Here is a 105,081-nt window from a genome sequence, read left to right on the forward strand (position 1 = left end):
ATGTAGAAGAAAACTTCGGCGAACGAACGAACGAGAATCCCTGTTAGTCATCCTTCAGTGGAAATCAAAAGGAAGAGTGTAATAAAAGTTGGGGAAAAAAATAAAAAAACATGATTGGAAAACATGTTTTAAAATTAATAAATATTGAACAAGTGGGACTGGGCAGGGTAGCTGGTGATGATTTAGATAAAGGAGATTATACTGTATTTCTCCTTAGAAAAATCTTTAATGGATTGTTTATAAAGCTGGCTTCTTATTCTCCTCCCCCCTCTTTATGATCACAAGTTATGGCCAATTATATACATACTGAATCGGAGAAAGTGTGAGTTGGGAAGAGACCTCAAAGTGACCTAGGTCAGGGGTAGGCAACCTTGCCTCTTTTATGACTCATGGACTTCAACTCCCAGAATTCCTGAGCCAGCATAGGAATGCTGGGAGTTGAAGTCCATGAGTCATAAAAGAGCCAAGGTTGCCTACCCCTGACCTAGTCTAACTGTCCAGTGGCTGCAAAAGTTTACTAAACTTATCTTTGCTACATTCAGACCAAGTTGAACAATTTCCAAAAACAGAAGTTTACCATTGTTCTGCACAGACCTTTCCACTATTTAATAGCATCAGGAAATTCCTCCCAATATTCAAAATGAAGCTCCTTACTTTTAATATCAGTCTACTGCTTTTATCCTGTCCTCAGTTTTAATAAGAGCAAGTCCACTCCTTTTGTGCACCAGAGCTTTATATACTATGTATCTCATTAGGCTTCTGTTTTGCAAGTAAATTTCTCTAGTTGTGCCTTATGGTTTCTACGGTAGCATCCTTGTCACTACTGTAGCCGAACCAAATTTAGTTTTTCCATGTATGTTTTAATCAACAGAGTAAGAAATTTAATCAGTACAGATAGAAGGATCACCTATTATGATATTGATGCAGTAATGCAGCCAAGATCTCATTAACTTTTTTAGTTGCTACATAATACTGCATGTTCATGGCTAGCTAATTCTTCTAGTACAGTACTGCATTGTTGACAAGCCAGGAATCTCTAGTTCTCAACCTGTACATTTGATGTTACCATTTAGAACCTAGACTGTACGCATATCATAGTTAAACATCAATGCTCAAGTTTGTAAGGATCAGTTTGAATTGTCTTTTTGTTCTTCGAACTGTTAGAACATAAAACAGAGTGGGAAGGGACCTTGGAGGTCTTCTAGTCCAACCCCCTGCTCAAGCAGGAGACCCTATACCATTTCAGACAAATGGCTGTCCAGTTTCTTCTTAAAAGAGCACCCACAAGTTCTGAAGGCAAGCTGTCCCATTGGTTGATTGTTCTCACTGTCAGGAAATTTCTCCTTAATTCTAGGTTGCTTCTCTCCTTGGTTAGTTTCCATACTTGTTTCTTGTTTTGCCTTCTGGTGCTTTGGGAAAAAGGTTGGCCCCCTTTTCTTTGTGAGACTTGCTAGCCAATCTCTCTAGCATGGTGTCATCAGCAAATTTGATAGGCGTCAAGTTAGAAACCAGGAGACAGTGAGTTTTAGTTCCACCTTGGGAATGAAAGTCAGCTGGTGACTTTGGGCCAATCACTCTCTCTCAGCCCATGACAACAGGCTCAGGTGACAAGCTGGTCAGTCAATTCCTGTCACAACCAATGAATTAATATTGGCTGATATGAATAAAAGTGGGCCCTGCACTTGCAGAAAAAATGCTAGAAGAAGAAAAACATGAGGATGGAAAGAGTAGGACAATTCCAACAAAACAAACTTAACATTCTATAATTTTCAGAGTATCACCATCCATAGAGAGTTTTCCACAGTAGAGTTCCTAAGATTGTTTTGTTATGTCTCATTCAAATCACAGTATAAGAATTGAAAAATACTTAAGACACTCATGTCTGTGAGGAGTACTGAACTTTTATTTTGTAGGTCTATAGTTTATTGGAATTGTTAAATAAATAAAACCTTTCCACATTTTCCTTCTTAATAATGGATTAATTAATTGCTATATGAGGACCATTGTAATGTAAGTAAAATTAGAAACATTAGCTACCTGAAAATATGAAACAATAGATAATCTGTATCTCAGTGGAGACAAGACTTAATCAACATTGATTAATCTGAAAAAGCTAAATATGGTTGGACCTACTTCGTTCTAGAAGGGGAAATGCAATAGAATACACTAAGAAGTAAATGACCAAAGAGGGGTAGGGAAAGACAGGCAATTTCCATCTGGATGTAACCAGTGCTTTTTTTGTAAAAGAAAAAGGTGCCGGAACTCACACATGTCATACAACCTGCCTTGCCTAGCCTACAAGGTTCCATCCAAAAAAGGTGCCGGAACTCCATTCTGAGCGTTCTATGACAAAAAAAGCCCTGGATGTAACCACCTGAATGTGTCCATAAAGACATTAGGACTCATGCTCAATTAGAAGGAGACTTAATATTCTCTAAGCTCTTTTAGTCTGTTATCGTTTAAGATAGAAAGCACTTTCAAACCTGGCCCTGCAATATGGGCCAAGTCTGATTGTAATTTGAATTTAGTTCTCTATCTCCTATGTAGCTGAGTAGGAAAATTAAGAATTGTCTTACTAATCCCAACTCTAAGAAATTACACCTTCAGTGAACATGTTAAGAAAAAAATGGACATACCAACATTATCTCTAGCTAATCAACATAATTTCTAGGATTGCCCAGGTACGCAGCAGTTCACCTAGAACATGGAACACAGTGCAAACTGTCGTAATTTGGATTTCTCTGTGATGTGAAGGTACTTTAATGTTTTTCTATTTCTGTGAGCAGAGCACCAAGTATCTCTTCACAACTGTATGTCCATTACAATGATAGACATTTTCTGGGATGACCTATGTAATGCAATCCCCTTCTGATAAGAACACTGCAAGAGACAGTTGCTGGTTGAAATAATCTTTCCCTCTTATCAATGATGCTGTTACTTGTTTCCTATTCACAATGCTGTTCCGTGATGAAGATCAGTTTTCCTCCACTTTGGTAAATAATTCATGTATTATTTTGGTGTTCTGCATTGTTGTTAAATGTTCACTAGAATTAGTAATCCATTAAGTTCATTTTACTAAGCAGGGGGATCTTCAGAAAGTCATATCCGTCTTGAATCTTTTTCTTATAAAAATGGGGCTGGGCAGGGAAAAACAATTTAATGGCTCAGTAAGCACAGCAGGAGCGTCAGATCATTTCTTATACATAAGTTAACTGGATGAAGAGGTAATTTCTCTGCAGAAAATGTTCTTTCCCACACACAAGCAATGCAGTTATTACTGGAATACAGCAAGGAAATACATCATCTTGCAATATACATCATTTTACAGAAAATGTACTTTCTGGTAAGAACATGCTTATAGTCCTCTATTCCTTGAGGAACGTGAAGCTTTTAAAAGAACTATGAACACAGCAGCTCTCTTCTGAGGAAATGGAAGTTGCTTGTAATTTGTAAGCCTCTAAGGATGATGCATGTCCTCTCCCTGCTTCAGTTACTGTATATGGCATTGAAGTAGTTTGTTCAATCTGAAGATCAATTAAACCACCCCCTCCCTCAAGGCACAAGGATTTATTTCCATTTTTTTTGAAAAGTGTAATTACTTGAACATAGAAAAAGAGATGTAGAAAGTATCTGGTTTTAAAGTTTATTTTGTTCATAAGCCACCATGGAAGTATCTGAGGTGATCAAGTAGGTTTTCAGAGCAGACCCAGATAAGAATGGCCATGACTTCCTCTAAAGAGTGACAAGTCAGTTCTATATTCATTGCCTGCTGCTCAGAGGACAGTGATTTGCCCTCATTTGTTGAAGGGGGCAGAATCTGAGTGTAAAGTCGCGTGCTTCACATAGAGACGGACACAGAGCTGGGGTAAAGATGAGTTTATTCTGAACAGAACGAACTGGGGAAACAGGGAAGCCTGGCGTCTATTTGTACCTGCCCAGGTGGATGGCATCCAATCAGTTCAAACCTGGGCTTCCTGCCAGTGCAGGTGACAATGGGTGTAGATCCTGGCTTCCCACCAGGCTGACCATGCCTGGGGCTGTCAACAGCTTAACTCATTAGGCTTATCCTGAGTGAGCAGTTATCGCCCGGAGCTGTCCAGCCCCTCTGCTGATCTGCACCATCAGCCTCCTGCTGTGCTGTCCTTTGTGTATGCTGGGAGGCATACACTGCACCCCTTCCCCCATAGTGAGGATGATCCTCTGTCGTTCCTTCTTAACTATATACAGCTTATTTACAATTTTTACATTTAACCCTCCAGATTCCTCCTCCCCCCAGGCTTAAGAGCGAACATAATCACTGAGGTAGCTGGGGGCTCTGTGTGTCCTGTTTGATCTTCTCAGGCTTGGCTCTGTAGTGGTTTCGGTTCTGCGTCCTGTTCCTTGGTCTGGTTGTGTTGGTCTGATTTGTGTGTGTGCATGTGTTTCTGTGTTGGCTCTTTGTGACCTGCTGCCCTCAGGCTCTTGCCTACTTTCCTTGTCAGCTCCCTGCCAGGCAGATGGATGCCCCCAAACCCTTCCTGCTGTTCTTCTGGGTGACTGTGACTGTGGCTGTGTGTGTGTTTGTGTTTGCTCTGCCTCCTCCCTTGCTGTTTCCATTGATTCTCCACCCGTCCTCTCAGGGGTTCTCTTCCTTAGTTGATCTAAGTGTCTCCTCCACAGGAGTCCCCCCTCCACCCTTACTCTGTAGGAGAGGGGGCCTGTCCGTTCCACCACTTCACCTGGCACCCATGGATGGCCTGTGCTGTAATTTCTGGCCCAGATCTGCTCCCCTATGTTGAAATTGGTTTTGAGGGTTGGGGGTTCTGTGTCTGCTGATACCCTGTCTGGGTGGAGTCTGTCTAACGTAGTTATGAGGCGTCTGCCCCACCTGAGCTCCGCTGGGCTCTTTCCTGTGGCTGTGCAGGGTGTTGCGTGTTGATGGAGGAGGAATGTGGCCAGTCTCTGTTTCCAGTCCCCTTGTACTATTCGTTTGAGTGCATCCTTGGTAGTCCGCATGAACCTCTCTGCCAACCCGTTACTGGCAGGGTGAAAGGGCGCTGAAGTGGCATGCCTAATTCCCAAGGTCCTCAGGAACACTTGGAAATCCGAGGAGGTAAATTGTGCTCTGTTATCATATACTGCTACATCTGGTAGCCCATGTGTGGCAAACACTCTCCTTAGTGCCTGTATTGTGCCCGCTGATGTCATGTTGGACACAGGTACCACCTCTAACCACTTGGAGTGACTATCCACGATGACTAAGAAGGTGTGTCCCTGAAATGGCCCTGCATAATCTATATGGACCCTGGACCAGGGGGTGTGAGTTTGTTCCCACTTGTGGACTGGAGCGTGTGCCTGCTCTGGGCGAGACCTTTGGCATGTGTAACATCCTGCTACCAACCCCTCTATCTCTTTATCCAACCCAGGCTGAATCATATCGGGAAACCAGGAGTTTCCAAGCCGCAAAGAAAAAGCCGGCCCGGCCGACATTTGACAGTTAACAGCTGTCAAATGGCCGCCCGAAGCAACGGCGCACGCGCACCGCCCAGCCGGCCGCCATTCCCGTTGACAGCTGTCAAAGGGGCTGCCGGAGGCCAACGCGCACGCGCCAGATTTGACAGTTCCCGGAACTGTCAAATCCGCAGTCTTCAACCCGGTCCTCCGAACTGAGCTAAGCGCTCAGCTGAGAGGAATTCCCCGACAGCCGCCGAGCTGTCGAAGTACTGTTTGTTGATTGGCCGTCCTCCGAACGGCGGGGAAATACCGCTACCTGATTGGCTGTTTGTTTTGACAGTTCGCTATATAAGCCCGGATTGTTTTGACAGTCAGCTGCCGGGAGCTGAACCGAATAAACCTTTCGAATCTTGCCTATGGTCTCGCGTCTGTCTTTTTAAAGACAATTCACCTGGCGACGAGGATGGGATTCCGGTACTATAGAGCTGCCAACTGAGCCGAGTCACACCGCAAAGGAGTTCCGATCCCTCCCGCTGACGAGTCACTGCTGAAGCCACTTGGAGGGCAAAGGAACCCTTTTCAGCAGCTTGGACAGTACTGTGGACCCAGGCCATGGCAAACTTAGGTCACGTCAGAGAATTCGACGTCCGCCATCCTGAAGGATGGGAGTCGCACTGGGGACAAATTGAAGGCTACCTCGTTGTCAATAAGATAACAGAGGACCGCCACAAAGCTGCCGCCCTCCTCTGTCTCAGCGGGCCCGCCGTCTATGACATCGCCGTAGGGCTTTGCAGCCCTGACCCCATTGCGACCGTCCCGTACGCCGTGCTGACTGACCGCCTCAGCAAGCATTTCATGCCCCGTCGGTCCGAGCTATTCTGGTGCCTCCATTTCGCCCGCCGCCACCAGCAACCGGGCAAAACTACCACAGCTTTCATCGCGGCGGTACGTCACGCTGCCCGCAGGTGCCAATTTCCCGACCTGGAAGACCGTATCAGAGACCAGGTTATCGCCGGCCTCTCTAACGAGCGGCTCCAGCGGAAGCTGGTAGCCAGGCCCACGATGGACCTCGCTCAACTCACGTTAGAGATCATGGCCTACGAAGATAGCCACCGTGAGGTCTCTCCGGTGTACAGAGGCAGCCCGGCCGGTTCAGTCCACCACGCCAGGGAGGCGGACGACGAGCAACCAGAGACCTACACCGGCGTCGACGACATCATGACCCGTTTCAGCAAGATGAGCGCCGACCACGGAAAGAACCGCAGACCGTCCAGACCAGCCGGTCCGGGTTCAAGGCCCACCGCCACAGGGCTAAAACCAAAGTGTGCCAGCTGCGGCGGGGCTCACGCCAGAGCCACATGCCGCTTCAGAAACGCCAAATGCCACGGATGCGGGAAGACCGGGCACATTCGCTCAGCATGCCGCAGTTTGAACCGGGAAACCCTCCACGAGCTTGAGGAAATTCCGGCAGGTAGGACCCAGGTCCCTTCCCCAGCCAAAGGAATTCCCCGGCCCTCAGTCTTGTCCATACGAGCCAAAGCAAAAAGGTCGCCCATCCATCAGTTACAACCCAAAATTAAAATTTGGGTTAAAATTCAAGGGGTGCCCTGCGAAATGGAGGTCGACTCCGGCTCCTCAGTTTCAATAATGTCTTGGGACACTCTCAGAAAAATTGGGTTAAAAAATAGACGCCGTATTCCCCTGCAGCCCTCCAAAATACTCCTCGCAGATTTCCAGGGAGCTGCTATTCAATTAAAGGGACAGGCACGAGTAAAAGTAGAATATAAAAAGTTCCTGGGACATTTAACGATCCAGATCACTGAGGCACCCAGGTCCACCCTCCTTGGGTTAGACTGGTTTGAGGCTCTGGGCATCCACCTAGAGGGCACCAACCGTATACAATCCCAAACATTAGAACAGGTTTGCCAGGCGTTCGCAGACGTTTTCGACGGAACGCTTGGCAAATACACAGGCACCCCTATAGACCTCAAATTAAAACCTGAGGTAGGTCCCATCCGCATCAAGGCAAGAAGGGTCCCCTTTGCGCTGAAACAAAAAATCGAGGCAGAATTAGACCGTTTAGTCAGCCTTGGGGTCCTGGAACCAACAGACGGGGGAACCTGGGAAACTCCCATAGTCACACCAGTCAAACCAAATGGTGACGTCAGAATATGCGCAGACTATAAGGCGACTCTAAACCGCGCCTTAAATCCCCATGCATACCCAGTGCCAGCTGTCAGGGACGTGCTGTCAGAAATCGGGTCCGGCTCAATATTCGCCAAACTCGACCTAGCGCATGACTTCCTCCAACTACCTGTCACCCGAGAGACAGCTGAGGCACAAACCATTGTCACACACCGAGGCGCTTTCAGGGTGAACCGCCTCCAATTCGGCATCTCAGTGGCTCCTGGCATCTTCCAGGAAGTCATGGAGAAAACATTAAAAGGAATCCCAGGTGTATGCCCCTATTTCGATGACATACTCATCGCAGGGGAATCAGAAAACAACTTAGCGGACAGGCTACAAGAAGTATTATTAAGATTTAGGGAAGCGGGGCTAAAACTTAAACGGGAAAAATGTTCTATAGGCGTCCCATCTGCAGATTTCTTAGGCTACAAAATTGACTCGCAGGGAATTCACCCCACGAACTCAAAAGTCCTTGCTATCAAAGCTGCCCCTACCCCAAAGAATAAAACCGAGCTCCAAGCTTTCCTTGGACTTTTAAATTTTTACCATGCTTTCCTGCCAGGGAAAGCAACAATCGCAGAACCCCTCCACAGGCTGCTTGACAAAGGGGCAGCCTGGCAGTGGACAACAGCCCACGAAAACAGTTTTAGAACACTCAAACAAATGCTTTCCAGCAACGCCACTATCTCCCACTACAAAGAAGACAAACCCCTCTGCCTAGCCTGCGATGCATCCCCATACGGGATTGGAGCAGTTTTAAGCCATTTAGACAGCAACGGCACCCAAGCCCCGGTGGCATATTATTCAAGAACTCTTTCCAAAACGGAAAGAAATTATGCCCAGATTGATAAAGAAGCCCTGGCAATCGTAGCAGGAATAAAAAAATTTCACGATTACCTTTACGGCCGCCCCTTTGTGATTTACACAGATCACAAACCACTGCTAGGACTATTCACTTGGGACCATCAGACACCCCAAATCTTATCTCCCAGGATGTTGCGCTGGACAACATTCCTCACAGCATATTCCTACCAATTAATATACAAGCCTGGACACCAAATGTGTCACGCTGACGGCCTCAGCAGATTGCCCCTACCCCACACAGAACCAGACCCAGCCCCAGCGGGCAACATCTTAGCTATTCAAGAGCTCCCAGAATGCCCACTGACAGCAAAAGATATCGCTACCGCAACTTCATCAGACAAAACACTTAGCAGAGTGTTAGCATGGGTACACACAGGCTGGCAAACCTCTTGCCCAGGCACAGAGTTTCAGCCATATTTCTCCAGGCAAACCGAACTAACGTCACACTTAGGATGTTTACTCTGGGGGTGCAGGGTAATCGTGCCTTCCAAACACAGACCAAAAGTACTAGACACATTACATGAAGGCCACCCTGGCATCGTAAAAACAAAAGCACTGGCCCGCAGCTACGTCTGGTGGCCAGGAATAGACCAAGACATAGAAAAGTACATTGCTGGCTGCTACCTATGCCAAGAATCCCGCCCACTCCAGCCCAGAGCTCCAATTCACAAATGGGAACTCACAAAAAACCCCTGGTCCCGCATCCACATTGATTATGCCGGGCCCTTCCAGGGACAGGTCTTCCTCATAGTTGTAGATAGTTATTCCAAATGGCTGGAGGTTCTCCCGGTTCACAGCACAACGTCTGCCGCAACCATTCAAGCCCTCAGGGGAATCTTCGCAACACACGGTCTCCCCGACGTTATTATTTCAGACAATGGCCCTCAATTTACTTCTCATGACTTTCAGATCTTCACGAGGAGAAATTGTATTAGGCATTCAACATCGGCTCCCTTCCACCCATCGTCCAACGGCCTTGCGGAGGTTATGGTGAGGACCACCAAAAACGCCCTTAAAAGAATCATCACAGGAAACTGGCACCGTCGTTTGTCACAATTTCTCTTAGCCCACCATTCTACGCCCTGCACATCCACCGGCAAAAGCCCAGCCGAACTACGATGGGGCCGCCGCCTGATGACACGACTCGACAGACTCCACCCCGACAGACTGGCGGCCGAATTAACACCCAACACCCAGCCAAAAACATTCTCCAAAGGACAGAATGTTTGGTCCCGAGATTATGGGGGAAGGGATAAGTGGGTTCAGGGGGTTATCCTGGACCAAACAGGACCATTATCATACACAGTGGACACTGGGACTGGACTCATACAACGCAGACACTCGGACCAGCTCCGACCCAGGTCACTGCCCAACCCCCCTCTGCAACCGACTCCGGGCGAGCCTACACCAGCCGACACCCCCGGACCTGACGAACTCCTTCCCCAGGACCCACAACCACCTGCTGAGCCCCACCAAGAAACAACTCCTCCAGCCACGCAACCCGAAGGGAGCAACCCCTGCCCCCGACGGTCCAGCCGAGCCAGAAGACCCCCCGCATACCTCGCGGACTTTGAATGGAAGGGAAACCCGCCATCTGTTAAAGAACCTGTTAACCATACTGTTTTAAAATGTTCAACTGTTGTTATGCATAACATACCTTTTCAGGGGGGGGGAAAGGGGGTGAATCATATCGGGAAACCAGGAGTTTCCAAGCCGCAAAGAAAAAGCCGGCCCGGCCGACATTTGACAGTTGACAGCTGTCAAATGGCCGCCCGAAGCAACGGCGCACGCGCACCGCCCAGCCGGCCGCCATTCCCGTTGACAGCTGTCAAAGGGGCTGCCGGAGGCCAACGCGCACGCGCCAGATTTGACAGTTCCCGGAACTGTCAAATCCGCAGTCTTCAACCCGGTCCTCCGAACTGAGCTAAGCGCTCAGCTGAGAGGAATTCCCCGACAGCCGCCGAGCTGTCGAAGTACTGTTTGTTGATTGGCCGTCCTCCGAACGGCGGGGAAATACCGCTACCTGATTGGCTGTTTGTTTTGACAGTTCGCTATATAAGCCCGGATTGTTTTGACAGTCAGCTGCCGGGAGCTGAACCGAATAAACCTTTCGAATCTTGCCTATGGTCTCGCGTCTGTCTTTTTAAAGACAATTCACAGGCCACCACAGGTAACTCTGGGCCAGAGCCTTCATCCTTACCACTCCTGGGTGACCCTCGTGAAGGGACTGAAGGACTTTCTCCCTAAGTTTTGTGGGGATGATGACCCTGCTCCCCCACAACAGGCAGCCTTTATGGGTTGAGAGCTCGTGCCGCCGCGTAAAAAATGCTGTGAACTCAGGTCCCGGTGACTGCACTGAGTGTGGGAGCCAATTTGGTGTAGTGGTTAAGGAGCTGGCCTAGAAATCAGCAGCCTGTGAGTTCTAGTCCTGCTTAAGGCATGACAGCTGGCTGGGTGACTTTGGGCCAGTCACTCTCTCAGCCCAACTCACCTCACAGGATTGTTGTGGGGGAAATAGGAGGACAAAACAGTTGCATATATGTTCGCTACCTTGAGTTACTTACAAAGTAATAAAGGTAGGCTAATAAATAATTAAGCAAATAAATCTAAGAAGTCATTTAAGGCATAAAGCCAAATCAGAACAAACCACATTATGGCTTAATGCAACATGAACCTAATTTATATCTCCTGTAGAAGCCTGAAACTGGGAAATTAGCCTGAGGAAACCCAAAACTGGGAAATCAGATGAGAGGTAGCCACTGTAGATGATTAATAGCTCCTGCAGAGATGATGGCTACCAAATAATTCAGTTGAATACTAAGACATATTCCTATTCTCTGGAGGAAAAGAACTTCAGCTAGTAAAACTCACTTGATATTAATAACATATTAACAACATATGGTATTTAATCTCTCAGGTGAATTTTTATTAGCCTTTCTACTCTGGAGTTTTCTGACTAGAAATATTAAACAATCATTCTGTACAATTTATGTGCCTAGCATTTACAATGCCACAATGTCCATGGAGATTCTCAGTCATCCGGATCCTGGTTGTCTCAAAGGTGCTTTTTCAAAAGGGTGCGGATCTTTCTTGGAACTGCTGAAAGGATTGTGTTGCAATTTTCAGCAGTTCCAAGAAGAACCCATTTGCATTATTCAGGTGACCCTGAAGGCATAGATAAACCTCCTATTGGCCTCAGTGATTCTCAGAGAGAATGCTAACAACCAAGGAATATAAATCCTTCCATTCTCCACCTGTCATGCCTCTGTTGGAGCCTGAATCTGCGGAGGAAAATGAGCTGGAACAGGACCCTATGGAGGTTGAGGGAGAGGTGTCTGCGGCTTCAGAGGAATGTGGGGAAGAGCAGGCTGAGGCAGGACAGGGCCTTTCAGGATTGGGATAGGATGAACAGGAGAGACAGAGCTCAGGCGATGAGCAAGGGCCACCCACTCCTGATCCTAGAGCACGGAGAGTGGAGAGAAGGAGGGAACAACGAAGGCAGGCTCAACTACTCGGGAGGAGAGCGGCCTGCCCCTCTCCACAAGGCACACCTGGAGACTGAGACTTAAGGAGATGCTGTGGGGAGAGGCATTTGTCGGGAACAAATGCTGATTCCTTGGAGTTTTGTGTGTTGTTGCTGATCTCTTGTTCTGTGACTTCTGCTTGGAAACCCGAAAACTCTGATCATTGGACTGACTGACAACATTGCTTGGATGTTCAAAGACCTTGGACTGTATTTTGGCTTCTCTTCTGAAACTGCTCAGGCAAGCTTGTATTCACACAGACTTGTTAGGTTTATGATGTATGTGTCATTCCTTGTTATCTCCATGGCCTTGAGTAAATTCCTCTTCTAATCAGACTGTATGTGAAACTACTTGCAGCCAGATGTCGCTGAAGGTGTGTGTGTCTTTCTTTGTTTGGAAGCTTGCCAGAAACATGGGAGCATTTGGGGAAAATTTGGAGCAATTAAAGGGCAGCTTGAATTGCCAGCTGACTGCATTGCCTCTGTGTTGTGCCCTGGGTCATTACACCACCATTCAGTCAGAACTGAAGAAGCTTCTTAGATAAGAAGTGAAATGTCTTCAAGAAAAACCCAAGAAAGTCCAGTTACCTTTTGAAAAACACCTTTGGGACACATTGCCACAAGTTTTTGCTTTTGTCTTTATTGTCTTGTTCAATTGTTTAAACTTTACAGAAATATTTAAGGGAGTGAGTATATGACTCTATGTGATGCCTGTGAGTGCTGCATTTCCACGGACAACTGCTTTGTTCAGGTTTCTTAGTTTACCTGATCTTTACTTATAAAATTACTCTACCACCACCATCTTGATTTGCAAGAATGCTGATGAGTCCCAGAATTACGTCTGAAAATTTGCTCACCTGTTCAGAAACAAGGACAGAAGGAAGCAAGAGAATTTCTTGCCCAAAGTAGCATCTAAGGAAGTGGCTTTCTACAAAACAATTATATTGTGATTTGTTTATTTCCCCAAAAGTCATTTGCTGAATGAGCAATTACTCAGGCAGCCATTTTGCATGAAAATTTAAAGGTCCAGCATATCCGCCTTAGCATTTATCAACAATGTTTTGCAGCTAAGTTTTATCTACGAAGTTCTTAGCCACTGAAATGGCTTGATAATTATTTAGTAACTTAAGAAAATAAACTAACAGTAGTTACTTAAACTTGTTATTGGGTACGTTTGACTAATGTAAAACATAATAATCTAACATCTGTTGTTAATGTAAAGATGACAGGCTTTAATGCTGTGCAGAGAGAGTGCTTCTGATAATTATTTATTGACATAGTCATTTAGCTTACTGTTTAAATAGATTATTTCACCTGACATTTATTGAAAATGAAGAGAAGATTGCATATATGATGAAGTTTTCCATCATGTTTGATTCAAATAACTGCAAATGCGATGGCAAACAGAATTCTGAGAATTTTAGTGAAAAAATATCAAAAACTGAGGCAAATTCCAAGGAAGAATTTTTCAGATTAAGTTGAAATGGTTTGAACCGTTTCTATTCAGCAATGCAGTTTTGCGGTTGTGAAAACCATTTCCTATAACAGTGAAAAAGCACTTCCTGTGCCATTCAGTTGGTCACTCAAAACTGCTTCTAATTCCTCAGAATAATGTGTAAGAGCAGGTTTTAAGATTGACAAACAGAAAAGTGAAAACAGAAGAACAAACAGAATTAGTAAATTGAAACTGAATTTAAGACTGAAATGAAAGTAAAATATCTGGATATCACTATGACAAATATGAACTATATGTCACTTCAAATTAACTATGTTAAGATATGGAATGAAATTTTTAAAAGATAGGGTAAGATGGGAAAAACTACAATTGTTGGGAAGAATTTCTGTGATAAAAATGAATGATGCATTTGTAACAAACAATATCTTCTTTTAGCAACTGATGCACTATTTAAACAGTGGCAAAAGAATATATCCAAATTTGTGTGGCAGGAGAAAAAAGTCAGTTAAATATAATTTGTTACAGGGTGCAAATGAAAAAGGAGGATTAGATTTACCTGATTTGAAATTGTATTTTGCAGCTTGCTATTTGGTTTGGATGAAAGAGTGGGTGGTGCTGAGAAACAGAAGGCTTTTACAGCCAGAAGTACATAAACAAACATTTGTGTGGCATGGATATTTGCGGTATGAGAAAGTCAAGGTTAATATGGGTTTTAAAAATAATTATGTTATAGCATATTGAGAATATGGAATAGATATAAATCCAGGTTATAGACAAAAACACTTTTGTAGCTCTCAGTACAAGAAGTATTTTGTAGAGGAGAATTAATAGGCAAACACAAAGATATTATCATCATAAATACTAGAATTTTCTTGAGGGGAATATAAAATAATAAATATAAAATAAAATCAAGAGAAGAACTGGCAGAGGGACATAGTGCCAATGGCTTTCTTATTCACAATTATTAGAAAGATTTAAAGTAGACAAAATAGTATGTGATTCTGAACAAAGTCGAAGTTTGCAGTAGAATTATGTACAAATGATGGACATGTAATTGCTAAAATGTATAAACTTTTAATAAAAGTTGAAAGAGAAAAACAAGTGAAACTATGACAAAGTGGACTAAAATTTTGGTTATAACATTCAGATGGTTCAATGGAAAAATATGTGGTTAAAAGGACTGAAATTTACATTATGTCATAACTTTAAAGAGAAGTTTTATAAAACAATATATCATTGTTCTATGTCACCAGATAAATTTTCTAGAATGTATAAAGGCGCTTCAAGTTCATGTTAGAAATGTGAACTACAAGAAGGGACATTATGCTTGGATGGATATATAAAAAAGCTAGAAAATGGGATGGACATATAAAAAAAATCTAGCAAATTTTTAGATTCAAATAGATACAGTGGTCAGAGATTCTTACAGATTAATTAGATAACCTTTGACCCATTGGATCATTGTTTCATTTATGTCACCATTTCAGAGACATTAGTCATCTAATCAGATCAACTAAAAGATCAGGAGTGGGCAAAAAAGCAGCGGAGACAGAAGCAACCTCTGACTTCCTGATGGCTTTCCCATTGACTTTGCTTGTGGGGAGCTTGCAGAGAGAGAGAAACTCAATGGAAAATCCAGCAAAGAAGTCGCTTGTGTAAATCTCTGTAAGCCATGCATCGTCACCTATTCCCTGTGCTTGCATTGCATTGGCCCATTTGCACCCCCCCCAGACTCGTGAAACACCTACAGACACACCTCCCCAGCTCATGCTGTAACCTTCCCCGAGCCTACACCCTCACACTCACTGTTCAGACAGTACAATCTGGACTGCACTGTCCTGCAACCTCCCTGACCCCACCCCCCATTGAACCTCTCAGGCACCTCCTCATACCCTCCCTGACCCTCACCAGACCTGATGTCATGTACTCCTGCTCCCCTCCCCCATCTGCAGCAGCCATTACTTGCCAGCTCTCCTTATACTTGCAATTTCTTGCTTGCTTCCCCAAAGACTTTGCTTGTGAGAAGCTGGCAGGCAATGTTGATGATCACGATCAAGTTTAGATTTCCTGCTAGCTTCCTCATTGACTTGGAGGAAGCTGTCAGGGAGTGTTGGAAATGACAACCATATGACTGCAGTGGTGCAGCAGCCAGCCAGAGCTAAAGCAGCCATAATTTTACCAAATTTCAAACCCGCAGGAGTATTGGATCCCAGATTTTGTATGTATTCTGTAAGTTAGCCCATTGGAAGTAGCTTGGTTCAAAAACTGTTGCCATTGTTTCACCCAATTGAAGGTTACAAACAGACAAACATGAGAATTGTAGCAGCATACAGATATACTTGAGACCAGAGCCTTTTCTTTTAGGACTGATGGGCAAAACGGTGGTGGTGGTGATGGTGGGGGAAAGTCATGGAATTTTGTTTTAGCATGTGATAACTGCAGTGAGATTATTGCTATGTAGAAAGATGAAAAGACTTGACAATACCAGCAATGGAGGAATGGTTAGTAAACATAATGTAATTCATTGATTTTGCCAAATTGACTTCTTTGACTAGAGAAAAGTAAATATCTAAGTAAATATTGCTGACTGGAAATCCCTTAATGACCTTGCAGAAAATGAAAAAAAAAACGAAGTTACAATTTATGGTTTTGATGACTAGATAGGATAGATTATAGAAAGAAGACAGATATGTTGTAACTTTAGAAAAAGATATAAATTTATAATTGTAATTGCATTTCTTACTGCTGTAAGGAAGATTGGAAGCCACTTTGTATCTCTTTCTTTTTCAATTTTCCTTTTTTTTAAACCTTAGCTTTCTCTTTTTTCTTTACTTTACTTTAGTTTCTATTTCTTTTTAATCTTCCTTTTAAAAACTTTTAATAAAATTATTTCAAAAAGTGAAAAAAGAGAAACCTACGAAATGTAAAATGCAGTCTGTGGTGGACACTGACTTTTTGTGCTTAAATGAAATCTAAATGGAACTGGCTGTTGTGTAAATGTTTATGTCACTCTATTTCCTCTGTCCATTTTGAATTTTTTAACATATCCCTCATACATACAGACTCAGTTAAAAGTAGCCAATAAGGAAAATGACCCCCCTGGGGGAAAAACAATTAAAACTCAGCAAGTTTTACTTCCCCCATCTAGATGTGCTTGAAGTAAGAGGCACTATAACTGGCAGGCTCTTTCATTATAATATGTCTTAATGCAAAGAGATTATGAGCACAGGGATGTAATCTGAATATAATACATAGTGTAAGGTCACGTGCTTCACATAGAGACGGACACAGAGCTGGGGTAAAGATGAGTTTATTCTGAACAGAACGAACTGGGGAAACAGGGAAGCCTGGCGTCTATTTGTACCTGCCCAGGTGGATGGCATCCAATCAGTTCAAACCTGGGCTTCCTGCCAGTGCAGGTGACAATGGGTGTAGATCCTGGCTTCCCACCAGGCTTCCCATGCCTGGGGCTGTCAACAGCTTAAGTCGTTAGGCTTATCCTGAGTGAGCAGTTATCGCCCGGAGCTGTCCAGCCCCTCTGCTGATCTGCACCATCAGCCTCCTGCTGTGCTGTCCCTTTGTGTATGCTGGGAGGCATACACTGCACATAGCACATAGTAACTAGGATCTCCTTCAGAAATGTCTCTTTTTGCCTTTTTTCTAGACCAGACTAGGAATCCAATGTCATATAGGTTGACTGCTTTCATGGTAAAGCTATAGGAACAAAGTCTTGCTGATTGAATTGTGTCTCCCCACCCCCCTACCCATACTTAATCTTCATGAAAACCACAGATAGTCTTGTCTAAGATGTTTACTCAGGTTACATTTCTGCCACATAATCAGTCCACTTTTATCTGACCATTGTTTTGGTAGTTGCTTTTCCTTCTATCCCTCAAAGCCATTCTTTCTTCCCTCCATACATTCCTTCTAAGAAGATAAAAAATATTGAGTTAAAAAAAATCCAGTGGGATAATCAGATCTCGATTTCTAGTCTCTCTCTCTCCAACACAAGAAGATTTATCTGCTCCTGTATTTTTCAGTTGAGCTGCAAAATAAATAAAAAAATAAAATAGCATGGTTATCAACAAAATGGTTTGCAGATTAAGCCCATATGAAGAGACATAGAAGTGACTGGCCAAACAAAAATTATCAGATTGCAGTAAATAGAAGAAAATATGTAATATTATTTATTCACGTATCACAGAAATAAATGCACTTTATTTCTGTGATATGTGCTTTTTACTTATTTTTGTATATTTATGATAAGTAGGATCAAAAACTACAAAGGTGCATAGTGAATAAATTTGGTGTAGGCTACATTTACAAGACCCAGTTTGTTATAATGGTTAAAGTATTGGGCTAGAATCCAGGAGACTGTGAATTCTAGCCCCAGATTAGGCACAAAGCCAGCTGGATGATTTTGGGCTGGTCATTTCTCTCAGGCCTAGGAAAGAGGCAATGGCAACCACTTCTGAAAAACCTTGCCAAGAAAATTGTAAGGATTTGTCCGGGCAGCCTCTGAGAATCTGACACGAATGAACAGAAGGGGGAAAAGAAAACCACACTGAGCTATGTTTACTTCTTCTGTTTTTGGTTGCATCCCAATTTCAGTTTTGTTGGTTTGAAATTTTATGCTTCTTTTTGGAATTTTATATAGCAGTGACGGCGAATCTTTTAGAGATCAGGTGCCCAAAAACTGCCCCCATCCCCACCCTTCCCCACCTGCCCACAGGGCCACCCACCACCTCCATGGCCCACTGCAGCAGATCACCCAGGTGGCCCAGCAGCACCATGGTGGCCACGTCCTCCGTCCACACCCCGCAGCATCATCTGCACATGACAGGGCACGAGGGAAGAGTCTTGTTAAAATCTGCCCGGCTGTAAAGTCCTTGGCTGTGCTGCTCCGTGCAGACTCTCCTCCAGGGGGCTGCTGGTGAGGAGGGGGCTGTGGGCTGAGGCGGGGCTGGGCTGGGCCAATGGTGCACGTGCTCACAGAGAGGGTTCTGAGTGCTGCCTCTGGCACGTGTGCCATAGGTTCGCCACCACTCTTATATAGCATAATATGTATATATGTATTCTTTAAAGGGAAGGGACGCGGTGGCTCAGTGGGTTAGGACGCTGAGCTTGTTGATCAGATGGTCGGCAGTTTGGCGGGTCGAATCCTGAGTGCCACGTAACAGAGTGAGCGCCTATTACTTGTCCCAGCTTCTGCCAACCTAGCAGTTCGAAAGCACGTAAAAATGCAAGTAGAAAAATAGGGACCACTACGGTGGGAAGGTAACAGCGTTCCGTGCGCCTTTGGCGTCTAGTCATGCTGGCCACATGACCATGGAGACATCCTCGGACAAGCGCTGGCTCTTCGGCTTTGAAACAGAGATGAGCACCGGCCGCTAGAGTCAGAAACGACTAGCACGCATGTGCGGGGGAACCTTTACCTTTTATTCTTTAAAGGCATGAAGTAACAAATGGGAAAAAATAAGCAAATATTTTCTGTGATCACTCAGAGGGTTCAACCTGGAAAAAATATTTATGCAATACATTAACATTGCAGATGTCTTCCATGCATATAGAAGTCACAGACAATTTTCCAACTGCTTTCTAGGGCCCTTTCTAATCCACAATACCAGAGGTCCCCAACCTTTTGCACACCAGGGACCAGTTCCGTGGAGAGGCGGACTGGAGAGGGTGTGGTTTTGTGTGCTGCCTGCATCCCATGGATGGTGCTTTGCTTGTTTGTACAGACCAGTTGCTGGCATGCCGCAGCCCGGTACTGGTACACGGCCCTTGTAGAACGCCTACAAGGCATTCAAAACATAAAAAGCAGAATAGCATGGATTTAGCCAAAAGCTGAATAAAAGTATCTTCAGGTGACATTAAATGCAAATAAATGCATTTTCATGTGGCATTGAAAACTGGAAAAAGGAGTCAGAACTAATTATATATACAGCAGGAGTTTCATCAATGATTCACCAGTCTCTATGTCTTTAGAGTCATATTACAAAGGCCACAGCCAAGCTAAATTTAAAGCAGAGTTTGACTTACCCTGGCAAGTATGCATTTAAATATATCAACCTAGTCTACAGAATATATACTAAAATGAACAGCCGAGTTGAACCAGTAGCCATTCTGTGCTTTTAGAAATAGTGCTAAATAATTCCAGTTCTGGATTAACAATTAAACAAATTAAAAATGTCTTTGGGACACCATGGGAGTGAGGAACCAGAGTGTTTTCCCCATAGTGATCCTTCCTTAATTTTTTTACTACCAGTAGTAACTCAACCTTAGTTTTTTATTGAGACTTAATGTCTAGTCAGCTAAGCAATGGCCAGGGTTTAGGAGTACCCTGTGTTTAGGGCATCAGTTGGCCTTAATCCAGCCTTGGGTAATCCTATTTTCATACAGGTAGTCCTCAATTTACAACAGTGACCATTCAAAGTTACAACAGCACTTAAAATGACTTATGACTTATTTTCCATCCTTACAACTATTACAGCATCCCCATGTTCATGTGATCAAAATTCAGACCCTTGGCAACTGACTCACTTTTGTTACAGTCACAGTGCCCCAGGGTCATGTGACCACCTTTTGTGACCTTCTGACAAACATAGTTAAAGGGGAAGCCAGATTCATTTAACCACAGTGTTACTAATTTCACAAGTGCAGCGATTCACTTAACAACTGTGGCAAGAAAGGTTGCAAAATGGGGGAAAATTCGCATAACAACTGTCCCACTTAGGAAAAAGAAATCTTGGGCTCAATTGCCGTCATAAGGCAAGGGCTACCGGTACTTCAGGCATTCTGCACTCAAGCTATGGATATACATGCAGAATGCTTTGGAATAACAGAGTTGTGAGATTATTGAGGCATGGTTTATCAAAACTACCAAGAGTAAGTCATAGCTGGCGTCACCACATTTCACCACTCAAATCACTTCAACATATGATGACAGTTTCACTTTCCCCATGCCCCTCAGAGGAGTATTTCTGTTGCTAAACAGGCTGTTTCTCTAGTCCCTGAAAGCCACTAACCTACAGCTCCTCCATTTCATCAGGATTCATATTTAGTTTATTAGCCTTTTTGTAGCTTAGCACTGTCCATTTCTGGCTTCCAGTAGCGATAATCATATTTTCACGGCTTATAGTTTTAAAATGTTTTCGCCGTAGGCTTATAAGCGACTATAAAGGAAAAGGATTCCAGCTGTTTTCAACTCTGAGGCACGGTGTTTTTCTAGCAAAAAAAAAAGGGGGGGGAGATTTCATGATACTAGTTTTAATTTAGTATGGAAACAAATTTACTCTTATCATGTTATTTGTATTAAAGGAAGCGAGGCAGGAAGGAAGTGCTTCATTGCAAAAAGGAAACACGAGGCAGTGGTGTCTCAGTAAAGTTGCACAAGACGTAGTAAATTTCGCCCCCCCCAAGTGGCATTATTACAAAGTCAGCTTAATTGCCCCCAACAATCTGGGTCCTCATTTTACCTACCTCGGAAGGATGGAAGGCTGAGTCAACCTTGAGCCTGGTGGGATGCGAACCTGCACTAATTGCAGGCAGCTGGTGTTACTTAAGGAGGCACTAGCCCACTGCTCCACCAAGGCTCTTGTTTTTATTTTCTTTTAATTGCAAATAGAAACTCTGTTTATAAAAATCATTTGACTAAGTCAGTCATATTTATGACTGAGTTAGTAAAATAAACACAGACATGAAAAACTAGTTCTGAATTTTGGTTTACTTTTTTTTTAAAGTGAATTGTTACTTTACCTATTGCAATATAACAGAAAGACAATCTTGAAAAAAAATCTTGGAAAAAACCTAAAATAGCTACCCAATGGTTTTGTTTTTTGTTTTTACAAAAAATGTATTGATTTTCTGTTATTACATTTGATTAGTGCTTAATAAACATCCGGGTTAATTTGTTTGCTTAATAATACAAGTTACATTCTTAGTCTCTACCCCTTTTTTTCCAACCACTGATAAAACAAATTCCATGTTTGAGAATATTCTGTATCTTCTTTCTCTTTGATCCTCAATGTAAGTCTGTCCATTTCAGCACAGTCCAATATCTTCTTGATTATGTCTTCATCTAGTGGTATTTCTTCATTCTTCCAATCCTGAGCAAATACAATCCTCGCTGCTGTTAATACACGCAACGGTAAATATACACTTTGCTTACCAATTTTTTCCTGATATCATACCCAATAAAAAGAATTCAGGTTTAAAATCTACATGTTTTTCTAACAACTTTTCTAACCAAGTGTGTATTTTCGCCCCATTTTTTTTTGCTTTAACACAAGTCCATCAGATATGGTAATATGTGCCAGCTGCACAATGTTGTGGTATGGCATGCCAATACTTTAGGGGTCAGCATTTAAGGTTTTTGGTGGAGCTTTTAAGGCTTGAGGTCAACCCGGAAGCGAAGAAAAAGGTCCAAAACTGAGCGAGTGGCTGCTGTTAAAAGCAGAGACCTAATTTCAATGCGAAAGGACAAAAAGCAGCTGTTTAAAATGTGCATATGTTGCGGCTGTACAAAAATCTTACTTGAGATTAAAAAGAGCAGATAAGAAATAAAAGCAACCATTGGACGGAGGGTGTAAAAAAAGTGATGTGGACCAGGTGTGGGTACTATTGCTACAAGCGTCTATGCTTCCTTGAAGTGACACCTGAAGGCTTCTGTAATGGTTGTGTGGACACAGGATTCTTCACATTTGAGTTAAGGAGGGCCCTGCAGCAAGATAATTTCAAACAGTACCCTTGTTTTCCTGCAAGTGTTTGGTTCCCATGTGAGCCCACCCCAAAAGACAAGGGCTCCTTTGAAGAGGCACTAAGAGATCCTGCCAAATATTGTATATTTAGTGGTATTTTTTCCACTTGAGATCCCTTCCTGAGAAGTTAGGTTTACAGCTTTCTTGAGGAATCAGGAAGTACTTCTGGTAAAGATACTAAAAGATTTCAGAGGCAGATGAACTACAGTCTAGTGTGGCAGCACGTAGCTGATTGTGACTGAACTCACTAACCTAAACATAATTAGTCTTGATTATTTCATAGACAACAATACACTGAGTAATCCCAGGGCTGTAAAAATTCCAGAGAAGTTAGTTTATAGAAAAAAATAAAAATACGGACACACATACACACCCCTATAGCAAAGGTTTGAAAGAGGTGTTGTAGGACAAGAGATAGGTAAATGTTTCTCCAGTCTTTGCCAAAAACAAAGACCTGGGAAAACTCAAGTACATCAATCCATTCAATGTAGATGTAGAACGTTATACAACAATTTATAAAGTATCCCCTTGTCCACATCTTAGCAGGAAAACATTTGTGTGCCTTCTTTCAATTGGAATGCTAGCTTAGTGGTTTATGGCAATGCTGTCTGCGTAGATTGCATTTAGTTTCATCAAAGCAACTGACCAAATTCACTGCCTTTAGTTAATAGACTAACTATATATAGAATGAATAACAATACATGCAGGTAGGTAGAAAACTAAATAATGAAACAGCGCTCCTTCTGAAATTGGTGCTGGTGCTGGTAGGGGGTTACAGTAGTGTTTTGGCCAGAGCGCACAAGCATCCTTGAGGTCAGGTAGTCAAAGTCACCCTGTCTTCATTTTTTTTTCTTCCCAGTTTCTGTTTGGAATTCTTGTACCCCGCAAATTATGAATAATGCACCTATAATTTTCAGCATGCATCTTGCCACCCCCTTTTTTTAAAAGCTGAACTTCAAGAATGCCTTTTAAGCTCCACAAAGCATTTCTTTTTATGTTTATACCCCTTTATAAAATGATAAATTAAACAAAAATGTTATGTCTGTTTTGAATTTTCATTTGTGCCTGGAATGTGCTGGTGGCCCCTCTGAAACGACCAAGCATTCTTCAGATTCTTCCCAGGAAATGTAAATTTGTCAAACTGTAATACACAAATGCTCTGACCCCCTCTTGTGGTCTGTTTTGAACACTGCAGGTTTGGATGGCCAAAAAAAAAAAGTTTTTCTGGACTTCTATCAACATGACTTATTTTAGAAAGTTCATATATAGGAACTTGATAAGAGTTTTGGACTCCCCAAAAAAAGTCCTAAACAGGGAATCTGATCGAAAAGTGCCTTCTCTTTTCATGTTTCTTCTGAAATACTCAAAAGGGCGCTCTAGCAGGCAGGATAAATACAGTGGGGCAAAAAAGTATTTAGTCAGCCACCAATTGTGCAAGTTCTCCCACTTAAAAAGATGAGAGAGGCCTGTAATTTTCATCATAGGTATACCTCAACTATGAGAGACAAAATGGGGGGAAAGAATCCATGAAATCACATTGTAGGATTTCTAATGAATTAATTCGTACATTCCTCGGTAAAATAAGTATTTGGTCACCTACAAACAAGCAAGATTTCTGGCTCTCACAGACCTGTAACTTCTTCGTTAAGAGGCTCCTCTGTCCTCCACTCGTTACCTGTATGAATGGCACCTGGTTGAACTTGTTATCAGTATAAAAGACACCAGTCCACAACCTCAAACAGTCACACTCCAAACTCCACTATGGCCAAGATCAAAGAGCTGTCGAGGGACACCAGAAACAAAATTGTAGACCTGTACCATGCTGGGAAGACTGAATTTGCAATAGGCAAGCAGCTTGGTGTGAAGAAATCAACTGTGGGAGCAATTATTAGAAAATGGAAGACATACAAGACCACTGATAATCTCCCTCGTTCTGGGGCTCCACGCAAGATCTCACCCCGTGGGGTCAAAATGATCACAAGAAGGGTGAGCAAAAATCCCAGAACTACACGGGGTTGAATGACCTGCAGAGAGTGAATGACCTGCAGAGAGCTGGGACCAAAGTAACAAAGGCTACCATCAGTCACACACTATGCCGCCAGGGACTCAAATCCTGCAGTGCCAGATGTGTCCCCCTGCTTAAGCCAGTACATGTACGGGCCCATCTGAAGTTTGCTAGAGAGCATTTGGATGATCCAGAACAGGATTGGGAGAATGTCATATGGTCAGATGAAACCAAAGTAGAACTTTCTGGTAAAAACCCAACTCGTCATGTTTGGAGGAGAAAGAATGCTGAGTTGCATCCAAAGAACACCATACCTACTGTGAAGCATGGGGGTGGAAACATCATGCTTTGGGGCTGTTTTTCTGCAAAGGGACCAGGACGACTGATCCATGTAAAGGAAAGAATGAATGGGGCCATGTAACGTGAGATTTTGAGTGAAAACCTCCTTCCATCAGCAAGGGCATTGAAGATGAAACGTGGCTGGGTCTTTCAGCATGACAATGATCCCAAACACACCGCCCGGGCACTAAAGGAGTGGCTTCGTAAGAAGCATTTCAAGGTCCTGGAGTGGCCTAGCCAGTCTCCAGATCTCAACCCCATAGAAAACCTTTGGAGGGAGTTGAAAGTCCATGTTGCCCAGCGACAGCCCCAAAACATCACTGCTCTAGAGGAGATCTGCATGGAGGAATGGGCCAAAATACCAGCAACAGTGTGTGCAAACCTTGTGAAGACTTACAGAAAACGTTTGACCTCTGTCATTGCCAACAAAGGGTATATAACAAAGTATTGAGATGAACTTTTGTTATTGACCAAATATTATTTTCCACCATAATTTGCAAATAAATTTGTTAGAAATCCTACAATGTGATTTCCTGGATTCTTTCCCCCCATTTTGTCTCTCATAGTTGAGGTATACTGTACCTATGATGAAAATTACAGGCCTCTCTCATCTTTTTAAGTGGGAGAACTTGCACAATTGGTGGCTGACTAAATACTTTTTTGCCCCACTGTACATGTTGGATTTTTCTTGTTGCCCTTTTGGTACATTCTCTCTAGATTTAAAGAGTCTTAACGGTGGTTAAGATAAACCGATTCACGCTTAATTTAGGATCTGGGGCTAGTTATTAATTCAGAAATGGTTTCAGATTTGGTACCAAGCCTAACCTAAAATAGTCCTCCTAAGTACAATTCACGGTGTTGCCAATTGCAGCTCCAGATATCTTTGGCGGAGAATATACTATAAACCATCCATAATTCGAGTCAGGATTAAATTTGTACCAAACCTAGGAAATATCTGCAGGAAGCACACTGCTTTGTTTAATTTCATAACTGTTTTAGAAAAATATGCATATATGTTAAAAGATTACATTTAAAATATGTAAGAAGAGCGGGTTAGAATGAGGATCTAGAAGGCATTTTCCTCACTGACTTTATGCAATCCCAAATCATGTTTTTAAAAAGGAACTGAACATTTCAGCCCCTTAACTCTGAAAGGCTCGGGTGCCTAAAAATGGGGTTCTTTAGAACTGTTAAGGACCCCTTTTAGAGTTTATTTTGACTACAGCAAAGAGAGACCCTCATTCTTTGGGGTGACTGATTCAGTTTATCAACATTAACAGTGACAGCACACATAATAACTTTTTGCAGAATCCTCCAAATATAATAAAGCAAAGTGCACCTTAAACCTTCCCTTTTCAATTATTATGGTAATGATGAACGTCTGATGACCTTCTTTTACTGGTCTACTATAGAAAGCGTCCTCTCACACTGTATTGTGGTGTGGTATGCTGGCTTGACAATCCTGGATAGGAAGTTACTACAGAGGGTGGGTGAGCACAGCAAAAAACATCGTGGGCTGTCCCCTGATACCACTAGATGACATCGCTAGGGGCCACTGCCTTAGAAGAGTGAGGAAAATCCTCAGGGACGACTCACAACCTGGTCAGTGCTTCTTCACTCTCCTACCATCGGGTAGGAGATATAGAAGCATAGCCAGCTGCACCAAGATAAAGCTGGCTGAAGAACAGTTTCTATCCATGGGCTGTCAGAATCCTGAATGTATGACAGACTTGCGGGGCCGGAGCGTTGTGCAATAAGTTTACATGGTGTAACAAGATGGTGGGTTTGTTGTCACTGTGAGTTGTTGTGGTGGTGGTGGTGGGTGCACGAAGGGAGGCTCAGCTGATCTCATTGTACACATGTGACAATAAAGTTGAAATTGAAATTAAGAAACAAAATGGTTAGCCATAAAACTGTAGATGTGTTCTCTTTAATTTTCATCTGTAAAGTATCACAAGCTTTATAAAATCAAGTGATTTCTTTGATCTCCATATGCTGAATTCCTCTGAAGCTAAGATGGCTACCATCCTTCAGTTATCACAGTACTGTACCTTTAGTATAGACAGCATCAGCACAGTGATAACTGAGCCAGGGCAGCCTGTCAATCATTGCCTCTCCTTGGAATAACTGACTTCATGTAGAACCATCAGATAACCCCAAGTTGCAAGTTCCGTCAGTTGATACACAGCTGTGGGTTCAAAAAAAGGAGACCACAATGAACTCCAAAGTTCCTGAAAGCTTTATCTTGCTTGTCTCAGACATACCTGATGTGCATATAATTAAGTACATATAAGCAGAAGCCTCGCCTGAATAGTATATCCATTTGTTCAGAGTGCTTAAGGTTCTCTAGTTAATTAAGCATTAGATAACTTGAAAATTATTAAATGAAATACTGTTAGTGTATTTATTGATGAAATGGCAACTGAACCATCCAGATTAGTGCTACCAACGTGGATTTCCGATGAGAGAAAATGAAAATGCCACTGGAACTTAGGTTTTGCTGCAACACATATCGACAACATGGGTTCTAGATATTTTGTTCACAACTTTGCTGAAATTAATGCCACTTAAGGATGCACTAACTACTCTGCTGTTTGTCTAAGCCAGACATGTGTTTACAAAACAGGTGTATAGGGTTTCCCATAAAAGAAATCCCCGAGGCACACTACAAATAAAAATACAGTTTAGTGCTAAACTTGGGGCTCCTATAATTTTTAGTTCAGAAGCCCACCAAAAGCTAAAACATGTTCACTTAGTTGGGAAAAAAGACACTTCATCTGACAAATGTTTCCCCTACACCTGACACAGCCCACTTACTTATATTAGTATGCACTCTATTGGGGTCCTTTTTGTATCTTAATGTTTTTAAGTGCAGTTCCACACAGCAAAAGACTGTATTCACCTGCTTTTATTATCCATAGGTAAAGGTAAAGGTTCCCCCGCACATGCGTGCTAGTCGTTTCCAACTCTAGGGGCCGGTGCTCATCTCCGTTTCAAAGCCGAAGAGCCAGCGCTTGTCCGAGGACGTCTCCGTGGTCATGTGGCCGGCATGACTAGACGCCAAAGGCGCACGGAACGCTGTTACCTTCCCACCGTAGTGGTCCCTATTTTTCTACTTGCATTTTTTACGTGCTTTCGAACTGCTAGGTTGGCAGAAGCTGGGACGAGTAACAGGCGCTCACTCTGTTACGCGGCACTCAGGATTCAACCTGCCAAACTGCGGACCTTCTGATCGACAAGCTCAGCATCCTAACCCACTGAGCCACCTTATTATCCATAAGGTATTCCTAATTATCTGCTATAAACTTAATAATTTTTGTGGCCAAAATAATTTTTGTTTATGCTACAACTGGACTTTTATGTTACGTTAGGATTGGACTTTTTGGACAAAGTCCAGGGAACAGAAGTGGAAGAAACTTACCTCTCCTCTCCTGTTCTGACTGAAAGATGTCATGTGATGCACACCTGAAAAGAAACATTTTTTAGAAAACCACAAGAGGGCACTAATGAGATGAAAACATATCTGAAAAATGCAAAACGCTTTTAAAAAAAAGTTAAGACAAAAGACAACCCACTGAAACTGATTAATTAGCACCTGGCAGAATTTAACTACAAGTTGTTCTTGCTTAACAACCATTCATTCAGTGACCATTCAAAACTATATGTTTACACAGCATGGGACATTTACAGCATGCCCCCAGAAATGAGAGAGGGTCCTATGGGACCATATCTATGAGCATTATCATGGTTGTCCGAAAAATACTTTTTTCAAAATGCAACTGGATTTTGTTTTCTTTTCTTTAAAAATGTTTCGCTGTTCATCTAAGACAGGCATGTCAAACTTGTGACGTCGCGCGACATATCAGGACTTTTTCCCCATTGCCATGAATGGGGTGGGTGCGATTTCAGTGTCACACATCCAGCCCGTGGGCCGGCAGTTTGACATGCCTGATCTAAGAGCTTCTTCAGTTCACTGAAAAATTGAACTGAAGAAGCTTCTTGGATGAGAAGAGAAACATTTTCGAAGGAAAAAAAACTCCAAGAAGTCCAGTTACCTTTTGGAAAAAGCACTTTTAAGAGACCATGGGACAGTCTGAGGCAACAGTCTGTCTATTGCTCATAAAAGACTGCTTCTACTTATTCAGTCATTTTAGTCAAAAATCTCCCTGACATTTAGATGTACTCTCTGGGGACATTTATGGCAGTGTAGGACAAGGCTGCATGTTAGCTCCACTAGATTTTAATCTATATTTAAATTCAATGATCCAAGCGCTTTAGCCCCTCATCTACCTATTTTAGATGATTGATTCCAGCTAAATTAATTCCTACTGTATGCCAATAATGTAGTTATTACATTTACTTTACTGATGGGGATGAGAAAAGCTCTTAGGGCACTAGCTTTATTCTGTACAGAACCAAAGTTACCCATAAACTATCAGAAAACCAATGTTTTTGTGTTTGCCAGACATAATAAAATTCACAAATGGCAAACAATTCAAATTGAACAGGTGTGTACCTATATAAATCGTCTCTGTCTTGGAATGCTCTTTTTTTATTTGTCAAGTATCGCACAGCGTATCTCTATAAAATTTACCCCTGAAAACAAGTTCATCGTATCCCTTCAGCTTGCAAGGTTTCCAGACTAAGATAGTCCCTCAGCTTCTTGATAGCTTCCAAATGTGGTCTTGCAAAATTTAACATTCTGGATGCCGCTCAAAACAAGTTTATTCAAGACATACTAATGCTTCCAAAAAGTATTTCAAAATGCCACTTTATGTGTAGAGACAATAGACACTAGAGCATGGCTTTGTCTTGTTACTTTTTGGCTAAAGTTAACTCTGTACCCTATAGGTTTGGCCCCATTACTACATAAGATCATTTTAAATCATTGTGGTTTAAAAAAAAACCCTAAATAAAATTCATTTATTTTTCCATGGAAAGTTTGTGCCGTTAGGTTTTGATAATGATAGAATTGACCCTAGGGGGCAAGATGGCTCAGCAGTTTAAAGACTCTGAGGTTGGCACCTGGAAAGTGATTTTGAAACCCCAGTGCTCTGTGACGGGCTGAGCTCCTATTACTTGCCCCAACTCCTGCCCCTCTAGCAGCGTGAAAGCATGCAAATGCGAGCACATAAATAGGTACCACTTTGGTGGGACGGTAACAATGTTCTGTGCACCTTGGTGTATAGTCCTGACCACATGACCATAGAAATGTCTTTGGACACCACTAGCTCCCTTGCTTAAGAAATAGAGATGAGCACCATCCCCTACATATGGATATGAATAGACAGGGGAAACCTTTATCTTTAGAATTGACCTCAAACAACAAATTGGAGTATAATCTCCAAACAAATTTAAGCAAGGTGCCCCCACTCCCAATATTTTTCATATTCTTCCAAAAGGGTTTGCTCCAGCCTAATTATCATTATGATTTTGAAATTTTGTAAGGCTTTACTTCACTTTAGCCAGACTAGATGCACTGCCCTCAGCAATATTGTATCTTTGGTTATGTCCATGTGGTGAGGGCTCAGTAGAAACTCTATGCTACTCAACAGAAATACTATGCTACTATGCTACTTCCAGTAAAAAGGACTGCAGAAAGACCTTCATTCATCTGATCTTGAAGAAATTTCTGGATAGGGAATGTGATTTCTACTTACATATTCTGTTACATATTTCAGATCCAGACTAAAAAAATATCCTCCAACGTTTTGTGCTACCATCTGTACAATTCACTTAAGTTTGCAACTTATGCTATTTTTATTCTGTTTTATATCTTATTATATTCTAGACTCTAGCTCTTATATTTGTTTTCTTTTTACATGTATAGTATATAACAGTGCTACTATTAGATATTTTATTATAGCATGTCTTACAGTTCTAATAAACTAATTGATTAACTGATAATGATTAATTCATAACAGCTCACACATTGAAAGGACTGGAGGACAGATGCTATCAGGCCTTCTTGGTCCTTCTGTTATTGTTAGAATAACTTGGCTCAACATATATTTATTATTTATTTATTTATTAATTTAATTTATATACCGCCCTTCTCCCAGGGGACTCAGGGCGGTGAACAGGGCAATACATAAAAACTAGATACAAAAATTAAAATGGTTAAAACATGATTAAACAATGCCCATAAAATTAATACCAATTTAAAATTAAAATCGTTTATAAAAATCCCACCCCGTCCCATCAGGCCAGGCCAGCTTGTTTAAAGAGATGGGTTTTAAGATCGCGCCGGAAGGAGCGGAGATCGGGCGCCATCCGGAGCTCAACCGGAAGATGGTTCCATAAATCCGGTGCACCCACAGAGAACGCTCTCCCCCTGGGGGCCACCAGTCGGCATTCTTTGACCGGTGGCACCCTGAGGAGGCCCTCTCTGTGGGAGCGTACTGGGCAGAGGGAAGTTGACGCCGGCTGCAGGTGCTCCCCAAGGTATTCTGGACCCATGCCATGAAGGGCTTTGTAGGTCATTACCAACACCTTGAACCTCACCCGGAAGACAACTGGTAACCAATGCAGCTTGCGGAGCAAAGGTGTGACATGGGAGTATCGGGAAACTCCCAGTACAACTCTCGCGGCTGCATTCTGTACCAGTTGGAGCCTCCGAGTGGTCTTCAAGGGTAGCCCCATGTAGAGAGCGTTGCAGTAATCAAGACGAGAGGTCACGAGCGCATGAGTGACCGTACGTAAGGCATCCCGGTCTAGATAGGGCCGCAACTGGCACACCAGGCGAACCTGGGCGAAAGCCCCCCTAGTCACAGCTACAATATGGTCTTCTAAGGAGAGTTGTGAATCTAGGAGGACTCCCAAGTTGCGAGCCCTATCTACAGGAGGTAATGACTCACCCCCCATAATGAGGGGTGGGATATCCTGAATATCCCGAGATGCCGGTACGCACAGTCACTCAGTCTTGTCAGGGTTGAGTCGAAGCCTGTTCCTCCCCATCCAGACCCGGACCGCCTCCAGGCACCGGGACATCACGTCGAGGGCATCACTAGGGTGGTTTGGGGTCGAAATGAAAAGTTGGGTATCATCAGCATACTGATGATACCCAACTCCAAAACCACGAATGATCTCACCCAGCGGTTTCATGTAGATGTTGAACAGGAGAGGCGAGAGGACCGACCCCTGAGAAACTCCACAAGCGAGAGGCCTCGCGGTCGACCTCTGCCCCCCTGCCAACACCGACTGCGAGCGTCCCAGGAGATAGGAGAACCACTGAAGAACCGTGCCTCCCACTCCCAATCACCTGAGACGCCGCAGCAGGATACCATGGTCGATGGTATCGAAAGCCGCTGAGAGGTCTAATAGGACTAGAACAGAGGAATATCCCCTGTCCCGAGCCCTCCAGAGATCATTCACCAGCGCGACCAATGCCGTCTCCGTGCTGTACCCGGGCCTGAAGCCCGATTGGTACGGGTCTAGATAATCCGCTTCATCCAGGACCAGAGGGAGCTGATGCGCCACCACACTCTCAACAACCTTCGCAAGAAAGCGAAGGTTGGAGACCGGACAAAAGTTATTCAAAACAGCCAGGTCCAAGGCAGGCTTCTTGAGGAGAGGTCTTACCACCGCCTCTTTCAAGGCGGCGGGAAAACTACCCTCACTCAGAGAGGCAGATATAACCGCCTGGAACCAGCCTCGTGTCCCCTCCCGGGCTGCATAAACCAGCCAGGAAGGGCACGGGTCCAATAAACATGTGGTGGAGCTCAGCCTCCCCATGATCCCCCATATATATTCAAGCTACTATCTTTCCTTTCTAGGAATGTGTTAAGTAGTGGGCTCTTTGGTGCAGGAAGGAAGACACGAGGCTGAGTACAGGATAACACATACTTTATTCTTGCTAGAACTGTACTGAAACTTGGCTGCAACCAGCCACAATATATAGTCTAGCCCAGGGGTAGGCAACCTCGGCTCTTTTATGACTCATGGACTTCAACTCCCAGAATTCCTGAGCCAGCCAAGCTGGCTCAGGAATTCTGGGAGTTGAAGTCCATGAGTCATAAAAGAGCCGAGGTTGCCTACCCCTGGTCTAGCCCCTAGGCGGCAGCCAAAAGGTTTGAACCCACACTTGCCGCCTGGGGCTAACCAATTGCAGGACAGGAGATAGCTAGTCTGGGTTACTGGAGAGCCGTTAGCTGCTCCAGCAACGCACATGGTGTATCACCACAAGCCCAGTACATAACAGAATGTTTCTGTAATGATTTCACACCATGAAGGATACCACATCTCTTCCTTTGTGGTTATCTTGGTTCCTTATCAGTTGTAAAGCAATTCTTTCAGGATTTGAGATCTTCTGCTAGTGTATATGCTTACTTGAATAGTCTTTGAGTAATATACTAGATAAGTCCTGTGCACGTTTGGTCATCTGATATTCCCAGGAGACCGGTGACTTACTGTAATCTGTTAGCCTTGGACTATAACAATTATTTACCCCATCTTCAATTGTTCATATTTGGGCGATAGATTTTTCTATCACATAACCCAGTGTTTATGAAGTTCAACAACTTTAAGACGTGTGAACTTCACCTCCCAGAATTCCCTTGGCAACATGCATGCTGGCTGGGGAAATCTGAGAGTTGAAATCAACACAACTTAAACTTGCTGGTGGTTGAACAACATTGATACAGCTCATCCAACTCAAAAAAAATCACATTAAACTATTATGTCCCTAACTATTTTCTCTACCAACCACTCATTTATTTATTTATTTATTTATTTATTTTGATGCTCTGCATCAGGGGTCCCCAATCCCCTGGACTGTGGCACGTCAGCAACCGGTACGCACAAGCAAAGCCCCATCCATGGGATGCAGGCAGTACACAAAACCATGCACCCTCCGGTCCATGGAAAAACCTCTTTCCACTGAACAGGTCCCTGATGCCCAAAGGTTTGGGGACCTCTGCTCTACATCATGTTATTTTGTCATTTTAAAAAGGTGTCCTGTATTTTGCAAACCAATGCCAAGATAGTCAATTTATTTGTCACTAAGACTCCTGCCATTCATTCTCCTGTATCAACTAAAGATATAATACATGAGCTTGGAGACTAGCAAGTATTAATCTGATTTATATTTGTATTTGTTAAAGCTATATCCCATATTTTCTCCAGAAATTCAAGGTGCCTTATGTGGAAATCTTCATTTTATTCTTGTGGTAATTTGTGAAAAAGTTGTGCTAAAAGAAAGTAACTGCCCCAAAGTCAGCTAGTGAATTTGCACTATTGAAGGTGGACTGGACCTGGATCTCCTCAGCTTTAGTGTAACACCTTAATTACTTAATTCCTAACTTTCCCCAGGTATTCATGAGTTATAAGATACAGAAACACTCTAGTGTACTAGCATAAATGCAGAATATTCCGTCTAGATTAGAAAATAAGTAGGCCAACAGAAGTTAATATCTTCTACAAATAATTCACCATTTTATGCTTGCTATGGTCTTCACTCACCTTCTTATATTTTTAAATGTCCAGACCTATTTTTCTGCCAAGAAATGGAAAAGCTGGAAAATGCATTGAGAAAGACGTAGCATTCTTACTTAAAACCTGTAGCAAAAGACAAATGAAGCAAACTTATTTTAAAAAGCAGTAAACACTTCAAAAGATCTCATAGACTAAATTCATATGATGTGTTAAAACGTCTGTGGTTTGTTTGTTTTTGGCTTATGGTGACATATTAAACCATTAATTATGTTTCAGCATCATATGAACATCAGATCATTATAATTTAGTCAACAAACTAAGTTTAAAAATTCTGGCTTAACTCTACAAGCATACATTCATGCAATTTTATTGACAAAAATAAAGACAAGATTTGCCATTGCTTTTGTTTCCCAAGCTAATTTTTCAGTGCAGCGTATAGTTGTGAGATTTACTACAAAGTTCTTATCCAACTACTAGATAAGTCCAATATTGCTTAGGTTTGGGGAGATCAGCCAAGGTTAGCTAAATGCTATCACATGCTATTATAATCATAATCATAATAGTAAAGTTGGAAGGGAACTTGGAGGTCATTTAGTCCAACCCCCTGCTCAGGCAGGAAACCCTATACCATTTCAGACAAATGGCTGTCCAGTCTCTCCTTAAAAACTTCCAGTGTTGGAGCATTCACAGCTTCTGGAGGCAGGTTGTTCCACTGGTTAATTGTTCTGTCAGGAAGTTTCTCCTTAGTTCTAGGTTGCTTCTCTCCTTGATTAGTTTCCATCTGTTGCTTCTTGTCCTGTCTTCGGGCGCTTTGGAGAATAGCTTGACTCCCTCTTCTTTGTGGCAGCCCCTGAGATATTGGAACACTGCTATCATGTCACCCCTCACTCTTCTCTTCATTAAACTAAACATACCCAATTCCAGTAGCCATTCCTTATATGTTTTAGCCTCCAGACCTCTAATCATCTTTGTTGCTCTTCTCTGTACTCTTTCCAGAGTCTCAACATCTTTTTTACATTGTGGTGACCAAAACTGGATGCAGTATTCCAAGTGTGGCCTTGTATTAATACTTCACTTGATCTTGATTCCATCCCTCTGTTAATGCAGCCTAGCACTGTGTTGGCTTTTTTGGCAGCTGCAGCACACTGCTGGCTCATATTTAAGAAATTGTCCACTAGGACTCCGAGATCCCTCCCACAGTTACTACTATTGAGCAAGGTACCCCCTATACTACACCTGTACATTTGGTTTTTCTTGCCTAAATGTACAACCTTACTTTTTTCACCACTGAATTTCATTTTGTTAGATAGCGCCCTGTGTTCAAGTCTGTCCAGATCCTCCTGAATCTTAAGCCTGTCTTCTGGAGTGTTGGCTGTTCCTGCCAGCTTGGTGTCATCTGCAAATTTGATGAGTTCCCCATCTATCCTCTCATCCAAATCGTTGATGAAGATGTAGTTTGTGATCTAGTTTATCAAATGCCTTACTGTAGTCCAAGTAAATTATATCCACAGCATTCCTCTGATCCACTAATTTTGTCACTTGGTCAAAGAATGCAATAAGATTTGTCTGGCATGATCTGTTTTTGAGAAGCCCATGTTGGCTTTTAGTAATGATTTTGTTTGCCTCTAGGTGCTCACTGATTCTGTTTCTAGAATCTTCCCAGGTATTAAGGTCAGGCTGATAGGTCTGTAATTTCCTGGATCCATTTTTTCCCTTTTTTGAAGAAGGGATCTACATCAGCTCTTTTCCAATCCTCTGGTAGTTCCCCAGTTCTCCAGGATTTTTGAAAGATATAGTTCAGTGGTTCTGAGATCACATCTACCAGTTTCTTGAGAACCTTGGAGTGTAATCCATCTGGTCCTGGTGATCTGAACTCATCTAGGCTGGACAGGTGCTCACTTACCATTTTCTTGCCTATCTTAACTTGTGTTTCTATTCTTTTTTATGGCACTATTTTTGATAGGTTGGTCTGTTTTTTCCCTTTGTGTAAAGACAGATGCAAAAAATGAGTTAAATAGTTCTGCTTTCTCCCTGTTGCTTGTCACCTTCTTGCCACTTTCACCCACTAATGGACCAATAATTTCCTTTACTTTTGTGTTTTACATGTTGAAAGAAGCTTTTTTTTGTTATTTTTGACTTTGGTCGCAAGCCTTAGTTCATTTTGAGCCTTAGCTTTCCTCACTTCGTCTTTGCAGGCTCTGGCTATTTGCCGATATTCTGACTTAGTTATGTGCCCCTCTTTCCACTTTCTATACTTGTCCTTTTTATCTTTCAGTTTATCAGAGAGTTCTTTATGCAGCCATGCTGGTTTCTTGTGAGAGCTGTTATTTTTCCTCTTTGTTGGTATTGTGCTAGATTGGGCTTTTATTATCTCACTTTTCAAAATTTCCCAAGCTTCTTGAGTTGTTTTCCCCTTGAGGATTTTCATCCATGGAATCCTTCCCAAGCTCTGCGTGTATTGAAATTACCTCTCTTAAAGTCCAAGACTCTAGTTTGACTGTATTCTATTAATTGTGCTTCCAGAATGTTGAATTCCAATATTGCATGATCACTTTCTCCCAAGGTTCCTGTGGGTTCAACACCTTCTATCATTTTATCTCTGTTAGTGAGAATTAGATCCAAAATGGCTAATCCCCTAGTTCCCTTTTCTACTTTTTGGATGACAAAGTTGTCTGCTAGGTTTGTCAGGAATCTGTAGCATACTCTTTCACGTATCAAATTCATCAATTGAGATATGCAACTAATTTTATTATTCCTTCCTCTACTTTCTTCTAGTACAGGCTGCAGTAAATAAATACTTCTAAAGCTTCGTATTCTGGATTTGAACTACTGAACTGCAAGAAAAAACAACATTGAAGCTTATTCCCCCCCCCAAGTTTTAATTATAGTTTTACAGGAACAAATTAAATTATAATTTAATTATAATTTTACTGAAACAAATTAAAAAACAGTTATACATTTCAAACAAATTAATACATGAAAAAAATGTAAATAGAAACCCCCCCTGAAAAAGTAGCATCCTTAATTGCTCTAGAACAGGGGTGTCAAACTCAATTTCATTGAGGGCCGCATCAGCATTGCGGTTGCCCTCAGGGGGCCGGGTGGGTATGGCCTGGGTGGGCGTGGCCTACTGGGTGGGCGTGGCTAAGGTGCGTATGGCCTACTGGGTGGGCATGGCCAGCTCTACATTGTTCGCATCAAGGGTGCCTATGGGGGCCTGGGCAGGAGTGGGACAGATCTGAGGGTCTCTGGCAGAAGGAGGGTCTCTGGGCCAGGGCCATGGCAGTGGGGGCCGTTCCCTCACTGTTTCCAGGATGGCTTCGCGGGCCACATGAAACCACTTCGCGTGCCAGATCTGGCCCCCGGGCCTTGTGTTTGACATGTCTGCTCTAGAACATCTAAATATATCACATATTGAGTCAATTATTTAGTAACTAAGTATACTATACATAAAATTTATTTAGAACTTTCTTAATCAATGCCTTTTAGAGTCGAGAGGAAAGTGTTGATACCCATTTCATTATTTTTCCCAAAAAAGGACACCTGTACAAAACCATCTGGACAATATGAACTGCAACTCATAAGGGGGCAGAATCCAAACTGTGCATGGACTTCATAAAAAAGCAGCTTGCTCGAATTTCAAGGACAAATTTAATTCCCTAAACCTAATAGGCTAATATTTATGAAAACAAATGTGCATATAAATTCTGAATTCTTCAGACGATGCTGACATGTTAGGGAAATAATTATAACAAGATGAGGTTATGGTTGTCCTCTGCTCAGAAATAGCATTCCAAAGTTTAAAATAGACTGTAGCATTTGGACTGGATGCAAATTTTTGCTCTACAATGAAACACATCATTGTAACCTACTTCTTTATATGCATTAGATTCCATATCCAGTTGGTGGATCTTTAGATAGTACTGGGGGAGACTCCTGAAAAATTCTATTCAGAAGACACAATATTAGAATGAATAGACTAGTAATATATTTGGTGTAAAGAAGCTTGCTTCATTCCTTTCCATTCCTTAGCCTTAATAATATTATTATTCTAATAATATGCTGAGACATTATGGATCAACATTAACACTCAGATTTGAACATGCTGACATGGCTGCATAGAAAATGAAAGTTTTATTTTGCATTTTAAGTCCAAACATTAATATACACAGTTTATTTAAGGTGTGGAGGTAACATTAATTTTTTTCTTGTTAAAGATGTAATTGAAAACTGGGGTGATGTCTTCAATTTAGTCATGGTGAAGGGCTGGGGAGCTAATTCATATAACATTAAATCATGGTTCAGTGCTGGCATTCTCAACATAGTAACCTCTTAGTTGTTTTAGGAAACCAATTGCCAGAGTTCCCAGTCACAATGGCCTGGGGTGCCTTATATCTACTTTTATTTGTGAGTTTATACTCAGCTTTCCATTCAGAAACTTATGGGTGCATGCACTGTGCTTCTTATCCCCATTTTACCACATAACCACCCTGTGAGATAGGTTTAAACTGAGCTAGTCCAAAGGCACCCAGGGACTTAGAAGTCAAGACTGACTCAACGACGATGTATAAGGTAGTTATGTCTGGCACTTAACCTCAGGAAAACAGTTTAAGGGAGGCTAAAATTCCTCCTCCTTCTCAAGTTATAAACAACACATTCCTCTATAGAGAAAAGTTTCTCAATCCTGGCAGCTTTACGACTTCAGTTTCTAGAATTTTCCTCCCATCTTTGCTAGCTACATTTTTGCTAGCTAGCTATCCACCCAAAGGATGTTATTATGATAGACTGTTAAATATGCAAATGTGGAGGCATGTGCCAAAGACAAATCTAAGTCCTTCAAATATTTGATTAGCGTTCACTGATATGGTTGCTACAATGATTATAAGAGATTAAAAAGTAACCATAACATCTGTTGTTAAAATGCCCTGAAGGTGGGCTTTTTATCCCCAAACAATTTAATTTGGTATATTTGGGAGTATTTTTTAAAAAAAAGTTTGGTGAAAACCTTACTACATATGTTTTGCCTAAACTCTTTGTCCTGCCTCACTGCTAAAATTCTATAGTATGTTCCCATACTGCTGCAAGTTATCAAAACTACAATTGAAAAGATATTCAATCTCTGCCTTTAAATGCATAATTTATCTTTCTTTTCAATTTCCACAGATGTACAGGTCATTCCTTCTGCATAGCAGCATGAGGTTTTTCAGTCTTTATACTTAACTACTTTTAAATTGACAGAAATGCATTAGAGAGAGATTAGTAACAATTACCTCTAACCATGACCAAAATATGAAACATTATCCACTGGGAACTCGTTTTAGGAAAGTTTGAGCAGAAGGTGTTCCCAATTTAACCATCTATCCCTATTGTATGTAATACTCTTAAGGCCTGAAAGCAAATTTAACCATCTATCCCTATTGTATGTAATACTATTAAGGGCTGAAAGATGCTATGAAAAAAGAAAATCTATAGATCTGAAGCTGATAAATTAATTAGGGGTGAAAAATACAGATGTACTCAGAGCAACATTATTGTTTTAAGAACAGGTATTAAGTAAGTATAATTAAAGCCAATGTATTTTTCTATAAACTTAAATTAGCTAGATCTCTCCTATATATTTTCTTTCTTAAAATTTTTTTAAAACCTTTTGGCCAGTTTAAGTTTTGAAAAAATTCTGTCTTAAAATGCCAGTCGGTAATTAAGACTTCTTTAATTTACATTTTAATTTTTTTATTTTTGTTTTCATTATTTATATCCTACCTTTATTATTTTTACAAATAACTCAAGCTGGTGAACATATCTAGCACATGTTCCTTCTCCTATTTTCTCACAACAACCCTGTGCGGTAGATTGGGCTGAGAGAGAGAGAGAGACTGGCTCAAGGTCACCCAGCTGGATTTCATGGCTAAGGCAGGACTAGAAGTCAACCAACTGGCTTTTATTTTATGGCTAAGGTGAGACTTAAACTCACAATCTCTCACTTTCTAGCTTTGTGCGTTAACCACCAAACTGGCTCTAATAATGACATGTTACTTTTAATGTACTACGGTATATTTTTACTTAGTTGTCTTTTGTTTGGTCTCTTTCCCCATATCTGATTTCCCCCTTTCTCTTTCCAGGAATAGTTGCTGGAGATAAAAAGTGCTGTAACCAATCTGGGGATTACATCTTAATCATTCAAGATCCACACTGTACAAGCTAAACCTAACATGTTTACTTAGAAGTACTTTAGGTCAAGCATATAATTATACTGCAGAATTAAAAATACTACTGTTTGCAGATAAAGAGCAAAACATAAGACACATTGATAAATCTGTGAGACAGGAGAAGTACCATCCACCCCAAATGATACTTCTCTTATCAAGACCACCGAACAAATATATAATTCAACACATTCATCTGGCAAGCACCTTATTTCTGTCAGTCACAGTTGACATTCAATCCTAGTATTTTCTTTCCCATTGAAGTCTCATAGCCCAAATCGACCAGTCCACAGAGAATTACGGTACTTACAGATTTGAGGCTGGCAACATTAAGGGCTGCATTCCACAGAAAAAGGTGTAAGTTATCTTATGCTGCTTCACTTCTTCATTGCCTATAGGGGGTAACAGAGAGAAAGGGAAAATAATAATAAATATAGAGAAGTCAAATTCTATCCACAAATACATTTAGAGCTTCTCTGTATTTACAGACAAGTTTCCTCAAAACCACAAATGCTGCAATAAAGGAATCAAGGTCATAGACCTGGACTTTTGTTACTTACTGGCCAGAGAGAACAAACACTCCTATATTTTGTTAAAATATAACCCATTCCATCATTGTGAAGCAAAAAATTGGATCTAACAATCCCAGCATTGCAGCCATTCTTCTTCAAGATATGAACAAAGGAGGCCCTGGATGATCCTTCACTTTGCTAGATTTATTTTAAAAATCTCATGTTATAAAGCAAAATGTAACCAGAGGAGATAACACAGATGATTTGCATAAGATAGTGAGATACAAACTGTCAACCACAGAAGTATAAATTGTAACAGAAAAACAGTAAGAGAAAATGGAAATGACAACTGGATTTTTGAATTAATATTTCTGGGGACTACTTACATCCATTAGTTTTAATATCAGAACGACAAAGGCTATTAAGACTTGTTTAGATAGAGTTGTTAATTTCTAGAAGGAAAGGTGCAGCAGCTCATGCCTTACAAACCAAACTCCCTTGTGGGAACTAGTGATAGCTAATCAGTGGAAGATGGAAAGATACTACAAGGATGCGGCAGATGAAACAAGTTTAGGGTTAAGCCTGTAAACACAAACTTATGTCTCTTATTGTATTGAAATCTGAGTAAATATATCTAGGATCAGTCAGCCTATCAGGTCTTTTTCTTCTGTAACATGTCAAGTCTTTATGTCCTTTCTCTGCTTATACTTAACCAAACATGGCCAGTAAGTGAAAAAAGTCACTTTGCATTGCTGTATCTTTGTTATATTGCTTTTACTTTGTTCCTGCTGAGGAGTAAGGCAAATTAGCCATACAGGGGATTAAGTAGTATATTGCCACTCATTCCAACATCAGTCAGGACAGTCTCAAGGTATATAACATTTGCCTAGTTCACAGGTCTGCCACCCGCGGCTCCGGAGCCGCATGCGGCTCTTTCAGCCGTCCCCTGCGGCTCCCAGTCCTCTGCCATGTGCAGTCAAAAAAAAGTGGGACTAAAAAAGTTCAATCAATCAATTCAAATATGCAGGGTAGGTGCATATCTCGCCTTGGCACCACTCTTCAGTCAAAACCTGTTCTGCGCATGCGTGCATGTATGCGCATGCGCACATATTTTTTGCGGCTCCCAGGTTTTCATTTTGTGAGGGAACCGGTTCCGAGTGGCTCTTTCACTGTTTCAGGTTGCTGACCCCTGGCCTAGTTCCTTACAGGAAGTTAGGTGGTTGGCAGTGATTTTAATCAGAGACAATAGAGGCTAGAAATTTGTATGGGGCTAGTACTTATCATGCTTATTGTATATAGCTCTTTGCAGATTCCAGAATGGGTGGTTAGCACTTCATCTCAATTGTGGTGAAAGTGTGATACAGAAGAAGAAAAAAAGATACTGAGACATAATGATACAGTCAAGTGTTCACTAGGTAGCTAGGATAAGCCAATGGTTAAAAATGTATTTCAAAGACAAAATATATGGAAAACATGAAAAGCAGGGCTTCTGGAATTCTTTCCAAGGCCCTAGGTTACAACTACACTCTGGGAAGGAAGTGGGCTTAAAATGAGTAGCTGACAAGCATTCTGAGCCACTATCCAACTACTTCTCCCACTGGGATACATTGGGGATTTGCAGTTCCTGGCCAGATCCAGCCCCTATTCAAACTCACAGTTCTTCTATCGAAATTTCCTGCCAGCAGATTGGTCCAGTTTTGTTTTCCAAGAGTAATCCTGTTGATAAACAAAGTCCCAACTCTCTTTACGTAATCTCTTTCCTGGATTTTGCTGGATTGGAAAGAATAACAAGATAGGGAACACATGTAGAACATGACTTCTGGAATTCTTTCCAAGCCCTGATCATTCACTCTGGGTCATGTGACCAGGAAGGAGGCAGGAAAGGAATCTTAAGATGGAGCAACCAGCAAAAGTCTAAATTCATGCCTTTTCCCAAAAGAATACATTGGGGAAAAATTTTTTTCTTCTGCAGACTCCAAACACGTTTGGTCATTCTCAAACTCAGCCTTACTTTGCCAGCTTTTTTTCCACCTTCACCCATTTTGGTCCCATCCATTCTGCTTTTGGAAAGTTTCTGCTGATGGACAGACAGATGGTTGGACAGAAAGTCTGGAAAAGTTTATTTACATACTTTCCTCCCAATATTTCATTGGGTTGGGCAGAACGAAAATGCCAAGAATGGTGAAGTAACTCGTACGGGTGACATCGGCTTTCTTTAATATCCAGAGTCCTCTTATACATTCAGGAGTTGTGCGGATAAATGACTTTTGGCAGAGGCAGCATTCTAAAGTTCTATTAAGCCTGGCTTGTTAAGATCCCTTCAAGAAGCAAGGATGCACAAGCAGGGCACAATTTTGCTCTGTATTTGGCAGATGCAAATGCCAAGCAAGGGGGCAATGTTGGAGGCAGAGAGCTCTTCCCACCACCATTATGAAAAAGACAGGCATGGCAGCTAGGAGGGCAGGACCGTCTCTGCAATTGGGAAAAGGACGAAGCAGCATAACCCCTTTCCCCAAGATGATGATGATGATGATGATGATGATGATGATGATGATCATCATCATCATCATCATCATCATCGTGTCTTCTTGGCTGGGAATCTGGGGGATCTGCGGGTCCACAAATCCGGAAAGCTCCAAGTGAGGAAAAAGGCTTGAATAACACCAGAGAACAACCAGGTGCAGCTGCTTTATTGGTGGGAACCCGGCTAAGCCATTCCACCTTAGCAGCTCAAAACCGAAAGGATCGGGCTTCGAGAAAAGAAAAAGAGGTCGGGTCGAGATCGTTCTGGAGGACAGCCAGCACGTCGAGAGCAACCGACTCGCCTGCTAAGGCAGTTCGACGACCACAGCAGGCGTGGAAGGCCAGCAAAGCGGCGGCGGCAGCAGCCTCGGCGGGGAGGCGCTCGCCTCCAGCGCCAAATACCAAACCGCTCGTCCGAGCCTCCGGCCCCAGTTTGGCTGATAGCTCCTCCTTATTTTTGGGATAAAACTCACCCCCTGCCAGCCTGGGAGCCTCCTCCGCCTTCCTCATCCTCCTCTCTGCGCTCCTCCCCCTGGACGGTTCATGTCAACAACATCCAGGCTATATTTACAATCACTTGACTGGAAAGGAACCGGGCCAGGAGTCTTAAGGAAAATAATAGTGCGCCACATTTTAAGAGACACACACACACACACACACACACCCTCCGGAGTGGCTGCCGTCCTTTCCCCGCACCGCCTTTCCTCGCGGCTCCCTCCTGGCTCGCTCCAGCCGCCGTCAAGCGCCGCCGAGCGAATCTGCCTCCGTCCGAAGGAAGAAAGAAGGTCGGGCTAGGGATGGGACGGCTCCCACCAAGTCCCCGGGCCCGAGCCTCGCCCGTCTTTTAATCCCCTTCGCCCGCCCAAGAAGGGCAAAAAGCCCCCACAAAACAAAACAAAACAAAACAAAAAAACCCCGCGAACACTCGCGCCTCTGGCCAAAGCGCGCTGGCGGTCGGGACGCCTAATAGTTAGAGCGCAGGATCCTCAGCTGTGGGGGGGGGGGAAGGGAAGGAAAAGGCGGGCAAAACGCTCAGCTGGCCAAACACCCCGCTCGCCCAGCTGTGCGGCCGCGTTTGTTAAAAGAGGAGGGGGGGGGAGAAAGGAGGGCAAGCGTCGACACCTCGCCCCAGAGACTGGCGCCGCCGCCCCTCCTCCTCCTCCTCCTCCTCCGTGGGGCGATGAAAAGCTTTGCCCCTCGCGTCCAAGCCCACCAACCTCTCGCAGGACTTTTCCCGAGGCTCTGGGAAAGCCGAACTGCGAGCGGGCAGATGGGAGGGAGGGGGGAGTCGGGATGCCAACCCCGGTGCCCTGCAATAAACGCGCTGGCTCACCCCCCCCTCCCTAAGTCCTCTTTTTTTCCCCTTCCCTCCCTCCCTCCCTCCCTCCCTCCCTCCGTCCGCCCCGGGCGCCCGTCGGCTCCCCGCGCTCTGGCAAGTCGCTGCCTCTCGCCCACCCACCTTTCCAGACGCGCCGGTTGCCCCCTCGCTCTCTGGGTCTTTGTTCTTCGCTTTCTTTGCGCGAAGATTATCTAATGACGCAGCAGAGAGAGTCGCCACAACGTGACTGTCGCCATTTTTCTGTTTTTATTGTATCTCTCGCACACTTGCCATGTGATAGAAAATAAAAAAAAAAGAAAGAAAAACGAAACACCAACCACCGCGTAGAAAGAGACGCGCTCACACACAAACTTCCGGGTTCCGTGACTGTTTGTGTGTGTGTCTGTGTGTGCCTGTGTGGGGTGGGGAGGGGAGGGGGAATGAAATGGAAAAGAAGGAAAGCGGAGGCGAGCGAAGTAACTTGTGGGCAAGGCGGGCGGCGCGTTTTTTTTTTTTTTAGTCTCGCTTTCTTTTTTACCAAGCGGGGCACTTTCAGGTGACGCTGGAGAGTCGCCGTCTGCCTCGGTGGTCGTCTTGGATGCTGACAGTTTCTGACGGCCCCGAAGCAGAACAGCTTCTACCTGATCCGACGTGTTTTGTTTTTTTGTTTGTTTTCCCATTCCGAACCGAGTTGCGAGTTCTGCAACTTGCAGTGGATTCGGACGATTGAAAGAGGCGACTCGCTGTTCGGCTGGAAAATCGGCCTTGGGAGTAGAATCTCACGAAGGGAGTGATATTGAAAAAAAAAGAGAGTTTCCTGAATTGCAGACCCTCAGAGTGAAAATGGTATTTTAACACCTTGGGGATATTGAACCGGTTTGCCTCTAGATACTGCGTTTATCAATGGGGTACTCCGAAGAGTGAATGGTTGCTACTGCAAAAGCATAGCAACAGGGCAGAAGATCGAAAGCTCTTCACGAGTGGTTCGTTCACACAACATCACATGCTAAAGCTCCCAGAGCCACATTTGTCAGCGCGGCACCTGTTTAACCTGTGAAAAACTTTCATAGGCATGAAGAATTCATTCCGATATGCTCAGTGACGTTTCTTCTTCGGAGTCTCCATAATTCAACTGTAGGCTTCTCGGTGCAAAAACACATATTCTGGCGTGGTTGGCAAATACTACGCACATTTATGATGCTATAACACCAGATAATACCAGTATATTTTTTTCTGTTATATACCCAGCTCAGATATGGGCAGTGTTTCAACATTAGGTCTCTGGTGTTAAACTTTTTTAAAAAAATATTACTTATGAATGCAGCATGTATCTTAAAAAGCTGAATAACAGCTTTAGGAAATAGGGTTTGTTTTATCAGAAATACGGAAGTGTATTAAATGTACACATCAAAATATAGGAAGAAAAAAACAGTTTTTTGATTACCAATATCTTTTGTTTCAATTTTTTTCAGATCATATAACACTCCCCCTCCTATACCTATTTAAGAAAAGCTATATCAGGGGTCTTCAAACTTGGTCCTTTTATGACTTGTGGACTTCAACTCCCAGAATTCCTCAGCCAGCATGCTTGGCTGAGGAATTCTGGGAGTTGAAGTCCACAAGTCATAAAAGGGCCAAGTTTGAAGACCCCTAACCTATATGGTTGCCCAAGTCCCTCTTTAATTCCTATTAACCAATCTACTTGCCTTATCTTTAGGTTGCTTTTAAGATGCATGAAAAAGTCCTTAAATAATTCAAAAAGTTGTAAGATAAAACTAGGGAAGAGAGGAAATTTTCAGGGATGGCAGCTATGTCTGTCTGCCTGTCTCTGTCTCTGTCTCTCTCTCTCACACACACACAATGTAAGGAATCTTTATTAAGGCTTCTGAGCCTGAATGGGTTTTCCCCAGCAATTCCCTGTGCTGGCACCGGCTCAACCCCAATGAGTTCCACAGACTACTCAAATGAAGCCAACACTAATCCTTGAGGCAAAGGAAAGTCCAGAGCATTAGGCCAAAGCAAGTTCCCAAGACAAAGGCAAGCAAAGGCAACAGCTGAAGAGATACAATCTGAAGTTCAAGGCAAGAACATGAAGCAAGAAAACACATTGTTCCCAGCATCGGTTCCATCTGTCTGCTGTACTAAATAGCCAACTTCTGGTGCAGCCCATCAAGGAGGGTGAGGCTTTCTCCTCATGAGTAATCTGGTTGACCTCTGCTCCTGCCTTTTCTCTACCCTACATGTTCTTGGATTAGGTGCAGAAGGCAGTTTTTCTTCTTCATCACTGACTGGCTGCAGTTGCATGCTTTCCCCACCTGAAGCCCCAGGGCTGTCCTCTCAGTTGGCTGCTCAGAACCATTGACCAACATGCCTGGAACTGGTTCACCCTTCTCCGAGTTGACATCTGGCGAGGTATCTGGGGAAGTGTCCAGAGGAATCATCATACCAGCTGAAAAGCCAAGAAGCATACTTAGGCATTAATCATTTTTCCAGGCAATAAAAGGTAAAAAATGTCAATAATGCTATGCATTTTGAAAAATTTAATCCTGTTGAATTCCTTGCAATTTGATCTGGCTTCTAGCACCTGAAATTGAATTGTCCCTGAATTGCTGCCATTTATCAATGAATAGTAGCTGAACCTGAGAAAGCAAGAGTTACAAAGCTGTGAGCAAATATTCTTGGGACACACATACGGTTGTTGATTTGAACCAACTCTTAGAATACTTTGTGGCAAATTCAATAATAGGTGTATTTTTTATTATTTAAGTTAGGTGGTCATTAGCTTCTTATCCCACTTGCCATCAGCACCATACTAATGTTTTATATGTAATTAGGAATTTATCACTCCTTTTAGTAATCTACTTTATGTTACAGCAGAGTGATTGATGGTTATTAATTGCTATTAGCATGTTGTAAAAGTACAAAAATACTATAACAGATATACTGTAAATCTAAGAAATCTGAAAAAAAAACCTTACTGAAGACTATGAAATATAAAAGATCAGAAGTAATGAATGGAAACTTACCAAAGAGACATCCAACCAAAAACTTAGAAGGAATTTCCTGAGAGTTAAGAATTAATGAGTGGAAATTATGTGGGAACTTCAGAAGCTATGGGTGCACTATCAGTAGACAGTTTTAAAAGGAGATTGGACTGCCATTTTTTTTAATCCCATTTATATCCCGCCGGCTTACAATTTTAAGCACAAACCAATGTGCTTAGCAATAGCCTTCATTCTATGTATATGCCTGCTTATTAGGGCTTCCCCCCCCAAGCGGCATTATTACAAAGTCAGCTTATTGCCCCCAACAATCTGGGTCCTCATTTTACCTACCTCGGAAGGATGGAAGGCTGAGTCAACCTTGAGCCTGGTGGGATGCGAACCTGCACTAATTGCAGGCAGCTGGTGTTACTTAAGGAGGCACTAGCCCACTGCTCCACCAAGGCTCTTTTGTCTGAAATGCTATAGGATTTCCTGCTTGAGCAGCACTGTTCTGATTGGAACAAACATACATGGGGCTGCCCTGCTTGGCTTTGAGCCACTCTTTTATTTTATGAATGGAAATTTAGACAGCAACCTCCTGGACATTTGTCAGCTTGCCAGATGTTTATCTAGAATCAATTTATGACAGAAGTTCATAAAACAATAAACTCTTGTAAGTGCTACCTTTCCAGTAAGAACTGTAACAGGAAAACATTTAACAGTAAGAACTGTAAAGAGCCACTTTGGTCTCTAGTGGTTATATCACCAGACTAGAAACGAAGTGTGACTATGATTTTTGGAATGAGAGAGCCAGTTTGGTTTCCTGCTTAAGGTGCTGGCCAGGAGACTGCAAGTCTTGCCCTTAGGCATGAAAGCTGGCTGGGTGACTTTAGGCCTGTCTGTCTGTCTGTCTCTCTCTCTCTCCCTCTCTCCAACTCAGTTCACATTGAGGGTTGTTGTGGGGAAAACAGGAGGAGAAAGGAGTACTATGTATGTTTGCCTCCTTGAGTTATTTATAAAAATAATAAAGGGATTAAAAAGAGAAGAACTGAAGCTTATTAACTTAATAATGGCAATGATTCACTTAATAACTGTGGTAAGAAAGGTCGTAAAGTGGGGCAAAACTCACTTAATAAATATCTCACTTAACAACAAATGTTGGGCTCAATTGTGGTCATAAGTCAAGGACTACCTGTATAACAAAAATGTATGCTTTGCTTTCTTCAGAGTAATTAAAAAAATAGAATAAATCTTACATTTTTTACGTGACCGATAGTTCTACAAGACTGAACATGAAGTCTTATTTTAGATGGTTGTTTTCAAGGATAAGCATCTTAAACTTTTTTTCTCTTCATTTAATATATTAGCTCTGTTTAGTCCAGGGGTAGGCAACCTCGGCTCTTTTATGACTCATGGACTTCAACTCCCAGAATTCCTGAGCCAGCTTGGCTGACTCAGGAATTCTGGGAGTTGAAGTCCATGAGTCATAAAAGAGCCGAGGTTGCCTACCCCTGGTTTAGTCACTACAGATATAAAAGACTCAGCACATAAGAACTTCATCATAAATTCAGGAGTATCCAAAGTTAATAATTGAGCAACTAACCTTAGAGATTACTGTGACCTCTGACACAATGAGCATGAATTTGAAGTTACCTTTCTCCTTCAGCTTCTGAATGGATGAACATGGAGATAAGACATTGAGCTCAACAAAAGGGATTCACTCTTATAATTGCATCTTTTTCCTTCTTCTTTCAGTGTACATCTTTACAAAGAGCAGGTAAAGAAAAAAGTGTGGGAAGTTAAACTATAGGCTTTTTAAAAACCAAATAAGCCACTACTAGTTTCTTTTAGGTCCTTTTGCTCTGATAAATAATCTCCTCGGGCATAGTGGTAGATCTAGTCCAGGGGTCTTCAAACTTGGCCCTTTTATGACTTGTGGACTTCAACTCCCAGAATTCCTCAGCCAGGCACCAGTTAATCACCAAATGAAGGCATGGATCTAATAAATTTGCAATGAGACTTTATTTATAGCAGACACCATTGATAGATTGATAGACACTACCAACTTATTTACCAATAATTGAAAAGTCTGAACAAGGGGTTGAAATAGAATCTGGGCATGTCCTTTGAAAGCAGGAAGAAGTTCCTAAACTTGTGAATTGATTATGTACCATGTTGCCTCCTGAAAACCTCATAGATATTCTCCAAGAAGATCTGTCCTCAATTGGTCCTTCAGATCTTCCAACAGCACACCCATTTCTGCTGTAATTGAGACTATCCACCTTGCTGCTGGCCATTCACTTCTCTTCCAATTTTCTCTGCACTATAGATTTTTCAAAAGAGCTAGAGTTTCACACGATGTGTCCAAAAAAAGTTGAGAATACTAAATGGAGAAATAGTATTTTTGTAAAAGTTGCAGAAACAAGAAACTCGAGTCCCTAGGACCCCAGGTAGAGTCTAACATTTGTAAAAAATATATATCTAATTTTAATGTACAGAAATTGTTACAACAGAATAATTTATCTGTTCTTACATCGTGGAGCCAGTTTAGATACTATTGGTGTGGTGGCTAAGGTGCTGGTCTAGAACCCAGGAGACTGAGTTCTAGATCCATTTTAGGCATGAAAGTCAGGTAGATGGGGGGGGGTCTGCAACCCCTGGTCCGTGGACCAGTACAGGGCCGCACAAACAAGCAAAGCCCCATCCATGGGATGCAGGCAGCACAGAAAACCACGCCCCCTCTGGTCTGGGGGGGGACCTTTCTCCATGGAACCAGTCCCTGGTGCCCTCTTGGGGACCTCTAAGGTAGATGACTTTGGGCCAGTTGGGGTTGTTACTGTGAGGAAAATGGGACGAAAAGGTATGTATGCTTGCTGCCTTGAGATACTTATAAAATAATAAAGGTGGGATAAAACAATCAATCTTAACTGTATTTTCAGAGACAAAGGTGGAGGTTGGCAGTTAAAAGTTTCTTCGCATTCCCTAGCAAGCACCTATATTTTTTGTACTTTTGCAAACTTTGGAAATCACCTCATTAGAAAAGAAAAACAAACAGGTTTAAACATGCATCTAAAGAAACATGCTTCCACCAATCATCCTGGACTCCCCATTCATTCTCATTAAACACCCCTTCTTTAGATTTCCTTGCCAGTAATGTATTTCAGAGACTTTACCAAAAAAAAAAAGAAAGAAACGATGAAGGGGGAAAAAAATAGTTATTTGAAGAAGAACATTTCAGGGTTAAGGTTTCTTTTTTTAAAAAATGCTTTTTTTAAAAAAAATATATATATACGAGGCTCGGGACCGATTCAATTCCGTCTGGCTAATCCCCTCCCTTTCCCACAGACGCATCTCCTCCAACATTTGCAACGTTATAAAACAGCAACACCTATCCTACACCGCACACACACACACCCTCCCCGCATGGCCCAACTAACACCTACATGCCAGCCTCTCTCTCTCCATCCAGTCCTACGGCAAGGTGGATGGAAAAGGGTGGATCGCCATTCAGATGGTAGGCTTCTGGAACTGGTAGTCGAACTAAGTTGCAAGGATTGTTGAAAACCGCCCGACACAGTGCCGTTCAGGACTACAAAACCCAAGACCCCTTGCTTCAAGGAGGGGCGGGGTTCGCTTTGCTGTCGACTCCAACTGGTGGGATTTCCTCCCTCCTCATGATATACCGAAGCGTCCGTTGCTGCTGCGTGCAATTGGGCAGAGTAATTGGGAACAGTTTGTGTCTGCGGAGACTCTTTTCTCTTTCTCTCACTTCTCTTAAAGGCGCAGGCGGAACTGGGAAGCGTTGCTTTTCTGCTTTGACCGAACGAAGGTTGCGAATATGTGAAACAATCTGTCGACTATTTTTTTTTTAAAAAAACGCCATTTTGCGGACTTATTTCCCCCCCCACCCCCCCACCCCCTTCTTAGGATCTGTGCGTTTGCTTTCTGTTGCTCAGAGAAGGGGTGAGTTGGCTTGTTTCGCCTGCTTAACAGAAGAGCTCTCTTTCAGTCGGGGCGTGTGCATGCATTGGCGGAGGGCTGATGATCTGAGCAAACGAGATGGCAATCCGGTAATTCAAAGTTTGCACGGGAGCCGTCAATCAGATCATCTGGGTTCGGAGGTACTTCAAAGAGCCCCGCTCCTTGTAACTTGAGCGTTTTCTTTAGCCCGAAGGAAGTTTTCACGCGTCTTCCAGGCAACCCAGTCCGATCGTTAAGAGGCGTGTGTTTTTGTTTTTTTTTCCCCCGGAAAACTTGCTCACGTGCAACTCCAGAGAAAGTGCCCGGCGTCCTTTCTTTCCAAACTTTGCAACATTTTTTTTTTACATCGTTCTTCCCCCTTTCCCAGGCGCGCGTCTTGCTGAGCTGGGGAAAAGGGTCAGGAAGTGACAAACAACCATCCAGCCTTCCGCGCTCCCGTTGAGTGGCAGGCATTCCGCTTCGGTGTCCAGGGGTGACAGGGAGGTGTGGGGTGGCGAGTTAGAAAATTTAGCTTCCTCAACGCCCTCGAAATAATGTTCTCACTAACAACTCGCCGCTGGCTCAGCTCCCGGTTTCTTCTATGCCAGACTTCCAGTGACTTGGAAGACCTGCAGGTGGTTTCACGGGTCTCTGGCTTGGAATAAGGGGAAGTTAGGGAAACTGTTTTTTTTTGGGGGGTGGGGGTAGAAATCTCTGCTCTTCTCGCCGTCGGCACGGGTGCGGGGTTCCATTTTCCTTTGGCAGGTTTTGAATCGGCATCCTGGGCGCTTGACTCTTGACTCTTTTTTTCCCCTAGGTAGATTGCAATGGCTTCCAAGCTTCTGCGAGCCGTTGTCTTGGGTCCCCCGGGATCCGGCAAAGGGACCGTGTGCGAGAGGATCGCCAAGAGCTTTGGTCTCAAGCATCTTTCCAGTGGGCAGTTTTTGCGGGAGAACATCGGGGCGAACAGTGGTAAGTAAGTGGATGGGAGAGGACGGGCCTCCTCCTCGGCTTTTTGTATCCCAGTACGTGCCTCCTTGCATGCAGGCACACGGGGAAATAATCTCGGGCAGATCAGACCCAGCGCTACGTAGATGGAATCTGCATTGACTTCTGAAAAAGTGCACGTGAGTCTGTAGCACTTGGAAGGGGTAAACGGATTGGCATGTTATTTTTTGGGAGGTGGGGAGGGGATTGGTTGTTTTGGAGAGTTTCGAGCCTGCCGTTTGCAGTCTGTGCTTTTGAGTCTTGGCAAATTAGGACTCTGACAAATATTCTAGTCGGGCACGATAGAAAGATAAAAATGGTACTCTGAGGACTTGCAAAGGGGAATGGAATAACTCTTGAATGTCCATTTTTAAATGCTTTGACCCGAAGCGCCTGCATTACAGCAGAGTAGAATCAGTTGTATTGTGTGTTATATATTCCATAGTTCATACAGAAGCATTGATTCATGCACATAGTAATATGCTAACACAATGTGTACACTCGACTGGATTCACTCTTTGAAATGACTTTTTAAATATCTCCAGAAAGCTTAAGTTATTGGACTTTTAGAATTAGCTACAATCCTTCACCCATTTTTCTGAAAGTGAGCTCCACTGAACTTAATGGGGCTTAGTACAGTACTACAAACTCACGCGCGCACACACACACACACACACACACACGAACACACACACATAAGATTGTGCTCTAACTACATGAACATTTTTTTAAAATAGTTCTATATGCGTATTTCTGAAAGTAATTTAGAAATATGGAAGAAATAATCCAAGTAATCCAGTAGTTACTTCACTTAATTTAGCATCCGGCATTTAGTATTTCTAATAACTATGTGTTAGAACAGGGGTGTCAAACTCAATTTCATTGAGGGCCGCACCAGCATTGCGGTTGCCCTCAAGGGGCCGGGTGGGTGTGGCCTACTGGGTGGGTGTGGCTAGAGTGCGTATGGCCTACTGGGTGGGCATGGCCAGCTCTACATCGTTCGCGTCAAGGGTGCCTATGGGGGCCTGGGCAGGAGTGGGACAGATCTGAGGGTCTCTGGCAGAAGGAGGGTCTCTGGGCCAGGGCCAAGGCAGTGGGGGCCATTCCCTCACTGTTTCCAGGATGGCTTCGCAGGCCACATGAAACCACTTAGCGGGGTGGATCTGGCCCCCGGGCCTTGTGTTTGACATGTCTGTGTTAGAACTACAGGTAGTTTTTGTCTTGCCATGGTTTCATTTAACAACTGTTGATATAAAAGTAACTTTTATGACCAATCTTTCTATTTATAATCTTTGCAGGTCTGTAAAGTAAAGTAAAGTTGAAGTAGGATTTTATAATTCAGGCTGTCAAAGTTGTCGGATTTGTTTGTGCTCTTCTTTGAAATTAATTTGGATTTATGTAACACTGTAACATTAGCCCATACAACAAGCAAATATAGGTGCTTATTGCAAATACATGGTTAAAGAGTTCTTTGGAATCTGGAGTCTTACTTGGCTTTTGCATTTCATGTTAGAAGTTGTGTTCCAGAAAGTAGGTGGACAGGGGAAACACTGCATTGGATTAAATTAGAAACAAATTGATTTAATATAGTTAACATGATTAGTCTCTGTGCAATGAATCATTTTCCTTTCCTTGTGTTACAAATAATTATGACTGTGCATTTTAGAACTGCCTTAGGACTTCATGCAACCCTTGATTTGCAGCTTGGGCAACCAGATTTAATTTAGTTTGTAAGAAGCTACTTTGACTCTTTTTCTCCTTTTGGAAAGCTATGGAATTATCTAGAATTATATACAGTGATGGTGTTGTATATTTCTAAAATTGTGCTTTGCACCCAAACCTTTGTTAGGCTTGCAACTGCTGTCATTTTGACTGTCTATAGAGTGCAATATTCTTGTCTCCTGAAATTACCATCAATTTTATTTGTTCATGTTGTTGAATGTACAAATGAGCATTAGTGGTTCCCATTTGATTAGCCAATATTATGCTAAAAGTAGAGTGAAGACAGTACTTGGAGAAATGTAATTGTCAAACATTGTGATAACTAGAAGGGTGTATGGTTTCTGAAGTATGAATTTATTACTATGAAGATCTATCTCTATTACTGTCATATATCTTGCATTTAGATTTTGAAAACAAGATCATATGTACTGCTGTTACTTTTTGCTGCCACTAATTCAGCAAATTAGCTTTCAGACTTGGTAGCATTCAAGATCTCTCTGTCTCTTAATGCAGAGAAGATATGGATTTATTCTAAAGTGCTAGAAAGATCCACTAACTTCTAATACACAGCACTTTGATATGTTTCTAAATCTTGCTAGAGTTGCAGGTCAGATTGTTGCATCATAAGTCCTTGAATCACATCTCCTGCAGAAAGGATATGATTGAGTTATATATCCATTCTTTTTAAGGAACTCCCTGGTGTTATTTTACAGGGCTGCCCCTGAGTAACTTTTCAACCTAGTTTCTCATACCATAATATCTTATTTATACTTTCTATGAATTTATTGAAATATACGTTTTGAGGATCGGGATAATGCATTTGACTACAAATAGTCGTCCTGTGGCAATTAAGTGAAGTTCGGTTGTTCACCCTGGGCTGGAAATGGGAAATAAATGCCAGTTCCTGGCAAAATCTTTGAAAATTATGGTCATGTGACCATGCGGCACTGTAAATGTGGGCCAGTTGCCAAGCGTTCAAAATGCAGTCATGTGATTGCAGGGGGGTAACATTGAACTTTGAAACTGGAGCGGGGAGTAGCTTTATGGGTGGTCATTTTGTCTGAATGGTGGCTAAGCGAGCAGTTGTATGGTCAGCTGCTACTACCGTTTTCTTAACTAAATCTTTATTGGTTAGTTATCCAATCTAGAATAGCCAGCCGGCTGAGACAGGATGGTAGTGATGGTGTTTAATTAGGTACAGTGCCAGCTGTTTTGAAGTAAGCTGGAATAAAAAAAACACATGTCTTGCTGACCTTGGAATGTCCAGCTGCTTTAAGTAAGACTAAGCAGGGATAAAATAAAAGTATCCAGATTGGCATTTAGTAATAAAAATACATCATTATTATTGTTCAATAAACTTGCTAACAAAAACAAAATCTTTTTATTTTATTTTTGGTGCTTTTGAATAACTCTGGCAACTACACAGACAAGTCCGTGCAGTTTTCTTGGCAAGGTTTTTCAGAAGAGGTTTGCTATTGCCTTTTTCTTAGAGCTGGGAGAAAGTGACTGGCCCCGAATCGCCCTGATGGTTTTGTGCCTAAGGCAGGACTCAGATTCATGATGTATCGGTCCCTAGCCAGTGTCTTTAATCACTACAGCAAGCTGCCTGTTTTTCTCTCAGAGTTCTGTAAGTTATCTTTTTTCTGTACATGGATACTGTATCTGTTTCAGTGTTACACTGATTTTCTTTGCTAATTGCACGAGGAAGTGAATTTAATTCATTATTTCCTCTGAAAGACAAGTACTAGCTAGGACTGGGAGAAGTGTTTTGGACTTTCCTAATTAAAGTAGCCCCGCTTTCCCCAAAAAAGGGTTTCTCAAGGAACTGGAAAAAAATAAGCTGCTTTAAGAGTCCTTATTAACTTTGATGTGTCAACTTCTCAAAACAGTGGTGTCTTTTTAAAAAGGTTTGTGTGAGCAGGCTGCTTTAATTAATAAATAGTAGAGAGAGGCTCCCCTTCATGGATTACTGCCTTGTCGTGGCGAAGGGGCTTGCGTAATTCAATGAAGCTATGAGCTATGCCGTGCAGGGCCACCCAAGACGGACAGGTCATAGCAGAGAGTTCTGACAAAACGTGATCCACTGGAGAAGGAAATGGCAACCCACTCCAGTATCTTTGCCATGAAAACCCTATGGACAGTACCAAAAGGCAAAACGATATGACGCTGGAAGATGAGCCCCTCAGGTCGGAAGGCGTCCAATATGCTACTGGGGAAGAGCAGAGGGCTAGTACTAGTAGCGCCAGAAAGAATGAAGCGACTGGGCCAAAGCCGAAAGGACGCTCAGCTGTGGATGTGTCTGGTGGTGAAAGGAAAGTCCGATGCTGTAAAGATTTTTTCTCCATAGGAACCTGGAATGTAAGATCCATGAATCAAGGAAAACTGGACGTGGTCAAACAAGAGATGACAAGACTGAACATTGACATCTTAGGTATCAGCGAACTAAAATGGACAGGAATGGGTGAATTTAATTCAGATGACCATCAGGTATACTACTGTGGGCAAGAATCCTTCAGAAGAAATGGAGTAGCCTTCATAGTCAATAAAAGAGTAGGAAAAGCAATACTGGGATACAATCCTCAAAATGACAGAATGATCTCAGTTCGAATCCAAGGGAAACCATTCAATATCACAGTAGTCCAAGTCTATGCCCCAACCACCAGTGCTGAAGAGGATGAAATTGACCAGTTCTATGAAGCACTACAGCACCTTATAGAACTAACACCAAAAAATGATGTTCTTATCATCATGGGGGATTGGAATGCTAAAGTAGGAAGCCAAAAGATAACTGGAATAACAGGCAAGTTTGGCCTTGGAGTGCAAAATGAAGCAGGGCACAGGCTGATAGAATTCTGTCAAGAGAATACGATGGTCATAGCAAACACTCTTTTCCAACAACCCAAGAGACGGCTCTACACATGGACATCACCAGACGGTCAACACAGAAATCAGATTGACTATATGCTCTGCAGCCAAAGATGGAGAAGCTCTATACAGTCAGTAAAAACAAGACCAGGAGCTGACTGTGGCTCAGACCATGAGCTTCTCCTTGCAAAGTTTAGGCTTAAACTGAAGAAAGGGAAAAGCACTAGGCCAGTCAGGTATGAATTAAATCATATCCCTGTTGAATATACAGTAGAGGTGACAAATAGATTTAAGGAATTAGATCTGATAGACAGAATGCCTGAAGAACTATGGACAGAGGTTCGTGACATTGTACAACAGGTAGCAACCAAAACCATCCCAAAGAAAAAGAAATGCAAGAAAGCAAAATGGCTGTCTGAGGAAGCTTTGCAAATAGCTGAGGAAAGGAGGGAAGCGAAAGGCAAGGGAGAAAAAGAAAGATACACCCAATTGAATGCAGAATTCCAGAGAATAGCTAGAAGAGATAAGAATGCCTTCTTAAATGAACAGTGCAAAGAAATAGAAGAAAACAATAGAATAGGGAGGACCAGAGATCTTTTCAAGAAAATTGGAGAAATGAAGGGAACGTTTAATGCAAAAATGGGCATGATAAAGGACCAAAATGGCAGGGACCTAACAGAGGCAGAAGAGATTAAGAAGAGGTGGCAAAATTACACAGAAGAACTATACAAGAATGAGCTTAACGTCCCTGATAATCACAATGAGGTGGTCACTGACCTCGAGCCAGACATCCTAGAATGTGAAGTGAAGTGGGCCTTAGAAAAGCTGAGCAACAACAAAGCTAGTGGAGGTGACAGTATTCCAGCTGAGCTATTCAAAATCTTAAAAGACAATGCAGTAAAAGTGCTACACTCAATTTGCCAGCAAATTTGGAAAACTCAACAGTGGCCACAGGATTGGAAAAGATCAGTTTACATTCCAATTCCTAAGAAAGGCAGTGCCAAAGAATGTTCAAACTATCGCACCATTGCACTCATTTCTCATGCTAGTAAAGTCATGCTTAAAATCCTACAAGCTAGACTTCAGCAGTATGTGGATCGAGAACTACCAGAAGTGCAGGCAGGATTTCGAAGAGGCAGAGGAACTAGAGATCAAATTGCCAACATACGCTGGATCATGGAGAAAGCTAGGGAGTTCCAGAAAAACATCTACTTCTGCTTCATTGACTATGCTAAAGCCTTTGATTGTGTGGATCATAACAAACTGTGGCAAGTTCTTAAAGAGATGGGAGTACCAGACCATCTTATTGGTCTCTTGAGAAACCTATATGCGGGTCAAGAAGCAACAGTGAGAACTGGACACGGAACCACTGATTGGTTCAAAATTGGGAAAGGAGTCCGGCAAGGCTGTATACTGTCGCCCTGCCTATTTAACTTATATGCAGAGCACATCATGAGAAAGGCAGGGCTAGATGAATCAAAAGTTGGAATTAAGATTGCCGGAAGAAATATCAACAACCTAAGATACACAGATGATACCACTCTAATGGCAGAAAGTGAAGAAGAACTAAAGAGCCTCTTGTTGCAGGTGAAGAAGGAGAGTGCAAAACTTGGGTTGAAACTTAACATTAAGAAAACCAAGATCATGGCATCTGGCCCTCTCAATTCCTGGCAAATAGATGGGGAAGAAATGGAGGTAGTGACAGATTTTATTTTCCTGGGCTCCAAGATCACTGCAGATGGGGACTGTAGCCAAGAAATTAAAAGATGCTTGCTCCTGGGGAGGAAAGCCATGGCAAATCTAGACAGCACACTAAAAAGCAGAGACATCACCCTGTCAACAAAAGTGCGTATAGTCAAGGCTATGGTCTTTCCAGTTGCAATGTATGGTAGTGAAAGTTGGACCATAAGAAAGGCTGAGCGCCAAAGAATTGAGGCCTTTGAACTGTGGTGCTGGAGAAGACTCCTGCGAGTCCCTTGGACTGCAAGGCGATCAAACCGGTCAGTCCTAGAGGAGATCAATCCTGACTGCTCTTTAGAAGGCCAGATCCTGAAGCTAAAACTCAAGTACTTTGGCCACCTAATGAGAAGGAAGGACTCCCTGGAGAAGAGCCTAATGCTGGGGAAGATCGAGGGCAATAGAAGAAGGGGACGACAGAGAATGAGGTGGCTGGATGGAGTCACTGAAGCAGTAGGCGTGAGCTTAAATGGACTCCAGAAGATGGTAGAGGACAGGAAGGCCTGGAGGAATGTTGTCCATAGGGTCGCGATGGGTCGGACACGACTTCGCAGCTAACAACAACAACAACAAGAGAGAGGCTTGTTCCTGTGAGTTCTGAAGGACTTCTAAATCCTATCAGAAGCTTATGTAGCCTTCCTAGTACAATAAGATATTTTGGAAATGTCAGATAAAAGCATTGTGCGATCCAGAAAACTTGGATGATCAGGAACACTTGAAGAGATTCTTATTGTGCATGGTCAACTTGTGACCTGCTTGAAAATGGAAAAAACCCCACTATTGGCCAGTTTTGCACTAAGCTTACAACTGTTAGTTTACAAATCTTAATGGTCGAATTCACATAATAAAAGCCAGAAGAACTATTCAGATCACGTCATGGATCCAACTTATAGAAGCCTCCTTTGTCAACCATCCTTTCTGGAACAGAAAAAAAGTATTTCTACATGCTGGAATTCTTGTAAACCTGGGACAGGAAATAAATATAATGTTGACATCAGAGCACCAAGAAGTTATGCTATATATTGGGGGTTTTTTTCTGGTTAAATAAAGCATAGTCTTTTAGTAGTTCTTTTAACACCATCCTCTGTAGTCATAATTCTTTCCCATTTCTTATTTTGACAGATAGGGCTGTTGTTGTAACTTGATTCTCCTTGAAATTTCTTCCACCAGTGAGGTATCTTGGGAAGAGATTTATTCATTTTTAAACTTTAAATAATTTTTCATACACCGATATTCTGGTGTTGAACGTTGTTGGCCTTGAATGATAGAAGTGAGAGGTAATAAATTCAGACTTCATTTCATTTGATATGCTCTATATAAAAACATGCAAAGTTTTAATATCATTACTATTTGACCTTTTCCAAAGAGCCAAATGTTGAGGCTGAATAGCATCTGGTGTTTGATTTATTATATCTCTATGCTCAAACCAAATTTGTGTAGATTTCTTTCTCTCTTTCTCTCTTGGTATATACAAATTATTGTAAAAGAGGAAATGTCACTGTAACTAAAAGGTAGAAATCTCTTTTCTCTCTCTCTCTCTTTGTGCGTGCAAATGATTTGACTTTTATCTTTTGATTGCAGTGACATTTGCTCTTTTATAATAATTCCAAGCTCAATCTTGATTTCTTGTACATGCACATGGACATACATGCATTGTAAATCTCTGGACTAAAGACTCTCCCTATAAACAATAATAAATTAAAATGGAATATATCTCAGCATCAGTGTAATTTATTAGCCAGGTATTTGCAAACTTGGAAGACTGCTTAAATCAATTTGAGCTACTGCTCAATTAGTGAACTCCTTCTATACATAATTCTGTCTCTCGTTTCTCCATTTTCATTCCCCTCCTTTCCTTTTTTTCTGCAATGGCTATGGGTATCTATACTCTTAAGATTATATAGTCTGTACAGTGAGGCAGTGAGCTATGATACACAAAAGTTGATGCTAGAATAAATGTACTGCTTTTGCTACAAGAGATAAATATGGCTGTTTTTTGAAATGAACTACTACTTAAATATGGTGTTTTGTATTTTGTGTTGCTGATACTTAGCACCACTACAACTATCACCACTGTTGTCTTCTGGTTCTTCTCTACTACCACAATATCTGGTTGACTGGCCAGCATCTACCTGTATCTTGATCTCGAAGTCCCACAGGATCTTAGCCATTATTTTTCATGACCCTTTATAAAATCTTCTATCTGGCCTTGGGATGGTTGTGTATAGCCCTCTCTAAGCCATTTACAGAGTCACCATATTGCCCCCAACAACCTGGGTCCTCATTTTACTGACCTTGGATGGATGGAAGGCTGAGCCGGTGAGACTCAAACTGCTAAACTGCTGGCAGTCAGCAGTAGTAGCTTGCAATACTGCATTCTAACCACTGCGCCACCACGGCTCATGTTGTTCCTGTACAAACAGTAGTGTTAGGTTCTTGGGTTGTGCCGTTCAGTGTATGCTATTCCTGCCTGCACCTTACACCCTGCCACTGTGCATTGGACTGTCTGAACCTTGGGTCCTATCTACTCTGGTAGACTCCTGCATCTATGGATTTGATGTTTAGTGCCTATTCTTTTACTCAGTGCCTGATCAATGCCTCAACACTGTTTTTTAGTCCAGCCCTTTCAGCCACTGGTAGGATTTCCCAGTGTCTATCACCTCAGCTATCTGTTGATGGTACGTCCCATCCAGGATTTTATCTTGTTATGGCACTTCCTCTGCTTAATCTTCCTTCCACTTTTTCTTCCATCTCAGGCATTCTCAGTAGCTCATCTTTGGGTTCCATCTGGCTGATGTAGTCCTTGATGCCCTAGGTTTCATCCAGGATGGTGGCTTTGATACTCACCAGAACCCACCTACGTTTGTTCTGGCTGGTGTACAGTCTCTGGTTATTGAACTTGGGATGGAAACATCCATGCATTATGAAGATTTCCTGGGTCTTCACATTGGTAGCTTCCATGTCCTCCTTTGGACAGCTCACTATACCAGTATATTGATAGCATAGATCTTGTTCTTTCCATTGAGCTGGCTCTTCAGGACTTGTTTTAACCTTTGGTGGTTCTTTGATGTTGCTATCTTCCTTCCCTCTTCATTAGGGTTCCGAACTGACAGTTGGATACCAAGGTAATTGTAGCTAGTCTGTATGTCTGCTACAAGGCCCGCTGGTAGTTCCACCCAATAGTCTTAATTACCTTCCCTCTCTTTACTATCATCTGACCATATTCTCTAGACCAGGGGTAAGCAACCTCGGCTCTTTTATGACTCATGGACAATTCCTGAGTCAGCATAGCTGACTCAGGAATTCTGGGAGTTGAAGTCCATGAGTCATAAAAGAGCCGAGGTTGCCTACCCCTGCTGTAGACCAAATGAAATCCCAATGTTCTCACTGTTGATCTATGTCAGTGGATCAGCGAGTCAATGTCTCGTTCACTTTTAACATACAGCTTGATGCCATCTATGTAGAGGAGGTGACTGATGGTAATTACTTTGCTGGTCTGTGACTGTAATTAAAAAAATGGTAGTTTCAGTCTTCAACTTGTATGTATGTTTATGTGTTTAAATTCCCATCTAGTTACGGTTAGGAAACAAATTTGAAGTTGTAAGATCTAAAATTACAATTATAAAATATTTTCTTTTAGCACCACCAGCACATTACTGGAAAAGATCATCAAGAAACTTTGTTGTGATTTCTGGTATGATTGGCTGGTTTTGATAGTTGAGCTATAACATTCTTAGTGCATTATTTACTTTGGCTGGTGTTAAATTAACTATAGCAGATGTCCATATATGCTTATTCATGTACAAGCTTGTTAAATCAGTAGCTTGCTTTTGTTTTTCCCCCCAAGGAAAACAAAATGTTTTACCTTGAAGTTTTTGGACTAGGTCACAATGGAAAGAAAACTTTATTTTATATTTAAGGCAAAAAAACTAGGATTGCTACAATGTTTTTAACTTTATTCTAAAATAGTAGTTGTCTGAAATGCTGTTTTACTCATCATAGGAAAGACATAGTTGTTATTGTGTACTTTGTACATTCTTTTATACTCCATATACGAACCTGCCATATTATTACCTCTTGGGCAAGCAGTTTTAATGCAAAGCACAGAAAAAGTCAGAAAAAGAAATTAAAAAACAGGATAAATAGCAAAAAAGGAAATTAAGTAAATCTACTAAGTTCACTATTTTTTTCCTGTGCATTTTTATTCATATGCCATAGATCAGGGTTGTTAAACTGCCGGCCCTTGGGCCAGTTGCCTCATGCGGAGGCCGTGCCCACGCCAGCTCTGGCAATGTGAAAAAAGACATGATATCTCCCGACACGTCACATGACGCGGCGAGTTTGACGCCCGTGCCATAGATGTATGTAAAGCAGTCCAATCACGGTGACTTTAAGATAGGTGGACTTCAACTCCCAGAATTCCCCAGAGGTTGAGAAAAACTGCTCTGCATAGACCTGTGACACTCTGTATCATCCTTCTTTTTAGTCTCTTCCATACAGCTTACATATTCCTTTTTTATATATATGAAGTACCCAATCAGTTTGTTGGATGCATGTGTGTGTGTTAATCTACCCTTAATACTTTTTTCATTAAGGACTCATACTTTTATTTTCTTGTAGTCATTTTACTTTCAGTCGCATTTCTTTCACTTCTTCCCTTTTTTCTTGTTTGTTTTCCTCCAATTTTGCTTTTGATAGTCTGACTCAAGCCAAAAAGCCTTCCTTGACCCTTGAATTCTTCACTAAGCCCTTCAGTCTTTTACTGTAAAGAATAAAATCAAGCGTGTTTTTAGATTAACGTTAATTCCTTTGCCATGGCTATGCATGAAATAGACTTCTATTTCAACCATACATTAGACAAACAGAACTGTTTCCAAGCAGATACTCTTTTGATTTATTCTTGGACCTACAAATGACCTGATTGCTGCTTTGTATTCACCTAGTTTGCTCCCATCAATCCATTTATATCACTTGACGTAGCTTTTTTTCCTTGATCACATTTGTACAAAATGTTTTTTTAAAGAATTTATAACTTATGCAATTGCTACCACTTTTGAATGCCTGCTTTCTTAGACCCACAGGGACTATGAAAATTTTATGCACAAACTCTTGAATGAACAGAACAGCTACTTTTAGTTCGTCCATGACCAGGCTGAGACATATATGCTGTGTTCCAATCCCAATCTGAAAAGAGCCTTGGTGGAGCAGTGGGCTAATGCCTCCTTAAGTAACACCAGCTGCCTGCAATTAGTGCAGGTTCGCATCCCACCAGGCTCAAGGTTGACTCAGTCTTCCATCCTTCCGAGGTAGGTAAAATGAGGACCCAGATTGTTGGGGGCAATAAGCTGACTTTGTAATAATGCCGCTTGGGGGGGCGAAAGCCCTAATAAGCAGGCATATACATAGAATGAAGGCTACTGCTAAGCTTGTAAGCCGCCCTGAGTCTTCGGAGAAGGGCAGGATATAAATGGAATTAAAAAAAAATGGATGTAAGTTTGAAACCTGGCTGTTCTGGATAGAAGTGTTCTGAATATCCTGTTTTAGCTGCTGTGGTTGGAAGTTGCCTTGCCTCTTCTTATTGAGTAATGGACTTTGGGCTTTTTCTCTCTGGGCTAATCAGTACACAGGAGGGATTGTTCACATGCTTGTTGTGTTTGCTTAGACCAGGGTCTTCAAACTTGGCCCTTTTATGACTTGTTGACTTCAACTCCCAGAATTCCTAAGCTAGGCATGCTGGCTGAAGAATTCTGGGAGTTGAAGTCCACAAGTCATAAAAGGGCCAAATTTGAAGAGCCCTGGCTTAGACTGACTGGTGGGTTATCTGGGTAAAATTTTACAGTGAAGCGACAGGAATTTATTTATTTATTTATTTATTTATTTATTTATTTATTTATTTATTTATTTATTGATTGATTGATTTAATTTATATACCGCCCTTCTCCCAGAGGACTCAGGGCGGTGAACAGGGCAATACATAAAAACTAGATACAAAAGGGCTCGCAACTTGGGAGTCCTCCTAGATTCACAACTCTCCTTAGAAGACCATATTGTAGCTGTGACTAGGGGGGCCTTCGCCCAGGTTCGCCTGGTGTGCCAGTTGCGGCCCTATCTAGACCGGGATGCCTTACGTACAGTCACTCATGCGCTCGTGACCTCTCGTCTTGATTACTGCAACGCTCTCTACATGGGGCTACCCTTGAAGACCACTCGGAGGCTCCAACTGGTACAGAATGCAGCCGCGAGAGTTGTACTGGGAGTTTCCCGATACTCCCATGTCACACCTTTGCTCTGCGAGCTGCATTGGCTACCAGTTGTCTTCCGGGTGAGGTTCAAGGTGTTGGTAATGACCTACAAAGCCCTTCATGGCATGGGTCCGGAATACCTTGGGGAGCACCTGCAGCTGGCGTCAACTTCCCTCCGCCCAGTACGCTCCCACAGAGAGGGCCTCCTCAGGGTGCCACCGGTCAAAGAATGCCGACTGGTGGCCCCCAGGGGGAGGGCGTTCTCTGTGGGTGCACCGGATTTATGGAACCATCTTCCGGTTGAGCTCCAGATGGCGCCCGATCTCCGCTCCTTCCGGTGCGATCTTAAAACCCATCTCTTTAAACAAGCTGGCCTGGCCTGATGGGACGGGGTGGGATTTTTATAAACGACTTTAATTTTAAATTTGTATTAATTTTATGGGCATTGTTTAATCATGTTTTAATTATTTTAATTTTTGTATCGAGTTTTTATGTATTGCCCTGTTCACCGCCCTGAGTCCCCTGGGAGAAGGGCGGTATATAAATTAAATTAATAAATAAAATAAATAAATAATAAAAATTAAAAATTATTAAAACGTGATTAAACAATGCCCATAATAAATTAATACAGATTAAAAATTGAAGTCCATTTATAAAAATCCCACCCCATCCCATCAGGCCAGGCCAGCTTGTTTAAAGAGATGGGTTTTAAGATCGCGCCGGAAGGAGCGGAGATCGGGCGCCATCCGGAGCTCGACCGGAAGTTGGTTCCATAAATCCGGTGCACCCACAGAGAACGCCCTCCCCCTGGGGGCCACCAGTCGGCATTCTTTGACCGGTGGCACCCTGAGGAGGCCCTCTCTGTGGGAGCGTACTGGGTGGAGGGAAGTTGACGCCGGCTGCAGGTGCTCCCCAAGGTATTCCGGACCCATGCCATGAAGGGCTTTGTAGGTCATTACTAACACCTTGAACCTCATTCGGAAGACAACTGGTAGCCAATGCAGCTCGCGGAGCAAAGGTGAGACATGGGAGTATCGGGAAACTCCCAATACAACTCTCGCGGCTGCATTCTGTACCAGTTGGAGCCTCCGAGTGGTCTTCAAGGGTAGCCCCATGTAGAGAGCGTTGCAGTAATCGAGAGGTCACGAGCGCATGAGTGACCGTACGTAAGGCATCCCGGTCTAGATAGGGCCGCAACTGGCGCACCAGGCGAACCTGGGCGAAGGCCCCCTAGTCACAGCTACTATATGGTCTTCTAGGGAGAGCTGTGAATCTAGGAGGACTCCCAAGTTGCGAGCCCTATCTACAGGAGGTAATAACTCAACCCCCATAGTGAGGGGTGGGATATCCTGAATATCCCGAGATGCCGGTACGCACAGCCACTCAGTCTTGTCAGGGTTGAGTTGAAGCCTGTTCCTCCCCATCCAGACCCGGACCGCCTCCAGGCACTGGGACATCACATCGAGGGCATCACTGGGTTGGTTCGGGGTGGAAAGAAAAAGCTGGGTATCATCAGCATACTGATGATACCCCACCCCGAAACCACGAATGAGCTCACCCAGCGGCTTCATATAGATGTTGAACAGGAGAGGCGAGAGGACCGACCCCTGAGGGACTCCACAAACGAGAGGCCTCGCGGTCGACCTCTGCCCCCCTGCCAACACCGACTGCGAGCGTCCCAGGAGATAGGAGGAGAACCACTGAAGAACCGTGCCTCCCACTCCCAATCCCCTGAGACGCCGCAGCAGGATACCATGGTCGATGGTATCGAAAGCCGCTGAGAGGTCTAATAGGACTAGGACAGAGGAATATCCCCTGTCCCGAGCCCTCCAGAGATCATTCACCAGCGCGACCAATGCCGTCTCTGTGCTGTACCTGGGCCTGAAGCCCGATTGGTACGGGTCTAGATAATCCGCTTCATCCAGGACCAGAGGGAGCTGATGCGCCACCACACTCTCAACAACCTTCGCAAGAAAGCGAAGGTTGGAGACCGGACGAAAGTTATTCAACACAGCCGGGTCCAAGGCAGGCTTCTTGAGGAGAGGTTTTACCACCGCCTCTTTCAAGGCGGCGGGAAAACTACCCTCCCTCAAAGAGGCAGATATAACCACCTGGAACCAGCCTCGTGTCCCCTCCCGGGCTGCATAAACCAGCCAGGAAGGGCACGGGTCCAATAAACGTGGTGGAGCTCAGCCTCCCCATAATCCTGTCCACTTCCTCCGGAGTTACAGGATCGAACTCCTCCCAGGTAACATTGACAAGACCGCTCGTGTCCTGATCGTCCGATACTGCCCAGTCGGAGTCCAGACCGGTCCGAATCTGAGCGATTTTGTCCGACAGATGTTGACTAAATTCCTCGGCACACCCCTGCAAGGGTTCCTCACTCACCTCCTGATTAAGGAGGGAGCGGGTCACCCTAAACAGGGCGGCCGGGCGATTATCTGCGGACGCGATGAGGGCAGCGAAGTAGTTAGACCTCGCCACCCTCATCGCTGCGAGATAAGACCTAATATGGGTTCTTAGTCGCAATCGGTCGGATTCAGATCGGCTGGACCTCCAAACGCTCTCTAGGCCCCGTCTCCGACGCTTCATCTCTCGGAGCTCCACGGAGAACCATGGAGCCCATTGGGATCTGCGCCGGGTCAGGGGCCGCAAGGGTACAACTCGGTCAAGTGCCTCCATGGCCGTCCTATCCCAGGCTTCCACTAAGGCATCTGCCGAGCTGTGAGCTGAGGAGGCAGGTGGGGACCCCAGTGCTGCCTGGAACCTCTCAGGGTCCATTAAGCGCCTGGGGCGGAACCATCTGGTTGGCTCAACAACCCCACGGTGGGGAGTGGCAAAACGGAAGACCAGCTGCAGGAGATGATGATCGGTCCATGACAGGGGCATAACAATTGGGGAGCCCCCACCAAGATCATCTAACCACCGACCAGATAAGAAAACCAAGTCAAGGGTGTGGCCTCCCTCATGAGTCGGTCCATGAATTACTTGCGTCAGGTCCATGGCCGTCATGGAAGCCATGAACTCCCGAGCTAACTCAGATGCTCCTCCCAGGGATGGTAGATTGAAGTCTCCCAAAACCATAAGTTTGGGAAACTCAATCACCAGCCCTGAGAGGATATCGAGAAGCTCAGGCAGGGCTGCTGCTGCGCGACTAGGCGAAAGGTACACCAGCAGCAAGCCCAACTGCGCCCTAGGACCAAACCTCAATAAGAGAGATTCACACCCGACTATCTGAGGAACGGTGGCCTCCTGCGGACATAAGGTCTCCCTCATAACCACAGCCACTCCCCCACCCCTACCTATTTAAGGAGCACCTGAGCTATTGTGATTCATTTTGTAGTAACTGCCATTGGAGAAGATCTGGAGAATAAGCCACAGAGAAAGAGGTTACAGAATACAGAATTACAGAGTTGGAAGGGACCTTGGAGATCGTTGAGTCCAACCTCCTGCTCAAGCAAGAGAACTTATACTATTCCAGACAAAGGGCTGTCCAATCTTTTCTTAAAAACCTCCAGCAATAGAGCAGTTTCTGGAAGCGAGGTGACTAATTGTTCCCACTGGCAGGAAATTTCTCCTTAGGTTTAGATTGGATCTTTCCTTGATAAGTTTCCAGTCATTACTTCTTGTCCTGCCCTCAGGTGCTTTGGAGAATAGGTTGACCCTATCTTCAGGACTGACAACCAAACTCAGTCCTGCGGTGGTCCTTTTGCTGCGGGGCCTACTGTTGGAAACTGGCTCCTGCCTGCATCTGTGCCTGAAGTCCTGATCACAATTTGTTGTCTTATTTTTTATTTTGATGCATACATTTTTAGACTAATAGAAAAATATAGAATGATGGGTCTCACCACCCCTTGCCATTTTCTTATTTCTCAAATCAATCAACTTTTGGAATTCAGTGTTTTGTTTCAAACTGGGAACCAAGACACATTTTTCCATTTTGTGCATACCTCTGTTATTTACCCCCAGCAAACTACTTTCTGACATAATTTTAGCCCTTTTCTTCATTTTGATCCTACACATTGGTTTACTTATTCATTGATTCCATTCTACAGTATCAGGCTGTTTTCAAATTTATTACATCTATCCCTATTTTTTAATTGCTCAATGAGATAAGCTAAATTAAATTTTAAAAAAATGGACGAAATATATTTATGTTTTGTGTATTCTGCTTTTGTAAAGTCATCAAGCATATAAAGATAGTTAAGAAATGTGCATTGAAAATAAACCCCAGCCATGCTTAACCAAATCACTTCACTTCTCCCACCAGTCTTAGAGTGAGATGAACATGGTGAGATCTTATTCCAGGGGTCTTCAAACTTGGCCCTTTTATGACTTGTGGACTTCAACTCCCAGAATTTTTCAGCCAGCATGCCTAGCTGAGGAATTCTGGGAGTTGAAGTCCACAAGTCATAAAAGGGCCAAGTTTGAAGAGCCCTGTCTTATTCCAACCACAAAGTTGCTTTTATCCAAAGTCTTCAAGATGTATGTAAAGTTTATTTCCTATAGAAGCAGGACTGATATTATAATCTAATAGGTGATGACTGAGTGCTTTGAAGTGAATAATCAAATGTGTATATAAACTCTGAAGGTCTTTGTAATAAAAGATCAAAAATAATTACAGTGATGTATTTTAATAAGGAAGCAATACTTGATCTCAGTGAGCAGATCATAGCTATTTCCCAGACTTAAGTCTGTAGGTATATACAGTATACAAACATATGCATATGCTATTTTAAAACAAGCTTGCAACATATATTGTTGTGAAAAAATCTGCATGTACCAAGTGTTATTATAGGCCATTTGCAGTCATTTGTTGCATAACTATTTTGCTTACTATTTCTAGTGATCTGAATCAAGCTTTGTAGGAAGATTACAAATAAGGGCATGAATTGCTGTAAGAAACAGGCTAATGTCATGTGTGCAGATATGTGGATTTTATTTTTTTTAAAAAATCTTTATAGCTCTTCAGTGACAAAATATGCACACACTCACGCTTGGCCTGATTTTAATGACACTCCTATTTATTTAATCTATGACTAACCCTTCTGCTATTCTGCTATTCACTTGGCTACCAGTTTTCCTGATATATCATTTTCCATATAAACATTGTAATTTAGAGTGATCTGAACTGATCTTTTTAAAGCTTATTGATAGGATTCTTGCTTTTTTTCCTAATTTCTTTCCCCTGCATACATCCAACAAGTATTAAAATAAGTATTCCAAATAACAAAAATAGGATTTTCAGGGGTTGGGTTTTTTTGGCTTCTGCCTTTTGATTGTTATTAACATTAATGATTTGTGGTTTTTCTTCGCTTGATTGTTGTGGTTACTGCTTTCAAAGGACTTTGTCTTGTGTTCTCAAGTGACTTCTTTTTTAAAGGGAACCATCCTACAAGACTTATCAATATGCAGCCAACAGACATCTCACTTTTAGTGTGGTTCACACAACATGGTAGGTTATAATGTGGCTTGCTTGGCTTACTATGCTGTGTTGAGTCAGCATGTTAGGTAAATTAAAGCAAGCTGTGTTTAACCAAACTAGTGATTAATACAAGAATCTAATCATTGTATTAGTCTTAAATTTTGGGGTTACTCTTTATTGTTCAAATAGTAACTAAAATGGATTTCTGAGCCATTCAGAACAATAATTTTTATAATAAATGAGAATGCAGCCACAAAACAGTCATTGAAGATGTAGAAGGATCAGAAGCTCTGGGTCAGAATGAAGAGCAATTCCTGTTAGATAGGTTTCGTTTAATATGTTGATTTGGGGAATGTTCATGATTTCTTCTTTTGTATTTTGTAATATTTTATTCTGTTCTAATTGTAAGCTGCCCAGAGGTATTAGAAGTTAGGTGGCTTATAAACTGTATAAATAAAACTAAGCTAATAATTAAATGCACAGATAGATAAATACGTTAAGGCACCTTCTCCATGAAAATTGCAAGGGAAGTGTGAGTGTGTGTGTGTGTATCTACTAGAATTTAAGAGTCTAAAAGCCTTCATAGATTTAATACACCTCAGCTTTTGAGCAAGGGGCTTTTGGAAAAAACCATAACTCGAATCTTTTTAAAACATAGGCAGTTTTGCATAGGACTAAGTGGCCTTGAGATTTACCTAGGCCTCAAGCCATTTAGGGATTTGAAAGGAAGGATTGAATTAAAAACCATAGACAACCTTTTCAGGCTTCTAAAACAAAAAAGAGAGGTGAACCGATCAGCTTCATTTACAGTTGCAGCTCTGGCCGCTCCCTTTTTGTATGAGTTGAAGGTTCGAATTCTTTTCCAAAAGTAGCTCCATGTATGGTACATCTTAGAAATCCCATAGGAAGTTCGATTGGCTCTGTTAACCAAGCTAGGCTATCCCTGCCAGGTTTAAGCTGCAGTTACTCAACCAGTTGTAACTGGGAAGAGTGGGATTCATGGCAGAGATTCTACTTGGATGTCTGATGTTAAAAATGAATCCAGGTGTTATGTACTGGGCTCTTGAGGAATACCACGGGGGTTGCTGGAGCAGCTAACGGCTCTCCAGCAACCGAGACTACAAGTCTCCTGTGCTGCAATTGGCTATCTCCAGGCGGCAATGGTTGATTTAAACCTATTGGCTGCCACCTAGGGGCTAGACTATATATTGTGGCTAGTTGCAGCCATTTCCCCAATACGGTTTCTGCACGAAATAAACTATGAGTTACCCTGTACTCAGTTACACGTCTTCATTCCTGCGCCAAAGAACCCGCTGTTTAACACCAGGAGTGTTGAACTGAAACCTAATTGTGTGTATTTGTGTATTGAAAACAAAATCTCAATCATGCTTAAAGGCTACATGTTAAGCATGCTGGTTAAACTTTAAAAACAGGCCACAGCCAGGGTCTCTGGAGCAGTCTCAAGTTCCCTTTATTTCAGTAAGAAGGAGCCAGTTTTTAACAGGGGGCCTATAATGGAAAACTAGAACAATTGTTTTCCCAAAGAATTAAGGAGCTAAAAGAGGAATAAATAGAACTACTCATAAAGGAGAGTTTTGAAGTGAACATGTAATTGTTTCTTTCACAGAGTATTTAATGACCAGAAACTATATTCTGCTCCCTGGTGTCAGAAATAATCCTGTCCTTAGGGACTTTGTCCAAGTTTCATTTCCTTCCTCTATAGAGTTAATCTCTAGCCCCCTGTCCATCTGTGTCTTTTCTTGACCTCACAGGAACAAAACCATCTCCCACATTCTTTTCTTCATCATTAACTGTGAATTCATTAAGCTTTCTAGTTGACAAATCTTTGTCATCTCCCTATTTAATATTAACCCAGATTTTTCACTTTCCATTTTACTTTACTAATGAGCTCTCTTCTGAATCTTTCAGCCAACAAATTGCCACTACTTTCTTATCTCAGATTGTAAGAATTTCATCCTCCAGTTTTGATTCATGTGCTTTGTCCCCCTCAGATCCATTATATTAAATTTTATTATTTACACACACACACACACACACACACACACACACACACACACTGATATCCTTCACTCATCTGAACCACTTTCTCCAAACTGAGTTCTTACAGGAGGTCCTTGTTCATTACAAAGGTCTCTCAGAGGATTGATCAGATGTTCTGACACACCCATTAGCATTAATACATGTCACATTCTGTTATGGATGCATTCTCATTTTCATTTTTGTATTACTTTCTTGTTTGTTGCTATCCTTCAGTCATATAGCTTTCTCTTTTCATGCTTTACACTGAAAGTCTGCAATCATTTGAGTGCCTTATTGTTGAGGCTTTCATCTTTCTTTCCCGTTTTTGGAATTTGGAAATAATATTTTCTGTTGGGTCTTCATAGAGGTCCTTAGCTTTTCTAATAGCAAATTGGGCTCTTGCTTCCATAAACAAGGTATTTTTCAATATTTTTTCATAAACCAATACAGATATAGTCCTCAACTTATGACCCACTTAACAATTGTTCAAAATTACAGTGGTCCTGGAACTAGTGCTTTACAGCCGGTAAAGTACTTCTGGCCATCATAAAATGTGCCTTCATGGTTTCAGGAGCATGGCAACTGGTTCACTTTTATGGTTGGAGGTGACATCCTTGTATGTTACATGACCATGATTTGTGATGTTTTTTGTCAGTTTCTGGGGGAAAAACTCCTTCAGAAGAATGGGTTCACACTTATGACCATGACATTTGCTTAATGACCACCACACAATCTGGTCCCTCAAATTATGACCATAACTATTTATGACTAGAAATCTGGTCCCAATTGCAGTCATAAGTTGATGATTACCTGTATATCCGTTACGTTTATCTATATTCTGTCTTCTCCAAGTAAAATTGCCTGGTCACACTTATTCTCTCTTAATTTTCTAAATTGAAAATTTGTACATTTGACACCAATACATTACAATCTGTTCTACAATCTCCTGATTGGATTGTGTTTCGGTATCTTTTTTTCCCAATAAAAAATCTGTTTTCCTTTGTGTGTGTGTGTGAGTCTGTGCATCTATTGATGTCCATAAGTTACTTGAAACAGCTGTTGGCAATAAACCAACAATTCTCCTTGCAAAATGTATTTCCTGCAGATTATACTGACTGGAGTTGCTTTTTGTAAGATGGGTGATGATATACATGTGATCAATAAATATTATGTTTATCCACTTGTATATTATTATTGCTGGAAAGCATATTAAATCTTTTCTCGGAAATCAAAGTTTAGCTGAGAATACACTCAGTGATTCATTTTTCTTGCCTACATGCTAAAAAAGGTAGGAGATAAGATGTTGTCCTAAATGTTTCCCTTTCATCAAAGGATTTTTACCCTATCAAATTAACATGTAAAAAGAATTATGTGAGTTTCTTGCTCATAGGTTGTCTATGAGCAGGAAAGGACTTTATAAAACATTCTGGATGTATAATTTAATAACTTTCTATTCAAAGCTTATATGTATAATTTGTAACGTGTAACTTGAAAACTGGTGGATCCTGAGTGGGATGTTTTTCCCCCCAATGTTTGGTTCTGTAATGTATTATTCTATTTTAATTGTCTGATTGCATGCCACCCAGAATCAGACTGTCAGTATATACTGTAAATAAATAATCCAATCCATGACTAATATGAATGCTGTTTTAGGGTAAGGGTTACTTTATTTGAGGATTTTAGATATTATGTGGAACCCAGATTTACAGTAAAATAAGAATATATTTAATTACTCTAGTTTCTCAAGGTTAGAGCTGTCTGTTTTGGAAGATTTGATTGTCCAAACTGCTACAAGAAATGATGCATTTATTTTCTGATAATATTGGCCCTTTTGAAATATTAATATTAAATGGGCAAAAAACCCCATAAAATCTACATGTAGTTCCAATATGATGCAAGTAATGTAGCATTTGCATTTTAAAGAAGAAATAGCTGATAAACAATATAAAATACATTTCAAATCTTTGGCACATATATCAATTTATCTCTCTCCCTACTGCAGATGGAATCCTTTGTGGACTCCAAGGCTTCCTTTTGCAAAATGTTCAACAAGAGTTTCAAAATGGATAAAAGCCTGTAAAGGTGATCTATGAGCACAATCGGGGCCAGAGTTTCTGTTGCTAAGCATGGCGGTTGTTAAATGAATCGCACCCAGTTTCACATCCTTTTTTTGGCCAGCATTTTAAAGCAAATCACTGCAGTTGTTAAGTAAATCATGCGGTTGTTAAACGAGTCTGACATCCCCTGACTTTGCTCGTCAAAAGCTAGCTCTGAATGTTGCCAATGGCAAACATAGGACTCTGGGATGCTGCAACCGTCATAAATACATGCTGCTTGCCAAGAACCCGAATTTTGATCATATGATCGTGCTGCTGCTGCAATAAGTGTAAGTGTGAGTCCCAGTTTGAGTCACTTTTTTTCAGTGCCGTTGTAATTTCAAAGAGTAGCTAAATGAATGATTGCAAGTCAAGGAATACCTGCACAGTAGAATCTCTGCTGTACATGTATATTCAGTTTATCCCAGGACTCTCTGTTCTGAAAGCTGAAGAACGGGATAATATTGAAATAGTTGGGCAAGATTTGGTGCCTTTGAATGGGCACTGAGTTCACATATTTCACAATAATCACTTTAGCTAATCACTTTCACAAACTGTTAATTGCTTTTCAGCTACTAGGAATCTTTGGATCAACTGGGTGAATTTTTCTTCTGTCCTTGCTGAAAGTCATTTTAATTTCAAGTTTAAGAACTTAATTTGTTTTTGAATAAACAGCTAAATAGTGATTAAAACTTTTTTTTTTTAGAAAGTTAAAAATGCACTAAGGGTCCAGAAATAAGATTTCGGAATTAATTATAAAAATCTTTTCTGTAGGAAAATGCTTTTATTTTGTTTTTTTTAAAAAACAAGATTTTAAAAATCGGATGATAGAGGAAACTAAAAAGATTACAATTAAAAGGAGAAAAACACTCAAACGTGACATAATTATAAAATGAAGCAAAATATTCTAACATTGGACATATTGAATATCTTTGAAGACTGGTCCCAGAAGTTAATTTTAATAGTGCCTGACTCTGTAGCTAGATTGTGTCTAAAAGATGTTATCAAAGGGGAACAAGTTCTATTTGACAAGATTGAGACTGCATTGAAAATGGATTTAAAAATGACTGCAAGAATGACATACAAAATAAATCGGCTGATGTCTTAAATTTAATTAATTCTTAATTAATTAAAAAGAATATAGAAACAACAAAGAGAGTGACCTGGATAATTTCCCTGTATTGGATTTACAAAAGAGATTTGTTGAAACTTTGAAGAATTTTGTAGGAAGGGACAAAAAAAATGAAATCAACATTATTTGAAGGAAGTAAAAATCAAGATTATTAGGAAAAAGAGGAAATATAAAGTTGGTTTATTTGATTAAGACCAAATAGGTATATTATCTCTGGTGACCCTTGCTGGATTGCTTTGCTGACATCAGGTCTGAAATGAGGGAGATTTTACAGATATTTTTTAAATAGATAAGAGATGGTTTATGGGAAGAATAGATCATTTGTTGCATTTTAAGAGAAGGTGATAAGTTACTAAAATTGTTTATACTTGTGAAGAAGATGAAAATGGGAAATCACTTTTTTATATATGTTATTTTTCTTTATTATGTTTTTATTTTTTTTCTTCTTTCCTCTTTCTCTTTTTCCTTTTCTGCTCTATTTACCATTTCCTTTAGTTTTTTTAAAAACTTCGTATGAGTTATTAGTGTTGTAATTATAATTCTTAATAAAATTACTATATAAAAAAGATTTCTGTTTTTCCAGAATCCTCATTTCACAAAGGGGAGACCTTCCACTATGGACCCTAACCCTAAAATAATTAAGTAAAAGTCCATGCTACTCATTTATTGGCAGCTACTATTGGGAGCTGGAATTTTGGTAATGAAAATTAGAGAAGCAGTTAGTGTATTGATTATTAATGCCAATGCTCCGTTTATCTAAATACCTAATCTGTGGCATCAAGTTTTCTAGAGGACAGGAAGGGGCGATTGTTCAGAAGTAATTGCATAATATTTCACATTTAGGTAATTTATTTCTCATTTCTGAACAAGCTGTTCTCTGACTGCACTGGTATTATAGCAGAAGAAAGAGACAGAGAGAGAAAAACCCATTTAAATGCATAAGAAGCCTTAGAACAGGGGTGTCAAACTCAATTTCATTGAGGGCCACATCAGCATTGAGGTTGCCCTTAGGGGGCCAGGTGGGCATGGCCAGGGTGGGCGTGGCCTACTGGGTGGGCGTGGATAGAGTGCGTATGGCCTACTGGGTGGACGTGGCCAGCTCTACGCATCAAGGGTGCCTATGGGGGCCTGGGCAGGAGTGGGACAGATCTGGGGGTCTCTGGCAGAAGGAGGGTCTCTGGGCCAGGGCCAAGGCATTGGGGGCCGTTCCCTCACTGTTTCCAAGATGGCTTCGCGGGCCGCATGAAACCACTTTGCGGGCCGGATCCGGCCCACCGGACCTTGTGTTTGACATGTCTGCCTTAGAAATACCTTGGTTAAATGCTCACAGGCTTTTTTCCACCCACAAACAGATATCGGTATAGTGGCAAAGCAGCACCTTGAGAAAGGTCTTTTGGTACCAGATCATGTAATTACACGCGTAATGATGACAGAACTGGAGAAAATGCAAACTCAGCCTTGGTTACTGGATGGTAAGTGATTATTTTTATTTTTAAGGTTAAAACACCAGAAATCCTTTTTTCTGCAACAAATCCTTAGACATTTTACTTAAATATATACTCTCTCATGCGGCGCCAATAGCTGATACTACGTTGTACCAGAATTAGACTGAAGCAATATTTTTAGTAGCTGGTAATAAAATAGACAAATAAAAACATGCTGAGAGCATCTAGGAACTGAAGATTCTTAGTTTGACTTTTGACAAATATTTATTCATCTATTGCCGTAGATAATTATATACTTATAAATTCTGTTTTGAATATGCTGTCATATACTTCTATTTTGCCTCAGTCAAATTGACTTTTAAGAGGCATTTTACAATGCTGTGTAAAATAATAGAGCAAAAAGAGAATAGTGCAATACAATCATAACCAAAAGATATCAAGCTCTTCTCTGTTTTTAGGACAGGTGTTATAACAACATTCTTTTCTGAAATCTTTTTGTAAAAAAACCCATGTCTTTATCAGGTGTGTCTAAACACCAGAGAATGCACCAATTGTGCCTCTTTGGATAAGCTATTCCATATCAATCCCCCCTTCTCCAAAAATGCTTGTTTTCATTAGGGCCTTCTCTGAAATTTCTGTTAGTTGGGGACCATCAACATGTCCTCTCTGATAGAATATATTGGATAGGGAACTTTCATTTGGAATTTTGAGGTATGGTTCTGTCCCATGCTTGGGTCTGACCTGAACTGAAGAGACTAAGTAATCATCTCCTTCAAAGGTCATTTGCAGTTGTCACCTCCAGTCTTCTCCAACATCTTCCCCCAAAATGGAAGTTGTAATTGTGGTTGCAAAACACAACCCTTTGGCTTCTTCTTCTTTTAAATTAATTCAGTTAGATGTGTCTTTTAGGAGCTTAAGGGAGTGTATTTTTCTCTATTACAGTGACCCTTAATGAGATAGATTCAAAGAAAGTGCCTAGCCCAAATTTACCCAGTGAGTTTCCAATCCTGAAGGTAGATTCCCTACTTCTAAACCAGTGGTTCTCCGACTAGATCCCGAGATCAAACATTATGATCTTGAGACCTAGTTGTGGATGATGATTGAGGACTCCAAAGTGCTTTGGTGTATGTGGGCTGTATCTCTTGATTTTTACTCTATTATAAATTAAAATTGAGAATTTTTTAAATATTTGATTTTGTGGACTCTCTAAAAGAGTCTCAGGGACCCCCCCAAGTGTCCCCAGCCCACATTTTGAAAACCACTGTTCTGGATCTTAACCACAAAAATATGTTAGCTGTCTTCTCTTCCACCTAGAAGTGGTATATCAATATCTTGTTTATCCCCAATGCTTGGGAATGTGACTACCGTAAGCTGTCAGATTCCTTGATCTGCCTTCTGTAACATGAAACAGTGCACCCTTCATGTGTTCCTAGAGCGTGACAAGTAGCAACTGGTAGGTAGGAGGAGGGAACAGAGCCAAGATACATTGCTTATAATGATATCATTTTATGCTATCAACATTATTAGTGATAGCTCACTTTGGCTGATTTGAATCTTGAATTTTAAAAGGAGAAACCTCACCCATTTTCTTTTTAAAAAACAACAACACAGCTTTATTTGACTATAGATAATTTGAAGCTTCAACAAATTACTGTAGGGAAATTAGACAAACTGGATTGCAGAATCCTGATTCTGTCTTTATTTTAAAAAAAGAGTTCTTAAAAAAATGGAATAAATTTATTTTTCAAGAGTAGTATTGGCCCATGTATAGAATAGAAGCAACCTTAAATAAAAAAGTGTTAAGTTGCTGTCTCAGGCTACCTAAACCAATTAAAACTGAGAGCTCCTGGTGTCTTAGTGGGAAGATTCCTTCCACATATATTTAGACAATGGGCGTAAGAGCCGCTTGTCATGTAGAAAAAAAAGCTTTGCAGGCATGTGAACCAAATTCTCTTTCAATTCAGACAAATGAGCTGATGTGATGCTAATTCATTCTTAAACTGCAAGCCCTCATATCACTTAAAAATATTAATCAGAGGCTGTCTGGTACTGTTAAAGAAATTTGTGCACTCTTTAACTAAGCCATGGGTAATAATGGGCTTCAGGTCGTGGCTTTGGGGAGGTAGTTGATTTTTTCCCCTGTCTGTGAAAGACAGTAGAAATGGCCATGTGAAGCCCAGGATAATTAATGGAAAATGGGGAGAATTGTAAGCAAGAGAGAGGTTTCTTTAGCTGCCCTAAATACATAATTTTAAAAATATTAGCCGAGATCTGGAAACAGTCAGGTATCCAAGTAAGAGTTGGTTCTTGACTCAGTTTCAAACTGATATCAGTTGATGAAATGATGCTTCTATCAAAGTGGTTTATAGCTCTGAGCCTGAATATACTTTGTGCATGCTTATGGTTAATTAATAGTTACCTTTCCCCCCTTTTTAAAATTAGAATACAGAACTGGGACACTTACTTATTTTATTTAAAGCATTTATATAGCCACCCATTTTCCAGCCCAACTCTTGAGTAGCTCCCAGTCATAAGTTAAAACAACATATAAAGTCAAATGAAAATTATAAATCTTAAACAGGTTGAAATAAAACATTAAAAACAACAGTTGACTTGAAACACACTATCGTCAGTGAAATACTGTAGCTGATGGAATGGGAAATGTTCCCATGTTGCCCTCTTGCTATATAATGAAACCAGTGTAGGCTTGAGGTCCTGGGAATTGATGTGCATGGCTTGCAACATTTTTGTGAAAGAAGGTGTTGTTCTCTTATGAATGACTTAGATTAATACATGATTTCCCTATGTAGTAATTCACACTGTTTTAAGAAAAAGGCATAAATGAGTCAAATGTGCTGGTGGTAAAAGAAAGCTGTGTGTATTTATAAGAGAAAAAGGAAAACATGTTTATTTTGTTTCATGTTTTCTTGCCATCTTGGTTCTTTCAATAGTTGTCTCCTTTATGCATGTGTAGACAAAAGGGACCATTTTACACAGATAGGAAAAGGCAAAGCATCCTCTAAAATATTTGAATGTTCTAGAACTCAAAGATGTCGCTAAATTCAACTTAAAATATAAGCCAGTATAAGATTATAACCTTTGAATTTATGCAACACATTTGCTTGATTGAATGCAAACCATAAGTTACTTTTGCCTTTTTCTTTTTTTTTATTTAAAAAGTTTTACAATACATTTTGACTTTAATCCCCCCCTCCCCCACCCCTATCCAACCCTCCCTATCCCTCTCCCCCATTCCCTCCTCCCCCCGACTTCCCAGAGCTAAATACAGGGTATAAAATCGAAAAACAAACATAAACACCCCTATGTTATCAACAATAAACTATAAATTCCATCTCCCTCTAGCTCATATAAAATGAATACAAACAATATTAATATTACAAATAAAGTAAAAAAGAAAAAGAGGAAAACAGAAAAAGAACTTTACTCAAAATAAATTTTCTTAATCCCAGTCCTTATTCATATTAATTTCAAAAAAAAGAAAAGAAAAAAAACTTTCACCTGCTATTTGCATTCTCCCACCTTTCTCTAATTTCCAAACAAATTCACAGTTACGCACCAAAAGCACCTATCTCTATTAATCTTAATAATCTCCGACCAAACTAAACTATGATCAAAAATAGTTCTTGTATATATCACGCCAAATATCTCGCAGTTCCAAATCATCCTTGAGTTCAAATAAAAAGAGTATATAAAAAAAGATTTAGGCAGTCTCTAAGACAACTTGTTGTTAATTAGGAGCTTGCGTAGCCATTCTTAGTTCAACACATACTTTAAGTCCATAACCCTAATATACTTTTCTAGCAAGCAAATAACATCAATCTTAAATTGTGTAAAATATAAAAAAAAACTTTCTTTCTCCTCTATAATAATTTTACTCCATTGACATTCTAATTTAAAAATTTAATCAGCAATCTTAACGCCCCAAAACTTTTGGAGCACATCTGTCATGACCCCCAAAACTTCTTTAGACCGCTCCTCTCCCACATCTTCACTGTAAGCACGCTTTGGAGATTCCATAACTTTCTGCTGGTCTTGCTCTTGCTCTCGCCTCGCTCTTCTTAGGGCGGCACGCGTCATCTTCTGGCCTCCTGCAGCAACCGATGAGACTGTGACTTGATCCCCTCCAACACCATTGTCCTCTATCTGTCTATCTGCAACATCTTGAAGCTTTCCCACACCGTATCCTTTTGCAGCTTCCAAAAATGATAGAGGGGTTGCTTTTAACACATTACTAAAAAAATCACGTGCCTGAGCCACAGTAACCAAACGATGTCTTTTACCTTCGTGCGTCGCCACCAATCCAACTGGAATCTCCCATCTAAACTTAATATCACGTTTCTTAAGTTCCTGTACTAGAAATGCAAAATCTTTCCTTCTCCTTAGGATCTTCGGAGGGATCTCTTTTAAAACCAAAACTTCTTGCTCAGCCACTACCAATTTAGTATCATAAGCAGCTTGAATGACTTCATCTCTAATTACTCTCTTTGTAAAATAGACCACCACATCTCTGGGTAACTTCCTCTGTCTTGCAATCCATGAATTTACACGAAAAACTTTGTCCATATTTCCCTCAATTTCAGATGCTGGCTGGCCCAGTACCCCTTCCAGAGCCTCAGAAATCAGCTGCTTTAAATCTTCTTTACCATTCTCCTTTAAACCCCTGATTCTAATAGCATACTGCATCTGATAATACTGAACAAGGCTCAATTCTCCGTCCATTTTATCCCTTATATTTTCATTTTCTAATACCTTTGCTTCTAATATAGAGTTCTTTTGACTGAGATCCTCCACTTTTACATCCAGCTGTTGCACACATTCAGCTACGGATTCAACCATAGACAAGATGTCCACCCTCATTGCTCTCAACTTCTCTTCCATCTTCTTCTCCAATTTCTCCAATTTCTCCTCCATTTTCTCCTCCAGCTTTTTCAACTTTTCATCCATCATATCAGACATCAATTGTGCATGCTTTCCAAGAGCATCTTGTAAATCCTTAAGCGTCAATACCGGGGGAGACGCAGGAGGAAGCAAAGCTTGCAATGAGGTCTCTTGCACCAGGGAAGACCCCGCATTCCGAAGAGCTTTAGAAGTTTTAGCCGCCATCTTCCCCCACTTTCACTTATTGCGCACTTTCACTTTAAAGCTATAAAATCCATTGAGCTAGAGAGTAAAAATAAAGAGTCCACTTCACCTTGACCTCCTGTACCGCTCTGCCTGCATCTTGATAATCAGAAGTACCGTATATACTTGAGTATAAGCCGACTCGAGTATAAGCCGAGACCCCCAATTTCACCCCCAAAAACTGGAAAAAGTTGGTGACTTGAGTATAAGCCGATCCGCCGTTCTGCAAGCCTCCGCTTCGTTCAGGCTGCTTCGTTCCACAGCGGAAAGAAGCAGGCAGGCAGGGGGCGGAGGAACGGAGACCCGGCGACGTTTGGGGAGGTTTGGGCGCCTCTCCAAATATCCCCAAACGTCGCCGGGTCTCCGTTCCTCTGTGCCCTGCCTGCCTGCTTCTTTCCACAGCGGAAAGAAGCAGGGAGGCAGGGGGCGGAGGAACGGAGACCCGGCGACGTTTGGGGAGGTTTGGGCGCCTCTCCAAATATCCCCAAACGTCGCCGGGTCTCCGTTCCTCTGTGCCCTGCCTGCCTGCTTCTTTCCACAGCAGAAAGAAGCAGGGAGGCAGGGGGCGGAGGAACGGAGACCCGGCGACGTTTGGGGAGGTTTGGGCGCCTCTCCAAATATCCCCAAACGTCGCCGGGTCTCCGTTCCTCTGTGCCCTGCCTGCCTGCTTCTTTCCACAGCGGAAAGAAGCAGGGAGGCAGGGGGCGGAGGAACGGAGACCCGGCGACGTTTGGGGAGGTTTGGGCGCCTCTCCAAATATCCCCAAACGTCGCCGGGTCTCCGTTCCTCTGTGCCCTGCCTGCCTGCTTCTTTCCACAGCAGAAAGAAGCAGGGAGGCAGGGGGCGGAGGAACGGAGACCCGGCGACGTTTGGGGAGGTTTGGGCGCCTCTCCAAATATCCCCAAACGTCGCCGGGTCTCCGTTCCTCTGTGCCCTGCCTGCCTGCTTCTTTCCACAGCGGAAAGAAGCAGGGAGGCAGGGGGCGGAGGAACGGAGACCCGGCGACGTTTGGGGAGGTTTGGGCGCCTCTCCAAATATCCCCAAACGTCGCCGGGTCTCCGTTCCTCTGTGCCCTGCCTGCCTGCTTCTTTCCACAGCGGAAAGAAGCAGGGAGGCAGGGGGCGGAGGAACGGAGACCCGGCGACGTTTGGGGAGGTTTGGGCGCCTCTCCAAATATCCCCAAACGTCGCCGGGTCTCCGTTCCTCTGTGCCCTGCCTGCCTGCTTCTTTCCACAGCGGAAAGAAGCAGGGAGGCAGGGGGCGGAGGAACGGAGACCCGGCGACGTTTGGGGAGGTTTGGGCGCCTCTCCAAATATCCCCAAACGTCGCCGGGTCTCCGTTCCTCTGTGCCCTGCCTGCCTGCTTCTTTCCACAGCAGAAAGAAGCAGGGAGGCAGGGGGCGGAGGAACGGAGACCCGGCGACGTTTGGGGAGGTTTGGGCGCCTCTCCAAATATCCCCAAACGTCGCCGGGTCTCCGTTCCTCTGTGCCCTGCCTGCCTGCTTCTTTCCACAGCGGAAAGAAGCAGGGAGGCAGGGGGCGGAGGAACGGAGACCCGGCGACGTTTGGGGAGGTTTGGGCGCCTCTCCAAATATCCCCAAACGTCGCCGGGTCTCCGTTCCTCTGTGCCCTGCCTGCCTGCTTCTTTCCACAGCGGAAAGAAGCAGGGAGGCAGGGGGCGGAGGAACGGAGACCCGGCGACGTTTGGGGAGGTTTGGGCGCCTCTCCAAATATCCCCAAACGTCGCCGGGTCTCCGTTCCTCTGTGCCCTGCCTGCCTGCTTCTTTCCACAGCAGAAAGAAGCAGGGAGGCAGGGGGCGGAGGAACGGAGACCCGGCGACGTTTGGGGAGGTTTGGGCGCCTCTCCAAATATCCCCAAACGTCGCCGGGTCTCCGTTCCTCTGTGCCCTGCCTGCCTGCTTCTTTCCACAGCAGAAAGAAGCAGGCAGGCAGGGCGCAGAGGAACGGAGACCCGGCTTCGTTTGGGGACTTTTGGGGAGGTGCGCGCGCACCTCCCCAAACCTCCCCAAACTTCGGCAGGTCTCCGGACGGCGGTGGCTTGGGAGAGGTGAGCGCGATCCCGGAAGCTCCAAAGCCTCGGCCGCGCACAAGTCCTCAGTAAGTTTTTTTGTTGACTGGAGTATAAGCCGAAGTGGAATTTTTCAGCCCAAAAAGTGGGCTGAAAAATTCGGCTTATACTCAAGTATATACGGTATTTCCTTTTGGCAGGGGTGGTTGCTAACGTCTGGCTCTGCTCCAAAAATCCCGGAGCAGAGGTGCTGCGCAGCTCGGAGCAACCCAGGCTTCGGGGGGGCTCAATCCTTCAGCCGCCCAAACTCTCAGCTCAGGCAGCCCCGGAGAGCTCAACCCCTACCTGGGGCCTCACCCCCTCCTCTTCTCCCGAGGAGGGGGCTTCAAATCTATCTAAACAGCTGATCGGCGCTGTTTAGATGGAAAAACACAGCTGCGGAGTGGGCAGCCCGAAAATGGCTGTCTTCGGCGTCGCGTCGCCACCGGAAGTCCCACTTTTGCCTTTTTCTGAAGAATAAAGAGCCTAATGCTACTGTCTATTTTTAGGGAGGTGTCATTGTAAATAGTTAACTGCTTGGCCACTGATAAATTTGTAAAGCACATGCAGTCTGAATTGCTCAGATTCATTGAACTTCTGATTACTCATAGGCAGATTCTTTCATAGATGTTAGATCACCATTTTGTCATATTATGTGGGAATTTTTCTGCCTTGTGAACTTTGAAGAAGTAGAATGGGTTCTCTTCCACATGCAGTTTGGATTTTACTCATCCTGGCTGCTGCCAAAAAATGGATGGAGAAGTGATCACTTGAATCCATGAGATTGTTAATACTGGTATCTTTTTACTTCCTTAAAGGAGCCTCCCCTAAAGCAGGCTGAAGCTATCTCTTGATCTAGATTCCCGAAAACTATTCTTCCAGTCTCCAAACTTCTCTTTTTGCCTCAGTGCTTATTGGCTACATTTTAAATTGTTACTTTATATGCTTTATTTAGGTTTTATTGGGTGCATTCATGCTGTGGCCATTTTAGAGCAGCCTTGTGTGTGATATGTAGGCATTGTAAATACATGCTAATAAATACATGGTAATAAATGTAATAAATAACAGGAATTACAGGTTATCCCTGAGTTATGAGTGTTTCCTAAGCGCACGTTTGAAATTATGTTATAAGCGCCCTCTTGTGTTTATGAAAAAGTCCCGAAATTACAAATGTTGCTGCACCACGACACTCGTTCACCCTTACAAATGACCACAGTGGCACTGCAACATTCACCCTGGCTATTCCCTCTCTCCACCCGCCATTGGTCCCCCTAGGCACTAGGCCTTGGATACTCGCCTTGCAAAGATCGAGATCCTTTGCTTTCTTGGCTGCTCCAGGCCTTCGGTGGGTTTGCAAAGAATGGAGGCCTAAAGTAATGAAAGATCATGTGAGATCAGTTGCAGGAGATCTTGCATGATCTCACAGTACTTTAAGCCTCTGTTCTTTGCAACAGAGTACAAAACCAAAGCTGGGGGAAGCTTCCACGTGCCTCCAGAGGCCCAATCTGGGAATGAAAGGCTTTTCTGTGCTGCTGCTGCCCAGAAAGGAGGTAGGGGGATGCTTCCGTGGAACTCCAGAGGTCCGTTCTGGGCCTCGGAGGCTTCCTATAGGCCTCCGAGGCCCAGAACAGAGGCTGGGGGAGGCTTTTGCATGCCTTCAGAGGAGGCCCAGAATGGAGGCCATGGGCAGTAGCCATGTGCTTCTGGAGGTCCATTCTGGGCCTTGGAGGCCTCCCTCTGCTCTTGCCAGGAGCAGAGAAAGAAACAGGCTGGAGAAGAAACAGATCTTTACAAGGTAAGTGAGTCAGCATGGCAGGATGGGCAGGGGAGCAATTGTGGGGACCCCAGGGGAGGGAGCATGAGATATCTCAGTGAGGAGGGCTTGGGTATTCTGAAGCAGATGGCCTGTTCCATCACTATCGCCCCCCCCTCCGTCCTTCCTCACCCTGAGATACCTCATGTTCACGTAACAAACTGCACATTCCCCCACATTTTAAATTTGCGAATGCGTGGTGAAAACTGGGAGTGAATCGTGTTCCTTCAGTACATTTGTAACTCGAGGAGTACCTGTACTATATTAAGGCTAAAAAATATTGGGTTTTTTGTTAACATTCTGAGCTCATTCTGCAATTTATTATTTCTAATTCACTTTTTCATATAGGTTTTCCAAGGACATTGGGTCAAGCTGAAGCACTTGACAGGATATGTGAACTGGATCTAGTGATAAGTTTGAATATCCCATTTGAGACTCTTAAAGACCGACTTAGTGCTCGTTGGATTCACCCAGCAAGTGGCAGAGTATATAATATGGAATTCAATCCACCACAAATCCATGTAAGATAATGAACTATGACTTGATAAGAGGAAGGGGTAGGCATTCAGATAATTCAGTATCCTTTGCCTTGTATTTTCTAGACAGGGTTACACTGACAGGTTTACATAGTTAGATTACATAAATGAAAGAGGAACAAAAACAGTGGGAATCTCAACTGGGGGAGGGAGGCAGGGCAGGGGGAATAAAGTAGGGCCAGCTGAATGTCCAGCTCTCTCTAGAAATGATTTTGAAATACAGGTAGTCCTTTATTTAATGACTGTTTTGTTTAGCAACCATTTGAAGTTAGCAAGGTACTTAAAATAATTTTATGACAGGCCCACACACTTATGACCATCATAGCATCCCTCACATGACCATGATTTGGGCGCTTATCAACCAGTACGCATTTATAATTGTCGCAGCATCCCACATTCACATGGTTTCCATTTTTATGCTTCATATCTGGCTACTGATAAGCAGCCTTAATGGACTAGCCAGCAATACTATAAAATCACAAGTTGTGGTCACATGATGTCTTAATGTCCATGGATGATTTGTTTAATGATCACTGATGTCTCATGTAACCCATGTTATTTAGTGATGGAGTTGCCAGTGAGTTAAGCAAGGGCAATCTGTGCTACTTAATGATTATCTGGCAGTATGCTGCTGATTTCTGTTAAACAGACAAACAGCCTTTGATCAAAGGCCCTTAGATCACAAGAGACACAGATCATCCTAGTGATGGGAAAGAGACTTCAGACTTCAGCAGCAGTCTAGGGGGAGTACTGACTGCCACAGCCTGCTGATGGCTTAACAGAATTTATCTGTGCCTAGCTCGGATGCCTAGCTTCTAAAGACTGCCTTATGTGACTACTCTGTTGATTTCAGCAGGCTGCTGCAGGACTGTCTTTACCCAAATCACACCAGTCAGCTAAATATTAATTCCAATCATTGGAAGGGGTTTGTATATCTGTATATATCTCCTAAACAGCTCGCACTGGGTAGAGTTAAAAAGAGATTCCAAAACTTACATTCAAGAATATCTCTATACATGTCATCCCCATAGACTCAAGTGCAGAAAAAGGGTAAAATTTCAGTCAGAAATATAGGGAATTGTGACCTTCATATTTGGGGAGATGAGCTATTAATCTTATTGAAGCCTAATGAATGGTGTAAATTAGGAAGTGTGTCTTTTTCCCCCCCTCAAGAGGTAAGGACCAATGGGAGCAAACTCTTAAGATGTAACAAGACTGTTTGGCAATGGAAAGACTAGTCATTGGGCAAGAGATAGAACTGACAGGCATTTAAAACTTACAGTTTCCCACGCAGTGTAATTCACACAATGTAATTCACATATTTTAAACAGGGTATTGATGACATTACTGGTGAACCATTAATCCAGCGAGAAGATGATAAACCTGAAGCTGTTGCTGCTAGACTAAGAAAATACAAAGATGCTGCAAAGCCTGTAATGGAATTGTACAAGTGAGTTGGAATCCAAACAACATACAAACAATTTTTAAAATAATACAAGAAAAGGCATGGAGTGTGTCAATAGATTTTTATTTTTTAAATAATATTTTATTAAAATTTAAAGATACAGAAATAAAAAACTAATATAAGTTAAGAAACACATAAAAGTAAAATTAAAAGTTCAGAGAGAATTGTTTTTGTTAGAAAAATGAATAATAGTAACATCCCCAATTAAAGAAGAAAAAGGAAAAAAGATATATAAAGAAATGATTTCTCACTTAAGAATATTCTCTATGCTTCTCTCTGCTGTGGACATACTTCAAATTATACTTCAAATGCAAATTATATATATATGCAGTAGTTGGTATGGTTTATTAGTATCTGCATTAATTGCAAAATATGGCAACCTAGATAGGTTTTAAGAAATACTTTGTATTGCAATATACAAATTATTTTTTATGTTTAAAACTAGATGAAAGTCATGGGATACAGTACAAATAGTTTTGGATAACACAAACTTTACTGAATAATATTTTCCCTTCCTTCTATTATTCTACATCAATTGACATGTAAATATATGTCCAGCTGGAAAATAGTTTCACACTGAAGTATCTCATTAGAAAGGTCCTTTATTTTCTTAGTTCAGTTACAAACACGTTATCTCGTTCACAACCTAGAAGACCTCTGGGAATACAGTTAATGGCTTAATCATGATTACACATAGTTTGTATTCAACAGTTGCTAAAAGGCTTACATAATTAATACAACTGAAATGAGAATTAGCAGTTGATCATTCAAGTATATTTCAATTGATTCTAGAATGCGGTCTTGTGCTAATTGAACTGTTTAAATAAAAGATTAAATTAATGCAGTTTTTAGATTCTGGATTTAATGGTCCAATGCCCCCTTTTTAGAATGTAATGTGTATTACCACGTTTTCAAGGAAGTTGAATAAAAATTTATGTGTTTCGCGGTCTTCTTCCTGATAGATTGAGATTGATCCTAGGTATCTATTCTCAAATCCTACCATATAGGTATTGCTGCTTTAAAATGGTGTAAATAGTGCAAGATTTTTTTTTATAATGATCAAGTTAAGTGAGAAGATGAAGGAAACATGAATTAACAGTTTAGTGTGTAGTATCTTTTTATTACCTATTTTTTGTTTTGTAAAAAATATTTAAATTTATAACACAAACTTATATGTAAAGTTCAAAATGCCATGTTTCGTAAAAGAAAAAATCCAAGCAAAACTAACAAAAAAGATAGAAACAAAAAAATAAGGGTTTGAGATATGTCTACTTGTCCAATATAAAAAAATATATGAATTTATTCAAATCATTACTATTCATATTTTAAATACTAAGCTAAACTTGGATAATAAAATCATATTTTCAGAACTTGACTCTACTGAAACGAAACTAATTGCAAAACAGAGTTGACCAATATAATAGAACCAATAAATTAGTAAATAATAAGAAACTAGTGCACAGGCATCTTTCCTGGGGGACAGTATCACTTTCTTTGCAACAGTTGTCAGACTTTATTTGGAGTTCTTCACATATTGATGCATTCTAATTCTTTGCAGTTTTGTTTAATATATTAATATTTCTGCACCTCAAGGTGCTTGGATCTTCTTCAACATCATCATCTATAAGGAATTCAAGTAGGGAATTCAGACATAACATGCAACTAAAGCACAGACTGACAAAGTTTATACTCGTATATTTTTATTGGTTATTTTTAATTCTTTAGTCTCTTAGTGATATTAGCAATAGCACTTAGATTATATGCCACTTCATATTGCTTTACAGCCCTATCTAAGCAGTTTACATAATCAACATAGTGCCCCCAATAACCTGGGTCCTCTTTTTATCAACATTGAAAGGATAGAAGGCTGAGTTAAACTTGAGCCAGTCAGGATCAAACTCCTGCAGTGAGCAGTGAGTTAGCCTGCAATATACTGCATTCTAACCACTGGACCATAGTTCTTGGTGCCATTCCTTTCCATGTATTACCTGATTTTACATTCAACTGTGAGGTTACAATACAATATACGGTAAATGCAGTTTTACTTGCAGATTTTAGCGAGTAGTGATTTTACATTTGGTTAGCTATTTTTAATTGTTCTTTGTTATTATTTATTTATTTAATTAGTTTTCTATACCGCCCTATTCCCGAAGGACTCAGGGCGGTTTACAGGGCAATATTTAAAAGACAATACAAAATTAAGATAAAAAATAGAATTAAAAAGAATTAAATTAATTAATAGCCCAACAATAAAACAATGTTAAAAACGTGAAACTAAAAACCCCCTCAGTCCAGGCCAGATAGATCGAAAAGCCAGGTTTTCAGGTCCCAGCGAAACGAGCGCAGGTCAGGGGCAGTCCGGAGTTCCACAGGTAAATCATTCCAAAGGGCAGGCGCGCCCACAGAGAATGCCCTCCCTCTTGGGATCACCCGCCGGCATTCCCTGACCGGTGGCACCCTAAGGAGGCCCTCCCTATGGGAGCGCACAGGACGATGGGAAGTTGATGCTGGCAGCAGGTCTCCCTAAGATAAACCAGGCCCATGCCATTTAGGGCTTTATAGGTCATCACCAACACCTTGAATCTCACCCGGAGGCCAACTGGAAGCCAATGCAGCTCACGGAGAAGAGGTGTTACACGGGAGTATCGGGAGACTCCCATCACAACTCACGCGCCTGCATTCTGCACCAGCTGAAGCCTCCGAGTGATCCTCAAGGGCAGCCCCATGTAGAGAGCGTTGCAGTAGTCTAACCGGGAGGTCACGAGCAAATGAGTGACTGGGCGTAGCGCATCTCGGTCCAGATAGGGCCGCAACTGGCGCACCAGGCGAACCTGGGCATGGGTCCGGATTACCTACGGCAACACCTGCTGCCAGCGTCAACCTCCCTCCGTCCAGTGCGCTCCCACAGAGAGGGCCTCCTCAGGGTGCCACTGGTCAGAGAATGTCGACTGGTGGCCCCCAGGGGGAGGGCATTCTCTGTGGGTGCGCCAGACCTGTGGAACCGCTTACCGGTTGAGCTCCGGATGGCCCCTGACCTTCGCTCCTTCCGACGTGATCTAAAAACTTATTTATTTGAACAAGCCGGCCTGGTCTGATGGGTTTGGGGTTTGGGGTTTTAACATGGATTTTAACTAATATATTATATCGGGCATAATTATTTAATGTTTTTAACTTTTGTATTTCGTATTTTAATATTTATTGCCCTGTATACTGCCCTGAGTCCTTCGGGAGAAGGGTGGTATAAAAATGTAATAAATATAAATATATAAATATAAAAGCTCCCCTGGTCACGGCTCCTATATGATCTTCCAAACTGAGCCGTGAATCCAGGAGAACGCCCAAGTTGCAAGCCCTATCAACGGGGGGGGGGGTAACACTTCACTCCCCCATAGTTAACGATGGACAAAACTGGTTCTCCCGAGATGCCAGTATGCACAGCCACTCAGTCTTGGCAGGATTGAGTCGAAACCTGTTTCTCCCCATCCAAACCCGGACAGCCTCCAGGCAATGGGACATCATGTCGAGGGCATCACTGGGTTGGTTCGGGGTGGAAAGAAAAAGCTGGGTATCATCAGCATACTGATGATACCCCACCCCGAAACCACAAATGAGCTCACCCAGCAGCTTCATATAGATGTTGAACAAGAGGGGAGAGAGAACTGACCCCTGAGGGACTCCACAAACGAGAGGCCTTGGGGCGGATCTCTGCCCTCCCGTCAACACCGACTGCGAGCGGCCCAGGAGGTAGGAGGAGAACCACCGTAAAATGGTGCCTCCCACTCCCAACTCCCGGAGACGCCGCAGTAGGATACCATGGTCGATGGTATCAAAAGCCGCTGAGAGATCTAACAGGACTAGGACAGAGGAACATCCCCTGTCCCGAGCCCACCAGAGATCATTCACCAGTGCGACCCATGCTGTACCCGGGCCTGAAGCCCGATTGATACAGGTCTAGATAATCAGTTTCCTCCAGGAACAAAGGAAGCTGATGCGCCACCATGCTCTTAACAACCTTCGCTAAAAAGCGAAGGTTGGAGAGCGGACGATAGTTATTCAAAATAGCCGGGTCCAGAGCAGGCTTCATTATTACAGTGAGGGGAAAAATATTTGTTCTCCTGCTGAGATTTATAACTTTTTTGAAATGCATTTTTCTGGATTTTTTTTGTTTTTTGTTATTCTGTTTCTCATTGTTAAAGCTACCATTAAAATTATAGACTGATCATTTCTTTGTCAGCGGGCAAACGTACAAAATCAGCAGGGGATCAAATAATTTTTTCCATCACTGTAAATACTGTAAATACCCTTTTAATATGCCTTTTTATTGGCATACTGTTCATATCTATAATTCCTGGAATTCAGAACAAGTTGCCTAAAGTCATAAGTAAAATCACTTATCAGTAAAGTAATTATCACCACACTGACAAATATAAAACAGACAGCCCTGTTTTATAGTGTTACCTAATCCTTTTGGCTTTTACTAAAGAACACAATAGAACCTGCAATACTGGTTTCCTTAGAACTATTCATTTGCTCACAAAATATCTAATCTCTATTTCAGAAACAGAGGGATTCTTCACTCATTCTCTGGGACAGAGACCAACAAAATCTGGCCTTATGTTTATACTTTGGTGTCTAACAAGATTCCTCCAATCCAAGCAGAAGAAGCTAACTAAGCATCTGTAAAATGGGAATAACAATTTTATGTTGTCGATTTTGGTCTTGTTTATGACGTGCTGTATCTGTGCTCTACTCTTTTTTTAAAGAGTAGCTGTTCTCTCTGATTCTACTGGAGAATAATTGTGGAACTCCATCTTTCAATGATTACTCTGTATGGAATTCTACTTCTTGCCATATAAATATTTGTGCATGGACTTCAAATAATTGTAATTGATATGCAGAGACAGTTACCCCTGAACAGCTCTGTAGAATCCATTGTTCAGTCTCTCCAGCTACTTTTTAAATCTTTGTACTTAGTGTGCATTTTCATGGATCCTTAATCTAACACTCCATTTAAATGGAAACACTATTCTAGGTGTATCTTCAATGCGGTAAGCACTGTGGAAAATACATGCATTATGCAGGTCAAATAAAGTATGTTTTGAGTACTTAAAACACTGAGAAGAATCAAGGTGAATTCAACCTCTTGGTTTGCTAAGAAGACAACCTTAGATAAATATCTGTTATAAAATGCTGCTGTAAAATAAATTTTAAATTTGAGTGGCTTTAGGCCTTTCTTTGTTGAAGAGCAGGCCTGTTCTGATTCTAAGAACAGTTGCACTACATGGTTAATAGTTTTAAAACATTGATTTTATAATATAATACAACCAGTCACTAAAAGTCCCAATTAGCCACCAACCAGGCAAATGATTATGTGGGCAAACATAAGTCAGACCCAGTCTGTTGTTGATGTAATAAGTAGCAAAGATCCATTGCTGTAGACGTGGCAAAATATATATTTGCAGTTATATGTCTGCATTTTAGAATTTTCCAGGTAACTCTTAAAGCTTGGTCACGTGCAAAAAATGTGTATCAAGAGTATGAAGATTTAATAACAAGAAGGAAGACTTCTGATTTTATTGCCTATATTTCCAGCATCCTCCTCTTTTCCTTACTAAATGTTTCTTCAGTATCTGACTGAGGCTGCAGGTAAGAGAAAGCTTTGGATAAATAAAAACAGAGGAACCTATTCCTTAATATTCACTCTGCTTTTACAACGTTGTTCTTGAGTTTATATGATGTGAATGGTGCAGTTAATGTGAGTATTGACCATATTCCTGTCAGCTGATTTTAAATAAACAGCTGAATAGATATATTTAACTTTTGGTATGTTTGCTTGAAATTACCTTTTCTCAAGGGATCAATTTCTACTCTGCAATGAATATGAAAAAAACTGAGGCTCTGCTGTAGGAATCTCTACAGATTTTGTGGGGATTCAACATTGTTTTTTGATAGATGGTGCTAATGGTCCTTGTTGGCCCATGCTAAGTCCTCGGGAGAGTTGTCCTAAAAAGGTCTATAGGATATGTAAAAACAGCATAACTTTGCTAAATTATCGCAAGTTGCCTTATTTTATACAGTAGAAAAGGGAGGAGGTGAGGTGGAAATCCATTTAAATGAATTAACTTTTTATGGAATTATTTTCTCTTGATGCTTTTGATATCAAAATTATGCTTTTTGACAGAATAGAATTAACTTCCACATATAACAAAGTAGAACAAAAGTCCTACGTTCTCTAATTAGAGTTGGAGCTTAATGTCATTTTTTCTGCAATGCTACAAACACACATTATACATTAGCTGATAGTTGGGGGGGGGGGAAATGGCAATTGCAATTAATATTTTCAAAATTGATTGGCAAAGTCCTAGTGTTACTATAGTACATTTCAAACTGTTAACTATTATTAAAGAATCAAGAAGTTTGTATACTTATTTAACCTTCCCGCATAAGTTTTATGCAGGAAGTTATGCTACTACACAGTTCATTTTTGATCTGAACTGAATTATATAAGCATATTTTTAAGTACACTTACAAGTCTTCCATGATTGGGAAACTTGTTCCATCTATGTCAGTGTAGCATCCATCTAATAGGCCTACTAGAGCTTAGTTGCAATAATTACATGATCACTAGATAACAGCGGATGAAGAAAAATTACAACTCCTAGCTGCCTTCTAGAAGTAGTGCAGATTTTTGAGCCTAGATCTGGTAGCCTTTCCTATGAAGATCTTTATGTTGGCCTAGTAATGATATACCACTCATTTTTAAGAACATACATTACTATACTGTATTATATAAGACAATAGAAGGAAATTGGTTTTCATTTTTGTAAGAAATTTATTTTTACACAAAGCATTAAGAGGAAGTATGTCCTATGTCCATACTTGCCCAGGATCAGGTTTTCTTGAGTTCTGTGGATCTCATAAATCAGGGGTGTCAAACCTGCAACGTCATGTGATGTGTTGTGATGTATTGTGACTTTTTTTCCATTGCCGGTAATGGGGTGGGTGCAGTTTCACCATGACGCATCTGGCCCATGGGCCGGCAGTTTGACACCCCTGTCATAAATTGTTATGCATGGTATTGTCCACTTGCCTTTTTAAAATTTGCACACAGATATTGTTACAAATACACTATTTTATTACTTGTTAATTTTGATTTAAAGAAGTACTCTACAATTACTTATGTGTGAGTATGCAAATACAAGTTAGTTATTCACTGTCGCATTCGTTGTTTTCATAGAGCAGTTGAAGTAGAAGCCAAAACATTAAGAGCCATTGCATCACAGTAGAGTATTCTCAAACATTTAAATCATGAAGCTTGAAGTCCATAAGAGTCATGTATATGTCAAACTTGTAATATGATCTACTTCAAAAGCAAAGTCTTACTTTTGGCTGATAGCTACTTTAACATATCACTGCAGCAACCATACTTTCATTTATTACTGCTATTTAACTCTCAAGCATACTGTTGAATTTTTACCTATTTTAATACCTTGAACCTTTAAAATCATTGCTTTTTTAGTCTATGCTGCATTGCCATTTACTCTCATTTTTGAAATTATGTATAAGCATTTATATGAAGCAATGGTTGTTGTCATGTTATTATGGAAACCAGCCCAAGGTTTTTCCTTCGTAATGAAAAATATATTGCAGTCTGTTTACTAGTTACATATGTTACTAGTATACAAATTAGTTGTTCGCAGTGCTTCAATGTCTTTGATAATTCATTAATTGAAGATTACATATATGTAGGTGCAACCCATCAACTTGATTTTAGCATGACTGGTTTTAGAACTTAAAGAAACAAATTACTCATCACAGTATATATTTGGAAATATAGCTTTTCAAAGGTATTTTGGCATTCTTTTAAAAGACCTTGAAACATTTCCACTAAATCCCATTTAACTCTCACTGTTGGTACTTCAGGGAGTTATGTTCTGTGATGCCATCAATAAGTGGAATTCAAAGCGTCGCCCTTTTTGCAGTTTTATAAAGTTTAGAAACTTCAACGTAAGCAGCATATTTAAAAGGAAAAGTAAACCCTGTTAAATATGTATACATTAACTCTTTTGAAGACAACAAAGCATTGGCTATTTATTATTTTTATGTACATTATGATGCACATCACCCAGAATCACTTGTTGAGATGGGCAGCTATAGAAAACAAATCAGTAAAATAATAAGCTTTTAACTGTAGAAGGAAAGTTCATTTCCTCCTAAACTACTCCTGCTCAATGTCTAGTTTAGCCAAGGGATAAATGATAAAATCCTCTCTAGTTTCCAGAGTGTAGACTTCAGTGACAGTTTCTGGAGACAACTCTCTTTGTTGGTTTCTGTGATGGGTTTATACGTTGCACTAAATCACGATATAAAGGCCTGGTTTAAATATCACCAACTCTAAGTCACAATGGGTGAATATCTTAGCCCCAAGCAAGCATTTGGTCTAGCTTTCTACTCTGCCACAAACTTCTTTCTGCTTGTTGTCTAATTAGTATCAGTCTATTATAAACAGGGACCTTAAATGTAGGGCTGGTTATGCACATTTTTCTGTGCTCCAAGCACATAGTGAAAATAGCAGATAACACCACAGTGATTTGTGATTTTCTGAAGAAAGGGTGGACACAGTTCTGATCTTATGTCGACTATTAATTTGAACCAATTCTATATTTCCATCCATTGCCATTCTGTATATTGTATTAGCTTGAAGAAAAATCTTCCAAAGAGACTTGCAAAATGATAAAATAAATTTCATTTGGAAGAATGAAATAGGGGAGTCCAGTACATATATCACTGGATGTTGTGACAGCATATAACTGATCTTTGTTAATCTTGAAAAGCTAACTAGAGTCTGACCTGTTTAATGATTGGACAGGAGATCATCATGATATGGCTGTAGGTTAGTTTGCGAAGTTGGAAAAGCCTGCTGCAAGATAGCAATAGTAACCATCTATATTCCAAGCAAAGTACATGGATATTCCATCAAGTCATCCACTATTGATTTCCCCTGAAGGAGAACATTTACACTTCAACATTGGAGGAGAATGAAAGCACTCTTTTGACTGTAGTTTATAAGTTTTAGAATGTTGACTTGTAAAAGTTATAGGAATGAATCCACTCCAAAATTCGTATTTATGGCAAAGGGGTAATCTGTGAACACATTATATTGCTCTATGAATCTTCTGCAAGTGTATGGAATTAAATGCATCAAAGTATGTTACAAGATTAAAATACCTAGTTGGTGCTGTGAATTGTACACATTCATTCCATATATGGAATATTCAGATGCTACTGTCTTCTTCTGATACCTTTTCCCCAAAATTATTATCTTCTGTAATTTACCATCATTTTCACCTCACAATGTCAGCACCTTACTGTGAATCAGATATGTATTCTAAACTCAGCAATTGTTATATGATGACTGTATTATATTGGAACTTAGGTGTTCTTTGGTTAGACAAAGTGTTGCAATCAGTTTTTGTCTAGAATAACATCATGGGAGATGCAGTTTAGTTCTGCATTTCATAGTCTTCTCTCCCCTCCCTGCAAATATTCCATATAGTCGCTGTATTAGCATTTGTTGTATGTTAATAAATTATCTTTAATTTAGTCCATGCTGTGAGAAGTGTGTATTGTGTGGATAAGTTAAAGGTTTCACCTATCTTCTTGTGTCCGACTCTAAGGGGCAGTGCTCATTTCTTTTTTCTACCTAAGGGAGCCAGCTTTGTCCAAAGATGCTTCTGTGGTCATGTGGCCGGCGTGACTATATGCCAAGGCCCACGGAATGCTGTTACTTTCCCATTTTAAGTGGTACCTATTTACTTGCATTTGCATGCTTTCAAGCTGCTAGGTTGGCAGGAGCTGGGGCAGGAATGGGAGCTCACCCCATCAGGCAGTATTTGGGTGTGGAACTGCCAACCTTCCAGTTGATAATCCCAGTGTCTTAACCGCTAGGCTACCACACTCCTATTATTCGGATAGATGAATGTAATAAAAACAGGCAATGTGATTCCTGTATGCATAGATTATACCTGCAGACCTTTATTTGACAATTGGCCAGTTCTGTCCCTGACTTAAGTTTCAATTTTGATTCAGTTCTTCTAACTAAAAAATAAATGGAAACTTGGTGTGCTTCACCTCAAAAACTGTTTGTTTATAAGAATGCCTCTTGCCATTAGGTTAACCTCCTGGCTATTCCTAGAAAACAAGAACGATGGGAAACTATTAACCAATACCTGGTCTCCAGAAGTGTAACTTTTGGCCCTAAAAAAAATACAAAAGTAATCTGGAGAAATAAAGATTTTCAGATTCCTTGGAGAGATGGCAGGAAACGAGCTTGTTATTTTCATCTGATCAATGTGTTTTGTTCCTGTGTCCTCCACCATGTCAGCCATTTTATCAGAACATGAATGGCATGCTTTCCAACTCCACATGTGTGGACTGCTATACCACAAAATAGTTGCTTGTTCCTGGCTAAATAATGAAAAGCAGGTCTGGTTTTCAAAATATTTGTTATAATAGAAGATTAGGCTGAGTCTAGAATGTACTGTTGTTAAAGACTGCACCCTTACATAATTCATCCTGCTTTCCCTTGCAATAAACAATAAAGGTCATATATTGCATGGTATTAGTTGGTATAGTGGATTAAGGCACCCGTCCAGAAAGCAGGAGATTGTGAGTTCTAGCCTTGCCTTAGAGATACAGCCAATAAGATGGTTTGGGGCCAGCCCTCCTTTTTCAACCCTAAGAAGCAAACGATGGCAAACCCCTTCCAAAATATTGCCAAGAAAACTGCAGGTTCTTGTCCAGGCAGTTGCCAGAATGTCAACACTACTTGACATTCACACAAATACTCACCGTTCTTACATTATGTCAGCCAATCATCTAAGGAAGAACAAATGACTACAGTAAACAACATTTTCCTGTGTCACTTGGTCCATTCCAATGTACTGGAGAAGTGGCCAAAAAAGATACATCAGTTATAAACATTTTGTTCCTTTGGATGTATACAAAGATGAACAATGAAAAATCATGGTAGACAATGGTTGGTCAAATTCAGAACTGGACCTATGCTGGAATGCTTTAGTTCACTTTTCTGATAGTTACACTTAATTACACTTGTACATAAGCCAATATGGATCCACTAATGGTTTAAAATAGCAGTGGATAATTGAATTATTAGTATAAAGGTAAAGTAAACCTTTATACTAATAATTCAATTATTCACTGCTATTTTAAACCATTAGTGGATCCATATTGGCTTATGTACAAGTGTAATTAAGTGTAACTATCAGAAAAGTAAACTAAAGCATTCCAGCATAGGTCCAGTTCTGAATTTGACCAACCATTGTCTACCATGATTTTTCATTGTTCATCTTTGTATACATCCAAAGGAACAAAATGTTTATAACTGATGTATCTTTTTTGGCCACTTCTCCAGTACATTGGAAAAGAGGAAAATAGATTTTTCAGTTAAAGGTTTACACGATTACACAGGGGAAATTAAATATGAAAGAACTCAGAACCATTACAAACATCTGAAATCAAAACCAGTTGAGAATGGTACTCTGAATGACACATTCTCCGGTTAGACTTACATGTATCTCAATGCACAAATACAGAAAAAGGATGAAAAAGAAATCAATATACTATAGTTGAAAAGTTGGGTTAAATCTGCACTTGACAATATTGAGTTTAAATTGTTGTTGTTGTTGTTAGCTGCGAAGTCGTGTCCGACCCATCGCAACCCCATGGACAATGTTCCTCCAGGCCTTCCTGTCCTCTACCATCTTCTGGAGTCCATTTAAGCTCACGCCTACTGCTTCAGTGACTCCATCCAGCCACCTCATTTTCTGTTGTCCCTTTCTTCTATTGCCCTCAATCTTTCCCAGCATTAGGCTCTTCCCCAGTGAGTCCTTCCTTCTCATTAGGTGGCCAAAGTATTTGAGTTTCAACTTCAGGATCTGGCCTTCTAAAGAGCAGTCAGAGTTGATCTCTAGGACTGACCAGTTTGAACGCCTTGCAGTCCAAGGGACTCGCAGGAGTCTTCTCCAGCACCATAGTTCAAAGGCCTCAATTCTTTGGCGCTCAGCCTTTTTTATGGTCCAACTTTCACTGCCATACATTGCAACTGGGAAGACCATAGCCTTGACTATACACACTTTTGTTGACAGGGTGATGTCTCTGCTTTTTAGTGTGCTGTCTAGATTTGCCATGGCTTTCCTCCCAAGGAGCAAGCATCTTTTAATTTCTTGGCTACAGTCCCCATCTGCAGTGATCTTGGAGCCCAGGAAAATAAAATCTGTCACTACCTCCATTTCTTCCCCGTCTATTTGCCAGGAATTGAGAGGGCTGGATGCCATGATCTTTGTTTTGTTAATGTTAAGTTTCAACCCAACTTTTGCACTCTCCTTCTTCACCCGCAACAAGAGGCTCTTTAGTTCTTCACTTTCTGCCATTAGAGTGGTATCATCTGCATATCTTAGGTTGTTAATATTTCTCCCAGCAATCTTAATTCCAACTTTTGATTCATCTAGCCCTGCCTTTCTCATGATGTGGTCTGCATATAAGTTAAATAGGCAGGGCGACAGTATACAGCCTTGCCGGACTCCTTTCCCAATTTTGAACCAATCAGTGGTTCCGTGTCCAGTTCTCACTGTTGCTTCTTGACCCACATATAGGTTTCTCAAGAGACAAATAAGATGGTCTGGTACTCCCATCTCTTTAAGAACTTGCCACAGTTTGTTGTGATCCACACAATCAAAGGCTTTAGCATAGTCAATGAAGCAGAAGTAGATGTTTTTCTGGAACTCCCTAGCTTTCTCCATGATCCAGCGTATCTTGGCAATTTGATCTCTAGTTCCTCTGCCTCTTTGAAATCCTGCCTGTACTTCTGGTAGTTCTCGATCCACATACTGCTGGAGTCTAGCTTGTAGGATTTTAAGCATAACTTTAGTAGCATGTGAAATGAGTGCAATGGTGCGATAGTTTGAACATTCTTTGGCACTGCCTTTCTTTGGAATTGAAATGTAAACTGATCTTTTCCAATCCTGTGGCCACTGTTGAGTTTTCCAAATTTGCCTGCAAATTGAGTGTAGCACTTTTACTGCATCGTCTTTTAAGATTTTGAATAGCTCAGCTGGAATACTGTCATCTCCATTAGCTTTGTTGTTGCTCAGTTTTTCTAAGGCCCACTTCACTTCACATTCTAGGATATCTGGCTCGAGGTCAGTGACCACCTCATTGTGGTTATCAGGGACATTAAGCTCGTTCTTGTATAGTTCTGTGTAATTTTTCCGGAAATTAGTGGTCGGAAGCACTTATTACCATGATACCAAAGGAAGAAACAGAAATACAGAAAATAAAGAACTATAGACCGATTTCCTTGCTGAATGTGGACTATAAAATATTTGCATCAATCATGGCCGAAAGGCTTAAAAAGTTCCTAAACGAATTTATACATATGGATCAAAATGGGTTCCTGCCCAAAAGACAGAGACAATATGCGAATTATATTAAACACATTAGAATATTATGAAACACATGGCATTGATGTTTTTGTATGCATAGAAAGCATTCGACAATGTGAATTGGCAATTCATGATAAGACAACTACAGATTATGGATTTTGGGGAAAAATTTATAAATGTAATTAAAGCAATTTACAATAAGCAAATAAACAAATTAAAGATTAATGGAGATATGACTGAAAAGATTAACATTATGAAGGGAACAAGGCAGGGATGCCCTTTATCCCCATTATTGTTTGTATTGACACTAGAGATACTAAATAGAACTATAAGACAGAATAAGGATATAAAAGGTATGAAGTTAAGAGAGAAGAATATAAGCTACAAGCTTTCGCAGATGATTTAGTATTTATCTTGGAGGAGCCACTAGAGACAGGACATGTATTAATAGAACAAATAGAAAAATATGGGGAGGTAGCGGGTTTGAAGATTAATAAAGATAAAACAAAAATGTTAGTGAAAAATATTACTGAAAAACAAAAAAAGAATTGATGGGAAAGTTAGAGATACAGATTGTAAAGAAGGTAAAATATCTGGGGATTCACCTGACAACAAGATGTACAACAATTAAAGAAGATAACTATTACAAATTGAAAAGACAAATCGAAGTAGATTTGGATAAATGGAAAAAGGTACAAGTATCATTAATGGGCAGGATTGCAATAATCAAAATGAATATATTACCACGATTGTTGTTTTTGTTTTCAACAATACCAGTAAGATTGGAAAAGAAATATTTTTAGGGGCTAAATAAAATAATTTTGAAATATATGGCAGGAGAAAAAGGCAAGGATTAATTAAAAAATGTTACAGGTTGCAAGACTCAGAGGTGGGTTTAGCTTACCTAATTGGCAATTATATTACCAGGCTGCAGTAATGTCATGGATGAGAGAATGGATTTTACTGAGGAATACTAGATTATTGACATTAGAGGGACATGATTTACAGTTGGGATGGCATGCATTCATATGGTATGGGAAAAACAGAATACACAGCTATTTCCAGAGACATCATATCAGGAATTCTTTATTGATGGTTTGGGAGAAAATAAAGAGGAAGCATTACTTGAGGATTCCAGATTGGCTCTCAATGATGGAAGTGTTAATACACCCCAATATGTTTAACATGGGAAACATTATAAGATATAAAGACCTACTAACAGATACGGGGAAGCTGAAAACCAAACAACAATTAGAGGAACAAGGAATAAAGATGGATTGGTACATAAGAACACAAATACAATCTAGATATGAAAAAGATGCTAAAATAGATGGTTTTAATTTGGAGAGAACAGAGTTAGATGAAATGCTTACGGGAACTGAAGAAAAATGGATTAAAAAATGTATAGCTACTTATTATATAGGGAATTAGAGGAGGAGCAAGTTAAGGAGTGAATGATAAAATGGTCAAGAAATTTTGGATATACTATTGAATTAGATAGATGGCAGCAATTGTGGGAAAGAAACTATAAACTGACAATGGCGACAGCGTATAAAGAAAATATGTACAAGATGTTCTACAGATGGCATATGTCTCCAGAAAAACTAGCTAAAATGTTTAAGGACAGATCCATGAAATGTTGGAAATGCCATCAAATACCAGGCTCTTTCTATCATATGTGGTGGACGTGTGCAGAAGCTAAAACCTATTGGAACATTATCAAATCATGGATAGAAAAGATGATACAACAACGTATAGAATTAAGACCAGAAATATTCCTGTTGGGTATTTTAGCAGAGAAATATAGCAAAGAGAACACATATTTGATTATTCATATAACCACTGCAGCTAGGATTGTGTTTGCACAAAACTGGAAGGCACTGAAAGCTCCTCCAGAAGAAGAGGTGATCAGGAAAATAATGGAATGTGCAGAAATGAATAGATTAACAATGATAATTAAAGATAAGACAGAGTCAGAGTATTATGAAATTTGGGGAAAATTTTATGAGTGGGTGAAAAAGAGAATATGCTTAAAAGACGGCTAACACTAATTTAGATGGAAGAAAAATGAGGAGATAAGGAGGGAGACCCAGGCGACACAGTATTGCATAACCGGAGGTAGTATAAAAATTTATAGAACTATATACCAAGAAGGTCAGATTTATAGAAATATTTATGTAATAGAAAATTAATGTTATCATACCTAATATAGATATTGAAAATCCAAGGAGAGGAGCTGCTCGGACATCACCCCTGAATTGTATCGGAAGAGGAATTGGAGGGAAGAAAGGAGAGGAGAGAGGGAAGAGAGTAGAGGAGGGGGAAGGAAGTAGGAAGGTTGGAGGGAAAGAGGAGGAGAAGTGGGGAGAAACGGGGGGGAGTGGTAAGGGAAAGAGGAGAGAAGAGGAAGAAGAGGGAAGTAGGAAAGAAAGGAGAAAGGGAGAAAAAGTAGAGAAGTGGGAAGAGAGAGAAAGAGGGTGGATACAGTGAAAGGGGAAATGGACGAGCAGCACCCAAACTTACGTGTATGTATTTATGTATGGCGATATATTTGTTGACTTGTTTGTGGAAGAAATGGGAAAATAAAATTGAATATATATTTAAAAAAAGAAAAAAAGAATCATTTTAACATAATAAATTTTAGATGTCTTCATGAAGCACTGAATATTGGATGTCCTCACACTGAGAGGCCTCGGAATTATAAAAATGTGCATGACACAACGAAAAAGTCAAAAGTCAAGGAGGGTAAAGGCAGAAAAAAGCATAAATAATCTAGCTGGGAGAATTACAGCCGAAATAACATTTGTGACCATCTGCCAAGAGATGTTTCATGGCATCACATTTGCTAAATGCTGTCTCCTGCAGGAGGCTTTCCTTACCTTTACATTACTGTCCGAAGGTCTGAGGAATAGTGAATATCACCATTTCTCTCTAGAATAAAATAGAAAGAAAGAGATGGTTTTTAATTTTGGAAATTATGTTAATCCTGGCTTTCTTGTCACAGAAACAAGCCAGCACTTAATACCAGCTTCATTACTAGAACAACTTTAAAACTATAATACAGGGCTTTCAACTGGTGGTACGCGTACCAGTAGTGGTACGCAAGCACCTGGCTGGTGGTACGCGGCGTCGCCTTCCTCCCCCCGCTTCCCATCTACCTCCTCCTCCCCCCCCACTCCTCTTCTTCCCAGCTCACTTGCTGCCGGAAAGCACGTTGCTTGGCAGCGGCCTGCAAGAACCCTACAGAAGGTGCACGCAGGTGCAGAGTGAGGCCCCGCCCTCCCCAGGGACTTGTTGTGCAGCAACCGGATTGACTTCTGATTGGTGCTTCTTCGGGGCACACATGGCCAGGAAGGCACATCGGAGTCCCAGGTACCTGTAAGGCGATTGGCCTACTCCTCCCCCA

At 41.6% G+C, this 105,081-nt stretch overlaps 1 protein-coding gene and 1 long non-coding RNA gene across 5 annotated transcripts; one reads left to right on the plus strand and one right to left on the minus strand.

Moving 5' to 3' along the window:
- Window positions 1-17,074: 17,074 nt before the first annotated feature.
- On the minus strand, window positions 17,075-46,081 carry LOC310638667. Of its 2 annotated transcripts, none has more exons than XR_014492147.1 (6): window positions 44,696-46,081; window positions 40,512-40,593; window positions 34,026-34,121; window positions 27,988-28,031; window positions 26,618-26,754; window positions 17,075-17,508 (listed from the first exon to the last, which is right to left on the minus strand). It is a non-coding gene; the product is annotated as an uncharacterized lncRNA (long non-coding RNA). The 2 variants fall into 2 exon arrangements; XR_014492148.1 differs by lacking the exon at window positions 44,696-46,081 and adding an exon at window positions 43,901-44,222.
- A 5,186-nt stretch (window positions 46,082-51,267) lies between these two features.
- AK4 (adenylate kinase 4) lies at window positions 51,268-97,809 on the plus strand. Of its 3 annotated transcripts, none has more exons than XM_083359037.1 (6): window positions 51,268-51,501; window positions 52,316-52,470; window positions 77,097-77,216; window positions 86,560-86,732; window positions 88,079-88,197; window positions 92,771-97,809. In XM_083359037.1, the coding sequence occupies exons 2-6, from the start codon at window positions 52,326-52,328 to the stop codon at window positions 92,883-92,885; spliced, it is 672 nt and encodes a 223-aa protein (XP_083215163.1). In that variant the 5' UTR covers window positions 51,268-51,501; window positions 52,316-52,325; the 3' UTR covers window positions 92,886-97,809. The 3 variants fall into 3 exon arrangements, with proteins under 3 accessions (XP_083215163.1, XP_083215164.1, XP_083215162.1); XM_083359038.1 differs by having other exon boundaries at window positions 52,320-52,470; XM_083359036.1 differs by lacking the exon at window positions 51,268-51,501 and adding an exon at window positions 51,893-52,133 and having other exon boundaries at window positions 52,320-52,470.
- Window positions 97,810-105,081: the final 7,272 nt, after the last annotated feature.

The sequence above is a fragment of the Vipera ursinii genome (assembly GCF_947247035.1).
Source record: "Vipera ursinii genome assembly, chromosome: 3".
In the NCBI taxonomy this organism is placed as follows: Eukaryota; Metazoa; Chordata; class Lepidosauria; order Squamata; family Viperidae; genus Vipera; species Vipera ursinii.

Coding starts and splice junctions, on each gene's coding strand:
- AK4 (XM_083359036.1), top strand. CDS start 52,053: ATGTTCTCACTAACAACTCGCCGCTGGCTCAGCTCCCGGTTTCTTCTA. Junction 52,471..77,096: donor GAACATCGGGGCGAACAGTG/GTAAGTAAGTGG, acceptor ACCCACAAACAG/ATATCGGTATAGTGGCAAAG. Junction 86,733..88,078: donor TCAATCCACCACAAATCCAT/GTAAGATAATGA, acceptor TATTTTAAACAG/GGTATTGATGACATTACTGG.